This window comes from Phocoena sinus, chromosome 11 (assembly GCF_008692025.1).
Source record: "Phocoena sinus isolate mPhoSin1 chromosome 11, mPhoSin1.pri, whole genome shotgun sequence".
NCBI classification, from domain to species: Eukaryota; Metazoa; Chordata; class Mammalia; order Artiodactyla; family Phocoenidae; genus Phocoena; species Phocoena sinus.
In genome coordinates, this window is record NC_045773.1 from 18,179,204 (window position 1) to 18,323,382 (window position 144,179).

Consider the following 144,179-nt stretch of genomic DNA (forward strand, 5'->3'; position numbering starts at 1 on the left):
CTTTCTCAAACTTCCCTTCTGATAAGCATCTCTTGGGTCCTTCAACGAATGAATGGATCAATAAAATGTGGTGTATCCATACAATAGAATATTATTCAGCCATAAAAAGAAATGGCGTGGGCTTCCCTGGTGGCGCAGTGGTTGAGAGTCCACCTGCCGATGGGTTCGTGCCCGGGTTCGTGCCCTGGCCTGGGAAGATCCCATGTGCCGCGGAGCGGCTAGGCCCATGAGCCATGGCCGCTGAGCCTGCGCGTCCGGAGCCTGTGCTCCACAACGGGAGAGGCCACAACAGTGAGAGGCCCGCGTACCAGAAAAAAAAAAAAAAAAAAGAAATGGTGTATGGCTACCTGCTACAACATGGATAAACCTTGAAAACATTATGCAAAGTGAAAAAAGCCAGATGCAAAAGGCGATATACTGTGTAATTCATTTATGTGAACTTCCCAGGATAGGCAAGTACATAGAGACAGAAGGTTGATCGGTGACTGTCAGGGGTTTGGAGGGAGAGAGGAATGCAGTGGGACTGCTGATGAGTAGGGGTTTCTTTATCGGGTGATAAAATGTTCTCGGTGATGGTTGCACAAATTTGTGACTATATTAAAAACCACTGAATTTTATACCTTAAAAGGGTGAATTTTATATCATGTGAATTATATCTTTAAAAAAATTCCCTGGAAGTTTGCTTAAAAAACCAGATTCCTAGGCCCTACCCAAAATCCACTGATTTAGTACCTCCAGGGTAGGAACCTAGGAATCTGTTTTTTAGTAAAATCCCCAAATGATTCTTATCAAAATCGAAGTTTAGGAAGAGCTCCTTGGTGCACTGCAAGCCTGAGCCGCCCTTCCTCATGGACCCTGGAGGCTCCAGCTGTGGTTAGCAGCCTCTAACATGGCCCCTGTGGTCCCTACTTTTGGTGTTCTGATCCCCTTGAGTGTGAACTGGGCTTATTTGCTCCCTTCCAAGAAACAGAGTACAACAGAATTGATGGGATGTTGTTTCTGATTTTAGGTTTCTAAAAGAATGTAGCGTCCATCCAAAAACATATACAAATGACCAATAAGCATATGAAAAGATACTCAACATCACTAGAGAAATGCAACATCATTAGAGAAATGCAAATCAAAACCACAATGAGATATCACCTCACACCTATCAGGATGGTCACTATAAACAGACACACACACACACACACAGAGAAAGTAACGTGTGATGGTGAGGATGTGGAGAAATTGGAACCCATATGCGCTTTTGGCGGGAATATTCACTGGTGTAGCTGCTGTGGAAGACAGTATGGAGGGTCCTCAAAAATGAAAACTAGGGGCTTCCCTGGTGGCACAGTGGTTGAGAGTCTGCCTGCCGATGCAGGGGACGCGGGTTCGTGCCCTGGTCCGGGAAGATCCCACATGCCGCGGAGCGGCTGGGCCCGTGAGCCATGGCTGCTGAGCCTGCGCGTCCGGAGCCTGTGCTCTGCAACGGGAGAGGCCACGACAGTGAGAGGCCCGTGTACCGCAAAAAAAAAAAAAAAGAAAGAAAGAAAAAGAAAACTAGAAGTACTATCTGATCCAGCAACCCCACTTTTACGTATATATCCAAAAGAATTGGAAGCAGAGTCTTGAAGAGATATTTGCACACTCATGTTCACAACTGCACTATTCAGAATAGCCAAGGGTAGAAGCAACCCAAATGCCTATCAATGGATGAATGGATAAAGAAAATGGCGTATGTACATACATTGGAATATTATTCAGCCTTAAAAAAGAAGGAAATCCTATCACATACTACAACACAGATGAACTTGAAGACCTCCTAGATTAAGTGAAATAATCTAGTCACAAAAACCAAATAACTGTCAGTTCCACTTATATGAGGTCCTTAGAGCAGTCAAATTCAAGTAGAACAGTGGCTGCCACGGGCTGAGGGGAGTAGGAAATGGGAGCTGTTCAATGAGGATAGAGCGTCAGTTTTGTAAGATGAAGAAGGTTTGGAGATCTGATGCACAGCAATGTGAATATACTTGACACTAATGAACTGCACCCTTAGAAGTGGTTAAGATGGTTTTTAAAAAAAAAATAGATTGCAGCTTCCATTTCAGGCTCTCTCACTCCCTCTTGGTATGCTCACTCTCTGGCTCTGGCTCTCGTTCAGATCATCAGCTGCCATGTTGGGAAGACACTCAGACAGCCTATGGAGAGACCCATGTGGTGGGGAGTAGAGGCCTGCCAACAACCATCTGGGTGAACTTGGAGGTGAATCTTCTGAGGCCTGCCAACTTGTGAGTAAACTTGAAGTGGATCTTTAACCCCCAAGTCAGGTCTTCATAAGAAACTGTAGCCCCGGCAAACAACTTGACTGCAACCTCATGAGAGACCGAGGGACACTCAGCTGAGCTGCATGTGATTTGTGGGGTAATGGAGTCTTGTTGTTTTAAGCTGCTAAATTTTGGGGTAATTTGTTATGCAGCAATAGGTGACTAATACACCATCCAATGCATTTTGCTCTGTTAGATTGCAGTGCAGACCCCCCCTTGTTGCTCCAGCTGTAACTCTGCTTTTCAGGATACGAAAGAATATACACACACACACACACACACACACACACATACATATTTTTATATATATATATAGTGATAGGTCAAATAGTAGGACCCCCAAACTGTCCACATTCTAATCCCTGGAACATGTGAATATGTTAGGACGCATGGCAAAAGACCATTGCAGATGTAATTAAGGTTACAAACTTTAAAGTAGAGAAATTATCCTGGATGATCCAGTGGGCCCAGTCGAATCACATGAACCCTTAAAAGCAGAGACCTTTCTCTGGCTGCAGGTAGGATAGATTTGGCAGAAGTCGAAGTTGGAGAGGTTTGAAGTGTGAGAGGGACCCCGCCATTGCTGGAGGGGACAATGTGGCCAGCATGAGAATGAATGTGGGCAGCCTCTAGGGGCAAAGACCAGCTCCCAGCTGACAGCCAGCAAGGAAGCGGTCCCTCAGCCCTACATCTGTCAGGAACTGAATTCAGCCAGAAACCTGAACGAGCTTGGTAGCAGTTTATCCAGAATGTCTCCAGGAGGGAATGCAGCCCTGCTGACACCTTCATTTTGGCCTTGTGAAACCCAGAACGGAGAAACCAGTCGAGCCAACTGGGACTTTGGATTTACAGAGGTGTGGGATAATAAATCTGTGTTATTTTCAGTTACTTAGTTTGGGGTAATTTGGGCAGCAATAGAAAACTAATGTAATTATATGGATATGATATTTATTGGTTTTGAGTACTCTCCTATCAGGTATCATAGCTATGCATATGTTTCACGATGCTATTTATCATTTTCCACTTATCCCACTGAAGCACTCCTTCACTATCTCAGTGCCTCTCTGTACTGCAGGCTTGAGTGTTCCATGCATTGTTTTTCAAGGCTCTCTGGGAAAGACACTCCTTCTTTGGGAGCCCGGCGTCTGGCTGGAGAAAGACTGAGTGCCTGCTGGTTGTTTCTGAGGCTACTAATCAATACTTACCATTAGGACGACAACTCCATGCATCACTAAGCTTTGACCTCTGTGCCCCAGAGCCGTCCCAAGATGCCACTTGATGTACAGGCAATATACATATTCCTCAAATGCAATATCCCTTTCAAAGACTTCCCTGAAATAAATTTTAGAGGCTTTAGCCATGGCAAAATAATGTTGCTAATGTACCAGCAAGCCCAGAATGTTTAGAAAGTGTGCTTGGATGAAAGTAATTGTGTTTATGCTTTCTAAAAAGATGTTTTGGATGGACACTGCATTTGGACTGATGGCCAGCTGTTCCTGTCTTCTACACAGCTGGGTGGTGCTGGCATAAACCGTCTCTTAAGTCAGCCGTGAAAACAAGTACGTACCTACAAGCCCAAGACCTGAAAGCAAGCAGTTACCCCCCTCTAGAGATCACAAGGCAGGCCTGAAAGAGCCTGAAAGAGCTTTAACCGCACTTCTCTTTTATCTACAACTTTTGGAATTTTATCTCCCCAGAAGTATGCGTTTTTCAAGGAACTCTTCCTAATGGTCTGCCGTCACATAACATTGTGGTGCTCTGAGTAAGAGGGGAGGGTCCTCCTGTTTTCCTGGGTGTGTCCAAATGGGATCAATGGCCAAACAGTTGTTTGGATTAAATCCAAATAGTTAATCTAATCAGGCTTTCAAGAGGCAGTTCTTTTGATTAAAGGAGTCATAGCTGAATGACCTTTGGCAGCTTTTTATATCTAATCAGTGGGTCCCACACATTTAGCCCTTCTGTGGACCCAGGGGGTGTTGATTGCTCAGGTGAAAAGGGGTTTATCGGAAGAGAAGACTCATGAAACCCTCTTGAAGAAAGGATAGCCGAGCCTCCAAGGCACTGAAATGCCATTAAGAATCCAAAAGGGCTACTGCCTCTGTCTCTTTCTGGAGCCGCCTGGCCTCCCCTCATGGCTTTACTGTGGAATTCTCTGCTTCCTAGTTGGTGTGCGCAAGGCTGAGAATTCTGTTAGCCTTGAGTTTACATCACTGTGAGTTCTGTACCCATAACCATCATGATGAACTCCATCCTGAGTCTGAATTCGGATCCACTCAATTTTAAATTCCCAGGAGAGAATCTGATTGGCTTGGTGTGGTCACGTGTCTAGTTCTGGTCCAATGAGCTGTACCCAGGATGAGTCGGGGTCACAAGACATGAAGGCCTGGCACCTCCAGGTGGTGGATAGGGCAGGGAGAAAATGATGCCTCCAGAATTTTTTCTGAACTGGTAATAGAAGATGCCTCTCAGCTACTTCTTTTCTTACCAATCTGCAAACTTTTTAAGGGTAGAGGGGTTTTCTCATCTTTGTCTTCACCACCATACTTAGCTCAGTGCCTTATATAAAGATGCTCAATAAGTTTAAAAAAAACGTTTTTCATGCCAACTTCCAGTCATATGTACTTCTCATAGTCCTTACCATGCTGGTCTTAACGCATCTGGGTGTTTAGGCAAGAAAAGCGGGGTCAGATGGGCTGAGCACTCCTGCATTCTTTCTTCTAGCACTGCTTAGGTTAATAATAAGTATTATGTACTGTCCATTTTCCAAGAGCCTAACATAATGCAAAGTGCTTTACACATCATTACCCCATTTATTTGCTATGATAACCCTATAAGGAAAGTGGAGTTCAGAGACGTTCAGTAAGTTGCCCAAGGTCACATAGCTCCAAAGAAGTATGGTCAATTCTAAACCTAAATCTATAGCCCTGTCCTTTTTTTTTTTCTTTTACATCTTTAATGGAGTACAATTGCTTTACAATGGTGTGTTAGTTTCTGCTTTATAACAAAGTGAATCAGTTATACATATACATATGTTCCCATATCTCTTCCCTCTTGCGTCTCCCTCCCTCCCACCCTCCCTATCCCACCCCTCTAGGTAGTCACAAAGCACCGAGCTGATCTCCCTGTGCTATGTGGCTGCTTCCCACTAGCTATCTATTTTACGTTTGGTAGTGTATATATGTCCATGCCACTCTCTCACTTTGTCACAGCTTACCCTTCCGCCTCCCCATATCCGCAAGTCCATTCCTCTAGTAGGTCTGTGTCTTTATTCCTGTCTTACCCCTAGGTTCTTCATGACATTTTTTTTAATTTGTTAAATTCCATATATATGTGTTAGCATACGGTAGTTGTCTTTCTCTTTCTGACTTACTTCACTCTGTATGACAAACTCTAGGTCTATCCACCTCATTACAAATAGCTCAATTTCGTTTCTTTTCATGGCTGAGTAATATTCCATTGTATATACGTGCCACATCTTCTTTATCCATTCATCCGATGATGGACACTTAGGTTGTTTCCATCTCCGGGCTATTGTAAGTAGAGCTGCAATGAACATTTTGGTACATGACTCTTTTTGAATTATGGTTTTCTCAGGGTATATGCCCAGTAGTGGGATTGCTGGGTCATATGGTAGTTCTATTTGTAGTTTTTTAAGGAACCTCCATGCTGTTCTGCACGGTGGCTGTACCAATTCACATTCCCACCAGCAGCCCTGTCCTCTTAAACACTGTCTTTGCCTTCCTCCTGGGACAGGAGGAGTTGTGAATGAGGCTGAGAGATGAAGCTAAGAGGAGAGGTGTTGGCTGAATCAATGCCAATTTTGTGAACAAAACAAAGTTGTTCTGTGCTAACGGGTTTTGAAAGCTTTTTGAACGTGGCCTTGTACCTTTCATGGTTCTGAGGTTTTCCTACAACTCTTCTTAATTGAGTCTTTCCAGGCTGAGCTACAGGATTTCTGTAATTCAACAACAAGAAAAGAGTCCTCAGAATTCTCTTCCTTCCCCTTTAAGCTGGGTGAGAAGGTGTCCCCCAGCTTTCTGCTTTTAACCACTGGAAAACATTCCAGGGAATCCGAGACAAGACCTGGATCAGGGCCGTCATTTTTTATTGTGCTTTGCACAGTGAGGGCTAAAATCCAGGCTGCTCTCCACTCATCAAGTCATGTACCCTGGCACCAGGCTGGCTGTATTGCTTAGAGGGAGAGGTGCCCTACTCTAATTCACATGCTAGGGCACCCTGTGGGTGCACTGTGGTCCAGAGGCAGCCTTGAATGGATCTAACGTTGTTTCAGACCCCCCCGCCACCCTGTTTTAAGTTCGGATAATGATTTGTGATGATGCCATTTCTGGATAATACCTCTTATCTCTGTATTGGTAAGAGGAATCCAAATTCTTTCTCAAGGGAGAGAGGGGTTGACATTGGTGCCTAGAACTGAGTTTTCACATGCTGGTGGGAAGGCGGGGTTCATCTCCTTGACACTTCCCAGCCGGTCTCTCCACCCACAACCCTAATCCAAGCCACAGTGGGTAATCTTAGCAGTCTTGGGAATGGTGGGGAAAGAAACTGAAAACTCAGTTAGCAAAACAACGGGTCCCAGCCTTAGAGCAGGCCAGTGTTAACCCCGAGAGAGGCTGGCTTGCCTTAGTAATCTTAGCAGTCTTGGGAATGGTGGGGAAAGAAACTGAAAACTCAGTTAGCAAAACAACGGGTCCCAGCCTTAGAGCAGGCCAGTGTTAACCCCGAGAGAGGCTGGCTTGCCTTAGAGCTCTTTCTTTCTGAGGAATCTGAAAGTCCTTCCACCCAACCCCCAGGACACTACAGGCACAGCTAAAGGGTTACACAGTATTTATGCCCTCTTTACTTCTGTTTCTAGATACTGTTAAGATGCCTTTCCAACATGCTGCCATGGTTTAAGTTAGGCATGTGTGCTCATCCTGAAATATACACACTGGAATATATTTGGAACAGAGATAGGATTTTAAAGAAACAGAGAGATGATGAGTTTCAAGATCCCCTTCCTCCTGCCCCTCCACCAGGTTCATTCGATACCTGAAGATATTTATAACGTGGCATTACCTTGGTAGTAATGCATAGTGGTGAAAAAACAATCAATCTGAAGGGACACACCTGGGTGGGTTCAGATCTTATCTCTGCCACTTACTAGCCATATAACCTTAAGCAAACTGCTTAAACACTCTAGGCCTCATTTTCCTCATCTGTAAAACAGAGATAGTAAGTTTCTTCTCCATAACCTCATTGTGAGGTTCCATGAGATAATGCATGTAAAACAGTGAGGACAGGGCCGAGAACGTAGCACCCGTAAATGCCAGTTCTTCTCACGTCTCGAGATGGGAAGCCAAATGCTGGTTGAGAACTTGAACACCTGAGACAGCGTTTGTCATCTTTTGTTGGAGGACCCCCCTGTACTCCGTGTGAATGCTTTCAGAATTCGATCCTAGTTCCCAAAACCTTGTCCGTGTCGTTACTCCCACCAGGAAGAAGTTCTGGTTACCGTGACGTGCACTTAGCCGTCAGCATGCCTCTCTGTCTCAGTCTCCAGGCCCCAGGAGTGCAGTGTTAGGCCAGGGAGCTGGTCACTAAGGGTGCAAAGCTGAAAGGAATGGGCCATGCATTGGACGTACTTTAGTTGCATAGTTGTGTGGAAAAATGAAATACTGAAAACTCAGGGCACTGGTGGAGAGACAGAGCTCGTGGCAGCAGATTTTCCATTCTTATGCACAACTGCTTCTCTGTCTGGGATAAGACAAAACTTCCCAGTGGCTTCTTTTTAATCTAAGGAGGCAGTCAGTGGATGCCGGGATGAGGCAGCCCTTGGTTAGCTGCTACTAGGAACCTCTGGCAAGTTATTGAACCGCTATATAGCCCAGTTTTCTCCTCTATAGCATGGAAATATTAATAGCATCCACCTAGCTCACTTACGTTTTGAGGATTAATTGGGATAATGAATGTAAAGTGTCTGGCACACAGTAAGCACTCAGTAGGTATACTTTGAGGCCAGCATCATTGTAATTATTACCTACATCTTGGTGATACTCAGTATATGATCTGCAAAGCAACCAGCTTTCTGTCCAAAGTTGGTAAATAGATGGTGGATGTCATATCTCTGTTGTGAATATCAACTATGAAATTTAATCATTCTTTTCAAAGCTCTCTAAGGGCTTGTCCCATTCTGTGAGTTCTCTGGTTTGCTTCCCCACGGCCCATGCTCCCCCTATGAAAGGATGCTTTCCTATGGCAGACACTGCTGGTTACCACCCCAACTGCCTGTCCCCCTTCTTTCTTGTGAATAGAAGACCAATTCTGCTCAGGCAGCCATGTGCCATGTGCCTGGCCCCAGGAGAGGAATCATAATTGGTGTAAGCCATTTCTGGCTGTCCCCTTTGCCTTTATCTTAATCGGTCTAGGAGAAGGCATGTGCTTGAGTTTCCAGTGAGATATAAGGGAAAGTCTCCCACTAAAAGGAGAGAGCAGTGTGGGGTGAGCCTCATTTTGGCCCCTGCTGTCTTCCTTCCTGCTTTAGGTACCGTCAGGTGAGAATGTGATGCTTGGAGCTACAGCTGCCATTTTGTAACCACGTGGTTATAAGCATGAGGATGACAGAGCAGAAAAATAGAAAGAGGCCAGCTTCTTGATGACATCGCTAAGCTGCCAGGCTGACTCTGGGGATGCTTGCCTCCAAATTTCTATTTTAGTGTACAATAACTGTTCTTATGATTCGGCCTATTGTGAATCTGATTTTCTGCTGCTTAATTGATACCCTCCTTTTCTGTTTGCCAAGTCTGGAAAATGACTGCTGTATAAATTCTGCCCTGATATAAAGACATTCAATTCCCATTTTCTTCCTCTATATTTGGATAATCAAGTGTCTTTAAATAAATTCCACTCGCCATTATAGTGAAACTGCTCTTGAAAAGGTCGCCAATGACCTCTTGATTGACGTGTCCAACAGCTTCATCTAATTTCACATCTTGCTGAACCCCTGATCCATTGGACAGCTTGACCACTTTCTTATTCTTAAAGTGAGTCCCTTCCTTGGCAGATGTCACTGTTCTTTTTACATCTCTGGGCCCTCTATTTCCCCTTCTTTTTCTGCCCTTCAACCATGGATGAACCCCGACACTTTGCCCTTTGCATTTTCCTTCTCATCTCTCACTAGGCGCTTCCCCTGAATGCTTTCTCCACTTCTAAGCCGCCACAGGCCCGAGTGATCCCCACATCTGTGTCTCCCATGGAGGTGTTTCCTCAGCATCAGATCCACCTATCTCTCTGTGCACAGAACGTGCCCACTTGGACGTCCCCTCAGGACTATAGACACCATTATTTCTAAACTGAACTATGTCCCCTACAAATTACTTGTCCTCTATGACACACCTCGCCACTCACACTAGCCCTCAGCTGGAAACCTCAGAGTCATCCTCAGCAATTCCTTCTCTCCCAACATCCAGTTAATCACCACCAAGTATAAGAATGTCTCTATTCTCAGGTGTCTGTGGCAGCTTCCTCATGTTCACGGCCATGGCCTCTGTTCGTCATCTCTGTATCGCAAAAGCCTCTCATGTACCTCGGATCTCTTCCCTTCCCCATCATCTGCATTGCTGTTAGAGTGGATTTTCTAAAAGCAAATTGAATCAGATTGTTGGATTTGAAATTTTCCAAGCGGATAAATGTGTGTGTGAGAGGTGGATGGGTGGGGAGACTGTATCAGCCCATCATGCCCTCCGAATAAAGTCCACACTTTAAAACATGGCACAGGAGACCCTCTAGTCACTCTGGGAACAGACTGCATTTTGTGTGTCGTCTCCTACCGTCTCCCCTCCACCTTCCCTGCATCCTCAGCTTGACCTCCCGGGGACTCCTCTTTCCCTCTGCTGTGTCCTTGATTGGGCGCCAGACCCCCATTCCCCAGCATTCTGAACTCCTAGCATCCTCTGGTTCTCACATCACGCTGCACTTCTTCCCCAAAGCATCCCCTGAGCCTAGGACTAAACTGGAGTTTCTCATCCTCGGCACGGTTAACGTTTAGGGCTGGATGGCTCCTTGCTGTGGGCCGTCCTGGGCATTGCAGGATGTCGTGCAGCATCCCTGGCCTCTGCCTGCTCGATGCCAGGAGCTCCCTTCCCCCACAGCTGCGGCAAGGAAAACACGTCCGGAGACTACAAAACATTCTCTGGGGGACAAAATCGTCCCACCACCCTCCTTGAGAACCATTGAATTAGACTTAGTTCCCTTCTTATCACCCCATAGCTCCCTGTTTTTCCCCGATCATAACAGCCATAGCGCATTTTTAAAATGACTCGTCTGACTGTCTCATCTGTTTCAACCGACTGTTATCTCCAAGAGGGCATCTCCCAGGGCCTGGCACCCAATAGGCATGCAGTGTAGCTTCATGAAAGAGATGGCTCCATGGTGGGAGCAACCTTGCTTGCCCTCTGCCTAGCGCCCAGTATGGTGCTAGCACACAGTAGCGCTCATAAATATTTGCTGAGTGAAGGAACGACCGAAGGATCCCATTCAAACGCTCGTTTCCTTGCGAAACTTTTAAGTATCCGAGTGAACGTTACAATCTTTTCTTCTCTTTACCCTGTAATATTTTGGGCATGCCCCTGTCCTCCAGCACTCATTCCACTGAATGATAATTACAACCAACTTGTTAAGAAATGTTGGTAGAAATTAAACCATGCTCTCTCTCTTCAGGCCTTTCTCTAGAAACAGGAAAACTAGGTCCATTCCTGTTCCCAGGGAGCATGGGCTCCCTTTTCCTTAAACTGCTACACCTGTTCTGCCCCCGGCTGCTCTCAGCCACACCCACCATACACGCTCATCCATCTTCCTCGGCTGACTTCAAAGAGGAGGACGGTCTCAGAGCCGCTGAGAATGAAGCACCGACTTCTGCTTGAAGGCCCCCTTTTGCCCTGCTGGCTCGCAGCCTCTCCCGCTGGGAGATGGGATGGGAAAGACCACCTCTGCAGCATGCCCATCCCTGATGACTTGAAATGCAAGAGGCTACAGTGGGCTCCACGCTGGAAAGGGGCCTTGTATTATTCAGGTGAACAAGGCGGTGGTCAAAAAGGAGAGCAGCCTGCTTGGGAAAAGAGATCAGGAGTCAGAGAAGAGTTGGGTGTCCTTTTCTGCACAGTAGACGGCTAATATGCATTTTTTAGTCGCAAAGGCCTGTAGGGAGAAGATGCCGAAGTTAATATTTATATTTGGCACCCAGTCCTCCGCATAAGTATCAGCACGGAGGCCCGGTGTTTGGTTTGAGGTCAGCTCCGTTTAAGCAGCCAGGCCAGGTGCAGACCCACACGCAGGACCTTTGAACTCACTGTGTAGCAATCCAGATGTTCAGCAGAGGTGATGAACTTGGGTCACTGATGATGAGAGAGCGTGCAGTGTTCTTCTAGCATCTTCCACGGGGAGCCCTGGACAGTAGACTTGGCCCCGAGCCCATTTTCCTCGCTAGAGTCAAGAAACAGTAGCAGCTGCAGTTGTTGCTAGGGATGAGGGAGCATCCACTGGGGAGTTGAAATAGCCAGGAGGGGGAGGTGGGTAGCAGGAAGGAGGTCATGAAATTGACCGTGCTTAGCCGCTGCCCTCGTTCGGATTACTTGGAGCCATTCTGCAATGGGAAAAATATTAGGCTTTAAATGACAGCCCTGACAAACATGATCCGTATGAGCAAATCAGTCTCAAAAGCAACTGCTATCGTTTATTAATGGAGGGCTTGCCAAACTGCATGGTTCTTCTAGAGTTTTCCAAGTCCCACACTTTGCCTCAAAAATGTGCAGAGTGAGAGGGGTTTGAACTTTTTGAATTTAATGCAAAGCACACATGTTGTTTGGGGTTTGTTTGTTTGTTTTTACAGTTGCAAAATATGTTATATAAAAAAGAACCATAGAGCAATAAAATGGTAATGTAAACACAAACCCTCCAAAAGGATGCAACATATTTCTAATGAAAGGAAACAACCACCTTCGCTTGATCCACAAAAAAATTAAAAAAGACGAAGAGGGGCCGTTTCATTCACAGCTTGTGGAATCCTACTGTCTTCTGCTCTCTGAATGAGTATTTTTGAGGCAAGACTTAAAAAAAACGGGAATTTTCCAAACGAAGCAGCTCCTGGCATAGCGGAAAGGGCGCTGACGTTGGCAGTCAGGCAGCTTGAATTCTGGTCTTCACTGCTGACCCCCTGCTTCCTGGCTTCCACCCCCAGCGCTCCATTCGAAGTGCTCTTGTCAAGGGTACCAGTGACCTTCTAATTGCTAAAGCCAAAGGGCATTTTTCAGTCCACTTCTGACCCGACCTCTCTTCAGCAGATGACACTCTTTCCTCCTTGAAATCCTCTCACCCTGAGCCTTCAATGACACCATCCCATCCCGGTTATACTCTAGCTTTCCCTGTCACTCCCTCTCAGACCCTCTCTAGGCTGTTTTCTTTTCCACCAATGGCTACCAGCAGCTGCCGTGTGCTGAGGCCATGCAGGCTCTGTGTGCATTTTCTTGTCAACTCCTCACAGCAACCCTGGGAGGTAGGGCTTAGTGGTTCCACTTTACAAACAAGGAAAGTAAGGCTCTGAGCGATGAAGCAATCCTCACCCCAGGTCACACAGCTGATATGTAGCTGGACTGGAATTCCCATCTAGGTTCGTTTGAATCCACAATCAAATTCTCGGCGACCACAGTGCCGTTTATCTTCCCCAGGTAGCCCCCTAAATAGGCGTGTTCCCCGGAGCTCTGTGTTTGGCCCCTGTTTCTTCTGCCTGCCCCGTCCCTGTAGAGGTTCATCTCCAGCCTTCCTCTCATAGCCCCTCTATGACAGCTTCAAAATATAGCCAAAATCTGTCCTGTGCTCCACGTTTCCAGCTGTTCCCAAGATTTCTCCATTTGCATGTGCCACAGTCACCTCGTAGAGGTGGTGATGGTGGACTCACTAACGACCATTCCATTCCCGATATTTTACCAAAGTCCATGATTGCTTAAGGAGTGGGTGCGTGACCTGATTCAGGCAGGAGAGATTGCTGGGGATGTCTAGCAATAAGGGGTTATTCTCTCTCTTAAACCGACACATGAAAAGTGGTTCCTTTTCTTCTTCTAGATGATGTTGTGCCCTGTAATACTGGAGTGGTGACAGCCATCAGCAACCCTGAGGGGTAGGTTGAATCCAACAAGAGGAGGAGGGAATCTGGGTCCTTAATGACCCGCTGATTGTATCTTCCTGGGACAGGGGCTTCCAGCTGTGTTAAATAACACATTTTTCTCATTGTTTGTATGGGTTTTTGTTTTTGTTTTGTTGTTTGCAGCCAAAAGCATCCTAAGTGACACATCAAATTCATCATATCTACGACTCAACTCATTATCTCTGCCTCCAAACAGCCTCCCCTCCTATGACTCTATCTCTGTTAATAGCACCATGGTTGACTCATTCACCCAAGTCCGAAACCTGGACATAACCCTTGACTCCACACTCTGCCTCACCCCTAAAAGTGTGATCATGAATTACGTCCAGGAGATTCTACTATTGAAAATCTCTCATGTGTTCTTTCCATTTACCCTCTCCTTGTTCTTTTCAGTTCTTTGCCATTTTACTGGTTTTCTGCCCCGTTTCTCAGTTTGACTCAAGCCACCACCATCTATATTGCTCCCAACGAGATTTTTTAAACTCAGTACCAGTCCAGCAACTTCCTTGATTAAACTGTGTCGGCAGTCCCCTTGTCTTCAAGATGAAATCCATCCAATCCACATGGTTTCTAAGATGCTTCAAGATGGCCCTTACCTCTCTGAACTCTCACTTCCACCGCTCCACACATGCTCTAAGTTCTAGCCCACTGATTTTTATGGTCCACGAGCCAAGTGTCACTGCATGTGTGGTTCCATGGACCTGGGATGTCCTCCCTGACTTGTCTCCCTGGACAATCCTGGTTGGCCAGTAGATCCTTGCGCACCTTGGCTTGCCACTCACACAGCATAGCAGGTGTGAATTTCAGGCATGCCAGAAATAGCTTGCCTTATTTTCATCTCTCTCCCCTTGATTTTTATTTTGAACCCCCATCCCAACTCAATCTTGGTCCATTTGGTGCTTCCCCTTTCTCTGGCATTGTATCCAAGTTCTAGACTCTCCAGCATTGTATCCAAGTGTCAGGGTGCTGAGGGACGTGTCTGCCTGGTCTCAGGGCATCTGTTCATCACAGGTTGCCATAGAGACATCCCTGGTTTTCTGTTCATGGCCCCTTCCAGTCCAGGAGTCATCTTGCCAATGCCCACTCCACGCTGGGTCCCTGGAATCTCTACAAGGTGGCTTTTGCTGTGCCCGCGTAGGCACCCCTCTGCCTGCTCTGAGGTCTTGCCACCTTCCTGGGGGTTTGTGGATGGACACCCCTGCTCTCTGGCCCTTGCCCTCTCCATCTTGTTACCTCCTTGCCATCTCTCCCTCCCTCAGCACCTGGGAAGTTTTCTTGTCTCAAAAAAGCACTTCCATCTGCTTTCTTCTTCTGAACATTTGCTTATTCCTTACTTCCCCTAAGCTCCCCTGTGGGAATGTGGAGGGCTTAGAATTAGGGAACGTGAGAGGCAGAGATTGACAGGCCTTATTTGCTTGTACTGTATCACGTCGCTTCCTTCAGACAGAGAATTAACTGCCTGGGAAAGAGGAAAATGCCAGGAGACAGAAGAACACAGAGGGACCATTACAATCACCTGGCCACTGCTGCCCTCCCCACCCTGCTGTCATTATTGGCTTTTGGCCCATTTCTCCCAGCCCGTGCGTTCCAGCGGCCCAGGTCCGCCGTGGCCTCCCCTTCCCAGGGGTTGTCAGCACCTGGAAGCTGGCACATGGTAGGTGCCTCGTAAACAGCTGTCAAATCTAAAGCTAAAAAACTAAGACGAGAGTAGACGTTGGAGCCAGGGAGAGCTGAATGAATCCTGCCAGCTGCCTTCCTGGGGGTGTGACCTGGGGCCAGTTTCCACAGCTCTGTCTGTGGGCAGTAGCCACGGGGAGGTGAGGACTCGAAGAGGAGGTGAGAGACAGTGCTCCTTAAAGCCCTGGCGTTTGTACGTCCCCTCCTCCTCACCTGCCCACATTCTGGCTCAATTTTATCATCTCCCCTCACCCTTGTCATGTGGCCCAAATTTCTGTATCAGACGCCTCTCCTTTGCAGATGCATTTGGTGAGACCAAATGTTTTTGCCCTGACCCTTCCAGGTGGGTCCCTACTCTCCCTCCAGTGAATGACTTTCAGGATTCTTGAGTTCCAGGGATTCAGTGTGTGATAAAGTACAGAGAACTTGGAATTCTGGTTCTGCCATGCCCTGGCTGTGGGAAGATGGACAGGTTTCTGGGTCTCAGTTTCCTCATCCGGAAGATGGGAGCGATGATAACTAGACTCGGGCTGCCTGGGTTCACATCCCAGCCCTGCCACTTTCCAAATATGCAGCTCAGGGCAAGTGACTTTTGTCTTCATTTCCTGTTCATAAAAGAGGCATCGGGCTTCCCTGGTGGCACAGTGGTTGAGAGTCCACCTGCCGATGCAGGGGACACGGGTTCGTGCCCCGGTCCGGGAAGATCCCACGTGCCGCGGAGCGGCTGGGCCCGTGAGCCATGGCCGCTGAGCCTGCGCGTCCGGAGCCTGTGCTCCGCAATGGGAGAGGCCGCAACAGTGAGAGGCCCGCATACCGCAAAAAAAAGAGGCATCGTCATAGAAGCCGTCTCACAGGATTATTGTTAGCGTTCACTGAGTAAACAAACCTAAATTCTTCAGCACCTCGCCCGTAAGCGCTCCACGTATGTTGGTTACCATGATCCCGCGCTGGCCTCTCTTTAGCTACCTACAAACTCACGGCACTTTATTAGTCTGCTTGGGCTGCTGTAACAAAATACCACAGACAGGGTGGCTTAAAACAGCAGAAATTTATTGTCTCAGTGCTGGAGGCTAGAAGTCCATGATCAAGGTGTCTGCCAGTTTGGTTTCTCCTGAGGCCTCTCTCCTTGGCTTGCAGACAGCCACCTCCTGCTGTGTCCTCACATGATCTTTCCTCAGTGTGCATGCATCCCCAGTGTCTCGTCCTCTTCTTATAAGGTCAGATTGGATGAGTTCCCACACTAACGGGTTCATTGAACGTAATCAGTGCTTTAAAAGCCCTCTCTCCAAGTAGTCACATTCTGAGGAATTGGGAGTTAGGGCTTAACATATGAATTTGAGCAGGGGGCACAATTCAGTCCATGACAACATGTAAAGAAACCCCACCATTAGACATCTGTTCTTTGGGGGAGCCTCTTTCTTAACCTAATTCTTGATTAATGAATCCCAGGGTGTTTGGGTTGAGGGGATTTCTTTCGTGGTTTAGTAGAGAGACCCCGCTCTCAGAGAAGCAGGTTTTGAAGCTCCAATTTAAAACCTGCTCATGGGTCTGAGGGTGGCTGTGAGGACCAAGAGGGCAGTGTGGGTGAAACCCTCCACAATCTCCACATCCCCAGGTTTTTGCCTCTGACCTAAAAAGACAGAACTAGATGGATTGTCTTGATTCTCCTTTGCATCCTCAAAATTCTATGACTGTGATTCTAAGGGTGGAAATTCAAGCATCAAGAACAAGCTGCTGGGGAAGCAGTTTCTGGGCCCAAGGCATCAGCAGATATTGTTGAATCAATGAAGGAAACCACACCCATCTTAGGGAAGCTCCCACTCTGCATCTTCCCAAGGCCCAAACTGCAGCAGTGCCAGTGTGTATCATTCAGTCCCTGGGTTCTGGCACATGTGGCTTGTCTGCTTTGGCAAGAACTCACAGTAATGTGGGCCCATTAACTAGGTGTGCAAGGGGCAGGAAACCTACTTGTCTTTAAGAGGACCCCGGGATGCTCGGTCCAAAAAGACCACTAAAAAAAAAAAAAAAAAAAAAAAAAGACCACTTGAACTTCCACATCTGTCCACCTTCCTCAGGCTCCCTCCAAAACCGGCTGGTTCTTTTTCAACGCAAGGTGTGCTCTAGAAGCAGAGATGAAGGGATGGAGTCGGAGAGTCAGACGCCGAGTTTGAATTCAAACCCTGTCCCTGGCTCTGGGCACATCACTGACTCCATTTCTTCATCTGTCAAATAGGGTCATAATAGTTCTTGCCTCACTGGATCATCTGCAATTTCAATGGGGTAACAGGTGTAAAAGTGCTTCATTCATTCCACCAATAATTTTTGAGCTCCTGCTACGTGTAGGAACATCTCCTACACTGTTCTAGGCACTAAGGATACAGAATGAAACGAAGCAAAGCCATCGTCCTGAGAGAAATTAAATTCTAGTGGAAGAGCCAGGCAAAAACAATGCACCATGCAATGCCAGATCATGATAAGGATGTAAAGAAAAATAAAGCAGGATGAGGGGATGGCACTGACTGGGGTGACACCACGTAAGATGGCTTAGTCGGAGAGGTCCTCTCTGAGGAGGGAGCATTTAGCAGCCACCTGAACCATGAGAGACATGGAGCCATGGGAATATCTGGGGGAAGAACAGGTAGAAAGGCCCTAAGAGGTGGCTGCACTTGGCAGGAAACTGCAAGAGGCCCGTGTGCCTGGAGCTGAATTGGGAGTGGATGAAGTCAGCGGGCCTTGAAGACTAGGATCAAGATTCTGGATTTTAGGGAGCTCCCTGGCGGTCCAGTGGTTAGGACTCTGCACTTTCACTACCGAGGGTGGAGGTTTGATCCCTGGTCAGGGAACTAAGACCCTACAAGCCACATGGCGCAGCTGAAAATAAAAAAGGATTCTGGATTTTATAACCTCTAAGCATTATATGTAATGTTTAGCTATTAATTCCATTTAGCTCGTGAATCTCTCAGGGAAATGTATGATTTATTAATTTTTTATGTACTGTGAGGTTGGAATAAAAACAGAACATTTACTTTGTCATCTCAAAATTGATTAAGAAGAAAAGATCAACATCCTTGATACATTTTATATTGACATAATAAAGCATATTAAATGTAAAGACAGAAGGAAAATGTTAGAGGAAAAAAAGAAAAGATTCTGGATTTTAACCAAAGCGTCATGAGAAGTCATTGGAGGATTTTCAGCAAGGGGAGTGACTGTCATCTACATCTTAGAAGGATCCTCTGGTTGCTGTTTGGAGAAGAGACTTTAAGGAATCACGGTAGTCACCAAGCTGATCACCAAATATTTCCTGCACCTCTCGGGCACATGGTGGGCTGCACTTCCTGTTGCCAACTGACCAGTGAGCTGGGGGCAGAAGCCCACGAGTGTCATTTCCAGGGCAGGCACTCAGTTGCCAGTACGAGACCCTCCAGAGTTCCTTTTTCCTCTGTGTCGGCAACCAGTAATGTTGGAGGTGAAGCCTGGGTTGCAGGGGGAGGAGACGGAAAAGAGCTGCAGCTGGCCTGCAGTGGGCACATCACATCAGCAAGAAGTCAACCTTTGTCAGGATAAATCATGAAGATTTGGGAGCTGTAACCATAACCTAGCCTAACCTATCCTAGCAGGTACCAGGAGCAAGAGGGCAAGTAGGGAGCCAGTTAGGAGGCTGGAAGGTGATCCCAGCTTGGACTGGAGTGAAAGCAACAGAGAGGATGAGGAGTGGTCAGGTTCAGGATATACTGAAGGTTAAGTACAAAGGATTTGCTGACGGACGGGAGGTAGGGTATTAGGGAAAGTAAAGAGTCACGGATGACTCCAGGGATTATGGCCTGAGTAACTTACTGAAAAGAGCACCCAGGACAGCACAGGGTTACCCACAGTGCTAGGTGCACAGCAGAGCTACAAAATGCTAGCTCTTTGCTTAGTACTATGAAGGGAGCAGGCAATGTAGAATGTAGAGGCTTTGGGACCTTTTCAACCCAAAACGATCAAGAGTCAGATTTATTGAGGCATAATTTACGTACAGTGAAATGTGCTCTTTGGGGTGACTAGGTATGAATTTTGACAAATTCGTTTTGTCTTGTCACCACCCGCACAGTCAAGATGTAAACTGCTTCCATCACGCCCCCAATTCCGTTTTTGCTGCTCCTCCCTTTGCAGTCGCATCCTCCTTCCACCCCTGACGCCTGGCAACCACTGATCTGTTCTCCATCCCTGTCGTTTTGCCTTTTCCAGAATGTCACATGAATTGAATCATACCCTGTGGGACCTTTGGAGGCGGCTTCTTTCACTTAGTTGAACGCATTTGAGATTCACTCGGGCTGCACAGATGTGTCAATAGTTTATTCCTTTTCCTGGCTGAGTGGTATTCCATGGTGTGGAGGTACCTACCACTCTTTGTTTCCCATTCACCAGCTGAAAGACATTTGGGTTGTTTCCAAATTTTGGTGATGATGAATAAATATCTGAGTACAGGTTTTTGGGTGAACATATGTCTTTATTTCCCTTTGTAAATTTCTAGAAGTGGGATTGCTGGCTCATATGGTAAGTGTATGTTTAACTTTGTAAGAAACTGTCAAACCGTTGTTGCAGAGGACTCATACCATATTGCACTCCCACTGGTGTTGTTTGAAGGCGGCTCCATGTCTTCCCCGGCACTTGGGAATGTCAGGATTTTTTGATTTAAGCCATTTGAATGTGTAGTAGTATCTCACTGTGGTTTAATTTGCATTTCCCTAATGAATAATGATGTGGAGTGTTTCTTCATGTGCTCATTAGCCATTCATACCTCTTTTTTGACAAAATGTCCATTCAGATCTTTTCCTCATGTTTCGCTAGGTTGCTTGTTTTTTTAATTGTATCCTAAGAGTTCTTCATGTATCCTGGATACAATTCCTTTATCAACTATGTGTTTTGCAAATGTTTTCGCCCAGTCTTTGACTTGTTTTTCATTTTCTAAAGTGTCTTTGAAAGAGCAAAACTTTTTAATTTTGATGAAGTCCAAGCTACCAACTTTTTCTTTTATGGGTCATGTGGTTTTCTTGGTATCATATCTAAGAAATCTTGCTCTATCCAAAGCCACAAAGGTTTCTTCTACATTTTTTCTGGTAGTTTTATAGCTTTAGGTTTTACACTTAGGCCTCTGATCTGTTTTGTTTATTTATTTATTTATTTATTTATTTATTTATTTATTAACGGCTGCATTGGTTCTTCGTGGCTGCGCACGGGCTTTCTCTAGTTGCGGAGAGCGGGGGCTACTCTTGGATGCAGTGTGCGGGCTTCTCATTGCGGTGGCTTCTCCTGTTTCGGAGCACAGCCTCTAGGCGTGCGGGCTTCAGTAGTTGTGTCATGCGGGTTCAATAGTTGTGGCTCACAGGCTCTAGAGCGCAGGCTCAGTAGTTGTGGCGCACGGGCTTAGTTGCACCGAGGCATGTGGGATCTTCCCGGACCAGGGCTCGAACCTGTGTCCCCTGCATTGGCAGGTGGATTCTTAATCACTGAGCCACCAGGGAAGCCCTCTGATCTATTTTGAATTAATTTTTGTAAATGGTGTGAGGCATAACCCAGGGCAAATGTGACTTGTGATATTTCCTACTTGCGCAAGAAGCAGATCAATAAAACTTCCTATCTCTGATGAGCATGAGCACAGGTGACAGTGTGGCTCATTGCAAAATCTGGTTAAGGTTCAAACACAGACGGTCAGGGAAGCTCCACCTCTTTCTGACTCCGGGGCTGCTTCTTTAGAAGTTCATCCTGTCTTCAGTAACAGCTCCACAGATGTCGCCAGTGATCTCAGCACAGGCCTGAGTTTTTCAGTGAAATGAGCTAGGTTTTCCCCAGTTCCTAAGATACTCCAGGTAGTTAGATGCTTCAAGAAACAATGTTCTCTCTTAAACCACTGAAGGAACATTCAGTGCAAAGTAGGGCATTAAAGCTTTGCAATTACGATCAAAATCTTAACCTTTCTAGCTTCCGTCCTTCGTGGGTGACTTTTTCAGTCACTAAGTGATACTGTTTTTTCCTTACTGTTCCCCTCAATAACACCATCTTGAGAAGTTTCATTACAATTATTTAGATCTTGGTACACTTAAAACATCAAGAATAAAATTGGATGAGGAGAGGGGGTTAGGAAGCCAACAGAGAATTGTCCACTTTTGATTTGGTCAACTGAGGACATTCTAAGCAAGGCAAGTACTGTCTACTATTGCCGCCGCTCCATTGAAAAAGGAGGATTTAAGTTGCCCAACCCTACAAGAAAAGAAAAAACTTGGAAGGACATAATCTCAGAAAAAAAAATGGTCTTTGCTGAGAACCAACTAATTGGTAATTTACTTGAGTGTAGGAAAGTATTCATACATTTCCCCTTTAGTTTTCTCATTTCACTGCAGGTTGGTGAAAACCTCACCCCAAACCACAGTTTGGACTCAGACCATAGGAAGGTGTAACATGGGGGGCGGGGGCGGAGTAAGCCCTAAGGTATCTGGAGAAAGGCTTTTTTTTCCTCTCACTTGTGTGTAATACCCTTATTGGGTGTTGCTGAAGTTCAGAGCCCCAGTCTTAGTGTTTAGGTTTTCTGCCTGGAGTAGCACTTGCAAATGTAAAGGCAGGAGGAAGCTGAGTTGATAACATTCCAGACCCTTCCTTTGACAGGCACCAGTAGGTTTTGCTTCTTTCTGGAGTATAAGAAAGGGGGGAAGCTCTTTTCGAACTGCCCTTCCCTGTCCAACTCCCAAGCTAATCTAAAGATCCTCCCCCTGCCTCCCTGCTCTAAGGGGTCTGTCTCTCCCAGTCCCTCATTCATGAAGGCAGACCAAAGACAGTCCCCGGCAGACAGAGAGTCTTGGTAAACTCTTCAGTGGTTTCCATGGCAGTCAGGATAAAGACCCTGCTCCCATCTCAGCCCACCCTGCCGTACAGGAGGTAGCCAGGGGCTACCTCTCTGGCCCCATCTCTCCTCTCTCACAGGGCTCCTGGCACAGCTGCTCACCTCTGTCTCCTCCAAAGCCCCACATCCCTGAATGCTCTTCCTTTCTCTTCTCCTAGGCAATCTTGCCATGCTTCCCGTACTTTGTAGCATTTGTCACAATCATAATTAATTACTCTGATGAAGTCTGCCTGCTGAAGTAGAATGTAAACTCCAAAAGATCAGGAATTAAGTGTGTCTTGCTTATCTGATCTTCCCATCCCTGGCGTGGGGCAAGGCATGGAGTCGCGGTGCAATAAATTACTGTTAAATGAGAGAAATCCTCTTCGATGCTCGTTCACCAGGCACTGTTCTAGGCGTTTATATATCACAGTGTGTGTGTTTTGGAGGGGGGGTGGGGTGTGGTGAAGAGAAAAAGAGAAAAAAAAATCCTTGCCGTTACAGAGCTTCTATCCTACTGGGTAAAGATCTGCTAAACAAGATAAGCAAACAGCATGGTATGCCAGATGGTGATAAGTGCAAAGGAGACAACAGAAAGGCAGTTAAGGGACACACAGGGAGCTGGTGGACGGTACTTTTAGATTTGGTGACCAGGAAAAACCTCACGGAGAATGTGACTTTTGAGCAAAGACCTGAAGGAGGCAAGGCAGCTGAAAATGTGGTTATCTGGGAAAAGAGCATTCCAAGCACAGGGAACAGCAAGTGCAAAGGCCCTGTGGTGGGAGCACGACTTGTTCCTGGAAGAGCCCGTGTGACTGAAGTGGAGTGAATGAGAGGGAAGGAGGCAAAATGTCCAAATGTGGTCCTTTAATCTGCCCTGTGTATCCATGGAATCATTTACACCAGACATTTCTTGGGGAGTGCTTCTAACCAGCGTCTGTTCTAAAACCACCGGCTTCTAATAGTTTTTAAAGCAGTAGAACCCTTCCTTCCAATGAAATACGAAGTGGAAGTTCAAGATAGGAAACAGAGGAGCAGCAAGGCAGCTCTCTGTCAACTCCCACTCATCCCTTCACCCCACACTGGTTCAAGGTTACGCTGTGGAGGAAGATTTATTCCCCACGCAGCTCAGGTTGAAACCACCGCTCTAGGACCACAGTCTGATGCTCTGCCTAGAGTCATGCTGTTCTCCAGCATGAAGGAGTCTTGTCTGGCTCCTGTAACTACAAGGAGACTTTCAGTAGATATTTACGTCCAACATGTGAACGAACTTAGAGCTTCTGCAGTTACAACCACATGGTGATGTGTGGGTCTGATATGTTCCTAGAAACTAGTTCTCTATTCTGGAACTTCTTTTTTCTTCAAACCAGTTTTTAAACTTTTTCTCTTTTTGAAGAGATAAAACAGGTCAAACACACACACACAAATACACAGGTCAAACACACACACACAAATACACTGAAAAAGTCAGTCTCCTATGGATAACTAAATGACCATGTATTGGCAATGGAATTTCACACCCTTAAGCAAACAAAAAATGAATTACTGAGATAGCCAACAGTATGGATGAATATCACAAATATTTTGTCGAGCAAAAGGTGCCAGCCAGACACTTCAGTCCATACCGTGTGACCCATGTGTACGATGTTCAGGCAAAGCTAATCTGCAGGGAGAGGAGTAACTCGCCGGAAAGATGAAAAGATTCTGTATCTTGATCCAGATGGTGCATGCAAAGGTGCAGTGGATACACATAAAAATTCACGGAGCTGTAAAACAATTCGTGCGTTTTACTCTTGCTAAGTAGTAATAAAGTCCGTCTCCTTCCCACTACCTGTGGCTTCCAGCTACCCAAGTTTCCGTCCCACAAGGCCACTTCTCCAGCCGGGATTTCTTAATGCCCCTTTTCTCGCAGTACCTTCACGCTAGGGGCAGAATCCTGGGAGCATGCCAGGCAGACATCAGAGGCCAAGGCTGCAGGCACTGTGCCATGGCTTGTGTGCATGCCCCTTGCCTTCCTCTGGCCTCTTTGGCCCTCCTCTTCCTCCTTTCCTCCCTGGAGGGTTGCGGGAGGTGGCTGACCCTGGCTGAACAGTGTGTTCGTGCTGGCCCTCCAGGGTGTGCCTGCCTAGGAAGGACAGCGTGTGCTTATCAAGCTTATCCGTTGACACATTCCCTCCCTCTTTAATTCTCTCCCTTCTGATCCCTGGACTGATCCTAGGACTTCTTGCTCCCTGGGCACTCTGTCTCAGGGAAGTGAGCTTCCCCGGTCTACTGCCCTGGAATGCTTCCCTTTTATGGGGCAGTCTTGACAGCAACCCACTTTGTGTTTGCATATAAACTGGGGGGAGGGGGGCTGTCTCAGTGGAAGCTGAGGGCCCGTCTTATCTTCCCTCCACACCCCTATCCCCACCCCCCAACTTCTAGCATTATCCCTTGAGCCTGTCCCTTACCCCACCCAGGGCTTCAGCCCAGCCAAGCCTTTTATCTTATCATCTGTGGTTTTCCCCCTACCACGATTCCCCACTGCCTAAGGCCAGAGGGGCCTGAGTCACGTTCAAGTCAATTTGGCAAGCGTCCTTGGAGCAGGGCAGAAAGTAAAGGGTACTACTTGTTCCTCGCCTCTAAGAAGCTTCTGAAGCAGGGGAAATGGTGCACAACCCAGGCCCAGTTATAGTAGCTCTCAACCCACTAGTTTGTGTTGGTCCTTCCTAAGTGCCAGGCGCTGACCTGCCTGCTTTTCGTGCACTACGTCTCTGAATTTTCCGAAGAACCTATGGAGGATGATTATTAGCCTCATTTTGGAGATGAAGGCGCTGAGACATAAGGCTTAAACTGTTGGCATGTGGCTGCCGGGATCTGAACAGCAGTTTCCCTAGGGGAAACGCCCTATTTAGGCTCTCGGGGGTTCAAGCAGGAGCTGAGTGTCGGGCCTTGGGGGACATTGAGCTGAGCCACACCCTTTCCGCACAGTTCCCTCTGGCGTCAGGGGCCTGGGAAGGGGCTTCGGGGCGGTGTATCGGCTGGAAACAGGGACTTCACGAGAGGCAGATACAAAGCTCCGCGTGGCAGAGGAGCAGAAGGGCGCGGGGGAACCCGGGCCAAAAGAGGCCCTGCCGGCTCCCAGGGCACCGCAAGCCTCGAGGCGTTGCGAGCGTCGCGGCTGTTGCAAGCCCCAGCGGCGCGCGCAAACTGCGCCCAACTACTTCCCCGGGGCGGCTTCGGGGCCCGGGGCCCGGCGACAGTCCCACGGTGCGGCCGCGCGAGGCCCGAAGCCCAGACCCGGTACCCGGGCGCGGCCACGTGCGCCCCGCCGGCCTCGCACGCTCCACCGCGCCGGGCCGCGGGGCCACCGGCAGCCACGCGCGCCCCCAGCGCGCACACACTCCCGGGCACGCACACCAACGGCCCGGCCCACGTCCGCCACGCCCCGCCCTCCCCCGCGCCCCGCCCCCGCCCTCGCGGCGCCGGCCGCCGCCTTCCCATTGGCCGCCCGGCGCGTGACGCGCGGCGCCCGGCCCCGCCCCTCGTCAGTCACTCGGCGGAGGCGGCGCTGGTGGGGACTAGTCTCGTCCGGAGACTGGCAGCGGCGGCGTCGGCGGCGGCCGGAGCTCGAGCCCCAGCGGCTGAGGGCGGGCGCGGGGGAGGGAGGGGGGCCGGTCCGCGACGACTCCCCGGACGGCGTTTCTCCTCCGAGCAACGCCGGTTTCAGCTTTGGGGGGGGCGGGGGTACAGCCCATCCATGACCATGGGCGACAAGAAGAGCCCGACCAGGTACCTGCTCCGAGCCGAGGGGGCGGAAGGGGAGGGAGGGCTGGGGGCGGGCGGGGGCCGGCGACGACTAGGCCCCGGAGCCACCCGGGGCGGGGGGAGGCGCTGCTAAGATGGAGATCCGGGGGCGGGGGGAGGCGGCGGCGGCGGCGGCGGGCGGTGGCGGCGGCGGCGGGAGGCGGTGTCGCTCCCGCTCGGGGCCGGCGGCCGTGCGCGCCGCAGCCATGGCGGCTCCTCCTCAGCCGCCCTCCGCCGCCGCCGCCGCCGCCGCCACTCCTCCCAGACAAAGGGAGATTTAACCAGGTGGGGAGGGAGGGAGGACGCGAGCATGGGAGGGGAGAGGGAAGGAGCCGGCCCACTCCCTGCCGCCGGCTTCGGGCTGTCCCTGCGCGCCCCCTCCAGATCCGGCCCGCGGCTCCCCTCCCGGCCCCCCCAGCCCCACTCAAGTCCACAAGTCCGCCCGCTTCCTGCGCCCGCCGCGGCCCTTCCCGGGGCGCCGCCGCCGCCTACTGTGCGAGGCAGCACGGCCCGGGCCCGGAGGCTGCGTGGTGCCGGTGGGGGCGCCCCGTTCCCTCCCCCGGTTCCTCTTCTCGGCCCCGAAAAGGGTGGGTGGGTGGTCGCCAGGGCGAAGTTTCCAGCGCCGGATTCCTGCGAAATTACGACGGCTCACCAGCGGCTGTGTTTTGCTGTCTCTCCCCCTTTTTCCTGCTCCTTGACTCTTCCCTCCCCTTTCCCCCACTCCTCACTCCTCACTCCTCTGAAGGCCAAAAAGACAAGCAAAACCTGCCGCAGACGAAGGCTTTTGGGATTGTAGCGTCTGCACCTTCAGAAACAGCGCGGAAGCCTTTAAATGCAGCATCTGCGATGTGAGGAAAGGCACCTCCACCAGGTACTTGAAGATATGTGTTACCTTTTGTTATAGGACTTTTTTTTTTTTTTTTTTTTTAAAGGCGGGGGTATAGGGTTGTGAGCTCTACTTTCTGCCTTCTTTCCAACTTGTTGATTACGGCTTTTTCTGTACGTGCCGGGTGGGGTGGGGGGGATGATGTCGGTTTGGGTTGTGTATATTTCATGTTGGGTGCAAAGCCTCATGTTCACTGATTTATGGGAGGGAATTTTTCCAGGTTTCGTCTTGTTTCAAACAGACGCTGGATTTATTTGACACTTGTATCCATTGGCTTATTGGTATTGGCTCCAAAAGAGAGGAAGCTTTGCTATGGATTGTAGGACATTGGACCTTTTATTTTTGCCATGTGCAGAATGCTTTTAATTTGCCTGTCGTGAATTATTCTTCTCTTCCCTGAGAAATTTGGTGGTGGTTGTACAGTAACGCGGTGGTTGTGCTTTTCCTGTCTTGAACTGCAAATGTCTTTTTTTTGTTTTCCTTGCACTTGAAGATAAATGCTGGGGTTTGATAAAGAAAGTGCATTTTTTGGAAGAGTGAAACTGTCAGTGTGTGTGTGTGTGTGTGTGTGTGTGTGTGTGTGTGTGTGTATGTTTCTGATTAGCTTATGAGAAATGGTGATGGAGGACGATTTTTGCAAAATGTAGAATGAATAGCGTGATTATACTGAAGTTTGTGTTTAGAGCTTTATTAAAATGCAAAGAATGTTGAAGGAATTCCTCATTTTAGTGAAGGTGGTAAACTGTGTGGTATCGAAACGAATTGAACTACTACAGATTTAACATTTAGATATTCTTGAATGAAATGTGGAAGCTGATTTTGTAGTCTTCCGGTCATCTTTTAACTTGTAACTGGAATTTGTTTCAGTGATTAGAGTTTGAAGTTAAAAACTATTCTTTATGTCATTTAATGGGCAGACATCGGCGGGCTGTGTGTGTGTGTGAGAGAGAGAGAGAGAGAGAGAGAGAGAGAGAGAGAGAGAGAGAGAGAAAGACAGAATGAGTGAGTTCCTTGGGGATCTTTAAAGTTGATTGCCAAAAGTCTTATTTCATCAGGTACTTGTTTTTGAATTGGTGGCATTCCAATATGACCGTGTAGTAGCACTGCACAGTTCTAACTGGTTATTGTTCTTTGGCTAAATGAATGTGTCCTCTTAGGGTTTCATTGCTTTATTTATACCTGGGAATAAATAGGATATTGGGCAACTTTGTCCAATTACTGGTGGAACAGTTCTGTGAATTCCACTAACTCTAAATACTGAGACTTTTGAATAAAAGTATTCCAGAACTAAAAAGTACCTATTTCCCCATAGGTACTTTTTAAAGTAAATTCATATCAATATTCTGTATTATCATAGAGCAGATTTAGTTAAAATAAAAAACACTCATTGGGAGCTTAGTAGATTAGTAGATTTAGATTGGGAGCTTAGTAGATTTTGTTTTGCTATCTAAAACAGGGAATTCCATCAAATGCCATGCAAGTTTAGAAATGTATTTGTTATTTAAAGCAGTAGTGATTGTATTTTATTTGAGTAATGTTTTTTTACATGTAGAATCCCTCAGAGGCCAAACCTCTTTATTGTGGTTTTGCTTTGAGTGTTACCGTAGATAATGTTAAAGTAAATGACTAGGAAACTCCTAAGAACTTGAGAACTTTACTGGTGAAGAGAAACTTAAAGCAGATTCAGAAGTTTACATCCAGTGCATTGCTGGGAATAATTATCTCATAATAAAGTGCATTTCAGTTTCTACACGTATAAAAAAATCTGACTCATCAGCTCTTTGGAAGCACGTGTAAGGTTTTGATTTGAAAAACAATATAGTTGTTTAAAATTTTTCCAGAGTCACAGATGACAACATTGGAATTGTTTTTTTAACAAATATATTAAATTACTAATAATGAAAATGTTTCAGGAACAGGATACTCACCTACTATCTTGAAGAGTCTGTGACTTTTTTAGGTCTGTGGTTGTGTAGAATTTGAACACAAGATTTTAGAGATCTGAGGATTTAAATTCTTACCAACTCATGATACTTTTACATAACTTAATTTCATCTTGGTTATTGTCAGTATTTTCATGTGTTAGATCTGGAAGTCTTTATAAGATTTTGTTCTAGAAGTCATTGATCAAAAGGCAGATAACATTTGGCTTTCTTATGCTGTGGATGGGTTTCATGTGAAAGGGTGAATTTCACAGGTTTTCCTCCTGTGTTATCCAGTGTATTAACTGTTGTTAATTTTTCTGTGACACTAGTTACTACTGCTTTGTTTTTTTCCTGGGCCTTTTTTGTGTGTGTGTAGTTTTCTTCATACAACAAAGATTTGACATCTGTTGCCTTGTATAGTTTTAATCAGACTTGGTATTGATGGCAGTAGAAAACTTGGTGGGTTTTGGATACTGGGTAATAGGCAAAAATCAGTGATTTTTAGAATAATTTTTAAGTAATAAAAGGATTTCTAGCCTGTTGACTGGCATAGAAATTGGGTTTTATTGCTCTGAGCTGATGTTTTGTATTATAACAGCCTCGCTGGTTGGGTAGCCAGTGGTAATTCTGGAGTTTGTTCATCATTGTTGTCACTGTCGTTGCCATCATCTATCTACCAATCAAGCAAGGAAGTCAGCTTTGAATTAGTGATAGTCCAATAGGACATAGAACTGTATTCTTTGAGAATAGAATTGATATTCCTCAGTTTCATTAGGAAAATATTGCCACTCATCCAAAGAACATTTATTAAATTACTAGGGTGTGAAAGAGTCTGCTGAAGACATTGGGGACGGGAGGAGGGTGTTAAAAGGTTGGTAAGACATGTATAGGAATGGCTGTAATCCAAGTTATAAAGGCTCTGAGAGAGGTATAAATAAAGTGCTGCGGGAGGTCTGAGCAGTCTGGCTTGGGCATCAATTAGAAGAATTCCCCCTCCCCTCAATTCTTCTGGATAAGAAGAATTGATTTCTACAGAATTACCTGCCATCTTTCACTGTTATTGCCATGTGTACTAGATAAATTTAATTCTGTGGGTGGAGTCATGAAAGTGTTTCAGAAGGTCTTTTCTTCTTTCTGTAGCAGCTTAGAGCAGAGGGTCAGAAGCTCGAAAGGAACGTGTTAAGGGAAGAAGGAGACAACACTTAATAGGCTACTTGGAGGTTCACGGGGCAGTGGAGAGCTTTATTTTGGATGTATTACCAATTTTGTTTTGGGTCTGTTTATTTCTTAAATACAGTCCTTTTTCCGCCTGTACTGTTCCGCTTTGTACCCTGCTGGTTGTTCTTTTTTTAATAGCTTTATCGAGACATAATTTATATACCATATGATGCATCAACTGTGTAAGTGTACAATTCAGTGATTTTTGGAAATTTTAAAAAGTTGTACAGCCATCACCACAAACCAGTTTTAGTACATTTCTGTCACATTGAATGGCTTCCTCATGCCTGTTCTGTGATACACTTTTACGGAGTCTTTAACACTAGCGCATGGAGGAGGCACCTGCGGCTGAGAAGTTCGCCTCCCCACCATGCTGATGTACTCTGAGCCTTTCAAGGTAGTAAATAAAGGAGTGTCTATGGAAGGTGGTGGTGAGTGGGAAAGAAACACTACCCCTTCCCTATGTGATGGCCAAAGTACTATTTCCCAGCCCACTTTGCCTGTCTCATGAAAGAGGATATCAGCTTTTAAAAGGAAGAAAACCAACAAAACCACAAACTCACAAATTTACCTAACCGTTGTTCTGCTAAGTTGAAGTTTTTTAGTATTGGGCAGAGTAACTTCCTAGACATGGTGATAAATGAGGTATATTTTACTTTTTTGGTTTTGTTATTTCTCTGAATGCAGTGATCTCTATTGTAAAATTAAAATTACTAAAATATTGCTGCATTTCTTCTTGGTTAGTGGTTCTTCGATAATAGTGCTGCACTGAATACTATTCCCCTGAAAAATGTACCGTATTTAGAGTTTTTACAGACAAGTAAAAGTGAAGAATTTGCTTTAGATGTGTGATAAGATTGTGTGACTTTAAAAAAAAAAATTCTGGTACTAAGGATATTGAATGGGAAGTTGGTAGTACTCAGTTGTTTGTGTGTAAAATATTTTCCTTGTCCAGGAGCTCCCTGATTCTTTGCAGTTGTAACTTTGGACTTTTTCTCCTCTTAAATTCAGATACCCTGACAGTTGAAAGTCTTGACTAGTCATAAAGTACTTTAGGGGAAAACACACATATTTAGTGAAACGTGAAAGTTTTGCTCTTTGCTGGAAGCTTCAGAAGAGAGCATCATCCTGTGGTACTTTGCGGATAGGAAGCCTCCCAAAAGCAGAGGGGTGCCTGACCTGGAGGAGCCAGGCCCTTCCCCGCAGCTCTGGGTCACTCGCCACAGTGCTTCTGTTCCTTAGGCCACACTGGTTTTATTGTAGTGTTTGTCTTTTGTAAAATTTCTCCATAAAATACATAGAAAAATTATCGGTCCTCCAAATCATCAAACCTTGTCAAACCTTTTGGCCTCGAAGCTGATACAAAAGCGGGTACAGGTTTAGAGATCACTCTTACCCAGAAACGGAGTGATGATTTATTTTGTGTTTGCTATTACACTGGACTTAACTGATTTATTAGTACTGACTTGATCTTGTGTATACTTGGTGGCCTTAAATTACCTGGGTAGTTGACAAGTTTTTATTGAGCACACAGACATCTGGGCTCTGGGTGTACAGTGGTGTACAGACAGATGAGATCTTTGTTCCCGTGGAGCTTAAAGTACTATGGCGAGGACAAGAAAATAAACAAGTGAACAGAAGAGTAAGATCATTTCAGCTAGAGACCAGTGCTCTGAAGAAATTAGAGCAGAATAGGGAACTACAGAGTGGTGAGTACTGGGCAGAGCGACTGCTTTGTAGGCAGTGTCGAGATACACATTTGCCTTTTTAGGAAACACTAAAGCTGCTTTCTTTTGGAGCAAGGGGATAGTTATTTCTGGAGGTTTACCTGTGCCAGTTAGCTCATTTGGTGGGGGACAGTTTAGAGTTCGAGCCTTTCTGCATAGGCTGCTCAACTTTTAGCTACACATCGTAGACTAAAGTCTGGCCAGCTAACGTGCCAGTATATCCTGTTGCAGTTGACCCTTGAACAACTGGAAGGTGAGGGGTGCTGATACCTACCCCCCTGTGCATAGCTGAAAATCCACGTAACACTTGTCCTTTGGTGTCTGAGGGGCATTCGTTCCGGGACCTGTCACGGATTTCCCTGGCTGCTCAAGTCCCATAGTTGGTCTCCATATCTGCAGTTCTGCATCTGTGGAGTCAACCGACCACGGACTGTATGGTATCGTAGTATGTGTTTATTGAAAAAAATTCGTGTATGCGTGGACCTGCGCAGTTCAAACCCATGTTGTTCAAGGGTCAGCTGTTACTAGGATGGGAGGTTTTGAATGGATTCAGTGTGTATTTTTTCATGCATCACGTATTTATTGTGTGCTTCCGTAGATGCTGAAGAAATTCCAAGTGGCTGTAGCTTACGAAAATACTTATTAGCACTAATTCGGTTCCTTAGTACTTTAGGAAATGGTGGGTCTCCAAAAGTCTCCTTTACAACTTAAAGTAAAACATTTTACAGTCATTGTGGTTCTCATTTGCCCTCTTGTCCCATCGCCAGGGCCTTTTCTCTTTGTGACATCTTCCTTTATACTTCCTAACACTATCTCTCCTCCCGTTTTTTCTTTTTGCCTGTTTATTTTATTTTTATTTTTGTGCGGTACGCGGGCCTCTCACTGCTGTGGCCTCTCCCGTTGCGGAGTACAGGCTCCGGATGCGCAGGCTCAGCGGCCGTGGCTCACGGGCTCAGCCGCTCCGCGGCATGTGGGATCTTCCCGGACCAGGGCAGGAACCCGCGTCTCCTGCATCGGCAGGCAGACTCCCAACCACTGCGCCACCAGGGAAGCCTTGCCTGTTTATTTTTATGTAAACTTTTTGAACTGTAGCATACATACAGAGAAGTGCACAAATCATAATTGTAAGGCTTGATGAACTTGCACAAAGTGAGCATACCTGTGTAACCAGTACCCAGATTAAGAAACGGAACATTACCAGGACCCCAGATGCCCCTTGTTCACGCTGCAGTCACTTCCCCTTGAACTTTATTTAAGTGCAGTCATACAGTATGTACACTTCTGGGTCTGGCTTTTTTCACTCATTGTTATGCTTGTGAATATCCATGTTGTGTGTGGTTCTTGTGTAGTCAACCACTGCTGTTTCATCCTAAGAATATCTTAGAGCTCAACTCTACATACAGACCCCTAACACATTCGAGAGATGGGGTCTCTCTGCACCTTATGTTCATTACCTACACAGTTGAACACAGTCATCTCCTCCCAGCAGCAGCATAAAATCCACACATCATTAGGTGAAAGGAATAAAACCTGGTGTGTGGAATTTTCTGGAGTATGCAAATGGAGTAAACTTTTGGCTCTCATGAGTAATATTGTTCATCGGTCATTTATATTTCAAGGCACTGGTTGAATAAACAAGGAACCTAACAAACTTGTTGAAAAGATAAGACCATAAAAAGATAGCCAGTGGTGTGAATGCCATGGTAGGCATGGAGTGAATGGTACCTGGTAGAGACCCTAAGTGCTTTTTAGAGGAGGTAGAGGCAGTATATGGGGTGTGTTGGGGAAGGCCTCACTGAATCTGAGGTTTGAACTAGGCCTTTTTCGTTCTTGGATGTAGGGTTTGTTGTACAGGTTGATACAAGTTAGTTAGTTCTTTGCCTCCTCCTACCTCCTTTTTAACTGTTCACTCTCCTTAGATGTCACCCGTACCTTTCCACTTCTGTTCACAGGCTGGTAATTCCCAGATACTATTTATTAACCACCTGTCACCATCCCCATGTACACAATACACGTGACAAACAGATCCGACTGGTTCTTGGGCCTCTCCATTTGGACAGCTTAAATTATCTCCTGGTTCTCATTGCTTCTAGGGTAAAGTCCAAATCCTGAGCATCACAAGGGGCTTCATGGTCCTCTACCGTTTCTTTAGAATTTCTGGAAGCAGCCTGCCACCACCCTATCTGCCCTCCACACACAGCATGTGTGTGTTTCATACCGAACTGCTTGGTGTTTTCCTAGCATGGACCATGATGTCTCATTTCCATACCTTCACACGTTCTTTTCCTCTGGATTTCTTCTAAAATGCTCCTCCTTCCTTGTAGCCTGGCTGACTCTTATTTGTCTTTCTACATGTCTCTGGAAGCCTTTTCCAACACCCTAAGATCATGTATACCTCTTCCTAACATTTGAACCGCATTTTGGTTTGATTACCTTTGTTATGTTTCCACCTTTTTTTTGAGGGCACGATCTTTCTTTTCATATCTTTTCCTATGTCTGTTACAGTGCCAGGCACTTGGTAGGGGTTCACTCAATGTATGTAGAATAGATGAAGACTGGAAGTTTGGAGTCGCCTTTAAAACTATTGCAGTTAAGAGTTCTGATATGTATTGCACTTTAGGGCTTGCGTCCTGTCTGTAAAGTTATTGGATTACGGGAAATTTGTCTTTGTAAAGCATGTCCTTAAGAAGTAGTATTCTCATTTTTCTGATTTTGTTTTCTAAACATGTTCTAGAAATTAAACACAGAGTTTACAACCTTGGAGACCTTGGGCCATGCATTTAAAGTACTTCCTGGAGTGGTTTTGGGCTTCAGAGCTTTAGCACACTTAACTAAATAACAATAACTGTGATGACTCTTTTTCCTTTTTTGTTGCCCATTTGGTGATTTACGCTGCCAAAAGTCATGTCGAAAGGTGTGCTAATAAAGCAGAGGGTCAGTCACGTTGTGGAAAACCAGTTTTGAGATGTGATAAGGAGCTAGGTGGTTGCACTTGTAAGCTGGCACCTAAAGGGAGTTTAAAAATGGCTACGGAACATTTTGGGTGTTCTTGGAAATGTTTTGCTATGCTGTTCATTGTGTTAAGTTCTGTTGTGTTAACATACCCATAACTTGATAGTTGTACCTTATACGTGGTATACATTACTGTTATTTAGATTAATTACTGCTGTTAAGTCTTGACTCATTCTTTATGTGGCTATTTTTTCACTTCTGTGCAGTGATTGACAGACTGTGGTGCCAAAGATGAATTCTCAGTAAAGGCATTGCAGATAAACTCCCGTGTTACTCAGAAATCATAAATACGGATTTTTCTTGACTTTAAATGGGGTTGCATCCAGATAACCCATCATAAGTTGTCATAAGTTGACAATACTGTAAGTCAAAAATGCATTTAATACGTACACCTAACTTGCCAAACATCACAGCTTAGCCTAGCCTACCTCAAATGTGCTGAGAACACTTACAGTACCCTATAGTTGGGCAAAATCACCTAACACAAAGCTGTGTTTCTTTTTTTAATTTTTTAAATTTATTTTTGGCTGCATTGGGTCTTCATTGCTGCGCTTACGCTTTCTCTAGTTGTGGCGTGAAGGCTTCTCATTGTGATGGCCTCCACCGCTGCACAGCGCAGGCCCCAGGCACACGGGCTTCAGTAGTTGTGGCTCGAGGAGTCTAGAGCACAGGCTCAGTAGTTGTGGCGCGTGGGCTCAGCTGCTCTGCAGCATGTGGGATCTTCCCAGAGCAGGGCTCGAACCCGTGTCCCCTGCATTGGCAGGCGGACTCTTAACCCCTGCACCACCAGGGAAGCCCGCAAAGCCTATTTTTAACAAAGTGCTGAATATTTCATATAATGTATTGATACTGTACTGAAAGTGAAAAACAGATTGGTTGTCTGCGTACAGAATGGTTGTAAGTACATCGGTTGTTTGCCCTGCTGATCACGTGGCTGACTGGGAGCTGCAGCCCCCGCCTCTGCCCAGCATCACCAGAGAGTATTGTACCACATATCTCTAGCCCAGGGAAAGATCAAAATTCAAAATTTGAGGTGTGGTTTCTACTGAATGTGTATCACTTTTGCCCCATGGTAAAGTTGAAAAAGCCATCATAAGTAAGGGACCATCTGTAGTTGAAATCACAAGGTAAAACAGGTGAAATTTTTATTTTTAAATACAATTAGATCTTTATTCCTCCTCTCCTTTCCTCTCTCTGTCAATTTAGAAAATCTACTTAAATTATCCTTTGGCTGGGAAAAGAAACTAGGAAAGGGGGATGTAAAAGAAGCATCTTAAAACTTGCTCAAAACATTTTCTCTAATTTCAGATCATAAGCAATACAATTGAAGAGGAAACTTTGATAGCCTTTGGGAGGGACAAGAAATTGAGGGTGATATAGGATGCCAGTTTCATCAGCTTATTGGGTCTTAAACACAAAAGTGCATGGTGGTTACTCAGAGGGCGAAAACAAACCTGGTGACTGTTTTCTAACAACAGATCAGATTTCATATGTAGGCTATGAGTTTTTGATTAAGTAGGTCTGGGGTATCCTGAGAATTTGCATTTCTTACAAGTTCAAGTCCAAGGTGATGTTGATGGCTGCTGGTGTGGGGAGCACACTTTGAAGACTGGTTTAGATGACCTTAAATTCTCCTTTAAAGAGAAGCCAGCCACGCTTCCTCATGAAGGTGAAGATCGTTTTTGATGTCTGTTATGGAAAAATTATGTCTTAGTATTTTGAAGTGAGCTTAAGAGAAGTAAGTGATCAACGTTCTAGGAACCATGTTTTTAATCCAGAGCTGGCATTAGAGGTGATTCCTTAATTAATAAATATGTTGTGTGAATTGATAAATTGGGGGACCATATCAACTAAACTATTTTTTACGTCCTAAAATCAGCAGTTATCTTGCATTTCTAACACTTGGCTTGAATTTCAGACGTTTATTTTAAAAACCTATTTCTTTGCAACGTAAGTTAGAGAGACAGAACTAGGTCTTAAAATCAGTGAACCAACATTCCAGTAAAATGTTGGCGAAGAACATGAACAGGTAATTTATGAAAGAACTGCAAATTAAGTTAGGAAGTGTGGGAAATGTATACAACCTTCCCATTATTCAAATAAATACAAAACAAGGTAACATTTTTTTGCAAGTAAAAAATTAAAGATTAAAAAAAACTTTTTAGTGAGGCTAGGAAATGGGCATTTTTACAAGACCCTTGGGTGGGTGGTGTGTAAGTTGATTTAAATTTTCCAAAGGCCATCACGGCAGTTGGTAGCAAATGCCTTTAAAATATGTGTATCCTGTTCCCCAACAATTTAATTTACAGGATCTGCATGTGAAAATTCTGTGTTATGTATATTAATTGCATCGTTATTTTAACAAAAAATGAAATTACTTACATAGGAATCAACAAGGAATTGTTAGAAACTATTGAATAGCCATAAATATTTTGCACCTCTTAAAAATGGTTTGAGATCTCTATCAAGTGGTGGTGGAAATGTAGAATGGTACAACTACTCTGGAAAACAGTTTGGGCAGTTTTTTATAAAACTTACCATGTGACCTAGGAATTTCACTCCTGGGCGTTTATTCCAGGTAAATGAAAACTGACATTCACACAAAATCTGTTCACAAGTATCCATGGCAACTTTACTTGCAATAGCCTGAAACTGGAAACAGAAGTGTCCTTCAGTATGTGAATGGTACATCCATACCATGGACTGCTACTCAGCAGTTAAAAAGGAAGAAACTATCAATGCATACAACCGGCATGGATCTCAAAGGGCCCTTATGCTGAGGGAAGGAAGTCAATCGCTAAAGGTCACCTACTGTAGGATGCCATTAACATTCTTGAAATGACAAAATTACAGAGAGAACAGATTAGTGGTTGTCAGGGGTCAGGGATGGCGGGAAAAGGAGGGAGATGCGTGTGATTGGAAAAGGGTAGCAAGAGGGAGGTCTTTGTGGTGATGGAACAGATCTGAATCTTGATTGTAGTGATGGTTTCATCTATCTACACGTGTGATCAGATGACAGGAACTGTTTACATATAGTATACCGATGTAAATTTCCTGGTTTTGATACTGTACTATAATCAAGAAGATGCAATTTTGGGGAAATTGGGTAAGGGTTATTTAGGACCTTGTACTATTTTTGCCACTTCCTGTGAATCTATAATTATTTCCAAATAAAAATTTAAGAACACATTTAGAAATAATATGTAATATAAGAAAATGCTCTTAATATATTGAAAGAAAGCAAGTTACAAAATGATGAACAATATAATCGCACTTGAAATAATATTTCATACCATTTCACTAATACACATACCTAGAAGTAATGACTGATCAAAAGACTAATTCTGCTTGGTGGGATGATGGGGTTTTTTTGTATGTGTGCTCTTCTGTGATTTCTGTAGTGTGGATGAGTTGGTATCAGTTTTGCGGTTGGAAAAACCAATTTTCACAATAGGAAATTTTAAAAAAATCTAATTCTAGAATATTGAAATTTAAGTAAGCAAAATCAAATTTTAGATTAAGGGATTTGAAAGTTTTGTTTATATTGGTTACACTAACAGTATTAAAACAGCTGTTATTATTGGAACATATCTGTATACTCTAAAATATGTTGTGTTTGTAAATTTAAAATTGTTCTGTGCTCTTGTATAATATCGCTTATATGTGGAATCCAGAAAAATAATACAGATGAACTTAATTTGCAAAGCAGAAATAGAGACAGTGATGTAGAGAACAAATGTATGGATACCAAGGGGGAAATGGGGGTGGGATGAATTGGGAGATTGGGATTGACATATATACACTACTATGTATAAAATAGGTAACTAATTAGAACCTACTGTATAGCACAGGGATCTCAGTGCTCTGTGGTGACCAAAATGGGAAAGAAACCCAAATAAGGGGTGGATATATGTGTATATATATAGCTGATTAACTGCTGCACAGCAGGAACTAACAAAACATTGTAAAGCAACTATACTCCATTAAATATGGATGAAAAAAAATATTAAAACATTTAAGAAATAAAATGTTTTGTGCTCTTTTTTTTTTTGGCGGTACGCGGGCCTCTCACTGTTGTGGCCTCTTCCGTTGCGGAGCACAGGCTCCGGACGCGCAGGCTCAGCAGCCGTGGCTCACGGGCCCAGCCTCTCTGCGGCATGGGGTATCCTCCCGGACCGGGGCACGAACCCGTGTCCCCTGCATCGGCAGGCGGACTCTCAACCACTGCGCCACCAGAGAAGCCCATTGTGCTCTTTGTTTTACAAAATCCTGTATAATATTCTAAATCAGTGTTGTCCAGGAGAAGTATATGCATTATAAGCTACATGTAATTTTAAACTTTCTACTAGAGACAGACAGTAAGAAAGCAAAAAGCAGGTGAAGTTATTTTTTAGAATATATTTTATTTAATGCATTATATCCAAATCACTGTCATTTCAACTTGTAATCAATATTAAGCTGCAGTGAGATATTTTACATTCTTTTTTTTCATATTAGGTGTTCAAATTACGGTGTGTTTTCACAGTTATAGCATGAGTCAATTCAGACTAGCCACACTGCAAATGCTCAGTAGCCACAGGTGCCTCGTGGCTCCCATATTGGAGAGTAGTAGCAGTAGCAGTTGAAAGTCAGGGCTTTGGTTGTCAAACCTAAGTTTGAGTAACACCAGCTCTGTCATTTGCTAACCTTGTAACCTTGGGTATGTTACTTTAACTTGTGCTTTAGTTTTTCAGTTATGAATAATAACTTCTCTCTAGGAGTATTCTAAGGATTAAATGAGTGAATGTATATAGCATAGCTGGCACAGGACCTGGCACAGAATACATACTGTAAACAATATATAACTGATGGTAATGTTACTATTCCAATAGATTGTGTATTGATTGAACGACTCATCATTCTAAAGGCACAACTGATTTCTTAATAATATTCCTAGTGAATAAATATGTGAGGAGTATATGACATAACCTTTGTTCTCCAGAATTAAAGTTTTGGGCCCTAACTTTAAAGTTATGACTGAATGAATGGACAAATATTTGAGCACTTATGTGCAAAATATTGCATGAGACACCTGAACATTTAGACTGTAAGTCGTAACATGATATCCTCAAATACATTGTATTTGCATAGTACTTTACATTTTGCATACCAGTTTTTGGTCTGTTTTCCCAGTGCAGTACTCAGAGCAATCCTGAGAGGTAGTTATTATTCTAGCTTTCACAGTTGAAGAAGCTGAGGCTCAGAAAAGTGAAGTAACTTATTTGATTTCCTACCCAGTTAGTAGAATAGAAGAAATAGAAAAATGACTATAATTAAATGGACAAATTAATATGGTACAAAAGTGTTTTAACTGTATTCTTTTTTTTTTTTTTTTTGCGGGCCTCTCACTGTTGTGGCCCCTCCCGTTGCGGAGCACAGGCTCCGGACGCGCAGGCTCAGCGGCCATGGCTCACTGGCCCAGCCGCTCCGCGGCATGTGGGATCTTCCCGGACCGGGGCACGAACCCGCGTCCACCTGCATCGGCAGGCGGACTCTCAACTACTGCGCCACCAAGGAAGCCCTAACTGTATTCTTTTGATTCAGAGTTATTCCGTCATTATTATTAGCCTAATCAGGTTATGTGTGATGTAAAAAGTTAATACAAGTCTGTGTAGATTAGGTGATGTATTTTGCTTGTTGTGGAGTTGAGTGTTTATCTTTCTGTTTCTTGGTTAAATATACCCATAAAAATGGGCTAAGAATATGCTATATATGCCGACTGCCTTAAAATCAGATTATTTGAAGTGCTATTCGTCTGAAGTGCTGTTCGTTGCTTGACTTACTCAGAAGATTAAACAATTCTTTGAAAGAACATTGCATGCTACCATTAAAAGTCAGTGGTGAGAGGCAGTTTGTGAATGATGGACTCTCCCAGAGCAGTGGTGCAGTGCAAGGCAGTCAGCTCCTGGGCAGAGTCAGGTGCAGCATATATCATCAGGTGTTCATTCTTTGTGTTCTAATACGTAGATTCTCCTTTCAGTGTATGCATTGCTGACCTTTTTCTGGTTTCTTCTTCAATTAAGAAAATTGAGGAAGTCACAGGACATCCAATTTGTTGCTGGGTACCCTGGGACAGAATGTGTGACAGTAAACTATCAAGTCATCTTGGCACAAGTACTTTTGGTGTGCATCGTTGAAGCGTATTTATAGAAGGGAAGTTATGTTTTGGTGCTCAGGACCAAGTGATGACAGGGGGAGGTAGGTGGAATGTTCTTTGCCCCTTGGTTTTCTCCCTGCCTTTTCAGATCGTTTTACTTTGGCTCAGCATGATTTGCCTCACAGTGCCTCTCTTCCTGTCTATATAGCCTTTACCCTTATATAGTTAAGGGCTGTAAATCTTACACAAAGAACCCATCAGAACTCCTACAAAAGACTCATCGTTTCTGATCTTGGTGATGTCTTACAACATGAAATTCTGCTTTGGTATTTGTTTTTCTTTATTGAAGAGTTGTGAGGTTTGTGGAATGTAGCTATCCTGATTCACTTTGGGGATGAAGTTTGATGTAATCATGTTACAAAGATGTCTACTGTTTTGGCAGGGGCAATCTTAATGCCTAGGATTTCTTAAAAGTTTCGCTATACACGATGTCCGCTACTACAATTATATATATCTTAAAAATAATATATTGTAAAATATATATGTACAGATTTGTGTGCTGGGTTGGAATGTAAAACTGTGGGTTGCAATTAACACTTGAAATTCCCTGAAATTCACAGAACTAGATGATGTCTATGTTTCCTCCAGTTTTGAAACACTGTGATTTATGTCAATTTTGTTAGCTTTTAATATAATGACTCTTGAATATCATGATGCCAAATAACTTGTCTTAAAATATATAGAAAATAATGTATTTGTAATGTCTTACCCTCTACCCCCAAGGTACATCAGTAGATACACATTTCAGAATCTCGAAAAGGAAAACTTTATTTGTTAAAACTTTTTGGCATTGTCAACTTTATGTGTAACTAAATAGTTTCCTATTTAAGTTATAGTTAATCTTTTTATTTTTAACTTCTTCATTTATGGGTTAATAAATCCTTGTCCCTGATTTTCCCAAATAAATTAAGCTCATTGCAGACTGACCAAAACACTAGATTCATTTAATCTCCTATTAAGGATCTTTACGATAAGGGCTTCGAGACAGAACACCTGGTGTGGAAGATGAATTTTTTTTTTTTTTTTTTTTTTAAGTACAGACAGGTGTCCTGCAGCCCCAGGGGTATGCTTACTTGGTCTTTTATTATATCGTTTAATTAAAAGAGAGACTGTACAATGGATGAACAGCAAGGTCCTACTGTATAGCACAGGGAACTATATTCTTACCTCTTACTGTTGCCTAGGAAATGCCACCTTCTGCTTCTAGACGTAGCTCATGTCAGCTCTTTTGGGAATCCTTTCTTGATTCTTTTTTTCTGTGATCATTGAAGTAGTTTGTATGCATCTCTAGCATAGCATAGCATAATTTTTGTACCGAAACTTCTTGTTTGCGTTTGTTGCCCCAAGTTTACATTTGAAGCCCTCATGGGCAGGTACAGTGACATACTGTTATGTCTTCAGAGGCAGGGTCTTCTGTGCTGCTGCTGTTGTATTCTTCATGATACCCTTTAGAGTGTAATCCATTCTCCTAGTCTCTCTTTTAAGAATCCTGTTTCCTTTTTAAAATGATTGTGCTGTATATTGGTTAACCCTCTCTGCAAATGGGTATGTCCATTTAAAAAAGAAAACACCTTGGTAAATGACTTGGAAATACTGCTAACCCTAATTTACTTCCTCTCTTTAGTTTCTAATTTTACATTAGTCTTTGCATAGTCTGTTGTTACTGTTCTGTTGTTACTGTTTAGATAGGTCCCTTGATTATCTCCCTTTCAAGTTGATACCTGCTTTTCTGCTCACAGCTGAGACAACAATTGATTGCAAAATAGAATTCTTCTGAAGCAGTATCTTTTAAAAAGGTGATCCTTCTCAGGAGAACTCCTAAAGAATGACCTCCTCTTAAATTCCATTCTGCTTGAAGGTTTTAGAAACAGAGCTATCTATAAAGGTTTATAAAACAGTGACTAGAGGGTCTACTAGGCTCAAGAGTATGGCTTAAGGAGAATTAAAATCGACAAGATCGTGAAGTCTTTTTCTTAGAAATTTTGCAGCTACGTAGGACTCAGAATGATTGTAATTCTCTTAGCAAAAGGATGTTCAGGAGGTGGGCTAGAGAATTTTTTGAATTGTTTAATAATTTAGACATGTTGGAATTTTACCTATTATTTTTCAGGAGTGAAGTCCCGGATCTTTCCCTTTCAGCTGGTACTGTTTTATAAACAGAGCCTCTGAATTGTTAGTATTTTCAGAAATCTTTGATCTAATAATGAATTTAATGTGAGTAATGAATTTCATGTGAGAAGATATTTTTCCTGATGAATTGGGATGTTTTGGTAAAAAAGTGAATTTGTTGCTTTTTTTTTTTTTTTTTTTTGTGGTACGTGGGCCTCTCACTGTTGTGGCCTCTCCCGTTGCGGAGCACAGGCTCCGGACGCGCAGGCTCAGCGGCCATGGCTCACCGGTGCAGCCGCTCCGCAGCATGTGGGATCTTTCCGGACCGGGGCACGAACCCGTGGCCCCTGCATCAGCAGGCGAACTCTCAACCACTGTGCCACCAGGGAAGCCCTGTTGCATTTTAAATAAAACTATTAGCTATTAATAAGCACTTAATAACTGTAGTGTGAATTTTGAGAATAAACAAATTATCATTGAAAATAGAGACTAAGGTTTCTAAATAGATGTTAATGTAGAAACTTCTGTAAAATCAATACCTAGTTTTAAAGAATATTTACAAGCAAGAAATGTCTTTACAAAATTGAATAAATTTAGTACACAGCAACCAAGCTGATCAGTAGATTGGGAAGCTTTTGCTAAACTTAGTATTAGAGTTAATCCTAATACTTAATCAACTTACGCTAACTTGACGAGTCATTGTGATCCTCTTGTGGTTTTGAGAGGTGTATTTTCAGAATTAATTTTGTTCGTAACATGCTCACAGAAAATTGATATAAGGATATTGCTTTGTTTTTCTCAGTGAGCAATAGAATCTTTAAAGTGTCCTTTTAATTTTGTTTTCCTGTCCCTGGAAGTTTGTTTTATTTCCAGTTCAGTGATTTTGTCAAGTAAACGGGTCCTGATTATCTTTTCCTATTCCCCTTTCCTTTATCCAGGCTCTAAAGTTTTCTATGAAATACTGCTTTAGAAATTGTTTGTAACTCTTGTTCAAATGTCTATAAAGTAAAATTCAAATTTACAATAGTTTTTATTCTCCAGCTTCTTAGTAATAGGCAGTGTGGTGAAATGGAAAACCTTTCAAAGTCTGACATAATGACATATATATTTTGGATATTTTTGTGTCATTTTAACTTTTCTAACCCTCGTGCTAATGAATGAGAGTTTCGATAGGTCAGAGCTAACTCTAACTTTGACTTCATGGTGGTGTCTGCTACTGTGAATTTCATTTTAAAACTCTTTTACCTTTATGTAATTGAGTAAACCTATCCGGACTGTAGAAGGTAAGGTATAGTATGTGGTTTTCTTGGGTTCTTTGTATTTTCCTTTAAAGAATAGGCTTTTGGACTTACTGATTGTTCTTTAGGGTCAGAATATTTGTAGTGTGCAGATAAATCAGACTTTTTCTATAGTTCTGTTCTTGAGGATACAGTTTGACTTTCAGTTTAGCAAATATTTGTGGAATACATTTTATTACCTGTGAATGAACACTTTTTCAGTTCTTTCCATTGGCTGTATTTAGAATCAGAGGAACCAGTTTAGTTGGCCTCCCCTGCTTCTGCTTTATGAGATGAAGCAAAGTAAGAGTGATGAATGCAGAACATTAGAGCCAGTTTTCAGTTGTCTTATATGATTTAGAATTTCCTCATCTAACCCGCAAATTCATTTTAGCTTCAACCTTTTTATCATTCCCCGCCCCCCCCCCCCCCCCCCCACCCAGAAAAATCCCCAAACAAAACACCAAACAGCAGACCCTGGAATTAGAACACACGAGGCTTCTGGCAAGTGGAAATTGATACACACTTTTCTTTGCTAACCTCTGGCTTTTCAAGACTCATGGATTCAAAAGTAGGGAAAGAAGTCCCAACTCTCCATGTCCAGCCCCATGAGAAGTTTTAGGTGACGTGAAGCAGGGAAGAGCTAACTAGATAACTGACCGTTCAGTAAATTCAGCGTGGCTGTGTTTCGTTCCTTTCATATCTTTTCTTGTGCTGGACATGAAATTGTTTGGATCAGATACTGGTGTGGAGATAAGAAGAGTAGGATTACTCTACTGTAGGGAGTGTGAGAAATAGCATAGCAACCCCAAATACACGACACGAAGCTGTAAACAAGCTAGATTTATGACCTCTTGCAGTCATCAGGAAAACCACTTTATGCCTTGGTGAAACTCTGGCAGTGCAGATTGTTCCTGAAGAGATGCATGTTATAATTTATAGGGTGTGTTTTGTGTGTGTGTGTGTGTAATGGTAATGATGGTATGGATACTAAATTTACAGCTAAAATGTCAGGCTCTATTGCCAGTTAAAATTACTAGGAATGAAGATGGAGTATTTTGAAAATACTTCGAAACTAGCGAGAAGATAACTGCTCTACAAGAGGATCTATTTGTAGCATTTCTAGAATGTGTTGTCAAATAGTACTAAACAGCTAGATTTTTTATCTCCTGATTTTAAAAGATGATAAACAGTAAAACCTGTGTAAATTTTGTACACTAATGTATAATTTCTGTATTAACTCTGTGTTACTTAATCCTTTGTACTATCTAAGAGAAACCAAGAAGTATTACACTGCAGTCAGGGAAAAAAAGCACAGCATCTTGTCATCTGTGTTTCTTTCTCAGTTTTATTAAGGTATAATCGGCATATAAAAAACTTCACATTTGAAGAGTAAACTGGGAAACCACCACAAAGAAGATAATGATCATATCTATCACTCCTAAAAATTTCCTCTTGCCCCTTCGTAATTGCTTTCTCTCCTTTCTGTCTCCAGGCAACCACTAATCTGCTTTCTGTCACTATAGATTAGCTTGCATTTTCTTGAATTTTACACAAATGTAATCATACAGTATACACTTCTTTGGGTCTGTTTTCTTTCAATCAGCATGCTTATTTTGAGATTCATCCATGTTTGTTACTTCTGATTGCTGAGTAATATTCCATTGCATGCATATCCTGCTATTTGTTTATTCTTTCATCTGTTGATGGACCTTTGAGTTTCCATTTTCTGGCTCTTACAAACAAAAAGCTGCTTTGTACTTTCCTGAACAAGTCTTGGTGTAGATGTATACTTTCACTTCTCTGGAGTACATGCCTCAGAGTAGAATCAGTGGGTGTGTTTAATAAACTGCCAGACTTTTTTTTCAAAGCGGTTATATTATTTTAAATTTCCAAAGCAGTGTGTGAGAGTTCTAGTTGCTCCACATCTTGCCAGCCTTGATGTGGTCAGTCTTTTTAATGTTAAGAGGGCTTCTGATGGTATCTCATTGCGGTTTTAATTTGTGTTTCCCTAATAACTAATGATGTTGAGCGTGTTTTCATGTGCTTAGTTGCCATCTGTGTATTTTCTTTTTATTATCTTTTTTATATCTTTCCTCCATTTTAAAATACGGTTGCTTGACTTATGAATTGTGAGAGTTCTTCTAGATTCAGATACATGTTTTGAAAGTGTATTGAAGAGCAGATATACTAATTTTGATGAATTTTAATTTCCTTTTTCTTTTATAATTTTTTGTGTCATTTAAGAAATCTTTGCCAGAGACCACTAAGATTTTCTCAGATCATCTTCTAGAAGTTTTATAGTTATAATGCCTACATTTAGGTCTTTAGTCTATTTTGGGTTAACACTTGTATACAAATTTTGTAAGGGTGAAGTAAGTTGGGTTTTTTTTTTTTGGTTTGTTTTACATATATGGCTATCCAGTTGTTCTAGCACCATTTATTGAAAAGATTATTCTTTCCTCGTTGAATTGCATTGGCATCTTTGATGAAAATCAGTGGACTGTATATTTGTCACTCTGTTTTGTTCCATTGATATGTTTGTCTTTCTTTACTACTATCTTAATTAGTATAGTTTTATAATGTCTTGAAATCAGGGCATACAGTAGATGCTCACTATCCATGGGGATTGGTTGTAGGACCCCCTTTTGATACCAAAATCCATAGAAGCACAAGTCCCCTATATAATATGGCATATTTGCATGTAACCTGTGTACATCCTCTTGTGTACTTTAAATCATTTCTACGGTAGTTTTACTATTTAACACAATGTAAATGCTATGTAAATAGTTGACGACATATGGTAAATTCACGTTTTGCTTTGTTGGAATTTTTTTCCCCCAAATATTTTTGCTTGGTTGCATCCGTGGATGTGGAGCCCTTGGATACAGAGGCAGGCTGATAAGACTTTTAATTTTGCTTTCAAAGTAATTTTCATTATTTTAGGTCCTTTGCATTATCGTATAAATTTTAGAATCAGCTTGTCGATTTCTACAAAAAAGCCTGCTGGGATTGTTGTTTGGATTTGTTGAATCTATAGATAGACTTGGGAAGAAATGGACATCTTAACATTAGATTCCATATTCCAATCCTTGAACATGGTATAGCTATCCGTTTACTTAAATGCTCTCTCAACAGTGTTTTGTGGTTTTCAGTGTGCAAGTCTTGCATATTTTTGTCAAATTTATCACATTTTTGATGCTGTGTGAATGTTGGTACTTTAAAATTTTCAATTTCTGGTTGTTTGTAGCTAGTTTATAAAAATACAGGGTTTTTGTTTTGTTTTTTTCAGGTTCTGTAGTTTTTTTCATCGATGATCTTGTCTATGAATTAAGAGTTTTACTTTTCCAATTTGGATGCCTTGATTTTTTTTGTTTGTTTTTTCTGACTTGCCTATTGCACTGGTCATTTGTCCAGTACAATGTTGAATAGAAGTTGTAAGAGTGAAAATCCTTGTATTGTTCCTGATTTTTAAGGAAGTAAAGCATTCAGTCTTTTACCATTAGGTATGGTATTTAGTTGGGTTTTCTTTTGGTTGGTTGCGGAAGTTTCTGTTCTGGTTTGCTGAGAGTTTTTATTGGGGAATAGATGTTGGACTTTGTCAGATATAGTTTCCCCCTGGATTTATTAAAACAGTTATACAGGTTTTCATGTGTAATGCTGAATTACATTGGTTGATTTTTTGAATTTTAAACCAACCTTGTATTTTTGGGATAATCTCATTTTGTCATGATGTATTCTCAGGGCAATAATCCATGTTGGATTATTTTGTTAAGGATATTTGCATCTGTGTTCACGAAGGACATTGGTTTGTGGTTTTCTTACCTTATATTTGTTTGGTTTTACATTCAGGCTAATGTGAGTCTCATAGAATGAGTTGGGAAATGTTCCTTCTCTTTAATTTTTTGAAAGAGTTTCTATGGAATTCGTGTTATTTATTCCTTAAATGCTTGGTAGAATTCACCAGTGAAGCCATCTGGGCCTAGAGTCTTCTTTATAAGTAGTTTTTAACTACAAATTATATTTCTTTAAAAGGTATAGGAATATTGAGATTACTTCTTTCTTCCTGCACAAACTCTGACAGTTTGTGCCTTTCAAGGAATGTAGAACTTTGTCCATTTCACTGAAATAAAGTGGCTTATAATATTCCCATATCATCCTTTTAATATCTATAACATCTGTAGAGATGTCACTTTTTTTTTTTTTTTTTTTTTTTTTGCCACACGCGGGCCTCTGCTGTGGCCTCTCCCGTTGCGGAGCACATGCTCCGGATGCACAGGTCCAGTGGCCATGGCCCACGGGCCCAGCTGCTGCGCGGCATGTGGGATCTTCCCGGACCGGGGCAGGAACCCATGTCCCCTGCATCGACAGGCGGACTCTCAACCACTGCGCCACCAGGGAAGCCCGAGTTGTCATCTCTTTTATTCCTTATTGGTGATATGTGTTTTCTCCCTTTTTCCTGATGTGTCTAGTTGGGCTTACCAGGATTTTATTGATCTCAGTGAGGTTTTGATTTCACTGATTTTTCTTTGTTTCTCTTTTGTATTTTGTTGATTTCTGTTTTAGTCTTTACTATTATTATACCTTTCTAGTTTTTTAAGGTAGAGGTCAATGATTTGAGAGCCTTCTTTTTTAAATACAGGCATTTGATGCTATAAATCTCCCTCTCAAGTACTATTATAGTTACAACCCATAAAATTTGATAATGTGTTTGCCTTTTCAATCAATCCAAAATACTTTTTTATCCCTTTAATTTCTTTTTGACTGATGCATTATTTAGAATTATGTTACTTAGTTTCCAAGTGTGTGAGGATTTTCTAGGTATCCTTCTCGTCGACTTCTGGTTTAATTATCTCAATTTTGTTGTTAGGGTGTCTAAACATTTAGAATAATGTCTTTTTGACAAATTGAGCTCTTTGTCATTGTGAAATGACCCTATTTATCCCTGGTAATTTATTGCTCTGTTACCTACTTTGTCATATATTAATATAGTAACTCCAGCTTTCTTTTGACTAGGGTTAGCATGGCATACCTTTTCCCATATTTGTATCTTTATTTGACGTGGGTTTCTTACAGGCAGTAGGTAGTTGGATTTAGTTTTTCTGATCAGATATCACAACATTGCCTTTTTAATTGTGGTGTTAAGACCATTTACATTAAATGTGATTATTGATATTATTGGTTTTAAATTTTAACTACTGTCTTACTATTTGTTTTTTATTTTTCCCATCTATTCTTTTTTTTTTTTTGAGTTTATTATTTATTTTTGGCTGTGTTGTGTCTTTGTTGCTGCACGCGGGCTTTCTGTAGTTGCACCGAGTGGGGGCTACTTTTCCTTGGTGCTTAGGCTTTTCATTGCAGTGGCTTCTCTTGTTGTGGAGCATGGGCTCTAGGCACAGGCTTGAGTAGTTGCAGCACGCAGGCTCAGTAGTTGTGGTTCGCAGGCTCTAGAGTGCAGGCTCAGTAGTTGTGGCACATGGGCTTAGTTGCTCCGAGGCATGTGGGATCCTCCCGGACCAGGGATCAACACTCCCTGCATTTATTGGCAGGCAGATTCTTAACCACTGTGTCACCAGGGAAGTCCCTTCCCACCTATTCTTGATTCTTTGTTCCCCCTCTTCTTTTGGTTGAGGTTTTTTGGTTTGCTTGTTTGTTTTTGTTTTTTTTATTTCACGTATGTCCTTTCTTACCGTCTCAGCTATTACTCTTCGGTTGTTGTTGTATATTTAACTTAGTTTACTTTTAAGTCATATTACACTTCTTTATATATAGTATTAGAACCTTATTGTAGTAGCCCTTTTCCTGCACTTAGCCTTTACACTATTATTGTCATAGGTTTACTTCTGCATATGTTGTAGTCTCCCACAATTAACTTTTGCTTTAATTTGTCAAGTTACCTTTTAAAGAGATTTTAAAATATAACGAGAAGTTTTATATATTTTCCCAACATATATTTTTGGTTCTGTTCATTCCTTTCTGTAGATCCAGATTTACATGTGGTAATATTTTCCTTCTGCCTGAAGGACTTCCTTTAACATTTCTTGTTAGTGCAGGTCTGCTGGTGATTGATTCATGTTATAGTCCATAAACAGTTATTACGATCTTCGACTTCCAACATTTATGTTGTCTTTGGAAGTCTGTGGTTTGGTGTGCTTGACAGGTAGACTTCTTATTTGAAATGAGGGGGTTCGGGGCGTGAACTTTCTCTTGACATATGTTTCCGTTCTTCAACCCATCTAATTTCCCCCAGTGGGAAGTATGTAAGAGTGATGGGTGTTTTTTTTAAGTTGCTATCTGTATCACATCCATAGCACTTCCTTTCCCTTTGTAAGATGTCCTTTGTTTTTAGAATCAATCCTTTCATATTGATAACTCGTCTTGATGACTTTCTCTATAGATAATTGTGGAGCAGCTGGAGTACTTTGACAGAGGTAGAATGCTTTACATGTCTTTTTGAAGCTTATCTGATTGGTTGTACATTTCTATGCATTAGAAACATACTGTCTAGTGATGTGGAACAGCCAGTCATCTTGTCTTGCAGAGTTGAGGTTTGATGAAGCTGGTTATATGAGGCTCTCAGAAGGCCATCTAGAAGGACATGATGAAAAGAGTTTTTGAATGGAAAACTGAAATGATAAAATATTTTAGAGAAAATACTTAAGAAAATATATGAGAATTTTTTAAAAATCTGGTTTATTGAGGTATTTGTATATAGTAGTATCAAACCTTTTCATGTATTAGGTCTGAACTTGGTCTTTTAATTACAAACAAGGAAAAGAATATTTCCTCATCCTAAAAGTACCACTTGGCATTCACATCAGCAGTGTAGGAATTCCATTTCTGTGCATCCTTATCCTTCTCAGTACTTGGTATTGCCAGTTGCTGTTTTGTATAGTAGGTTGTAGTGGTACCACATTGTAGTTTTTATTTTCATTTCCCTAATGAATAATGATAAGCCTCTTTTCATTTGCTTATGTAACTCACCCATGTATCTTTGGTGAAACGAGTTTAGAGATTTTTTTGCCCATTTTAAAATGTTTTGTTTCTTTGTTATTTAGCTTTTAGAGTTTTTCATGTATCCTGCATAACAGTTCTTTATCAGATATGTGTCTTGCAAATGTTTTTTCCTAGTCTGTGGCTTTATATTTTCCTAATAGTGTCCTTCAGCGGGGAGGGAGAATTGGAATGAGATGGTTAAAAATGTACGAACTTCCAGTTATAAGAGAAATAAGCACTAGGGATGTAGTGTACAACATTATGACTTTAGTTATCACTGCTGCATGATACACGGTAGTCCCCCCTTATCCAGGGGACGTACTTTCCAAGACCCCCAAGGGATTCCTAAAATTGTGGATAGTACTGAACCCTATATATACACCATGTTTTTCTTCTATACATACATACCCATGATAAAGTTTAATTTATAGATTAGGCACAGTAAGAGATTAACAACAACAGTAATAAAATAGAACAATTATAACAATACGCTATAATAAAAGTACCTGAATGTGGTGTCTCTCACACACTCAGAATACCTTATTGTATATATTTAATGCGTTTTTCATCTTGTCTTAGCATGCATGGTGGCCATAACTTGTGTAGTTTGAGGTGTGACAGCAAAACTAGCATAGATTCTCTTCCCCCGACCCCTTTTCACACATTGATGGATAGAAGATGCATTCTTGCACTAGATCTTAGCAACCTCAGCAGACAATTTTTTTTCTTATTGAGTCAAGAACTTTCACTTGTTTACTTAAAGGAAGCACTTTATGGCTTCTCTCTGACACATTCAAATTGCCAGCATCACTACCAGCATCACTATTCTTGTGCTGTGGGGTAGTTACTAAGCAAAATAAGACTTAACTTGAACGTAAGTGCTGGAATACTTTGATATTCTCTCAGACAACCAGGACAGCTACTAAGTGACTCACGGGTGAGATATACTGGACAAAGGGGAGATTAACATGCTGGGTGGGATGGAGTGGACAGCACGAGATTTCATCACATTACTCAGAAGGCACCACAATTTAAAACTTATAAATTGTTTATTTCTGGAATTTTCCACGTAATATTTTCAGGCCACGGGTGACTGAGACTGTGGAAAGTGAAACCGTGGATAAACGGGGACTCTCTTCTATAGGAAAGATAAGAGGGTAGATCTTAAGAGTTCTCATCTTTTTATTGTATCTATATGGTGGATGTGAACTAAACCTATTGTGGGTACTCATTTCACAATATATGTAAATTAAACCATCATGCTGTACACCTTAAACTTACACAGTGATGTATGTGAATTATTTCTCAATAAAAGGGGGAAAAATAATGTCTCTCAAAGAGCAGACATTTTTAATTTTTATGAAACCCAGTATATCAATTTTTTTCTTTTATGGCTTATGCTTTTTATGTTTTATCCAAAGAATCTTTGCTTAAACTAGGATCATAAAGATTTTCTTTTATGTTTTATTGGCAGCTTTATAATACGTTTGAGGTTTTACAATTAGGTGTATGATCCATTTTGAGTTAATTCTTACATATGGAGCATGGTATAGATTGAGTCTCTTATTTTTGCATATGCACATCCCAATTTTTTCTGCACCATTTGTTGAAAGACCCTTCTCTGTCGAATTATATCGGTGTCTTTGTTAAAAATCAGACGTGTGGATATATTTCTGCACTCTGTTTTTCCATGGATTCTATGTGTCTGTCCTTTTGCCAATACCATACTGTCTATTGCAAGTAGTCAGCATAAATCGTGAAATTTCAGCTTGGTACAGTTGGCGTGAAATCCGGTAACCTTCAGCTTGGTACAGTTGACCTTCTGTGTCCTTAGGGTCCGCATCCATAGAGAACCAAGCATGGATTGAAAAAACAGTTATTAAAAAAAACACGATTCCAGACAGTTTCAGAAAAGCAAAACTTGGAGTTTGCTCCCTGCCAGTAGCTATTTGCATAGCATTTACTTTGTATTAGATACTATAAGTAATCTAGAAATGATTTTAAGTGGGGGTTTCTGGGACCACTCCCCTGCAGACGCCAAGGGGCAGCTCTACTTTTTCAAAACTGTTTTGACTTTACTAGGTCCATTGTTTTGTCGTCTAAATTTTAGAATCAGCTTGTCGATTTCTGTGAAACTTTCTGGGATTTTAACAGGATTGCATTGAATCTAGAGATCAGCACTGCCCAACAGCAATAGAACTTTCTGTAATGATAGTCATGCTTTATATCTACACTGTCGAATACATGGTAGTCACTAACAACATGTGCCTGTTGACTTCTTGAAATGTGGATATTGAGACTGAGGAAATGAATTTTATTTTTTTAAATTTAATTTTATTTTTGGCTGCGTTGGGTCTTCATTGCTGCACGCGGGATTTCCCTAGTTGCGGTGAGCGGGGTCTACTCTTCGTTGCGGTGCTCCGGCTTCTCATCGCGGTGGCTTCTCTTGTTGTGGAGCACGGGCTCTAGGTGCGCAGGCTCCGGTAGTTGTGGCGCATGGGCTTAGTTGCATCGCGGCACGTGGGGTATTCCTGGACCAGGGATCTGCATTGGCAGGTGGAGTCTTAACCACTGCGCCACCAGGGAAGTCCGGAAATGAATTTTAAATTTCATTTGATTTTAATTACATTGAGGTGTAAATAGTCATGTCACTAGTGGCTACTTTATTGGGATAGCTCAACTGTAGGTCATTTTGAGGAGAACTGAGTTCTTAAAACTACTGAGTCTTCCAGTCCGTGAACGTGGTGTATATCCCCTATTTAGTTGTCTTTGATTCTCTTGTCAGTGTTTTGCAGATTGCAGCATACAGATCTTGCACATATTTTATTAGATACATCTATTGCAGGTGTTTTAATGCTGTTGTAAATGGTACTTTTTCATCTCTAGATTTCCAGTGGTTCATTGCTAATATGTAGAAATAAAATTGGTTTTTGTATTCACTTTTTTTAAAGAATTTTTTTGGTATGTTCCTTGGGATTTTCTGCATACACAGTCATGCAGACTGTGAGTAAAGACAGTTTTATTTTGTCCTTTTAAGTCTGTTTGCTTTTTATGTATTTATTTTTCCCCCTTATTCCATGGGCAAGGACCGTGGGCAATGTTGAAGAGAACCCGTAGTTTGCTGCCTTTTTGAAAATTATTATGATGAATGGATGTTGAATTTTATTAATGCTTTTTTACTGCATTTATTGAGATACAGTTGTGGTGGTGGTGTTGTTGTTTTGGCCACGCCTCTCAGCTTGTGGGATCTTAGTTCCTGGACCAGTGGATTGAACACAGGCCCTCTGCAGTGAAAGAGAGGAGTCCTAACACTGGACAGCCAGGAAATTCCTGAGATATAGGTTTTTTGTTTGTTTGTTTGTTTTAATCTGTTGACATGGTGAATTATTTTGATGTTTCAAATAGTGAAACAGTTTTGTATTCATGGTATAAGTCCCACGTGGTCATCATATTTTATTATTTTTATGTATTGCTGGATTCAGTTTACCAGGAATTTGTTAACGAGTTTTGGACCCATATTCGTGAGAGAGATTGGTGTGTAGTTTTCTTGTGTTGTCCTTGCCTAGTTTTGGTATTCTAGTAATGCTGGCCTTTGGTATTCTAGTAACACTGAATTGAAAAGTGCTCCTCTTTTTTTTCTGGAGGAGGTTGTATAGAATTCTTTCTTAAATTTTCGGTAGAAATTCACTAATGAAGTCTTCTTGGCTGGGGAGAGGGAGGTTCTTCTGGTTTTGTTATTTTAATTGCTGAAGGTTTTTAAATACAAATCAGTTTATTTAGTAGATATAGGTCTATTTATGTTCTCTTTCTTCTTGAGTGAGCTTTGGTTGGAAAAGTTCCTTGACACATAGTTCATCTAAGCAGTCAGCATTAAGCGTAAAGTTACTTGTAATTTTCCCGTATGCATTTAATGTTCGTAAGAGTTGTAGTGATGTCTCTTCTTTCATTCCTGATACAGAGACTTTTTCTCTTCTTTTTTCCTTGGCTAATATGCTAACCCCTTTCAAAACTTAAGAAAAAACATAACCCTGCAAGCTAACAGAAAAGTACAAAAGAATAGTAAAAAGTACCTTCGTACTCTCCACCCGTCGTTAATGAATGTTAGCATTTTTTCCTACATTTGCTTTGGGAAATTTTAATTAAAATGTTTAGTGTACATTAGTTGGGGTTTAAATGGTGAGTACACCACTGTTACTGAAGCAGATGTATATATCATTCATGTGCATATTTTCCCGTTTTTAGTACGTGTTTGTATGAATTCATTATCAATATAAACCTTTTTTCTTTGTTTGGAAAATCAACCTAAATGGTGTACGGTACCTGTCTTATATCTTATTTTTTTTCAGCATTGTTTGAGATACATCCATGTTGATACTAGATCTGACTTGCACATGTTAACTGTTATGTAGTATTTTATTGGGTAAAATAGCTTGTCTTAGATTTCTTTTCCTTTTGTTTATTACAGGTAGCACTGTTGGAAGCATCTTTGAAATTTTTTCTTGTGATAATTTTGTGAGTTTCTTTAGATTAGAGATTTTTAAGTGGAATTGATGGATCATAAGATACGAGCTTCTTCAGTATTAAGAATCACTGTCATCCCTGGGTATTACCACGGGATTGTTTCTAGGACCCCCTGCGGATACTCAACTCTGAGGATACTCAGGTCTCTTAAATAAAATGGCATGGTATTTGCATATAACCTATGCACATCCTCACATCCTCCCGTGTACTTTCTAACATCCTCCTGTGTACTTCAGATCATCTCTTAATACCTAATACAATGTAAATGCTATGTACGTAGTTGCTGTCATGCTCCAAATTAAAGTTTTGGGTCTTGGAAGTTTCTAGAAATTTTTTCGTTTTTTTCTAATAGTTTTGGTCAGCAGTTGGTTGAATCCATGGATGTAGAACCTACAGATAGAGGGCTGTCTATTAAATTGTCCTCCAGACTCTTCTTGCCAGCAGCAGAATTCCAGTTTTCCTTTGCGCTTCACAGGTGATGCATTTTACACATGGAATGTTGTAGCAATCCTGTGTCAAGCAAGTCTGTTGGCATTATTTTTCCAAAAGCGTTTGCTGACTTTGTGTTTCTGTGTCACATTTTGGTAATTCTTGTAATTTCAGACTTTTTCATTATTATATGATGATGATGGTGATCTGTGATCTTTGATGTCACCATTGCAAAAAGCTTACAACGCGCTGAAGACTCTGGTAGTTAGCATTTTTTAGCAATATTTTATAATTAAGGTGTGTATATATTTTTTAAAGACGTTAACACTTAATAGACTACAGTATAGTGTAAACATAATTTTTATATGCACTGGAAAACCAGAAAGTTCCCATGACTCACTTTATTGCTGTGGACTGAACCCAGAATATCTCCAGGTTATGCCTGTAATATCAACACTTGGGGTTACCAGATTTAAATTTGAGAAGGGAGAATGGAATCTGTAGGATGGGAAAGGGTTTTTCATTGTTTTAATTTACATTTCCCTTATCAAGAAGGTTAAACATCTTTTCATATGTTTGTTAGCTATTTGAAATCCTTCTGTATTTGTTCACCGTGTTGGAACATTGAGAGGGTTTAATCTTCTGAACATACTTCTCTGAGTTTGAACTTTGGCATTCCTTTCTTTTAGTTCCTTTAGCATCTCTTCCCATGTTTTGTATCCTTTTGTCTTTAGTTATCTGTTGAGTTCAGGGTGCAAAAGGACTACAGTATGTGCCCATTTTGCTTTTCTTTTTATTGTTATAACTGTCAGGTAATGTTACGGTTTTTCAAATGGCTACTTCACAGCTGCACCTTTCTTTGAAATGGGCAGGAAGGCTTTCCCACCTGTACCTCCTTTTCCTGGCAGCTGTCCATTCCATTTGAAGACTTGATGGTGCCATCAGTACGTCACCAGATTCCAGGGGCTGAGCTTCACAGGCTTTCAGTGAGGGATAGTAGGTGAAGGAAGGTGAAATTAGGCACACAGAAGACAGGTAGAAGCAGAATGGCAGTTTATGGTGATAGTTCTTTCTGCTAACCAGAATGCTCAGGTATCCTTATCAGATGTACTTTGTTACATGTCAGGGTGCTAAGGGGAATCCAGGTTAGTGATTTGAACTTGCTTGGTAAACCTGGAATTCATAACAAAAGCTGTGCCTGTTTGTGTGTCTTACAGTTTTTTAAAGACATGGCTTATACCACACTGTAGGAAATACCTTTCTGATTGATGATTGTTTTTGTTTTTGGTGAAAATTTTAAGTCTACTTCCAGAGGTGGTTTTATGTTGCTTGGTGTAGAAGTTTTAAGTGCTGAATTTCTTTCATACCTTTTTTTCTCTGGTGTTTAGGAGTCGAAAGTTAATGATTGATTTTGATCACAGCTTTTCTTCTGATGAGGCGGTTTATGCCCCATAAAAAAGAATCATATATCGCAAGACTTAAGCATAATGCAGCTTCAGAATATGTGATTTATTGGTTTTCCACAGAAGAAGTAATGCAAATATAGTGCCTTGATTTTTTTTTTTAACTTAAAAAAAACCTTTATCTTGAAATTCTTATAGGTTCACAGGAAGTTTTAAGAAATACTACAGAGAAATCTGATATATCCTTTTTACCCTGTTTTTCCCAGCGGTAACATCTTGCATGACTAATACCACTTCCAGAAAATTGCCACTGATACAACCCACAGACTTTATTTAGATTTCTGTAGTTTTACTCAGACCCATATGGTGGTAGGTGTGAAAGCATGCATATTCGCTTCTTTGTAATGTTGTCACACGTGGTTTGTGTGACCACCATCAAAGTCAAGGAACAGAATTGCCATCACAAGAGCCCCTCAGCTACTCTTCTACAGCCACAATTACCTCCGGCACCCCCAGCCTCTGGCAACGACTGATCTGTTCTCCAGCTCTGTAATTTTGTCTTTTCAAAATGTTATATAAATGGAGTCATGCATATGTAATATTTTGAAATTGGATTTTTTTTCACTCATCATAATTCCTTTGAGATCCATTCAGGTTGTATGCATCAGTAGTTCATTCCTTTTTATTGCTAAGTGGTATTCCATGGTATGAATATACCACAGTTTTAACGTTCACCCTTTGAAGGACATTTGGGTTATTTACAGTTTTGAGCAATGAACAAATAAAACTGGTCTAAATGTTTGTGTACTGGTTTTTATGTGAACATAAGTTTTGTTTCTCTAGAATAAACGCCCAAGAGTACAATTACTGGGCAATGCTTTTTTCTTTCTTTTTTTTTTGACACTACAGATAAGACTGGAATATGTATGCTATGTTAGAATTTTCTAAACATCGTGTCTTAAATGGGAAATTGCCACTATCTTGAGTTTTCTTTAATTCCAATACAATTTATACTTGAAAACAGTCTGTTGTCTAATCGGTAAATAAAGAATAAGGAGTGAGAATATTTTGGAAATTAGCTTCTATATTTAAAACATTTGGAGGATTGGGTTAAAGTTAACAGCTTTATTGCATTATTTACTATACAGTTCACCCATCAAACAATTCAGTGAGTTTTAGTGAACTTATGCAGCTCTACAGTCATCACTAAAGTCCAGTTTTAGAACACAGCACTTCAGAAACTTCCCTTGGGCCTGTTTTCAGTGAGTCCTCACTCCAGGCAATCACTGATACGTTTTTAGTCTCTGTATAAATGTTATGGCAGTGGAATCATTCACTGTATAGTCTTTTGTGTCTGGTTTCTTTCACTTAGTATAATGTTTTTGAGGTTTGTCCACCTTGTTTCGTTATTGCTCTGTAGTATTTCGTTTTCTGTATTCACCAGTTAATGGATTTAGGATCGTTTCCAATTGTGGTTGTTATAAATGTTTGTGTGGTTATTATTATTATTTTTTTTTTATGTTGTGTCTCTTGAGTAGATAACCTAGGGGTGGATTGCTGACTTGTAATTGTATATTTAACTCCAAAGAAACTGTCAGAGGGCTTTCCGAAGGGGTTATACCATTTTATGTATTCCCACCAACAACATACAGGGGTTCCATTTTCTCCATATCCTCACCAGCACTTGGTTGTATTGTATTTTTTATTATAGCCTTTTTAGTGAATGTGTTGTGGAATGTCATTGTGGTTTTAATTTGCGATTCTGAAATCACTAACGAAGAGCATCTTTTCTTGTGCTTACTAGCCATTTGTGTATCTTCTTTGGTCAGATGTCTATTCACATATTTTAGCCCCTTTTCAAAAATTGGGTTATCTGTGTTTTTAGAATTGTAAGAGTTCTTTCTATGTTCTGAATGTATGTCCTTTATCAAATATATGTGCCTTTTCATTTTCTTATTGATGTCTTTTGAAGAGCAGAAGTTTTAAATTTATCTTTTTCATCCTCTTATAGAAAAATATTTTTTAAGAAGGCAGTCTTACTAGTGAAAAATGATATATTGTGACCTTTGTTAGTCTGTTTCTAAAATGATACCGGGTTCCTGACTTGATTCTTTTCTTGGTTTTTAGCTTTTTTTACCCAACAATGAAACAACAGCTTATAACATCTGTCTATATTTTTGCCCCAGAACCTTCTGAATGTATTATAAATCTTGTGTGAAAAGTTAGGTTTTCATCATTTTACTTTATAGTGAAAAAGCAGTAACTAATTCTACCCTTGGCATGTTCAAGACAGTTTCTTGAACAACAAGTAATTAAGCTTGATTGAGATACACAATATATATTAAAACTAACACCAAATGGCGTCAGATTATTAGAAATTCAGGGTAGTGGGGAACAGGTGTCTATGTTTGAGCTCTTTTTCTTTATTCTGTTTAGAACTCAGCAGAAGAAATAAAATGGCATTTTAGTTTCTCCTTTTGTAACTTTTTAATGTATATTTTATTGATGCAGCAAGCTTTTTTGAAATTGCCATCTGGAGGTCAATTACACAACAGTGTAATTCTGGCTTGAGAGTGTCAAGTTTTTATCATCCTTTTTCCTCTCTGCATATCTCACTTTTGTCTTAGTTTGACGTTGGCTCACTAGTAATAACTTACTAAAGTGCAAGGTAGATCTTGAGTAAATTTTGTTTAAAAAAAAGAGAAAACTTGATAAAGGAAGGAATGCAAGCTGTACACCTAATTATGGCATTCAAGTTGAGTTTCCTTAGCCACGCATCACCTTCATATGCAGAGGGCAGCAGAATGATAACACTTAACTGAAAGTGAACTTCTCAGGTGGATTTCAATATGGGTACAAGTTGAAGGTTATTTGAGTACTTTTTCCACTGCTTTGCATCAACCATCTTTTATGAATTTTCCCTGTGCAGAACAGTCCTAGCTTTGGGGCAGTGTGCCATCATGTATGGACAGCAAGCTATTTAAGAGACTCTGATAATGAAGATCAGAAACCAGAGGGGACTGAGATCACCTTTCAGATAGGACACATTAGTATGAACTGTGTGTGCACTTCCTACCTCATATGCATATTTTTGCCAGTAAAAGTTAGAATTTTTCTGGCTAAGAAGTAAAATGACACACCGAAAGTTGGTGATAAGATGGGGGAAAAGTTAGTAGGAGTCTAGTTGTTGCTTCACTGATTGCCTTTAAATGAGAGAATTCGATGAGGGAGAATGTGCCTGGCATCCGGAGTGCTGGCAGAGTAACTTGTTAAGCTCTTGTGCAGGATCATTCCCATCAGAGGATTAGCTGTGCCTTTTTGGAAGTCGTCTACTTTGTTTTGCATTGTACACCGTGCTGTGGAGGTTCATCTTGTAGACATGGAGCACCTGTTTGTTCAAACAATTAACTTGGTGCAGTTTTTCCCAGCATAGTTGATAGCACAAAAGTGAAAATACAGGAAAGTGTTTTAATAAGCATGCTATAATCTTTTAAACATCTACTCTCTTGGAGGTTGCCAGAAATGTATTTCAAGTACGAAATAGTTTTCAAGCCTTCTGTGGTGGTGGGTCCTGCTGAGTTAACCACAAACTTTCAGTTAGGCTGCAGTTAGCCAAGCAGCAGTTAGCTAGCTATACAGGCAATCTGATCCTGTCCCCTTGTTACCTACCAGGGTTTTTGGCCTCCTTAATCAATAGAAGTTGATCAGAGGCCAGACAAGAAATTCAGGCAAGGCTTTACTGGGGCCCCGGCAGCAGCAGGGGGGAGTGGGAACAAACAGCAGGTTCCCTTGCTTGTTCGCTCCCCGGAGGGGGGGGGGGGGCAGGGGGTGGTGAGCTTGTTCCTTCTATGGGGTGAGGGTAGGGGTGTGTCCAGGGGTTGGGCCAGAGGGATGGCTTAGGTGTTTTGCCCACCCCTTAGGTGGTGGTGTGTGCAGGGGGCATGCGAGCAGCGCCCTGCTTTTGCTCCCGATGCCCTGCTTTTGTTCCAGGCTCTTCAAAAGTGGCAGTTGGGTTTTTTGGTCTCTTTGTATCTTTTGTCCAGAATTTGCCCCAACTGCCAGGCACGCAGTTATTTTTAGTCCCATACAGTTTCTTTGTATTTTGTTGCTGGAGGAGAGGTGTGTCCAGGTGCAAGCATTGCAGCACTGCAGCAAAGGGTCCCAGGTCCCAGCCTGTCTCACCCTTACCAACTTAGTCTAGTAAGCTGAGGGCCCTCCAACCTGGCTTGGATGCCCTCCCTCAATTACAAACCAGGGTGCATGTTTTGCAGACTATTGAGGAAATGTGGAGAGTTAACAAGATGACTGGACTTAACTTCCTGTCTTTAATTCTCTTCCCCAAAGTGATGGTGTTGCTCTGACTGGCTGTGTTTTCACTATATGACATAATAAGGTTTTCTTCGCAGCATTTAGGGCTGATGATGAGTTTCAGTTTTCTGTTTTTGAAGAATATTCTCTGATACACTTGTTTGTCAGTGTCAGACAAACTCCAGGGAGGGTTTTTGGGGAAGGAATTTTGATTTGACCAGGAAACTTGTACTGGTAGATGTCTAGGCTGCTCTATTCCACTTAAGCATGAGCATGCATAAAGAAAGTGAATGTGCTAACAAATAATGGAATCCCATTTGCTGCAATATAGAAAAAATGTTAGATATTTGTCGTCCTTTATTTGCACCATTAGTATAGCTGCATAAAGGTCGATGGGGACCCTTCTGAATCTCTCGAGTGGCAAGAGTGGGCTCATCCTCACTGTCGCCTCCCTGCAGATCTTGGCCTTTAAAGCTGCCAAGGTGCATATGTCATCCTGGTCACCTGTGAAATGATTTCATGGGCTTGTGGAGGACCCTCTTTTTACAGTAGGTTCTAGAGGTAAATACTGAGGTGGCTTCTCATCACAGATTTACAAATTGGCTGAATCATCTTAAGTTTTGCTATCGTTGGTCTAGAATTTGTCATGTGGGCTAAAGTTGATTGATTGCTCATTTCTCTCATATATAAATTATACTTAAGTTTGTGTTCTGAGGTGTCTATATAGTTTAGAATATACTTTAAAGTTTCTAAGTGGATCTTGTCAAAAGTTAAGTAATAACCACTTTTAAAACCCATGGCACCTTGTAAAGCAATTACACTCCAATGAAGATGTTAAAAAAATAAATAAATAAAATAAAATACAGGTTACTGACCAAAAAAAAAAAAACCATGGCACTGTGAAAATAAATGACTTTGGCTCAAGCCAAGTAAATTCAAACTTTCCTCATTCTGAAGGTATAAATAAGACATGAGATGTTATGAAAATTGAATTTGTAAAATATTTTCTTATAGAAGCCTTAAAGATGGAATTTGTATTTTATTTTTAACTTTAATTTTCAAGAATTACTACAAAATTAGATATCTACAGGTTAGAGGGTCTTAGTGTATTTCTCCTGATAGTCAGTTTTTCACTGATGAGAACAACAATGTCACCAATAAGTAAACAAATCTAAAAGGATTTTCAGACTTTAAAAAGTTGACATTGAAATGCAACCAGACAAGCTTAGTTATTACAATGTGTGTTTCAAGTGAATACAAACACTGAATTTGGGAAGCATTATAAAGTAATGCTGCTTCTTCCCCGTCGTTGCAGTTGCTAATTATCACTCCATTATAAATACTTTATTTTGAAGTGGTGTATGTCAGCTGTAAAGAGGACGGGTAGTGAACGCAAATGGAAAATGCCTGCAAAGGCCTGAGCTCCATGCAGCCTCTGCCTGAGCACAGGGTGTGACTCTAAACTTTTCCTGGCTTTTGTTTTCTAACCTATCAGATAAAAGGCTTATATTTAATAGATCTCTGTAGTGCTTTCCAGCTCCAAATCCTCAAATTTCATGGGTTGTAATTTTTTTACCCAGTTTTGTTCTAAATAAAAACATCATCTGATATGCTTAGCAATTAAATTATTTGCAAATACTTTACAGACTGTGGAAACTAGCGTATCTTGCTGCCTTTCCCCCTTTCGCCTCTGAGAAAAAACTATAACACCAATGGAAATTCCTTACTGTCTACTAGCTTTCAGATAAGAGCAGAAGCCTCAAGTTGAGTTTCTATACATTCTGTATTCAGTGTTAGGATGCCTACACAGAGTTTTTAAACCCAACAGACTTCCTTAAATGGTTCTGAAGAGGATTAATCTCTACTGCTCTAAGGCTTCCATTGGAGATAGTGAATTACCTTCTCTCCCATGCGTTCATAGCCATACGTGTGTGTGTGTGTGTGTGTGTGTGTGTGTGTGTGTGTGTATTCCTATCTATATCCTCGGGAGACTTGAGAAAATAATCAATGAAATGACTTTTTGGTGTTCTGTGGTTCAGGTTGAAAAAGGCTGTGGACACTGTGATGTGGTGTAATCAATTCTTATGTGAATTTACAAATGCAAAACAAAACCCACAGCAGAGATGTTCTTTGTACTTGAGACTTCACCACCTGGCATATGCTTTTAGTTTTCCAGCAACCCAAACACTTGGTGAACACCTACAGTCCTTTCTGTTACCGGTGATCATGTGCTTTGGCTGCCCAAATTATTCGGCGTTCCCCGCACTTACTTGTTTGTCTCTCCCCTTGCATATATTTCCCCCTCCTCGGAATATTCCCATTGAATATCCCTCGGAATATTCCAATGGTCAGTACCATTCTTGGGCCTCTCATAGTTTTCTCATTTGTGAAATTGTTGTTTTGAGAGAATTGCTTGAGGAGGATGTATGAGCAAGTGTGTTGAAAGTGAGAAAGCAGCAAAATAGAAGTGTGAAGTGTTAGTGAAACCGAACAGATTCTAAGTTTGAATTGTTGAGCGGTTTCTAGGTCTCACCTCTTTTGTCAGTCAAAGAGGTTAATACATAAGGTCTTGCATACAGTGGATGTTCAGTAAATACTTGCTGAGTCAAGGAAACAAGTGAGGCTTGGGGATATAATGAACAAGAATGACACTGTGGCTTGGACTGGGGTGCAGAAGAGTGTTCCAGACAAAAGGATCCTCTGGAGAATGTCTAGAAGTGTCAGTGCTTCCTGGCAATCGATTGTGAAGGTAAGAACTTTAGATCCGGCTCCCAGTGCAAGTGGGAACTCGTGCTGATACTTTGAGGAAGGGAGTGGTGTAAATCAGTGACAGAGAAAGAATGAACTTTGACACTCTTGTGGTAAACCAAAGAAAGGACAATACTAGAGGCCCAGAGGTTTGTAGTAGAAGTAGCTCAGGTGAGCTGTACTTTGATCCACAGTGGGAGGTGGAATAATAACCATTTATTGAGGGACCATGATATTCCAGGTCTGGTACGAGGCATGTACTTTTATCTTTACAGCAGCCCTGGAGACACCTAGTATTAATCTTCCATTTTAAAGATGAGGATAGACATAAGCCATCCAGAACGTACGTGGTGTTAGTATGATGTACTAACTCGAGTTGCAGAGAAAGGCGTTACGCGGCAGAGAAAAGCACGGGTCGGGTGGAAGCGGGGGCGGGGTGAAATACTGCCTTTAACGTGTGGGCCTCTTGAGGCGTTGCCTTTACAGATTTGGTGGAGAACTACCACCCAAGCTGGTGCTGGCAGCTTGGTGAAGCTCGTTTTGATTTCTTTGGAAACATTACGTGTTTTTGTTCAAGTTGTTTACTAATTATTATTTAAAAGTCAGACCTTTATATGTTTGTTCTGTTATCCTGAACATTAGCCTTACTGTGAGGAAGGATCTTTAACCACTTTGGAAATGCATACTCCCTGTTTTAAAGAGATCATTTGATGAATGAATGATGGTACCGTATTGTAAAAATTTTGGATTGGGGGAGAAAAATAACAATTACTACATATGTTTGAAAGTAAACCGAAGAGCTCTGTCCGGTAACTAACTTGACACTTGAGTAACTTAACTACATTAACCACCCGAAGAAGAAATGAAAGTAAAATTTTTATCATTCAGATATTTGGCCGTGTCCACTGTTTCTGTTGTTTTATATGCCAAAGCCCCTTCCTTGGACAGATGACGTTTCCCCCTCTGATGTCTTCACACTTCTTTGCCTTATATAGATCTTACAGGTTTATACACAGCAATCTACTTCATTTAAGCTTTCTGTTCCTGTCTGCAAGCCTCCTTTCTAATTGCATTTCTTTCTGAAATGCCTTATATCAGCTTCTCAGCTTCCTCCCCTCAGTAACCCCAGAGATTGGAATCAAGTAGATTCCTATAATATCAGGAGGTGCAGCTATTCTATAGGGAGTCATAATGATTTATTGCAGCATGCTGCTAGTACTCCTTTGCCTATTTATTCACCAGTCTACTGAATGCACTGTTTAGCTTGATAAGATATTTTCGTTTTTTTACTGTGTATGTTCTGAATATTTTTATTTATAGGTCTAGACCATAATGTCCAAAAGGGAACTGTAAAGTCTTTCATTTGTACGGCATTGAGCTTAGTCCAGTGTGAACAGGCTCATTTCTTCAAAAAAAAACAAACAAAAAAGAGGTTTTAGTAAGAAAAAAATTTAGTGTTTTTTGTGTGTTTTAAACTACAGCAATTGGATGAAATAGTAAAGGTAGAGAATATGATTTTAGGAATATGAAATTGCTGAGTTTATAGAAACAATTTTTAAGTACCACACGAAAAGTATTGTATTTGTAAAAGATGCCTGATATGTATTTGTAAAAGATGCCTGATGTATTATAAAATAATTTTGACTTATTTCTGCCAGTCCAAAGATTTATATTAAGTTAACGTTCTAAACACAAAGGCATACTGTTGCCTTAGTGGTGGTGATGATGAAATAGGACACATTTCCAAGAATGCAGCCATCGTTAAAAGAAGGACTTCCATTGGATGGCATTTTTAAGTCATCTCTTTTCTTCGACATGTAATTTTTGGGAAGGAAATAAAAATCTGAATGAAAAGTGTTTTTTATTATGTCATCAAAAAGGTGGAATGAAATATTCTTGTTCCTGGATTTAAAGAATAAACATTTCATGTATGTTTGAAACTTAGAAGTTTGGAGGTGAGAGGCATTTTGCTGAGCAGACATTGTTTTTTATTTCATTAATTCCTTCAGGACTCTCCTCAAGACACTTGATGTTAGGCTGACAGTTCAATGTTAGTTCAGGCACAGTGCCCAGGGTTCAGCCTGTAGCTAACGAAAGTAAAGGCATTAAGAATCCCAGTAATCCACTGTCACTCACGTCAGCTCTGTATGTTCTGGCCAGTGGAACTGGGGAGAAATTGGGGGCATTAAGTGGGCTAGACAATGAAAGGCACTTCTGCCATTGATGTGAGACTCTTTAAATGGAAAACGACTTCAAATAATGGTGCCAGGATGGTGTCGTTTACAGTTGGCCCAGGTTCATCTTAGAATGGAAAGTTCTTGGAGAGAGCTAATTTTTCTCATTGTGTCACCTGTAATTGTTCTTAAAACGGCTTCACTTTTAAAATAGAGAAGGTGAAAATTGCATCGCATCTTTGGAGGTAATTTTCAGCAAATTCTGATTTTTTTTTTTTTTTCCTTCGTAAAACTGCCTACTTAAAATCTTTATGCTTTGTGCATCAGCACCCATCATATCAGGAGATATGCACAGAAGATCCAAAGTTGCCAGTGAAATCTAAAATTACTCATAAGTTGCATTTAATTTTGAATTATTATAAACATTATCTTTGTATATAACCAGAATTCGGGGATAGAATCCTATTATTACAATAACATCGACAAGCAATTTTCTTATATAACAAACATAAGCTATAGGCAAAGTCTCTCTGCTTAAACTCTGGCAATTTTAATAGCTCAAGAGTTGACCTACATTGACTTGTGTTTGAGTTCCTAAGACTGTTTTGATGCTTGCAGCTTCAGGAGCAGGTTTGAATGCCCTCCTCCTGTTCTTGGCATCCTGCTGTCTAATATTCTCTGTTGGTTTCTCAGACCTTTTTGCCTGAGATAGCAAGCAGACACGAATCCAGTGGTTTCCCTTTCCCTGTTCTTTTTCCTTTTTTTTTTCTGCTGGTGTTGTGGGTTGGGGGGAAGCTTCTCTTGGACAGAAGTCACCCTTGTTTTGTCTGCCACTTTAGGGATTTTTACTCCTTTCCCACAGACAAGAGTTTTGACTAGAGTATTCAAGACTGAACTTACTTTCAGCGTGGTTTTTTTTATTCCAGCTTAACCCGTCACTCCATCCCCACCTCATTTTTTATACCAACTTGCTTGTTTGAAAGGGTGTGGAAAGAATGAGTGTGGTTCCTGCGACTTAGCTCCTCAGATATGTCTGGGGACCCCAGCAGTTGGGTTAAGTCTAGGAGGAATCGGGGGCAGTGTCTAGCAGTTAAAGAAGGGCTATGAGAAGCACAAGGCTATTTCTGAGAGGCTTGTTAGGAGAGTATCCCTAAGAAAGATGGTTCTCCATGCAGACGTCACATTAGTCTCCTGGGGAGCACAAAACCTTTGCATAGATGGGCCCCATCTCGGACCCATTAAATCATTGTCTCCGTTGGTGGGACCAGGGCCTCATTCTTCTTTAAAGCCTCCCCTGTTGATTCTAATGTGCAGTCAGTTCTGAGAGTCACTGATCTAGTGGTAAACATAGTTGGCTATCAGTGATATGAATCTGGTAGGATTGCCTACCAAGCTGTTCATTTCTTTAGCAACTTTTGTGTCTCTTAATATTCCAGCATATTCCTGTTGTTGAATTTAACTTTCCATTCAGCTAGTGAATTTTACCTTTCTGGTTAAATAGCACTATAGTAGACAGTACAGAAGGTTTACAGTAGCTGAGTACATGCTCCCTAAATAATAGTGTTGATCTGGCTCCCTGCCTGTCCTTCTGGCCTCATCTTCTGGTGCCGTCTCTGCAAATCTGCCACCTTGCGCTTCGTATTACCATACTATCTTCCTTCCAACTACAGGGCCATTTTCCATACTTTGCCTATCTGAGACTGTCTGTCCTTGACTCTTCCCTCCCCCCATTCTGGTTAACTACCTCACCGCCCCCCCAAAGCCACTTTTCTTTGAATGTGCCCTTCATGTTCCTGTCCTTTGGAATGCTTCCCTCAGTTGTAATTTCCTATGTATGTGTGTGATTATTTGCTAGTTTGACTCACTATTTAGACCTAGCTCTTTAAGAGCAGGGATCAGCCTGTTTTTACTCACCATGGGGTATTTCTAGCACCTAGCACAGTGCTTGAGATAACAGCGTGTGTTGAATGAATGAATAAAATGCAAGGTAACTGGACACAAATAGCTTGTATATGTCTATAGAACCAAATAAATAGGAGAGTTGATAGGAACTCAGAGACTTCTGAGGCTGGAGATACTGAGCAGCATACGGGTTTTATCTTAAAGCCTTCAGGAGTGTTGTTTTGAGGATTCTAGAGCCCCATTTGGGCTCTGCTATGTTTGCTCTGGGTTTGGAAGGGGGAGAAATTGTGCTGGGTATGTGTCCTCCATGGGCTTTGCAGGATGGACGCTAAAGGGTCACTGTGGAGAAATAGTGGTTTATAAAGAGTGGTTATTTTTAGAGAAATTGTTACTCAGTGGTAGCAAAATTTATGGACGTAAGTTAAGTAGTTACAACTTTTCTGGGCATCTTTTTTTTTTTTAAGGAAATGGGGATAATTCATACCTTTTTAAGTTTAAAATTGGCAAGCAAACCAGTTGTTCATTAAATCACCTGCTTATTAATTGCAGATGAGTCTTGGGATACATGTCTAATATTTAGGAGGGTATTTTCACATATCTATGAATATTACTTTCAGAATATTTACATGAATTTTATAAGGAAGGCAGTGTTATGGGATAAAAGGATCAAGACCACTGTACCCAGGAGTCAGAAGACACTAAATAACAGTAAAGCCTTTGGCAGACCGCTAGGTATCTGCATTTCATTTGTGTCATCTGTAAAACAGAAGAAATTGAGCTAAGTATTTTCTCACAGGGAAGAACCAAGAGAACATGGTTAACTACTACTCTTTTTTGTCTGGACTTAACTTCACAACTTAGAAGAAAACGCATTGTAATACATAAACCAAAGAAAAAAAGGTAATCATAGATGGCTCCCCACCCCCCATTAATTCCTGTTTTTAATTGTCCAGGGAATAAAGTACTTGGGGATTCACCACTGTTTTTTTCACTAATGACCAGCCTTGCAGGATGCCTAAGGCTTAAGCTCACTGGAAAGCATTAGCAAAGCCACAGTATTCATGGCAGTAAAACGAAGACCTTTCTGTGATCTTGGTGGGCAGCTCTTCTGAAAAGTTTCCAGGCAAAAATCACCCTCCATCGCCTATCATGTAGAACTTTAGGGGGGTCAGTTTGGTACCTGTACGTGTGGTGAGGTGGGCTCTCTAAATAACAAAAAACGAGACTGCCTGCAGCTGCCTCTGCTTGCTCACTTGACAAGGGGGTCGTTGGCCTGGTTTAAGTGCCGTAATTGTCATGCCTTAGGACTTAACCTCTGTATGTGGTTGCTAGCACCCAGGCCCTCATCAGAAAATTCCCCCTCCAGCTCATTTTGTTCAGTGTCTCTCAAAAATTGCTCCCCCCCAAAAAAATTACTGATAACAAAAGATTAGAGAGACTGAACAGTCCATTTGTCCCTAAATTCTCTCCCTTAAGGATCTAGTGGCCCTAAGTGGAGACTTGCCCATTGGTTTTTAAAAGTACCAGGGAGCCATGGGAAACTCAGCCAAAATTTGAATTTCTAGTAACTAGAGTGACAGTGTCAATGCTGTATATTCTTTTTCCTGGTCCTAATTTTCTGCTCTGGTTTTCATTAGTATTGATTTTTTAAATATATAAATATTTAATCTGTGGTTAAGAAAATTTATAATCCATTGCCTCCTTTGTGGTATACAGTGGAGGTAGAATAATGGTTAGAGTTTTGAGAAAATGTAAGTTTTCTTAAAGCATTGGATTTCTCCAATGTACTTAATATTTTTCAGTTTTTAAAGAATTTTACTTCAGTATGGACTCTAAATACATTCACAGCTTTATGCTAAGTATGTCTAAAATATTGAAGGCTTTAAACAATATCTCAATACGTAGTATACTTGGATTCAAACTGGATCCTTACCTGTCACTAGATGTCAAAGATAGGATAATGAGGTCTTCCTTAAATGCTCTCAGCCACCAAGCAGGAAAACTGCGTTAACCAAGTGAGTGCAAGACTTTATGTATAATTTCCCAGTGAGTACCTGGCTACCCATTTGTGGCAGATGGATCTTGATCCTGTTATTTTTCCTATGGGGGTTTTCAGGGCCATTGATTGGCCCACGAGACCGATTGCAAGCGCTGTCAGTGATATTTCCACTTAAGAGAGGACATTTTACAGGAAACCTTTACTGGGGGAAAAAGATTTCTACTGAGAAGATTAATGGGTCTATAATTTTAGAGACAGAGACAAAACACTGTCTTAAGGCAAATTAAACAATGAAATTGGGCTTCCCTGGTGGCGCGGTGGTTGAGAGTCCGCCTGCCGATGCAGGGGATACGCGTTCGTGCCCCGGTCTGGGAAGATCCCACGTGCCCCGGAGCGGCTGGGCCCGTGAGCCATGGCTGCTGAGCCTGCGCGTCTGGAGCCTGTGCTCCGCAACGGGAGAGGCCACAACAGTGAGAGGCCCGCGTACCGCAAAAAAAAAAAAAAAAAAAACAATGAAATTGGTATTCTCTTTAGAAAACATTTTACTGGCTTCTTAGAAAATTTTCATAATACAAGAACATAAGCAAATGGTGTACCTTCCAGCCCTTAATTTTTTTCATTGTTCTCCCTTTTTTTTTTTTAACTATAAGAACACCTGCTTACCGCCTAATAGCAGTTAAGTAGACAGATTTAAGTTATTTTAGGCTTTCTCATAATTGTTTTAAATATAAGAATCATGGTCTTTTGTCATTCAGAGGATTCAGATGTAATAAACTTGAGCTCCATCATGTAGAATCTGAATCTCAGAGAACGCAAATGACTGGGAAAGGTTTGAACAGCTAGCTAGTCACAGAGTATAAGGACTAGACTTGGGAGTCTCCTGACTATTATATTGTTACAAGGGCTAATTTAATAGGATTAACCTCATTTTAGGCATCCAGTGGCCCAAATAAGTTGAGTTTGCAGAGCTGCACGCTCTTTTTTAAAAAAATAAATTAGGAAACCTGTCACTTGAGGAATTTTAAAACCAGAGGATGTGATAATGGCAATAGTTGAAGGTGAATTGTATGATTCCTTGTTGTATTGGTTAACTAGTATGTCATTTTTACTACTCAAACCCCTTACTTGTTTAATGATAAATTTATTTTCTGGGAACATTACCACCATCGTTCTCTTGCCCTTAATATCCTGACTGAAACAAATTTACATTTTTTCCAGTTTGACAGGAATGTGTGTGTCTTTGTTCTTAGAGCTCTGGTGTTGATGTTGTGTTTTTTTTTTTTGTTTTTTTTTTTTTTTTTTGCGGTACGCGGGCGTCTCACTGCCGTGGCCTCTCCCGCTGCGGAGCACAGGCTCCGGACACGCAGGCCCAGCGGCCATGGCTCACGGGCCCAGCCGCTCCGCGGCATGTGGGATCCTCCCGGACCAGGGCACGAACCCGTGACCCCTGCATCGGCAGGCGGACTCTCAACCACTGCGCCACCAGGGAAGCCCTTGATGTTGTTTTAACTTTGGAATGGCAAGTCTTGTTCTCTTATGAAAAAGCAGCTATTCTAGTTTCTGTTGCTTTTTTATTAAGGCTTGCATAATATGCAACCTATGGGGAAGTCCTTTGACATACAGACACTGAAAGCTTTGGATTTGCTTTAGTGTGAGAAACCGTATGCTCTCTGTAGTCTAGATTTGTAATCGGCAAACTGGCCCACCACCTGTATTCTGAGCCTGAGAGCTCAGAATGGTTTTACGTTTTTAAATGGTGGTGGTTTAAGTCTACATAATCTTCTTGATTTTGCCTCTTGGCCTGTAAAACCTAAAATAGTTACTGTTTGGCCTCTTACAGAAAAAGTTTGACCCCTGGCCTAAAAGAATGCAATAAATATTATTGATAATATTTAACTGAGTATCTGAAGAGTTGACTAGGAGGTCAGAGCTGAGTTACTTATATTAATTAAGATTCACTTCTGGCTTCGTTGAATTAACCATTATTCCCTCTAGAGTAAATCTGATCAGAACGTATAACGGTAAAGGTTTTGTAGAAAATCAATGTGTTTTAACATGGAACATGCATCCTCTTTCGTAGGCATTTTTCTTTACTTTTAAACTGTTGTCTATTTGAGAAATGTGGGAAGCAGGTGTCTGTCTGAACTATCTATTGCTGTGTAACAAATTATCCCCAAAGTAGCAACTTAAAACAAATGTTATCTCACACCTTTTTCTCTTCAGTTTTATTGATATATAATTGACACCTGAGTATACACACACGTATATATAGCACTGTATATAAGTTTAAGGTGTATAGCATCCCTTGACTTATATATACTGTGAAATGATAACCACAGTAAGTTTTGTTAGCATCCATTGCCTCAGATACCAAACAAAAGGAGAGAAAAAATTTTTTCCTTATGATGGGAACTTTAAGATTTACTCTCTTAGCACCTTTCAGATTACCATAGAGCGCAGTGTTAACTGTAGGCATCATGTTGTATATTACATACTCAGTACTTATTTAATTTTATAACTGGAATTTTGTACCTTGTCAGCACCTTTATCCAAATTCACACACCTTTTAAAAGTGTTAGGAATCTGAGGGTGGCTTAGCTGGGTGTTCCGGCTAATGAGGTTGTATCAAGGTGTTGGATGGGGCTGCAGTCATCTGAAGGCTTGACTGGGGCCAGAGGATCTGCTTTTCAAGATAACTAGTCCTTACGTGACTTGGCTGAAAGCCTCAGTTCCTTGCTGGCTGTTGGCAGGCAAGGCAGGAGGTCTTAGCTGCTCACCACATGAACCTCTCCTTAAGGCTTTGTAAGCTTCCTCAACACATGACTTCTGGCTTCTCTCAGTGGTCCAAGAGAGAATGAGGAGGAAACTGCACTCCCTCTTTATTCTCAGCTCAGATCACTTAAGTCATATTCTGTTTGTTACATGCATGTCATCAAGTGAAGTGACAGAAGGAAGGTACAGGAGTATGTATCTTTTGGGTGGAATTAGGAGCACTGGTTTATTTGGGTGGTGTATTTGTGTTTATTTCGTTGGTGTCATGGTGTGTGTGTTTGAAGACCATGTGCTTTTGGGGGGTGTGGAACTTGTGTGGGGTGGATTTCGGGGATTGCTCGAGGGGCGTGGGTGGGCATGTGTATGTGTCTGTCTGAAGAGGGGTATGGTGTGTCTGAGATGAAATTGAGACAAGGTAACACTGGGATGCTGTTTTTATCAGGAAAGAAGGCTGACTGGTGGGAAAAGGTAGGCTCTTCACTCTCCCAGGCGGGTTGAGATTTCATTTGGAGGCCTCCAAGAGAGGCTACGTTTCTGCTTTTGGAAGCTGCCTTTGCCGTCCATGAACTGGGATTATTTCATTACACACACACATATATATATGTATGTATATACATGAATTTTTATATGGATGGCTTTTCTACACAAGCCTGTGGAATTTGCCTCACCCAAACTACCCCATTTTAGTCTGCCCCAATCAATTCAGTCAGGGATCTGTTTGAGGTATCACCAGTACATTTTCACACTGGGCCATTGGATTCAGTTATGAAGGAGATTGAATAAATCTTTGTATAAAGTCTTATTCCCTCATGTTGAAACATATTCCAAAACATTTCTATTTTGAGAGGACTTTAAAGTGCAGATTTTGAATTCAGGGCTATTGTCCAAGGTGTCACAGGAGAAAAGAAACACAACATCCTGTAATGCTAGACATTGGTGATTTTTCTTAATCTTCAGGATAATATTTTACAGAGGCTTATATTTCAAGAAAGAATAAAAACTATTCTTGGGTCACAAAATGCTTACCATTTATTAGTTATGGAAATTAATACACAAGCAAAAACTCAATTTAAGAATAGATAAGCAAGTTTAAACCTATACTCTGTGTTAATTCTTCTCTAATAAATGGTAACGATGGGACCAGGGTGGAGAGGGAAAGATGGAATGATTCTTGGATGTGGGTGTTCTGTCCGCACCGTGCTGCGAATAATGTCAGTGACTGTATCTATAGAAAAAAGGTAGGATGGCATTTATGTGTGGCCATGTTCAGTCATTACCATTTAGCTAAGTTTCTGGATACCGTTCAAGGACTGATTCAACTTAAATTCAGCATTTGCAGTTTTCATAGTCGATAAAGGAAAAGTCAGACAGCTTCAGCAGTAACATCCTGAGATTCTGAAAGTCCCAGATGGAATCTTAGCCAGTCATCCCTGTTGTTCTTGTTTGTTTTTATACAAACTGGTATTTGCCGGACCAGTTGTAACTGTGGGATCTACAAATCTGAAATTGCACGCGGACGTTTACTTGTTTGTGCGTTTTTCTGAGTAGGTTAATAGCATATTCGCAGAAGTTTCCAAGAGGTACCCATGTACTCACCCAGGTTAAGAACTACTGAAGAATATATTTGTGATACACGTAGTGTTCTTTATCTCTGTTTCCTCAGCACTTAGCACAGTGACTAAATATGTCCCAGGGATACAAGCTGGTATTTTTCTGGGAAAATTTTATTACTGTAGATGTCTCATGATTCCCTTTATTAACCCATGTTTTGATTCCTTTTTCTTCTTGGGCCCCAGGACCTTTTAAGGAGAGCACTTCTCTTGGATCATTTGGAGAATTTTTATTTTAAAGGCACTAGATAGACATGTGGTCTGAAGCTTTTATAGGGGATAAGTATTAATGAAATACTTAAATATTTTGGATTAAGTGGGAGTAGAGGGGAAGAAATCAAAGCAGACTTCAAAACGAGAATATTAAGAGTATTTAAAAATTGATTCAGTTTTTTAATCCAGTTTTATTGTTAAGCACGATGTCTTTTTACTGCAGTGGTAGCAGTGACTGTGGACAGGCATAGAGTGGTCCAGAGGAGTAAATCACGTCACACCCTGTTTTGCCTGCTCTGTCACGTTCCCATATTTTAACCTTTCTGACACGGTGGCACATATTAATATTGTTGACATCTCAGTTGGCGTTGGAAAGTAGAGGTGTAAAAATTTCCCTTTGACCTCTGGTAAGATTAAGAAAACATGACATCAGTTGGGGCTTGGAGTAGATGCATAAGAGTTTTAGTTATGCACTGACCCTTCTGCTAAAAACTGGGAAAATTTTTTAGGAGTCTTGGTTAGGCACTTACAACTGTGTGGAGAGGCAAATTAAACCCACATTCTTGAGAAGAGATTACTAGCTTTCCCTAAGCCTATTGCTCATCTGTAAAATAAAGGAAAGTTTTCATTATTATTAAAAAACAATTACTTTGAAACTAAGCAAAGGAGAGAGAGTAGCCAGTGTACTCCAGCAGCCTCTGCAGGTGTTCTCCAGTCTCTGCATTCTTGGATGGCAGTTATGATCATGCAGCCACAATAAGATTACCCTGGGAATTGTAATGTGTGAAATGCATAAACTCATTACCCTATTGGTTGCTAACTCATACTTTTATCACAGACACATAGCACTTTGGGGAATTAACTTTTATTACTAGAAAAAAGGAGAAAACAGTGAACCACATCTTCCTTCAGGATAACAGGAAAAAAAAGAGCACCAATCCTCATACTTTAATTTAGTTCGATGGTAAGACAGATGGAACATGAAAAGGACACCGTATGAAAGTTAGAAATTCAATGAATGTAATAGGGAAAATAGCAAAACCAAAGATGGTTCTGTGATCAAAGCAATGTGGGATCATTGGGTAAAAACAATGCTATGCAGATTCAGTGTAGAGCTTTTTGGTCTTCAGTGTTTACCGTCTGTTGTGAACTCTAAAGGGGATACTAGGACGTATAGTTCTCAAATTTATTTCGTCAAGAAACACCTATTTCTACCTCACCAAATACTACTTAGCAACTGCTCTAGGTCAATTATGATTACAAGTCCAAGCTAGGTCTTCAAAAGCTTGAAAATCCTGTTTATTCCCTACATTTCACTTGAAACCTCCTCCCCCTTAAGCATATTTTTCATCACACCAACTGGATGTATTTTCCCCTTTGAACAAAATTCTGATACACTTTGTACCTTTTGGGGTATTTATCCTGCTGAATCTCATCATGGACTCCCTGTCTTTTTCACCTTTATTTTCTTGTAACATCTAGTATGGGGCCAGTTTTGCATTTACTAGACCCTTAAGGTACGCGCTTGAACCCCATCCTCCCTGATAAGGAACAAAAGTGAGAGACAGGCTTCTGGTTTTTTCTAAGCACCATTGATTTCCTCTCTTGGCGTCTCGCTGTGCACCGGCAGTGCTGGGGCTTCAGGCAAGATCCTGTTGACCAAGAGATGGGGTTTTCAGGAACTTAGGAAGAGTGTGGCTCTCAGCCCCCTTGTCCAGTCTAGTCTCTGCAGCCTGTGGATCTTGAACTGTGGGTAACTAACTTTTCACAACTCAAAAATAGAGTGGAGGTATCGCTGTATGCTGTGCCTCCCCCCACGATTGACCCTCTTGCTCTCCTTATCACTTCTTCTATTTTAAACATGTTCATATTTTTGTTAACTCTGTGGGAGAGTATGTATAGTTTTGCCAAAACATGGTCAGCAAATTGTTCATCGTATTCTTCAGTAGTTGAGAAGGTTGAATGAAGCTAGTTCTGTTAAAAGTACAATAGAGAAGATAAATTGGTAGTATTATTTAGAGTTTTGTGCTTTTCTAAAAGTTCTGAATTGAATTTGCTAGCTCTTTAGGAGTCATTTGTTGGGTAGGAAACACCTCTACCCTGATGAAGATTTTAATGGTTAGTCCTGATGTCCTCACCCGTATCCCTGCCAATCAAGAGTATTATTTTCTAGCTCCTGTTTGAAGGGAAGAGTTTTGGTCTTGATTTACTATTTTGTTGTTTCCAGGAGTTAACATTTTCTCCTTATAACATGAGTATGACTACTGATGAGTTTTTGTCTTCCTCAAGTTTTCCTTACTAGATATTAAGTTTGGCATGTGCATGCATATTGAGATTACGTGGCTGTGGTTTATTTGTTAAGAACTGTTAGGTATGGGAGGAAGTTTTAAATGTATTTTTTATGATTGATGGATTTGATGCAGTAGTAACTTATGTAAGAGAACAAGTTCCTTCAAAAGACACTTGGAGGGCTTCCCTGGTGGCACAGTGGTTGAGAGTCCGCCTGCCGATGCAGGGGACACGGGTTCGTGCCCCGGTCCGGGAAGATCCCACATGCCACAGAGTGGCTGGGCCCATGAGCCATGGCCACTGAGCCTGCGCGTCCGGAGCCTGTGCTCTGCAATGGGAGAGGCCACAACGGTGAGAGGCAATTGAATACGTTGTACTCTGCTTCTGAAAGAATTGTGTTCTCAATTCTAACAGGTTATTTTACGTGCATTCCAGTTTCCCAGAATGAGGTCTGGGTATGGGTGTGGATGGCTCTTAACAGGAGGAACAGTGGACAGCTGCTAGGTAACAGAGATGGCATGAGTATAGGACACTATCATTGATCGACACCGTGAAAACAGCAGTATGGGCTTTACAGGGCTAGAGCAGGTCTGCACTTCTCCAGGGAATTTCAGTTTAATAGCAGCCTGAAGTAACCAGAAGAAGGTTAAGTTGTTTTCCATGTAGTCTTTAATAATAATACAAGGAATTAGGAATACAGTTTTTAAAAACCTTTAAAAAAAGAACTATTTGGCAAATTCGCTCATGACTGGTAGTGCTCAGTAAATGTAGTGTGGCAATTAAGGCTTGTCTTTTTTTCTTATTGAATGATTTTTTTATGTAGTATCACCTCTCTGAGGCATATATTGGTATGAAACTTGGGGAATCATTCTTCTGTTTTTACTAAAACCAAAGTTTTGAAAACTTGCATTTGTTTTATGACTATGCATACAAAAGTGTGTGTGTGTAAATGTGAAAACCAAAATAGCTCTGCTATACTTGCCCCCTCCAAGCGTATGTTTTGCTGGTTCCAACATTTTATCTCGCCTGTACTGGGAAGAAGGTAGGAGAGGTATTGGTTGGTCAAAATGTTCATTTGTTTTTTTCTGTAAGGTGGCCCTAGTAGTGCTTAGTTGTCTTTAACTTTGTTTGAAACAATTTTCTTAGATTGAATTGTGACAGCTATCATATCAACGTGCATTAAAAAAAAAAACTTATCAAAATTGGTGAATTTTTGTGTAGCCATTTTAATATTGAAGATGGAAGAAAAGCAACCTTTTCGGCATATTATGCTTTATTATTTCGAGAGAGGTAAAAACGCAACTGAAACACCCAAAAAGATTTGTGCAGTGTATGGAGAAGGTGCTGTGACTGATCGAACATGTCAAAAGAGGTTTGGGAAGTTTCGTGCTAGAGATTTCTTGCTGGACGATGCTCCACAGTCGGGTAGACCAGCTGAAGTTGATAGCGATCAAATCGAGACATTCATTGAGAACAATCAACATTATATACCACGTGGGAGATAGCTGACATACTCAAAATATCCAAATCAAATATTGAAAATCATTTGCACCAGCTTGTCTGTGTTAATCGCTTTGATGTTTGGGTTCCACATAAATTAAGCAAAAAAAAACCTTCTTGACCGTATTTCCACGTGTGATTCTCTGAAATCAACTGAAACGTAACAGAAATGTTCCACTTTTAAAACAAATTGTGATGGCGATGAAAAGTGGTTGCTGTACAATAATGTGGAATGGGAGAGGTCGTGGGGCAAGCGGAATGAACCACCACCAACCACGCCAAGGGCTGGTCGTCAGCCAAAGAAGGTGATGTTGTGTATATGGTGGGATTGGAAGGGAGTCCTCTATTACGAGCTCCTTCCAGAAAACCAAAGATTAATTCCGACAAGTACTGCTCCCAGTTAGACCAACTGAAAGTGGCACTGGGTGAAAAGCATCCAGAATTAGTCAACAGAAAACGCATAATCGGGCTTCCCTGGTGGCGCAGTGGTTGAGAGTCCGCCTGCCGATGCAGGGGACACGGGTTCGTGCCCCGGTCTGGGAAGATCCCACATGCCGCGGAGCGGCTGGGCCCGTGAGCCATGGCCGCTGAGCCTGCGCGTCCGGAGCCTGTCCTCCGCAACGGGAGAGGCCACAACAGTGAGAGGCCCGCGTAACGCATAAAAAAAAAAAAAAAAAAAAAAAAAAAAAACGCATAATCTTCCATCAGGATAACGCAAGACTGCACGTTTCTTTGATGACCAGGCAAAAACTGTTACAGCTTGGCTGGGAAGTTCTGATTCATCTGCTGTATTCACCAGACATTGCACCTTCAGATTTCCATTGATTTCGGTCTTTACCTCTCAATGGAAAAAAGTTTCAGTTCCCTGGAAGACTGTAAAAGGCACCTTGGAACAGTTCTTTGCTCAAAAAGATAAAAAGTTTTGGGAAGGTGGAATTACGAAGTTGTCTGAAAATGGCAGAAGGTAGTGGAACAAAAGGGTGAATACATTCAATAAAGTTCTTGGTGAAAATGAAAAATATGTCTTATGTTTTTACTTAAAAACCAAAGGCACTTTTTGGCCAACCCAGTATTTTCTCTCTTAATGGGAAAACTGAGGCTGAAGGCTGTGGTTCTTATAAATCATTCTGCAAATTGTTAAGAGAACCAGCAGTAAAATTCCATTTTCTTAACACCTATGACTCTTTTCACTAGACCAGTTACATTCAGATTAAGAAATGCAGCAAGCAGATTACCTCCGTAAATATTGCTTTCCTGTGACATCCTATTGTCTGATATCAAATCCATTATTCCAGTTCACTGAACCCTTTCAGATTTCCATTGTGTCATCCAAGGTGGCAGGTATCCATGCAGCTCACCTTTCTAGTCTTGCCACGTGTCTCCATCTAATGCATTGATTTGTACAGACCTTTATATCGTACATACACTCTTACTCGTCTGGATCAGCTGGGTAATTTTTAAGAATTAGTTGATAGTAGGTTCTTGAAAAGCTGTTTATAGCTCAGAGTCAAAATGCTTTTATTCCATTACTCTGTACCTAAATTAGACAAGTAGTTGTCTTTACTTTCATTCTCTTCTTTCTGAATCCTTGTACCTCAGTTAAGACCTCAATTGAGGTCTTAACTGAGGTATCTCAGTAAGATATTCTCAATAAGATTATTGAAAATTATTGTACCTCAGTAATTATTGTACCTCAATAAGATGTTCTCTGGGCAGGCAACCCAGCAGGCTTCTGGTTTATTTTTAACTTTTTTTCAGTGGACACAATTTAAACACAAAAGTAGAGACATCAGTCTCTCTGCCTATCACTCAGCTTCCACACTTATCGTATTGGCAAGCTTCTCGATCTTCACAAATACTATAAAAGCTTATTGTTTGCGGGAAACCATCAACTGCATTTGTGTAAAAGTGCATCCTGGACAAAAAGTTGGCTCAACATCTTTAGTCATTGGGAAATTGCAAGTTAAAGTCACATTGAGACGCTACTGTACATGCACTAGAGGGACTCAAAGAGACTGACAGTAGCAAGTGCTGTTGAGGATACGGAGCAGTTGGAATGTCCATACTTTGCTGGAGGAAGTGTAAGACGGTATGGTCACTTTTGAAAAAGAGTTTGGAAATTTCTTGTAAAGTTAAATATATACCTGCCATAGGATTTTTTAGCCAAGAGAAATGAAAACAGGTCCACACTAAGACTTGTATGTGAATGTTCATGGCAGTTTTATTCATGAGAGCTGAAAACTGCAAACAGCCCAAATGTCCATCAGTAGGAACCTAGGTAAACAAAACACACAGCAACAGGGATGAATGTCAGAAAATACTTTGATTAATGGAAGTAGCCATACGAAACAATGAATATGTACTGTATAATTCCATTTATGTGAAACTCGAGGAGAGACTCATTCAGTCCACAGTGAGGGAAAACAAATCCGTGGTCTCTTAGAGCTGGGAGTGAGGCTTGTTTGGAAAAGGACACTAAAGAACTTCGGTTGGGGGTGGTGATTACACTGCTCTATATATTTGTCAAAACAAACTGTACCCTTAAAACCACGTGCGTTTTGTTGTGTAAATTGTATCTCCTTAAGATTTGTCCCAGGCAAAGATTGTCCAAGTCAACAGACCTCAGCAGCGGTTGCTGTTTCTAGCAACCACACCCCCAACCCTACCCTTTTTGGGATGTTTGGATGGCAGGTGATTAGGCATCTGTAAGCAAGCAGGGAGTAATTTTTGAGGTCCCACTCTTCTTTAGTGCTTTTGGAGCCGTGGAGAGGGCGCGATAAAGTCAAAAGGAACAGTGTTGTCGTTGCTTCCCTCCACCACAGGCTGTTTACTCTTTGGAACATGCACTCAGCCTTGGCTCTTGTACCCTTATTCCTTATTCCAGAGTCTGAAATCTTTTCCCTTTCCCTTCGCAGAACGCCAGAAAAATACATTGTGTGTTTTTAGAGGACACTTGTCTAACTAACTGGAATCTTGTTCCACCTGGAATTTTCACCTCTCGCCACAAAATGTTTGATGATGAAGTATGTCTTTAGAACACAAAAGTTTTCTGTTAGTAGAGGCATTAGATAAGTGATTACATTCTGAGAAAATGTACTCCTTATGATATCCAGAGCTCTCACTTGCTTAGCTATCACCCAGCTTTTGTTAGTGGTTATGCTGTGTGGAATATAACGCTGATTGTGATAATATGTAAATGATTCATCACTTCGAATGATTGTTTTGTTCCTTCTCTAGCTGGACTGTAAGGGTTTTCTTTGAGTATAGTGCTTAGGAATGTAAAATAGTCCAAGGAACGTTGGATCCTAAAAACTTCTAGACTTTTTGGGATCAAGGAAGGGTGGGGGCTTGTCAAAAGAACTCAGCCTGAAGGAAGAGCTCCTAATGGCCAAAGCTGGAACAATTTAAGCAACAAAATAAATTACGATAGAATTGGATTTTAACCCATAAGATAAGATAAATAGCCATGAATTCATACTGATAAAAATAATTGAAAAAATGAATGAATTTGAAGAGACAGCTCTTACTTAAGGAAGAATTCCAGTTAATAAATGTGGAAGACCAAATCACCATGGGGCCAAAACAAAACAATGGCAGTGTTTGCGCAGTTCACGTTTGAATGCTGAAGTTAGTGGGTGAAAGTTTGAGAAGAAACAGCATATTGGTATATAGAGTCTCAAGGTAGCTCTTTTAAAGTCTTTTATTTAATAGATAATAACTTTAAAGTGGAGAAACCTGACAGACACTACCTTAGTCACCTGGTCATGGTTAACATCGGGGATAAGACATGGAAACATCCGGGACCCCTTACTGTGATGCAGTCAGGAGAACGCACGTCTTTGCTTTGGAATCGTCAGAGTGTATAACCTCATTCTGGTCATGAAATAAACCCAAGTTGAGGGACATTTCTCCAGAACAACTGACTAGTACTCATCAGAAGTGTCCAGGCCGTCGAAGACAAAGAAGCTGAGGAGCTGTCAGAGATAGGAGGAGACTAAACGTGAGGAAAAACAAACTGCGATGTGGATGCCTAGATGGGAGGCTGACGGAGACAAGGACTTTCGTGGGGAAACGAGTGCGAATCCAAAAAAGTGTCCGGTTTAGTTAAGAGTATTGTATCAGTGTTAACTTCTCTGGTTTTGATAATTATCCTTTGTTTATATAAGATGTTAACATTAGGAGAAGCTGAGTGAGGGGTATGTGGGAAGAACTCTGTGCCGTTTTGCAACTCTAGCTTAAGATGAAACATTTAAAATTTTGTTTTAGACTTTAAAAAAAAAACCTTGCAAAATCTCCATTGTACTTCTGCAGATCAGTGAATCAGATGTTCAGCAGATCTTTGATGACAGTGCACTTGCAGCAATGTAGTTTAAGAAGAAAAAAGTCCCTTTCAGACAAAGACATTTCAGAGTCATTTTTGGCACACACAGGCCTTACCTTGTTGGAAACTTACTACAAGGCATGCAAATTCGCTTACTTTGATGCCAAAGGGAGATGCTTCAGAGTGGAATACCAACTTGAAAAAAAGTGCCTGTAACAGAACGATGCAGATACGTGTGTGTATGCAGTATACCATCGTCCCAGTTTAAGTATCCCTTTCTATAAGCTAAGGATTTAGATAAATCTGTGTAACTGGAGAGCTTGCTGGTAGTGTGAGAATCCCACTTGATTCCACAGTACTTAATCTGGTGATAATGTGGTTTCTCTAAGGTTAAGTAAGCAGACTTATTAATTATGTCATGCTCTGTGAAGTCAGTTGTTACTACCCATAGATCTTTTTTACTTTGATAGAGAAACAGAAGACCAAGAGCATTCCTGAAGGACTTAGGCTTGACTTCCTAAGAATTTTGTCCTAATTCCCTAGCCCTAGAAAAATACAGGCACTGCAGTACAGAATGTCATAGTCTGCATTTTTCATACCTGTATGGTTGTGAGTATAGGTGGGGTATGTTGAAGTAGTTGAGATATTTGAGGTAAGAGGAAAGGTGGAAGGGTGAAGGGGCACATAGGTGATCTAGTGAAGGAATGGAAGAGAAACACTTCGTTTGGAAGGGCACCTCCTTGACTGGCAGATTCAGAGACCTGTTTTCAAGTTTTCATTTGCTGCAGTTTTCAGTATTACTGACCACTTCATGAAAACTTTCTCCGGCTCTCTTTTTAGTGTTTTCCTTTGTTTTCCTCACTTTCACTGGCTCCAGTTGGATTCCCTTTCTTCTCAAGGTTCTTTGGGTTGGACCATGTGGCTTAGTGGAAGCAGCATAAACTTAGTGTAAACTGCTCTAGCCTATTGGCTCTTGGACCTTTGAGTTTTGATTCCACCAAAAACATCAAAAACTTGTGAGAATTATGAGGTGATACATGTAAACACTGAACACAGTGCCGCCTCATAGGACGCATTTCATCATCTGTTAATTTTCTTCTTCACCTCTTACAAACTGGGAGCCGTTCTATCTCTGGGATAGATAGTTACTATATTCATTGAGAACCTCTCATGTGTGAGGCTTTTTGCTTGGTCTTGGCAGTATAAAAGAAGAGTTATACAAAGTCCCCCAGTTCTGAGGCCCAGAGAAACTGTTTAGTATTAGAATACAACGTAATGTTACATGCTGATACAGCATCTGCTGTCGGCACCACATTGTTTAGACCGTACTGTCAGGGAAACAAGTAACTATTTTGAAGCAAGTTTGGAGAGTATAGCGTAAAATGTAAAAGGTGGGGACTGCCTCAGAGATGTATATAATTTTGTGGAAAGAGACAGATAAATAGGGTAATATCATAATGTAGAACATTAAGTGGTAGAGGTATGTCATGGTGGTTTGGGAACCCTGAAAATCTGACCACCAACTATTATTTGCCAGGAGAAATTGGGAAAGCAGTGGCATATGAGCTGGATCTTAAAGTAGGTATGAGTTTAGCAGAAAAAGTATGAGAACTGACATTTCAGAAGCTAAGGGGTCAGCAGATAGGCAAATACAGCCATTGGTTTTGATATCCCCGGAGGTCCTGGAACCAGTCCCCCTCGGATACCGAGGGACAACTGTATTGATGGCATACCTCAAACTATTCTCATATTTATTTAACTTTCTATTCCTATCCAAAAAATTCTAATTATTTTCTGGAATCCTGAGAAATGTTTCATCCATGAGTAGCAAATATGACCAACATTTAATTCAAATATTTACTGTATTGTTTAAATTGGTATATGGATTCCCATCTTCAAGCTGTGCCACACTGTCCCCCTGTCCCAGCACAACAAAGTCATGTATACTGAGTTGAAGGAGTTCTCCAAGCCAGTGCTCATGCCTCTAGCCAGTAGCTACTGGTGGTTTCAGAGTCATCACCTTCATTTACATCTAATTTTTCAACCATTTGAAGTAAATAAAATACCCTAAAATTTTCCTTCCCTTGCTTCAAATAAAGACTATGATTAACCTGAAATGCCTGAAGTATAAGATGACATTGTCAGAGTCGTAACTTGTGTAGAGACCATTAGGTAGTCTTCCCTCAAGCATCTGTTTGGTGATTGAACAGACTGGTCTTATGGTATTATACACAGAAGTTGCTTTACATTTTACCTTGGGTTTTTCCCCTAGAAAAGGCTCTGCGTATTAAAATAATGTTACATAAGATCTTGAGAGAATGATATGTTCCTGACCAAATGTGTGATGCTTAGCTATGTAGAATTACCAAAGACATCGTGTTTAATCATTGTAACTGATCTATCTTATGATGGGTATATCTCCGTGCTGCTATGCTGTGTACAACTTTAATAAAACTTGCAAAACGTTTGAGAGGAGTGATCATACAACTTTATTTAAAAAAACAACCACAGGGCTTCCCTGGTGGCGCAGTGGTTGAGAGTCCGCCTGCCAATGCAGGAGACGTGGGTTCGTGCCCCGGTCCGGGAAGATCCCACATGCCGCGGAGCGGCTGGGCCCGTGAGCCATGGCCGCTGAGCCTGCGCGTCCGGAGCCTGTGCTCCGCAACGGGAGAGGCCACAACAGGGAGAGGCCCACGTACTGCAAAAAATAAAATAAAATAAAATAAAATAAAATAAATAAAAAACAACAACAACACAGTGTCGGCATATTAAAAGCTCTCAGGATTCTTCTTTCCAAATCCTCCCCTCTTATGACCCCAACCAGTTAGAATGATGAATATATTATATATGTTTTTGGTAGATATCTTTGGATAAAATTCTGATGGGTCAAGTGCTATTTTTTGCTGGGCTGCCTTCCCATGTTTGTAAATGTTTCTACTCCTTTATATTATATTCTTCTGTAGACCAGTGTTTCTCACCTGGGACTGATTTTGCCACCCAGGGAATATTTGGCAGTGTCTGTCAGAACTTGGGGATGGGGGGGCGCCAGTGGCATCTGGTGGGTAGAGGCCAGGGATGCTGCTAAACATCCCACACTGCATTAAGCACAGCCCCACAGCAAAGAATTACGAGTTCTAACATGCCACCAGCACTGTGGTTGAGAGACCATGCAGTAGACATCCTTCCAAAGTGATGATAGGCTTTAGAAAGTTTTGACTACCAGCGATTTAGGAAACCCATTATAATTTGACCGTGAACTAGCCTGTTTGTTATAACTCTTATTTTCTAGTACATGTTTTTGTTTCGTTTTAAGGATTAGGTTTGAGGGAATCCTTAAGATTACCTTAATTTAGTCCAACCCTCTAATTTTACAGGTGAGAAAACCAAGACCTGAAGAGGGCAACTGGTTTGTTAGATCTTGGATTTCTTTAAATTATCTAAATAGTGTTTTTTTTTGCGGGGGGGCGGGGAGTTCCCTCTGAAGAATTACAAATTCTTTTGTGTGCTTTGTAGGTGCCCAGTTTTGTGACATGAACTGTAATTTCAAAATGGTTACGTGCATTTTAAATGGGATCTCTGACAGCTATAAAGTAATTTTCAGAGCAGATTGGGTTGCTTTAGTATAGTTTCTTGGAGAAAGACTTGATACATCATCAAGTTTATTTGCATCTGAAGATACATGGTTTGCGAAGAGATTTGTAGTGTCTTGTGATCCTTTTTAAAATAATTTGCATGATTTATAAGGTAATTTTGTGTATCTTCTGGGGAGATTGGGAGAGGTCATATCAAAGTCACTAAACCAGCAGTGTAGTTTGTAGAACGTACTTAACGCAAACTTGCCTGTATGTTAAGAACAAATAACTCTATTGTTTTTATTAAATATTGAATACAAGTATCTGAGCTGAAGGAGCCATAGAGATTGCTTACTTACTCTATTCTGATCTCTTTTATCAATGAGGAAACTGCAGTCTGGAGAGAGTATGTAATTCATCCAAGGTCATGGAGTTAGATTCTAAAATAAATACAGAAAGCAGAGGAGAGAGCTGAGGCACCTCAGCCTGCTAAGTCCTATGATCCAACTTGTGTGACAGGGAGCAGCCCAGAAAACACAAAGGACCCTCAACAGAGATCTTGGCCGTTGAAATCTAAAGCGTCATATTTTATCAGCTTTTTGGAAAAGAAGCATACACCCGTACTCAAGAGTGCAGAGCGCCTGCCTTGGCATAGAGTAGACACCAGGAAAAGTCTGTTTGATGAATTTGGAAACATAAGCCCAAATGCCAGAGGTGAAACCAGGACAAGAGACAGCATGAGGAATGTTACATCTCTCTCTGCTCCTTTACTCAGATGGGCTTCCGGAAGTAGGGATGCTGGCCCAGAGAGTTGGGATTTGGTAACCTACATGGACTTCTCCTCAAGGAGGCGGGCGAGGGGAGGTGTGTCTCCACCACTTCTGTAGTCACAATACAGCAGCTACTGTACTTCTCACACTGCCTCAAGCGTGGCAGCGATCCTAACACAGCTCAGAAGAAATCCTCAGCCAGCAAAACACCTTTCCAGTCTTAACACCAAAGTCTTTTACTGTAGAATAAAATTTGTATTGAAAATTTGGAATGGCAGGTATCGGAAAGAAATGCAGTTAGCCATCTTCAAAGAAGGTCCATTTTGAAAACAATTTAGGAAACATTTTTCTTCACATGATGTCAACTAGTCCATTCTTTGTCAGTGGATTTACTTTGGGAGAAATGCTGTGAGAGATCTAAAGGGCATATTTATTATGGGACATTTACTTTAAATATTTGAATGACCACAATGAAATTCTGTTATTTTAGGCACCACAGGGGAGAGGAAATGGAAGGAAGCCAGATTTATAGTCTGTGGTTGAAATACTTTTAAGCCTTGTTCTTGAAAGTTGTGCTTGTGTTTAGGAAGTTGAAAATTTATTCTTTTTCTTTGAAATGTTTTCTTAAGCTGCGTTTGGAGGTGATGCTGCTTTTCATGGTGGTGGGGTTTTTTTGTTGTTTTTTGTTTGGTTTTTTTGCAGTTTTGCTGAGCAAGAATTTAAGCTTGAGTTGTTTTAGAAGTTGTCTTCTGAAGAAAACCTCTTCTTTCTTTACCTGTGATGAAGCAGCAGACTTGCACAGTAAAATATTTGTCATGGTCCTAGGGTAGCAGCTCTCAAGCTTTTTGGTCAGAGGATCTCTTGCACTGTTTAAAATTATTATGGACCCCAAGTAGCTTTTGCTCATGTTGGCTATACCTGTAGATACTTTCCACATCAGAACTTAAAACTGAGCAATGTTTAGAACACAGGAATATACAAACATACATTTCATTAGCTCTCAGAGCAGTGATGTCACGTGTCATTTAGTCTTTGGAAAATGAAAAGGCAAGTATTACTGTGGAGGTAATTATTATAGAAATAGTTTTCGCCTTGTAGACCCTCCTCAAAGGTTCTTGAATACCCCCAGGAGTCTCTGGACCACACTTTAAGAACCAACCTGGACTAGGCTCTCTCTCCATTGCCGCCAGCTTCGTTTATAAAATAAGGGTTTTGTTTTCAAGAACCTCAACCACTTGTAGCTCCTTTTACTTTTCTGAACATATGTTCCAGAGTTGCAGAAAAGTTACAGTGCCGACAGTTACTGGTGCTCAAGTACTTTTTAAGTAAGTGTGTTTTCAGAGCATAAGAGACATTTGAATACAATGATAATTTTGAATCTGTAGTAGAACATTTCAGATCATGCTGTTAAGGATGCTTGTGTTAGTTCTCTTGGAGCCAGTTGTTTTCTAACCAAGTTGTATCTGGTGAGTTTGTGCGATACCACGTATATTATTGTAAAATTGAAGTCCGGCAGCCTCCCCTAAAGGCATTCTCCTTTAAAAGGAATATCTGCAAAACCAAAATTCTGTCTGAAGTAATGCAGAAAAACTGACAGCTAAGTCAGTGAGGATCCTTACTGCTGTCTCCGCTACCAGCCAGCATGATTAACTTAGGACACTAAGCTACGTGAGCGATTTCTGTCTCTAGAGCCATTTCCATAGGGCAGAGCTTAACAGCTTCTTTTATTTGTAAATATTTCCATTTCCCTCCCTGTGTCTGTGGAAGGGTAGTAGGTGCATCTACAGCTGGAAAAGTTAGTGCTTTGAAACGTAGATATTACTTTTAAGGGGAATTATTTTGTGGAATATCTGCATGTTCTGTGTACATGTACTATGACGAGCTAAGAGAACTTCACCTCCTTTCATCTTGATTTCAGCCCTGTTATATTAGGTGTGGTCCCATTTCCATTTTGAGTAATTTACCCAAGCTCAATAGCAGAGTCTGGATAAAGTCCAAAGGCTGTCCTAACTCCAAAGTCTGTACTCGCCCTATTTACCTGTGAAGGTGAGGATGGAGAGATAAGTGGAATAAAGGGGATGGCTTGACAGTTTTTTCTTTTCTTTTTTTTAATTTGATAGTTGGAGTCCGAATTAAGGGGGAAATTTTAGTTTTCTGGTACAAGGCAGAGTGGTTCTCCTGAGTCAAGGATGTATATTGGCAGCAAAGAGTAACCTAGAAGATGAACTCTGACCCCTTCAGGCCACCCAGTGGCTCATTCTAGAAGATTTGAGAAATTTCATGAAAACAGGTGTTTACTTGAGAGGCCAAAGAACTATTTAGGAGAGAAAAGAACAGCAAGAAGAGATACTGTTTGGGGAGCAGAGAGAATTTAATAATGCCACGCAGTGTATGATTGTAGCAGTGAAGGTCACAGGGTCATAGAAGTTTCGTACTACCCTGGTGTAGCGTGGCCTGACTCTGTGGCAGCAGCAGCTCTGGGGAAGGAAGGCCGTGAGTATTCATCTTTCCAAAGCAAAGCCAGCTAGGTCTGAGTAATGTTGAAGTGAGCCTAAATCAGCCAGCTGAAAGAGCATCCTAGTCACTGGGACTGACAACTAGTACAAGGTCTTACGTTTCCTGCGTCAGGGAAGAATCTGACTGGAGCTCTTTTTGTGGTTTCCTCCCATAACTGAACAGATGAATATTTATTTGTCCATTGGTCTCTTAAGATAATCAGCCCTTTAAAATAGTGGCAAAGTAAGTGCTTAACTAGAAACTCCCTGGGAGCTTACTTACAAAACTAGATTATCTGCCATATTTCCCCATCTGTTATTCTTCATTGGGCTGGATTGACTCACCTGGGTGACTCTTAGTAATAACTGTACTATAACAGTGAATCAAATATGAAAAGGTACAGAAGTTTTCATGAGATTAACACCCTTTGTTACAAACTCTCAGCCTAGCATGGTACAACTGAAAGACTACCAGACTAATTGTCTCTGGTGTAGTTATAAATCCTCTCTCTCTTTTTAAACTGAGAATACTAGTGGTTGTGTAACATACCTTTTAGAATTGTTGAGGATAAAGTGAGGCAGTAGTTGCTAAAATATAAGTATAGGTGGAGGGGAAAGAGCCCTAAAGTAGCCTAATTACTTCAAATCTGTTCTACCTGTGCATGTCTAGAGTTTAAAAGAAGTCTTGTGTCACCCTTTGAGATCTCATGGTCATTGACGTTGGAGCCAGAATCCTGACTTCTGTGTTCACAGCATTTCTCCTCTGCTTTATCTTTGGTATGTAACTTACAATGGGTCAGCAGCGGGTGGGTAAAATGAACAGAAAGCGAGTTGCTCTTGTAGGGCCTCTTTTCTGTTGCGCTCACCGAAGCCAGGAGCCAGTAGTGTGTGGTTGGCAGTGTTGCTGGGACAGACTCTGAATCTTAACGTTTACATGGCCTTGGAGCTAAATACAGGCAATAGCTGGCGTGAAAATGGATTCGCAGCTTCTTTTAACTTGGACTACATATTGTATGCAGACAGAGATCAGATTTATTTACCCTAATTATGGCTTTAACAGGTACTTCTGCAAAGAAAAAAAGTGCAGTTTATAACGCATTTTACACATTTGGCCCACCCGCTTCCCTGAGGTTGTATTTTCTATTCCCATTTCATTTTCAAAATATTTTAGTCGGTAACGGCTGTGCAGAGTACTCTGCTGTGTTCCCAGCTGGTGTGTGTTTGTGTGCGTGCGTGCGCGCGTGTATTGGGGGCTCGGTAATACAGAAGTTCAGTCATTGGTGGGGAGGTAAGATGCATCCTAGTTAGTCCAATGCGCATGTGTAGAGTAACCTTTTGAGTGGAGGGACGGGGAAATGGGTCATGTGGAGAAGTCTCCTTTTAATTACAGAGCCATGATGTGATCTCAAAGACTCGTGGGCTCCTGGTAGAGTGAGCTAAATGGACAGGCATTTTCAGAGTAGTTCAGTCCTGGAAATTGCTAATTTTTCAACCAACAGATTGCCAAGGCAAGGAAGGGCTTGGTGGGGGAGGTAAGGGCGATGGCAGAACTCAAGGGCAGTGTCAGTTAACTTGGCAAAGATGTTTTGTAAGTTGCAGGGTACTTCTTTTTTTTTTTTAATGGATAAGTTGATTGTCTGATTTCAGAGCCTTTAGGGTATTTTAACTGAAAATGGAATTCCATAAGTGGACAAAACACACAAATGTTAGTTTAGGAAGACCTGGACATAATCAAGGGAAAAAAAAGATTTGTTATTGCTCTTTGTTGCCTGAACTACGAGAAGATGGCTTTGTCCTGTTTCTCTTTGTGGGAGCTGAGATACAGAAAAGCACGTGAGAAATGATCACAGATCTCAGGTTCCCCTGAGCACACAGTGGAGAAGGAAAGTGTTGTATGGGGAAAACATAGGGTTTGCCCATGTTCCCCCAGAGCAATCCAGGAAGATAGCTTGTTTTTTGCTCTCATTTGTGTTTGTGTGAAATTTTTCTTCGTCAAAAATTAAGGATGTCCCTTGATAAAGATTTGCTTCACTTTGTGGAATCAGTTCTTCTCTGAAATATTAGCTGTTCAAATGCAAATAAATAGACAAGATTTCCTGATGATGTCTATTACTGAAATGTCACAGCAGATTTTCCTTGGTAAACTCTATTGGAAAAGCAGCAATAAAGGTATGAAACAATTTTCAGAAACCTAAAAATTTTTTATTAAAAAAATACAGTTTTGAAGAAGATAGGAAAAAACTTTTGTTGGCAAACGTACTTACAAAGGAAACCAGGCCCCATGTTATATACTGTATAGTATTTCTGGTCAAATAGGGCTTTTTGTTTGTCTGTTTTTGTTGGTGGTGATTAATGGGCTTTGAGGTGTAGTCACCAAAAGCAATAAGCCATGTTCTTTGATCTGATGTTTTCCCCTGTATTGGGAAAGCTGTTAATTGCTAGTTTAAGATTTGTTAGTTGGGAAACTTAGGTAATTTTGGAGAACCCCAGACTCTCAGCTCCATATTGAAGAATTGACGTCCTGCAATATGCTGGAAATTCTGCCCATTGAGCGAGCTGTATACAGTGTGTTGTATGACACTTAAAAGACTGCACTGAGCAGTGTAAATCTGTGGGAAGTAACTATTTCTCACTGATCAGCAGTGTTAAATATCATGATAAGGGTTCTTTCCTTACAGGAAATGTTAAAAGACATTGGAAAACATACTTTGCCATCTCCTCTCCCCGTGCCCTTTTCTCTCCCCTTAAGGACAACCAAGTAGTCCTCTTCTTACCCCAGTGAAGATGGTGGAGCTAACGAGAGTGCTGGAATTCTTGGGCAGGTATCTGTTGAAACGGTAGCCTGAGTCGACCTGGGTCTTCCATCCCTAGTGCCCTGTGCCCCCTCCCCGCCCCCCGACACACACAAACGGTGGGGAGACTCATTTGAAGTTACTTTCATAAGAGGAGTCTTTGGGAACTTCCCTGGTGGCGCAGTGGTTAAGAATCCACCTGCCAGTGCAGGAGTCACGGGTTCGACCCCTGGTCTGGGAAGGTCCCACACGCCACCAAGCAACTAAGCCCGTGCACCACAACTACTGAGCCTGCGCTCTAGAGCCCGTGCTCTGCAATGAGAAGCCCGCACACTGCAACAGAGTAGCCCTTGCTCACCGCAACTAGAGAAAGCCTACGTGCAGCAACGAAGACCCAACGCAGCCATACATAAATAAATAAATAAGAGGAAGCTTTGAAAAGTTCAGGTGGATCTGGGTTAAAAAATCCCAGTTTAGCCACTTACTGTGAACCTTCGACAAGGTTCTTGATCTTTCTGCTTTCAGTCTCCTTAATTGGTAGAACAGAGACAATCAGTTGTGCTCTGGAGGATGCTGTGCTGACTCTGGCTCCGTAGTGTGCCTGTCCTCTTTTGGCTGTGAGGTGGTCCTGGCCTGCTGCTCGACGGCAGTTCACAGCATCTAACCTGGAGAGCGCGGCCGGCTGGGGTGCGGCGTGCGTGGCTCTCCGTGGAGGTGGCACGTTCCCATCCTCATGCCGTCAGAATGCTCCGGCCTGGGAGTAAGTAGGGGACGGATGGCAGGAGCTGCCACAGCAGTTCTGGCAGGGTGGCACCTTTGGAGGGTCTCCCACAGATGACCCTTCTCACTTCTTCACCTTCTTCAGAGGTATGCATTGTGTTGAGCAGCAGTGCACCATTTCAAAATGAATTCGGTGCATTTCCCCACCTCACCCCGTTCCCTGATCCGAGAAGGACTGTGGGGTTTGTTGGGGGAACTAGTTTGAAAAAACCACTCTAATAATTAAAAGAATAGATTCCCACCTGTTGGTGAGGGTTTTTTGTGGGGAAGGAGCAAGTGATGATGGAAGAATTACTAGTTTGTTATGTGAGGACGTTGAGAACACAGACGTACTTGTGAAACAAAACAGGTGCTTTTAGCAGACATCCCATATTTCTTGGTAATAATCTGATCCCAGTGAGCCTTGGGTCCTTTTCATTTGTGAAGTTTCAGTTTGGTTGCCCATTAGAGAGGAGGCACACTTCTTTCACTATTCTAGTCAGACATCATTTTCTTAGGAACAAGTGAGGACATCCATGCGGTTGTGCACACGTGCTGCATTTGAGGAATTGCAGTTTATGTCACCGTGTGTGTGTGTGTGTGTGTGTGTGTGTGTGTGTACATACTGTCCTACAGATGCTGGATTGTAGTGCATGCACTGAAAAATTCTGAGGGTTTGCTTGCCCTGCTGAAATGTTAGAGAGTGGTCATCCGCGGGAGGAATACGAGACAGGCACCTGGCCTGTTGCCCACGCTTTGCCCATGGCCTCGGCAAGCCACCTGTGAGGGGATAATCCATCTTGGATCAGCACGGCGTCTGGGTGGTTGAGAGCCGCTTGCAGGTGCATCAGGTGCCTGCCATTAGGGGCTGTTTGTGAGACGAGGGTGACTTCCTTTCCTGTTTGCTCTTCCCTAGCTCTCTGTTCTGCTGGTAGTGCCAGCTGCTCACCAACCCAGGCACCACTTCTGATGTCCATTGTTTCAGGATCTCTCCTCTGATCTCTCATTCCCATATTCTGCCAATAATCCCCCAGTACCTAGCATCCCTCCCATCTCAGAAGAAAGTCTCTGTTCCTTTCCCAGTGCTTTGCTTTTTTTTTTTAATTTTTATTTTTTTATACAGCAGGTTCTTACTAGTCATCGGTTTTTTACACATCAGTATATACATGTCAATCCCAATCCCAGCACTTTTTCTTTTTTTCTTTTTTTTTTTTTTTTTTTTTTTTTTTTTTTGCGGTACGTGGGCCTCTCACCGTTGTGGCCTCTCCTGTTGCGGAGCACAGGCTCTGGACGCGCAGGCTCAGCGGCCATGGCTCACGGGCCCAGCCTCTCTGCGGCGTGTGAGATCTTCCCGGACCGGGGCACAAACCTGCGTCCCCTGCATCGGCAGGCGGACTCTCAACCACTGCGCCACCAGGGAAGCCCCCAGCGCTTTTCTTGATTGTATGCTTTCTCTCCTTTACCCCATGGCTAACCCCTCTCTTCTGCCTGCCTTCAGTCTTTCTCCCTCTTCAGTGTACAACATGATTTAAGCCTCCTGTTCCCAAGGAAATATCCTCAAACCCTGCTGACCCCTTTCTGCAGTGGCAGGGCTGTCCTTTACCTCAGCACCACGGTTCTCAAAAGGGTTCCTGTTGGCTGCCTCTAGATTGTTCCTCTGACATCCTGTAGTTCCTTCCTCTTTGCAGCCCTGATAGTGTGTGGCTTGCTCTCCTGAAAGTCGGCAGTTGACTTCTTGATCACCAAAGCTTGGGCCCTTTCCTCAGTCCTTATCCTACTTTGTCTTTCTCTGAAATTTTCGTTTATCCTTTATTCATCCAGTAGGTAATTTTATTGGGTACCTGGTACTGTGCTGAATGCCACAGAGAAGGCTGATTAAGACACGGTCTTGCCATTCAGGAGTGTTACATTTGATTGACAGTTACAGTGTGGCGTGCTAACTGACATCATAGAACTCTGTAGGACGTGCTGGAGTGAGGCAGGCCCCCCTAACTCAGACTGGGTGGGCCTGGTGATGGGGCCGGGGGTGGTTTCTCTGGGGCAAGCGTCTGGTGTGCCACATGCCATTGGTTCTTCTCGCTGTTGCAGGTGGTCTTGGACTGGTGTCCAGTTGTCTTCTCTTGTCAGACTTCCATGCAGTGAAGTACACATACTGGCCTAATTGAAAGTCTCCCTCAAGGTGTAGTTTTTCATAAAGTTTTATTTATTTAGTTAGTTTTCACTTGGCTGAGTTATTTCATTTTGACACCTGAGTATTGGTTAGTATATGACAGTTTGTTTAAACTCTGATTTAAACTGCTTGGTAATCCCTGTAGACAGCTGGTCTGTTTGTGTTCCCCGTGAATACTTGTGAAATAGTTTGTAGTGGTGATTATCTTCTCTGTAAGTATTAACAGATACACTTCCTCTTTGAAAGAGAAGAATGTGTTAGAATGGCTGCTGCTGCCTTTGTTAGAACCTGTGAAAAAAGAATGTTACCTTTCACCTTTCACTTGAGGGCCGGGGGTTTAGAGTATTAAGTACCTTCCTCCCTTTATCTCGGGGCACTTCACATCTTTGAATCCCTTGCTCAGTGGCATGTGAGGCTGCTTGTGGTCCAGCCTGAGGTGACCGTACCCGTTGTGGGCTTCGTCGTATGCCGCCGTAACCAAGGCCTGTGTTTGCTGGAGACCAATAGGAAACTTGCTCTGGGATTGCTCCTTTGTTGCTGTGTTTCCTGCAAAGCCACACTATTGTGGAGCCAGCACTGAGACACTCAGAACAAACCCAGTGTCTTCCCCTAGCAGGCTGGCCTTGATGAAGTCAAGGAGTAGGTGTCTGTCCCCTCCTTGTCCTGTATTTCTTCTTCGCCACATCACACCTCCTCCCAAGAGGTGCTTCAGTAACTGTGCTTAATTTAGGAGCCAGCGTGTCCTGTACCTAGCAACTCTTTTTGTTTTCTTGAAAAAAAAAAATGGCGGAATTATTTAAGAAAGAAACTTCTGTTTTGTTTTTCGTAGGCTTTTTTTTTTTTTTTTTTTAATTTTTTTCTATTTCCATTCTTCCACCACTGGCTCTCTCATTGATGAGGCAGACCTTGTCTGTTCAGTTATTTTTCTCTGGCCAGTGCCTTCATCGTTGGGAACAGAGGGGGACGTGGGGTCTGAAGGGGATCATTACATCATGGCAGGTCGTTGCTTCACCTCATTAATAACCCACTTAGATATGTGTTTTCTACCTTGTACTTGGAGAATTTATTATATTGTAAGTGTCGATCTAGATGCTAACGTCTTTGAAAATTAATATTGTATAGAAATAGCGCCTAGGTTTTCCTTTCTCCCTTTGCCATTTGTGTCCGAATGGTCATGCACTGTGAGAAGCGTTTGGCACCGTTTAGAATTTGTAAACAATAGTGCTAAGAGCCAGTGTCAGTTGGAGACTGGTGCAGACATAATGGTTTATGGCACAATGAATGTATCACTTGTCTAAGATGTTTTTAGTGACTTTGTCTTCACCGTGCCCTTGGAAGCTCGTATGAACCACAGTTACCTTTTATTGCTCGATACGTGTTGTCTGTGCCAGTCACAGAGCAGCAGGGGAGCAGACCAAGTCGGAATAATTAGATTGAGGAGTGAATGTCACACTTCTAATTTCATTCTCTTTTCAAGGGATTACCAGTGTCCATTTAATAAAATGAGATTAACCCTCTGCAGCAGAAGTATTTGAAAGCTGTCAGTCAGTATAATCTTGACAGCTCAAAAGAAGTAGTGTTCTCAGCACTCTTAGAAGCAGCGTCATGTTTTAATTGGCTGAAAGTCTTGACTGCACAGGGATATGTATGTTTGTGTGAGCGCGTGTGTTTATGTCATTAAAGGTGGATGTACGGAGAGTGGATTTGAAAGAGGAAAAGTTTTATGGACTTAACCATACTATCTGGAAATAATAAACACCATATAATTTACTTTGAGTTGCCGGATACCAGTAATAAAATACCTAAAAATTATGAGACCAAAATTTTAAAATTAAAGAAACAGTTAAAAAGCAAATAATGAGACATCTTTTCTTGACTGTTTTAGAAAACCTCGGATCAATTCTCAGCTGGTGGCCCAGCAAGTGGCCCAACAGTATGCCACTCCACCACCCCCTAAAAAGGAGAAGAAGGAGAAGGTTGAAAAGCAAGACAAAGAGAAACCCGAGAAAGATAAAGAAATTAGTCCTAGTGTTACCAAGAAAAATACCAACAAAAAAACAAAGTAAGTTCTTCGGTAACTCAGTACAGTACTGTGTTATTTTGCAGGTGAATCAAAGATGTCTTTTAAATGCCTCTTTTTCTGTCTCCCCATTTAGACCAAAGTCCGATATTCTGAAAGATCCTCCTAGCGAAGCGAACAGTATACAGTCTGCAAATGCTACAACAAAGACCAGTGAAACGAATCACACCTCAAGGTATTTGAAACTAGAGTGACATACCACGTCTGCTCATAATCAAGAGTCAGGGGTGGTTTTGTGCCTTTGGGTTTGTAGGCTAAGAAGGGGTGGGGTGAAGAGCTGGGGCGGTGGGACTGTTAACTTTCAAAGTACATGCACATAGATATGAGCTGCTTTTATATCACTGAGTCCAAAACAGGAGAAGGATAAATTGATCATAATTTTGCCGTGGTCCGGAGCTTTGCTAACTGATTGGCGGTTTCGTTTCTTGCTATGCTTAGTCGGCAGATTTGGTAGTAAGCGCTGGTGTCCGTGCTGGCGTTTTAGATTCATTGCCACAGCGACTTGCAGTCTGTGTGTGTGGCGGGGTGATGTTGGGCCAGAAGTCCTTTGCATCCGTAGCCGATTTCACGGGCTCTTCCCCTGTGGTGTTGCTTTCAGGCCCCGGCTGAAAAACGTGGACAGGAGCACCGCACAGCAGTTGGCAGTAACTGTGGGCAACGTCACCGTCATTATCACAGACTTTAAGGAAAAGACTCGCTCCTCCTCGACCTCCTCATCCACAGTGACCTCCAGTGCAGGGTCAGAACAGCAGAACCAGAGCAGCTCGGGGTCGGAGAGCACAGACAAGGGTTCCTCCCGTTCCTCCACGCCAAAGGGCGACATGTCAGCAGTAAATGATGAATCTTTCTGAAATTGCACATGGAGTTGTGAAAACTATGAATCAGGGTATGAAATTCACATCCTCCACCTGCCCATGCCGCTTGCACCCCTGGAGAATCTTCTGTGGACATCGACCTCTTAGTGATGCTGCCAGGATAATTTCTGCTTGCCATGGGCATCTGGCCCCCAAGGAATTTCGCACCCTGACGATTACTCTTGACACTTTTATGTATTCCATTGTTTTATATGATTTTCCTAACAATCATTTATAATTGGATGTGCTCCTGAATCTACTTTTTATATATAAAAAAAAAATCTGCTGTGCACAATTTTCCATGTACATTACAACTGGTTTTTGTTTTTGTTTTGTTGGGGGGGAGTGGGGTGGGAGGGGGAGGGAGCTTTTATTTATTGTGTTCACAGACTCCATCCTTTCAGCATATCCTTTTAAGTTTAGTTCTTTCTTCCAGTTATACTATGTACTATCAGTTTTGATATAACTATATATATATAAATATAAAATTATATATAAAGGGTTATTTGAAACCAATCCATGGCAACGCTGGTGCTTGATACACTGTGAAGTGAATACAACATTGAACAGTTACAGATCTGGGATGGTCCCTTCTATGAAAGTGCTGAAATTAAGTTAAAATCAGTCTTACGTGAAGTATGTTCCAACCCACGTGGGAAGTTGGCTTTCTCATCTGTCTAAAGAGTACTGGACGATAGAAAAATATATATTTTTTAAACAATGTGATCTCAAATTAAAGACTGCTCCAGATAGCCTGCATTTGCGATGGAATAACTGACAAATCACAAGTGGTTTAGTTGGGAGGGCTTTGATCAGTCAAAAGTAATGAAACTAGCTCCAGAATGCCAAGTATTCGTGTAAATTACGGTTACATGTTAACATTGCTGTTCTTACATAAGCATTCATGAAAATATGGTATTCTGTAACTCGAATTCCATCCATTTTCCAGACCTCTACTCATGTCTGAGGTAAATTGATAAATTGTCTCTTAGTTTTAGGATTCAAACTGTGTAACCTGTATTTCTCGTCCATACAAGAAGCAAATCCTTGTCTCCACTTTGCATGTGGTGTTTTGTTTAATGGAACTTTGTTTGCCTCACTTCCCCTGGTTTCCCTTACCCTACCCCTTCAGTTGTGAGAATTCTTTTTCTTTCTTAAAATCTAGTCTTGTTGTTTTACTGAACAAAGGTTATCAACCAGTACATCCAGTCCCCACATGGAGCTTTTCAGTGTTGGGAGACATGTCTCAATTCCCTGCTGTGGGAAGGAACTCAGTGGTGAATAAATGGTTAAGTGCTGGCAGCCAGAGTTGCAGGGAAAGCTCCTACTTCCTGCGAGCCTGTGATCTTTTTCTTCCTCAACATAAAGATGGCTTGAGTAAAACTCTCTTTTAAAAAAGATTCTTTTCACTCTCTCTTTTTAAAAACTGTCTTGCAAAAACAAACAAAAAAAGGGGGAAAAAAAAAAGACCGCTAATATGAATCCACCCCTCCTCATTTTAAAAATGTTCTGTTTTGCTTTGTTTAGATTTAGGGTCTGTCTTCTCTTTGACTCTTACATTCATATCTGCAGAGTTCATAGACTTGAGAGTCATTTCAAGCATGGGAACTTGATGTCACCTTCCTTTATTTGACGGTACTTCTGGGAGGGCAGCAGATTAGTAATGAAACGCCACATTTTGGTGTGAAAAACCTGGTTTGCTTAAGAATAGAAGTGACTTCTGTCTGTGGAGGCAACAAGTAAAGAGAAAAATTAACAGCTTGATTTGAGTAGCCAACAGGAAGGCTCCTTTCACATTTACATTAAAACTATTCCTTAGTCACTAATGTACCATCGTTTAAATTCTGTTCTCAAAGGTATAGATGATAAAGCAGTGCCATTTGTTGCTGTGGTCCTATACTCAAATGCATGGACAATGTGCCCCCTCTTTTTAAAATACTGCTTTTATCTGGGATGCAAGCTATACTTACCTTTTTAAATACATTTTTAAAGTATTTATTAACGAACCAAAGGAAATCAGATGCTTTCTGTAAGCATCAGGATATAGAATACATAGTGATTTGACTATGAATTTTAAATCCACATTTTAATATTAGTGGGGTATTGCAAAGACATTCCTTCTAAAGTTTTAATATTCCTTTTATTAAGGGTCTCAGGGAGGGTGAATTAGTCAGCCATATTTATTTTCCAGAGGTGTAAAGGAATTGCTAAGTTTTTTAATTAACTTTTTTAAAAAATATAAAAGTCACCAAACTCATGTGGGTTGCACTGCTTTTGAAACCAGTAAGTGTTGGTTTGCACTTTGTTCAGAAACACTGTGTACTTTTTCAAAATTAGTTTCATGTAAAGTGATTGGACCCCGAGATTAGTGGGAAAAGCTGGTTCACCAGCTACTCAGAGGCTGCTAATTGAGTCATTGCCAATGTCTTGGTTTTTCAGTTTTGCCTCCGTGATAAAGAATAAATTAAAGAATGGGGAGGGGTGAAGGAAGGGGGAGGATTGCTTTAGAACAGGTGAGAGGATGAAATGGCCATTTTGGTAGAAACTGCAGCGCACGGTGGGACTGCTCTCAGCAATCAGATGTTCTTGGGCCCATCCTTTAGCTGCTGTTGTGTAATTCTGTTACGGTAGTGAGGTGGTAGGTACTTCAGGCTTTTAATTTCTGAAATTGATGATGTCCCTCAGGCATGTATTCTGGAAATGGAATTCCTGTAACTTTCTGCATTTGCAGTTTGCCCTACAATTAGTAGGCAGTGTGTAAAAACACTAGTGTAGGTGATAAAGATACATATTAAAAGAGGACCGGAAATACTTGGTATTCAGCGGCACAGTAAGCAGGTTATAAAAACAAACAAAAGCACAGTGTTACGCTTGCAAGTTTCCATTTGTTTTAATACCACACAATCCTTCACACTCGTGCGTGCGCGCACAGAGCTTATCTGACCTGCTCTGCTTGAGTCATGCAGTTCAAAAAATAATAATAGTAATATTAAGGTAAAGACATCTTGACACCCACAAAAAATTTTAATCAAAATCTTTCAGTTTCAATCTGGATATTCAAAACATTGGCAGAAGCTTCTGTGAGTTTAGTTCCACTAAGATGTTTCACCTGCCTTATCAAGACCATTCTCAGTCTACTTTTTTAAGCTACCGTATCTTAAATTATTGAAAATTTATTAATTGCTGAATATATAATAACCTTTGCTTGTATGTAACCGAAAATGGTTTAAGAGCCAACATTTAGAGTATGACAATGGAGCTGAACAGTTTTTAATGCGCAAGCAGTTCTGTTCTTGTGTATGACTTGTAACCTTAATTTACTGTGTAAAGATGGTTACATTATTTCCTTAGCTTTGTTTGTTGGAGACAAATAGAGAATGCTTGTTAAGTATGTCAAAACATAATCTTACCTTGTGAATTTTTGTTAATGTATTATACGAGCTATATTTTTCATTTGCTCAGAAAGACAGCTTGTATAACGCTTTTGGAAGTTCCTGCTCTGTAACGTCTTTAGAGCTGACAGTCTGTTAGGTTTGTTTTTTTTCTTCATGCTAAAGTGTCGGTGGTTTTGTGAACTGGTCAGAAATTCACAGGTCTTAAATGTTTGGGGGAAATTTATATTGGACACTGCTCTTTGTCTAGCAAATAAAAGATGTTAATATATTCCTGTTACTGGCATGTGCACGACTATGTTATTAGAAGCCACTTTATCGTTTTCCTGCTTTAAATAGAAATGTCTATTTATGAATTCTGCTTGTAGTTTTTTCACAAATAAAATAGTAAAATTTACATTGAAATCTTTATTTTTGTCTGTGTAGACTTTAGCCCGTAGGAAAACAGTGAACTTTTGTACTCAGATTCTTCACTTGTGTCATATTCCCCCGTAGAACAGGAGGCCAAGAACTTGAGTTTATCATATGCTGAAGTTGATCTGGGTGTCTCGGTGCACGGCTCAGAGCTGCAGCACAAAATACGATGGAACCAAAGAATGGCCAAACTTTGGAAGAAAGCGTGTGTGTAGTGTCTGTAAATGCATCCTTTGAGGCAGGTTGCAGTGATTTAAGGAAGGAAGTGGAGATGATGGGTAACGATGATTAATTCAGTGCATGACTGAAAACCCTCAGAAGACAACCCATTTCTGGCCAACTGCAGTTAGGTGAATTGTGACTCTGATGTAAAGGAAATGCAGTGTCAAACCTAAAAGCCCCACAAACAAAGCCGGCTTATTGCCCGGGGCTAGGGAGACTGCTGCTGAGACAGTCACTTCCAAAGAATGTGGAAGTCACTTAACAGCGCTCGTAAGAGTCATCTGTGACTACTGTTCTTTGGCCTGAGTCTGCACTTGAACTAGCACGGAGAGGAGGAGAGTATAAATGGTGCAGGACTGTAATTGGAAAATGGGTTTGTCCTGGTAAAAGAAAACTTAGCAGACTTCATTCTTTTTTGTCTTTGCTCCGGCTCCTCGGGAGTCTTGGAAAGGATCTGGAAGGATCGAAGAGCAGGGAGCAAGTGGTGTGTCTCTGATGTTTCCCAGGGCTCTCAGATAAGGGATGGGCTGTACCCCGACCGGTCAGCTTTCCTTGATACCTGAGGAGTCCTTTTTGAGGGTCCCTGCTGCCAGTGGCACTGGCACCACCTTTTGAGGAGAACGGAGGCTGCTTCCCACACCAGGTGGAGGTGTACAGCAAGATGTTGGTCCCTACAGTGAAAGTGCAAGGATGTCTTTTAGGAAGAGTGGATTCCTTCCGGTTGTGAAGATGAGAAGAGAGGGGAAGGCTTCTTCCCTCAGGTCTTTAGCTAAACCCCAGCCTTGATACCACATGTCCAGACCCCTACTGAGGAATACCGTGGCCGGGGTGTGACACCATCGAGGTAAGAAGCTCTTGCTGAATTACTCTTGGTCAAGGGTAGGATGATGTCTTCAGCTGGGAAGTGACCAGGCCGTGCTCTCCTTTCCTTGTCCTGTAACATGGAAACAAGGGCAGTGAGGAGAAGAGGGCTGTCAGGGAGGCCCTGCATCTGTTTCATCCTTGACCTCCCAGCAGTTCTGAAGAGCTCCTCTGAAATTTTAACATCATAGCAAGGAAAGCTTCAGAGCCATTGTCGTGTTAGGCGTAAACACTCTTGATCAAGGTCTTGTTTGTTAATCATCAAGAGAAGCCAGGTTCTAATCTGGCTGCCCTTAATGACGTTTGTCAGGAAAGGACAGTCTTCATCCCGGCAGCCTGGGCTCTGTAAGCACAGTGGAAACGAACTACTGAATACTGCAGGGAAGGCTCTGATTTCTCTAGAAAAGATCGTAGGCCATGTCTAGAGAGGTTGAAGGGAGGGGGCTCAGGTCTGGGTAGACCCTAGAGTGAAAGTAGGCATCCAGCTGTTGTGTTCTGCCTGGTCAACCTGCCTTCTCTCCAGGCATAAACCGCAAGGCTGGGGCGGAAGCCAAGCTGTAAGGCATCCAGTGCCTGGTTACGCATCCACCGTGGTTCTGAAAAACAGCGAATAGGGTGGAGTGTGGAGACAAGGGCACGGGCTGAAAGTGGTGCACGGGTGCTTGTGACCTGGACCACCCACCCTGTTCTCCCCACCTCGAGCTTGTGCCAGGCATCACAGGTCGATCACGGTACTGTTTTTCAGCTGAGTTCAGCCTCTGAAACCTCAACACAGCTCTCAGGCATCCTTACCCACAGCAATCGGGGAACACTACAAGGCAGTTTGGAATCAACCGTTCAGTTGTGGAGCACTTGCTGGAGCCATAGGGATTCCAAGCAGAAGGTAGCCGAGAGGCTCGAAGGAGTCCGGAAAGAAGAGAACAAAATACCCAACACCAACTCTTTCTTTTTTTTTTTTTTTGTGGTACGCGGGCCTCTCACTGTTGCGGCCTCTCCCGTCGCGGAGCACAGGCTCCGGACGCGCAGGCTCAGCGGCCATGGCTCACGGGCCCAGCCGCTCCGCGGCATGTGGGATCTTCCCGGACCGGGGCACGAACACGCGTCCCCTGCATCGGCAGGCGGACTCTCAACCACTGCGCCGCCAGAAAAGCCCCAACACCAACTCTTAACGCAGTTCACAACGGGACCAGAGGAGGAGGCCGACGTTGAGCACTGTTGCTTTGAGTGCCAGACCAGCGGCCCACCATGGAGGCTGGACCAGGACCTGCCCAGGCAGTCACACCGGTTCTGCCAACTCGGGGACTCTCAGATGACAGGGCAGAACACCAAACGGGTGTGATTCCCGGAAACAACAGGATACACCTTTGGAGCCAGAACTGGGTGAGACTCCCACCTCCACCTGACTGGGTGACCTTGGGCAAGTCAGCTTCCTCAGGCTCATTTTCTTCACCTCTGAAGCAAATTTCTCCTGCCCTGTTCTCTGCTCCAAGGGGCCATGGGCCAGTGGCCCAGTCTTTGCTTGTATTTTGTTATGTTTCTACTAAAGGAGAGCAAAACTTTTCCCGAACGTTCATTATAATGCTTCATGATGTTAACACCAGGAATGAATGAGAAGGGTTTGTTTTGTTTTGTGATTGTCTTATCTTGTTTTTAAATATTTCCTTTATCTATCTGTCTGTCTTTCTCTCTATCTGCCACTTCCCACCATGGAGGCCACATTTGGAACCACGGTAGCTTTGCAAGGGGATCGCTCGTCTCACCTTCAGGTACCAATTAGTTGCAGAGATAGGAGCATTCAGAGCTGTAAACCGGAACTCCCACCACAGAAGAGGGAAGGTTCTGGCGCTGTAATTGCAGATGGGGAAATCCTCCTGGAACATCTGCGTGCCAGCATTGTGGCCTTGGCGGGGTGCCGGCTCTCTCCCTGTGGGTTTGTCCACCGTCACTTAACCAGGGAGGATTTAACAGTCTGCTCCGGCTGTCAGCCGTGCTCTTGAATCCTCTCTCATCTTAGTCACACTCCTGCTTAAGTGAGTCGTTCTTGACTCCCTGGACACCAGAAGCCTTTCTTCCTGACAGCAGGTGAGATGCTGGCAGCCTCTCGACGGGGACCATCCACTTCAGTGCCTGCGAAAATCCCCACCGCCCGGCGACCCAGACATCTGAAGATTTTGCTTGAGAGAGTCGGCCGCCACTGGAGGGAGGTGTGCCGGGCTGGCGGGCCCAGCGTGAGCCCCGCTCCGCCTGAGCCGGGCCCCCCCTCGCCCCCCCTCTCCCGGGCACCGCTGCCTGGGAAAGGCTGGTGCTGCTGGAGGGGAGTGAGGGGCGGGGGCAGGCCGCTTGGCGCACAGGGGGAGCGAAATTCACAAGACCAATTCCGGAAGCCTGGGGTTTGGTGACGTACTACTTCAGCGTGAATTTTCACAGTAAAAGCAGGACCTCAAAGAAATTTCACGTTCTCCGTATACTCTGCTGTCTTGACGGGTGCTTCTGTTGAAAAGTTTGAGGAAGCCAGCTATTCTGCTCCCAGCTACGCAGAGCCTAGCCTGAAGAGGGGAGGGAGAAGGCGGTAAATATATATTTGACAAGGCGTGGGCTCCAAGGCCCTGCTACGGGCGTTTTCTAGTCTCTGGCAGTCGGTAGATAGAGCCAGGGCCTTCTCTCACACATCCGCCTGAGTGCCTCTAAAAAGCCTGGCACTCAACCACGTGAAAGCCGGCCTGTAACTTCCCTCTGTTCTTAGCTGGTCTCTCCCGCTATGAAGCCATCCCCCCCTCTCAAAGCCCAGCGTTGACTCTGCTGCTGTTTGGTGGTAAAGGACACAGTTCCAGGACAGCGGCTAGCCGATACCCTCCCCGCCCCCACCTTCCCCACTCCTCCCCACAAGGAAGGTTCTGGCTTCACCACAGTTCTCCTGGAGAACAGGCTCTCCCACTCCAGGGCCACCAGTCCTGCCGGGAGCTTGCATCCCAAGAAGCCACAGGCCCTGTGGGAAGAGCGGGATGGTGGCCAGCCTCCCGCCGTCATGTTGAAAGACTTAACGTTTTATTTCCTGAGTTTTGTTTGGATGGCTTGGCTTCTTTTCTCAAAGATTTGTCAGATGTCAGCCCACCCTGGAAATGACAGTCTGATCTGGCCTCCCACTAAACCACTGCTGCGGACCGTACACAAACAGAACCGTCCTTACGTCTTGACAACGCTCACGCAGTGTCACAAAGGGCACAGCCAGCCTGAGCCCAGGCCTGTCTGATCAGAAGGGCCGTAAGTGCATATAAGAACAATAACGTCTGCCAGTTATGCAGTAGAGACCCTTAATGTCCTTGAATGATGAGAGGGAGGCAAACATCCTTGAGCTTTGCCTGACTCCTCAAGCTTTCAGCTTGGAACTTGAATGTGATGGCTGCACCTCTGTCATCTCGGCCTATGAGGTCAGCTTAAGGATGGAAGCTACACAGTAAGGACAACAAGAGCTGAAAGACAGCAGCCTGGATGCCCTGCCCAGCTCCTGACCTCTCACAGGTGAGACCTAAACTTCTCTTTTATTTAAGCCATTCTGTGTTAGTTAGGGTTCTCCAGAGTAAAAGAACCAATAGGAGATGTTACAAGTTGACCCTTGAACAACACGGGAGAGTTAGGGATGCAGACCTCTTCCCCACGCAGTAAAAACTCCAAGTATAACTCAGTCGGTCCTCTGTATCTATGGCTCTGCATCTGCAGATTCAACCAACCGGAGATTCAACCTATCGCAGATAGTGTAGTGTCGTATCTATTTATTGAAAAAAATCGGCATATAAGTGCACCCGACTAGTTCAAACCGTGTTGTTCAAGGGTCAACTGTAGATAGATAGATAGATGACAGATATGTGTATCTATAGATATCTACCTATCTAGAGAGAGAGATTTTTCATAGAAATTGGCTCACATGGTTATGGAGACCAAGAAGTCCCACAGTCTGCCACCTGCCAGCTGGAGAAACAGGAAAACTGGTGACTTGGTTCAGTCTGAGTCTAAAGGCCTGAGAATTCGGGGTCTGATTGTGTAAATCACCTCAGTCTTCCTTTTCTTGCTTTACTCCCTCATTTTGGCGGAGCTCATCCTCCAGTAGCTTCCTGAGAAAGAGTGTATGTGTAGGAGGCATATTCGTTGAGTCCTTTCCAGACCAATGACATGTTTATTCTTCCTTCACACCTGCCTGGCACAATCTCTGGGTTGGAAGTCATTTTCCTCCCTCACAGCTGGTGACGCTCATGAGAAGCCCAAAACCGGCTGGTTCCTGACCTGTGCGCAGGACCGATTTTTTCTCTCTAGACACTTACAGAACTTTCCTGTGTCCCCAGTGTGCTGACATTTCATGGCTGTGCTCTTTGGTGTGGGTCTCTTTTCACCTCTCTCCCAAATGCCCAGTGGACCCTTTGAAACCCCAAATTCAAGTCATTCAGTGTTCAGAGATTTCCTTGAAATATTTTGCTATGACTTCCCTTCATTTACTCTCCGTTTTCTTGCTAGAACCCCTGTTATTCAGATATTCAGAGAATCACCTCCTCTGATTTTCTTGTGATTTCTCTTTTGTGTTCTATCTTTTTATGTTCTTGTTTTTCTTAGAAAGAAACATCCTCATGCTATGGGTTGAATTATGTCCCCACAAAAGATGTGGATGTCCTAACCCCGGTGTCTGAATGTGGCCTTGTCTGGAAATAGGGTCTTTGCAGAGTATTGGGTTAAAATGAGGTCAGTAGTATGGGCCATAATCCAATATGACTGGTGTCTTTATAAAAGGGGAAATTTGGACATAGACACAGACATGCACATAGGGAGAATGCCACGTGGAAATGAAGGCAGAGATTGGAGTGATGCTTCTACAAGCCAAGAGATGCCAAAGGTTGCCAGCAAACCAGCAGAGGCGAGGAGAAAGGCAAGAAACAGGCTCTCCCTTGACAGTCCTCAGAAAGACCCAACCCTCGCCAGCATCTTCATTTTGGACTTCCAGCCTCCAGAACTGTGAGACAATACGTTTACGTTGCTTTAAGCCACCCAGTTTGTGGTACTTTATTACAGCAGCTCCCAGAGACTAATACACCTCATCTTTGCCTTCCAGTTCTTCTATTAAGCTCATTTCTTCTGTCATGTTTCCGATTTCCAAGAGCCTTTTGTTGCTGTGTTTTTTTCTCTGTATATTTTCTTTGTCACATCCTCTTCTTATATCATGCCTGTAGTATATTCTCTCAACTCTCTGAGAAAATTAATGATGATTTAAAGCTTTTTTTTCCCCAGAAGTAGTCTCTGTTGTTCAGGTCCTTGTTTTATGCCCTGTTAAAGGCTTTCCTCAGGTGTCTCCTGTTGAAGAGGGGCGGGCTGAAAAGCTGAAACACCAAGCCCAGAGCAGAGCTTGTTATCTGTTGAGGGATGTGCTGGCGCTGTTTTTGGGGAAACGCTGAATGTAAATGTCTTTAGGTCTGCCCACCTCAGGAGTCTCAGACCCTTCCAAATTCCTGTCTGGAAGTAAAGACCGACCGGGAACAGTCTGGGGCCTCAGTCCTCATCAGGTAAAGCCATGCATCGTCTGCTTCACCTTCTTGGGGGAATAAACCTTCATTCTAGGGTGGAGTCGGGGAGGAGAGGGCACCCTGCCTCCATGAGTGAGAGGTGGGCCCAGCGAGCCCATCTGGGAAACCATCCACTTCTTTAACAACTTTAACCGGTTCTCCTTATTATAAAGTCAGCCCTACCCTTCACCTCGACTTCTAGAATTACATGAGGAACAAATTCCTGACCTTTGGAAAGATTTGGTTGATTGGTGGTTTTTGCAACTTGGCTTAAGATTTGGCTTTCTTAAGGCAGTGGCTACCTACCCATCTATTTCCCAGCTTAAAACCTTTTCTTATCGTTGTCTCCTCTTCATTCTCCCAGACTTGTGTTTGTTTGTTTTGTTTTTCGGGTTTTGGTTTTTGTTTTTTTGCTGAAACAAAACAAAAAGCCAGCCAAACGAACAAAAAATACCCCCCGCCCCCAAACCCTAACCAAAAAACCTCGACTCTAGTTTAGATGGCATGCCAAGAGGGAACAAAATGATATGTGTGTACAGTTTTTTGGGAAATGCTGAACGTAAATGGAGATGGAGATCTTTATGCGAAAGCCTCAAGGTCTCTTTTTAAAAGTAACTTTTACCTTCATGATGAAAACACTCAGCAAACTAGGAGAAGAAGACAGCTTCCTCAACCTTATGAGTCTCAGTACTGGCCAGGGAGAGAGTCTAGGCGGTGGCTGGGACTACCCCACCTGCTACAAGGAGATTTCCAGGCGCGGCTGGAGAGAAGTGAATCTGGGAAGGCTGCAAAGGGATCATGGTGCGCAGGGGAGCTCACTGGCACAGCTAATGGTGGGGAAGGGCTGAGCCTTGGTGCTGGGGGCCAACTCCCTACTGCACCGTTCCAGTTCTCGCTAGGAAAATAAGGCCTCTCCGGCTTCCTCGAGGCTGAGGAATGCCATGTGGTATGCATTACCCGCCAAGTAACAGGCCATTTACCTTCCCCAAGGCCGGGAGCAAACAGACCTAATTGATGTAGCCACTGGGATATTGTATGTCTCTCACTGTGGTCCCAGAACTGGAGACCCTCTTCCTTTTGCAACCAGGATAACATGTTGAAAACATGGTGGTCTTCAGTCTCAATGGAAAAAGCAACAAAACCACATTTTAGACGGTTTGGGGGGGGGGGGTTTGAAGTGGTTTCTGGTTAATCCCAGCTGCATCAGGCCATCTGAGAGGTTGGCTACAGCTGGGGGCTGCTAGAGTGAGGAAACGATTTCACTAAGCTGGCCTGCGTCTACATTCCCAAACGTGGAGTTCAAGGATTCATCTTGGAGAAAATGAAACAGAAGCTTCCAACAAAGGGTTCTTGGAAGTCGGTGTGTAATTAACCTTTCTGTGTAATGTGAGATTTCTCAACTAAATGGAGGGGAGAAAAAATAGATTCGATTTTAATAATTAACAGATACTTGTAAACAGAAGTTCCAGCGTGCTTTATAGAGTATCGATTACCGTATGCTGGGGGTACTGGTCGAGAGGCACGTCTCTGATCCAGTCTGTCTCTTCCCTTTAATTCGGGTTTTCTCCTGTACTTTACAAGCAGGTTGGGCCTGGCCTGGCTCTGTGTGGGAGTGTCCGCACGGCTTCTGGAGGCTGGGGCCCGGTTGCGGCGTCTGGCCTCATTTCATCTGTGACCTCGGGGACTTGTCTCCAAGCCATAATTGAACTCCCATTTGACCTCAGTTTCCCCCCTGGAGCCGATTCCCTGGGGACAGTGTGCTCTGGGGACCCGACAGGCTGTAGGAGTTGCCACCTGTGCCCTCCTAGGCAGAATGCGACCTCCAGACACGTCTTATTGGGCCCCCAGGAGTTGAAAAGGGTTGCTGCATGTGGATGTCATTTGTGCTGTATTAGCTTTGCTGGGGCTGCCGTAATAAAGTACCCCAGACCGGGTGGATCAACAACAGAAATCTCCCAGTTCCTCGGGGTTGCAAAACCAAGGTCAAGGTATTGACAGCGTTTCCTCTAAGGTCTGTGAGGGAAGGGCCTGTTCCCAGCCTGTCTCCTTGCCTTGCAGGTGGCCGTCTTCTCCCAGTGTCCCTTTGTATCATCTTCCCTCAATGTGTGTCAGTCCCTCTGTGTCCAAATTCCCCCTTTTTATAAAGACACCAGTCACACTGGGTTAGGACCACCCTAACAACTTCATTTTAACTCCATCATCTGCAAGGACTCTGTTTCCTAATAAGGTCACATTCTGAGGTCCTGGGGGTACAATTCAACACATGAATTTTGAGCGGACACAGTTCAACTCCTAAGGACGCCATGGTGCTTCATTTGCCGTGGCCCTGTCTATCCACTGGTGCCTCTTACTGGGTGCCTCTCACTAAGTGCATTCCCTCCTGGCTTCTGTACGCTTTTGGGTTTTGTGCCCCTGCCCTCATTTAGAAGTTCGTTCGTTCGTTCATTCATTCAATCATGTGTTTGATCGAACATAACAGTGCTTACTTTGAAAGATTGCTCAGGGAATTCCTTGGCAGTCCATCGGTTAGGACTTGGTGCTTTCACAGCCAGGGCCTGGGCTCGATCCCTGGTCGGGGAGCTAAGATCCCACAAGCCATGTGGCGTGACCAAAAGAAAAAAAAACGATTCCTGAGAAAATGAAATACCGTATTTACATTTTTCACTTCATGTCTGACACATAGTAGGTACTCAACCGCATTGATTCATCCATGCACTTACCGATACTTATTAAGCAGCCCTAAGGCCAGAAATGGGGCTGGGCTGAGCCCGGAAAGCCAGGCAAGGTACCTGCCCCGATGAGCTTAGAGGAGGGCAGACTGGATCGCTTAGAGGAGGGCAGACTGGATCCAGTAGCCCCAGGAGAAGTGTGGGAACCAACACTGGTGAGTGTTCTGTTCAGCTGGGGGTCCCAGGGAACCTGGGGCTGGAACAGAAAGAGAGGGGCAGGACGGCACAGGTGGGCACACAGGGCAGGCCTGCAGAGCCTGTGGCCCACGGGAAGGCAGCTGAGCGTCCTCCTTGTGTCCCGGCTGATGCTCTTGGTAGTTTTTCAACAGAGGTTGACAGAATCAACGTTGTGCTGAGAGGATCAGGTTGGACTGGGGCAAGAAGAGATTCCACGAGAGGTCCTGGCAAGCTGCAGCAGGCGCCCCGAGGAGAGAGACGGGAGCTGGGCCTGGAGGGTGGTGGTAGAGACAGGGAGAGGTGGTCGGCTTTGAAAGGTCAGGGGTAGAGTTCGCAGGACGTGGGGATGGGTGGGTGGGCGTGGGGGGGAGGAACCAAGGAGGGACTGGCTTGCAGAGCTGGTGGGGGCGGGGGGTGGCTTCCCTCTGAGAGGAGCAAGAGGGTCTGCTCGGTGGTGAGCTGTTGCGTTTCAGACAGAGGAGTCTAGACTCCGTAAAGCGTGAAGTTATTGTCAACCGTGCACTCGCTTATTCCACAGCTATTTATGGAGTACTTGTCCAGGGCAAGAACAGTGCTGGTTGTCAGGGATACCGCAGTAAACAATGCAGAGCCTTATCCAGTGGACGTTCTAATGCGGAGATAGACAACAAGCACGGGAGCACACAGATAATAAGGTCCTTCCAGACTGTGATAAGGAAATGCAGCCAGGCGAGGTGATGGGAGAGGTGAGGGGCTACCTAAGTTGGAGTGGACAGGAAAGGCCTCTCTGAAGAGGTGATATTTGAGCTGAAGCCTGCATGGTGAGAATGGGTCAGCTATGGAAGAATCTGGGGAAGTTCTTGGTGGGCACAGCATGTGCAAAGGCCCGGAGGAGGGAGACGGAGCCTCAAAATGAGGTTGGAGTGAAAACCAGGGGCCAGGTTGCTCAGGGAATTACAGGCCAAAGGAAGGCACTCATAATTTCCCTGGGACTGTGGAAAGCCAAGAAGCCTTTAAGGAAGAGAGGGCCAAGTTTAAGAAAGCCGAAGAGGAATTCTAGGGACCCTGCCCCTACGTTTCTCTTTTTGCTCAACTTGGTTTGAATCGTTTGTGTCACTTGCAAAACTGTCTTGATGAACACATCTGATAAGAAAAATCTTTCTTGGGGGGGCATGTGTCAGGACCTGAGAAACACAGAATGGCAGAGCTGGATGGAGCCACAGAGCTGAGCTGGGATAGTCGAGTGCAGACAGCTCCCCTGGAGACTGAGGGGCGCCAAGACCCAGGCCTCTATTATCTGCAACAGCCGCTCTTTCATCGGCTTTTCATGTGGGGGTCTGCGTGCCCGTTCACTCGTGCTGTCCTTGCCTGAAAGAGTTTGGAAACCACTGAGCCAAGTGTGTGGTGGGGAAACTTTTACAGATGGGGAAACTGAGGCTCGGGGAGGTTAGTGAGTTCCTGAGCAACACAGCTGGGAGGCGGTCGTTCCAAGAATGGGAAGCGGGTATGCAGCCCCTTATTCCAGGGCTCTTTGCAGTGGAGAAGGCCGACTGCCACAGAAGCCCGGGGTGGGCGTTTTGCTCTGAGGGCACAAGGCTGTAGCTTGGAGGGTGCCCTTCCTGGATGTGGCCAGCCAGGGGCTTGGAGGAGCTGCAGCTTTGGCTACATCCCTCCCCAAAGAGGGCCAGGACCATACACCCAGGACCAGGCAGTGCAGCCTAAAATAGGGATTTGGGGCATAAGCTTCGGAATCAGGGCTGAGTTCAAGTCCTGGAACTGCCCCTGGCTTTCTGTGGGATGTGGGCACATGACTTAAAATCTCTGAGTCTCAGTTTCCTCCTCTGGGATAAGATGTGCAGCAGCCCGGCAGGATGTGGTGAGAACAAAGTGAGCCTGCACACCGAGCATGTGATGTGGCGCCCGGCACCCGGCAAGCCCTGAATTAGCTCGTGCTGAGCTACCACCACTTCGCCACCTGCATTCCAAGGCTCACACTGCAGGGCTGGGGACAGGAGGCCCCCAGAGGCGGAGCCTGAAGAGGGCTGGACCCAGGCCGGTCTGTCAGTTGCATGAAAATCCCACCTCACGGGAAATTTCCGTTGGAAAGGAAGCGTGGAAGCGCAATGTTTTCCCACTGAAAGGAATTGTGGCTTCTCCTCCTGGCGTGGCTCTTTCTCACGGATCAGAGTCGCAGCCAATGCTGTCGCTGTTCTCAAGGATTTGTTTTATTTTTATTTGTGTGACAAATGATCAGAATAAATAGACTGTGTGATTTCAAGGAACTAAAACAAAGAGAGACCTGCCTCGTCATGTTCTAGATTCTTCTTGTGCCAGGTTTCAGGCACAGGGGGCTTCTTGTTAGGGGCGCAGACATGCTTATTTCATGATGTTCCCAAGGCTCAGAGGAGCAGACTCAACATTCAAAAGCATCTTTACTCCTGTTGTAATTTAAAAATAAAGTAAATAGAAAGCTAACATTTACTGAGCTATTTCTATGCACCAGGAACTGTGCTTTATATATATCCTCTTGATCAGCTCCCCTCCAAAGCTAAGGATTAGTCTTATTCCCATTTACAGATTAGACAGTTAAGGCTAAGAGAGGGCAAGTGACTTGTCCAAGGTCATGCAGAGACCCTGGAGGGAGGGTAGGGCAGCTGCAGGGCTCCAGAAAAGATGCTGAAACTCTTTCTGGCCTTTGTGCCAGTTGAAATATGATATTGTGTTAAAATCTGGTGGCTGTGCCTTTCTGGGTTCCCAGGGCATCTTGGCAGAATACAGACTGGCTACAGCCCAGAGTACTAAGGCCCTGAAGAACTGTTTACTTCAAAGAATAGTGGTCTCCCTCAACATAAAACCTCCTAAACTTTCAAAGTGTGATAGTCAGATTTTGCTATGATAATGCTGCATGACAAACAACTCCCTTCAAATCTCAGGAGCTTACAGCAATAGCCACACATGGATCTTGCTCTTGGGTCTGTGGCCTTCCGGGGTAGCTCTGCTTTAGGCCCCGGGTCTATTGTCAGGTATGTTCCAGGTGTTTCTTTGTTCTGGAATAAGTGGTTACCCAGAGGATGTCTCATGGTAAATGGCAGAAGCACAGAAGACCAAGTGAAATGAAGCAAAGACATTTAAAACCTCTACTCACACACGCTCACTTACACTGTGCTGACCAAAGGCAGTCAAATGGCCGCACACACCATCAATGTGGGGAGATGTACAGTGCACTTCTTCTACCAATCCCATCTGCCATTCAAAGGCGACTGACACCAAGGCCATCTCGCCTTGCTGCAGTGGGCAAAGGCTTTGCCTCTTCTTTCTATGAGGATAAGGCTGGAGATTTCCCAAAGGAAATTTACCAGAGGCTGAACGAGGAAACAGAGAGACTATAGTGGATGTCTGTTGGTTCTACTTGCCAAGAATCCATTCTGCTAGTAAGTGGTTCTCGATTGCGCTTTGGTGAGTCACTTGCCTCATTCTCAGTCTCTGTGATTTGGGGGTAGGGATACTGTCCTCACCTGCCAACTTCAGGGGTGGACACCTGATCCATTTCTGGCCAGTGGGAACACTGCATCCCCTTAACCAAATGATTGGTTCTGGGCTGGTCATGTGACCCAAGCTGGGTCAATGAGACTGATACTCAGTACTTGTGCTAGAACTATTTAGAACAGAGTGTCATGTTTCCAGAGATTCCGTGAAGTAGAGTAGAAGACTGAAGTCTTGGGTAGTCATCTTTGTACCTCTGGTACTGTAAGGTAAAGCTAACACCGAGGAAAAGAAGGCCAAAGGATGAGACAGAATTGCGAGAACACCGTTTGAGCATCTGGATCCAGCTGTGCCTGAAAGCCCTAAACTCTACAATAAATTCTTCTGGGGAATGGAAGTGGGCTTAAGCCATTTTGAATTGGACCATTGTCCCTTGCAACTGAAAACACCTTACTAGTTCAGAACTAGAGCTAAATGTGGTAGAGTGAGATGGCTAAGACCAGCCCTGGGTTCAGATCCTAGCCTTGCCGCTGAGAGCTGCGTGGCCTCGTTGAGCCTCAGCCTCCTTCTCTGTAAAATGGGACTAGTAATAGTTTGATGGTGGTTGTGCTGCTCAACTATATAAAACAGGTTGTCTGGGTTGGTCAAGTTGTAGGTACTCAGTGAATGGTCGATGTTGTCAAAACCAGAGGATTCAGAAGTAGGCTTCCTGTCCTCCCTGGGCCAGCGTCCAGCCTCACGGCTTGTTTGTCCGCAGATCCCGCAAGTCACACGACAGCCCTTCCCGTCGCCTGTGGGAGGATGGGGTTGGCACGGGCTCTGAGAACCTCCCTCTCGCCCGTCCTCCCGGCCCGTCCTCCTGGCCCAGAGGGCTCAGCACCTTGGAAATGCTGCTGTCCCAGCCCCACAGACCCGCCCTGGCTCTGTGCCTGGGGGGAGGCCTCTCCCTCTCCAGAACCACAGGCTCTTAGAGACGGGGGAACTAGGGAGCCTGGGAAGTCCTGCTTCGGTGGAGGGAAGGTGGAGGCTCTCAAGGCTCTTCTAGAGCCAGGAAGCGCACACCCAGAGTCCGGACCCTGTTCTCCGTCACCGCCCTGCCCCCCACACCCCCCTCAGCTCATTCCCTGAGAGGGAAGGTGTGGGACTTCGGCAGCACGTGCCCACGCAGGGGTCACTGACAATTTTAGGGCACATGCCAGTGAAGGTTTTTAATTTCAGCAGCTTGGTATTCCTTGGGGTAATGATCCCCACCTGCCCCTTCCACAGGAGAAAGCCAGTTCGACAGGAGAGCGGTTCCTGTCTGCTTCATCCCTGCTGTGTTTCCAGAGCCTTGAACACCGCCCAAGACACAGTCAGCGCTTCATGAATGTTTTGGTGACTGAATCAGGGAGTAACAGGGTAGAACGAATACGTGGCCAGCGGTTCTGGTCCTCCCCACTCAGAGCTCAAGTTCTCTCTGGAAATCCATCTGAGTAGGACAATCTTAGGTCGGTTTGAAGATAAATATTATTAGGGATGAGCGGCAGCGTGTGTGTGGAGGTGGAAAGAGCGGTCAGGTGGAGACTGGCTGCCTGGAGTCAAGCGGTGCTGGATGACTCAGACCCCATGTCCCTTCTAGCAAAATACCCTGTGATTCTTTGTGGGCTGAAGCCAGAAGTGGGCCCGCCTCTCCCAGGTGTATTTGTTTCCTGTGGCTGTCTTAACCAATTAACCACAACCTGGCTGGCTTACAGCCACCGAAATGTATTTTCTCACAGTGCTGGGGGCTGGGTGTCTGACATCAAGGTGTAGGCAGGGCCACACTCCCTTTGAAGGTTCAGGGGAGGATGCGTCCTCACCTCTTTCAGCTTCTGGGGCACGTGGCCACGGCACTCCAATCCCGGCCTCTGTCTTCACATGACCTTCTCCTGTGTGTGTGTGTTTTCCTCTCTGCTGTCTCTGAAAAGGATACTTGCCATGGGATTTAGGACCTACCCTCGTAATCTGGGGTGATCCCATCTTGAGATCCTTCCTTACGTCTGCAAACACCCTTTCCGCCAAGGTTCCGGGGGTTAGGACTTGGATTTATCTCTTTGGCGGCCACTGTCCAGCCTATGACACCTGGGGTCTGGACCCTGTCGAGCACCAACCGCAGTCCTGCAGTGTCACCTTCTCCAGGGAAGCCCAGCTATGTCCCAGAGCCTCTCAGGGGTGACAATCTTGGGGACATTTGGTAGGGTCTGAGTGAGGAGTAGCAGACTCCTTCCTGGGGCGGGGCTACCCAGGGGCAGCCAGCATGGGCCCCTCTTCCCTGGCCAGCAGTTCTGAAGAAGCGGGAAGGGAGCTGGGCTGGGGGAGGATTTAGTCCCCGGGGCTTCACTGAGGCACGGATCTGTTCATCCACCTCTCTGGAGTCGCCTCGCCCCTCTGCAGACGTTTGTGAATATGGCTTTTTTTTTTCAGCCGGCCAAAACGAGAGTAAAAGGGAACCTATAGATAAAACGATGACGAACCTTTATCACTGCTAGCCAGGAAACAGACCGAGTGTGGAGATGGAGCATAAGTAGAGGGGAGGCCTTTCAGAGGAAATGGAATTTGAACTAAGACTTAAAGCTGGGAAAAAGCATTCCAGACAAGGGAACAGCATGTGCAAACGTCCTGAGATTAGAAAGAGCCTGGCACATTAAACGGAAAACTGTCCAGTAGGTTGGAGTGTAACCTGTGGGGGTGAGAGGGGAGGAGGTTAGCAGGAGACAAATCCTGCTGGGCCTGTGGAAGGAAATTTGGATTTTATTCAAAAGATTTTAAACAGGTTGTGTCGTGACGAGTGAGCTTTCTGAAGGATCCCTCTGGGGAACGGGCAGAGAATAGATAACAGGGCAGGGGTTGGTAACCTTTCTCTGTAAAGGTCCAGAGAGTAAATATTTTGGACTTTGGGGGTCATCAAATCTCTGTCGTGACTTACCGGCTCTGCTGTCCTATAGCACAAAAGCAGCCAGAAGCAACTTGTAAGCAACCAGGTGTGGCTGTGTTCCAATAAAACTTGATAGAAACAGGCAGCAGGGCTTCCCTGGTGGTGCAGTGGTTAAGAATCAGCCTGCCAATGCAGGGGACATGGGTTCGAGCCCTGGTCTGCGAAGATCCCACATGTCACGGGCCAACTAAGCCCGTGTGCCACAACTACTGAGCCTGCGCTCTAGAGCCCGCGAGCCACAGCTACTGAGCCCGCGAGCCACAACTACTGAAGCCCGTGCGCCTAGAGCCCGTGCTCCGCAGCAAGAAAAGCCACCGCAATGAGGAGCCTGTGCACCACAACGAAGAGTAGCCCCCGCTCACCACGACTAGAGAAAGCCCACGCGCAGCAGTGAAGACCCAACACAGCCAAAAATAAATAAATAAATAATCGATTTATTAAAAAAAAAAAAAAACAGGCAACAGTTGGACTGGCCTGCAGGCAGCGGTTTGCTGATTCCTGTTGCAGGGGGACCAGCGTGGGAACGAGAAGAGCACTGTGGCTCTGAGCAAGTGACTTAACCGCCCCGAGCCTAAGTTGTCCCATCTGTAGAATGGGCACACCTTACCTCAAAGGAACATTTATGACATATCTGAGTGTTAATGGAGAGGAAGGGCTGAGCGCAGAGCCCGGGCTCATGGTCGGAGGTGGACACATGGTGGCCCCACACCAGCGGCTGCTCTCTTACCGCATGGAACCAGGGTGGTTGAACGCGTAAAGCCAAGGCTTGAAAGCATGGGGTCAGTAGCGTCAAACACCTGCTGGTCATCGTGCTGCTTCAGTGGCTGATTGAAATGCTTGAGCATGGAATTGCATGAAGCTGGCGGTGCCATGGGTTAGAGCCTCTTCTTCAGTGGGGATGACATTCCTTCTGCGTGTTTTCCTCCCTTTTCCTCAGTGTGGCATCACTCACCTGCCATGGCCAGCTCCTGCATTCTCTTCCCCCTTTGGGGAGATATCTTTGTAGCCACAGCTGCCACTCTGCTGCCCCTCTGGGCTGGCCTCTGTGTGCATCCTTGTTCATACCTTCCCGTGCCTTTTTTTTCCCCCTCTCTCATCATGGGAGATTTCTCGACTTCTCTTTCTGGCAGCTTGGTTGGAAAGAAACTATGGAGAAAGGTAAGGGTCTGTTTTTCTTGAAAATCCTGGCTGGAGAAGGGGGAGGTAAGACAGAAAAGTGTATGGGAGAGTCTGGGAGAGCCCCTTTACCTTACGCTCTGGCCGATCCGGGGGGACGGTTCAGGAGAGACAGGGAGGCTCATGTGGGGCCTTTTCCAGCATGTTTCCCCTTGTTGTTGGGGGTCATTACCATGGACACTGACATCGGAGAACACGTACTTCAGGGGAGGGCGGGGCTCCTCCTGAGGTACTGCTGGGGGGGACCCTGTCGTGAAACTCAGAGAGGCAGAGGCGAGGAGGATGCACAGAGAGACAAGGAGTGTGGCCAGGACATCAGGGCAGAAAGATGGGTGGTCCCCCAACCCAGAGAGACAGAGAGATGACAGATGGATGAATAGAGCGATAGGTGATAGATAGATGATAGATAGGTACATCGCCACGTAGATACTTAGATATAGAGCACGTCTTCTCTGTGCAATCAAGTGACAGCCATTCATTCGACAGCAAAGACGACTCGAGCACCAACAACGTTCCGGGCATTGTCTGGCACTGATGACGCTGCGCCAGGTGACACAGGCATGCTCCCTGCTCTCACGGTGCCCTCAGTCCGTTGTGAAATCTAATGCCCTGGGCCAACAGAAACTACTTTTATTCCTCTGGTTATTTCCTAGGGTGAATCACCCAGCAGCCCACAATTACCCCATCATCAACCGGGAGAAGGCAGAGGGCAGGGCCTGATGGCCTGGTATCTACGTAAGTGATTTTTAAGAGGCTGACAGGCATCCTTAAGCCAAACCAGGAAGGTATGGGAGCCAGACCCACCTAGGTTCAGATCCCTAGCTCTGCCCCTTAGTAGCTGTGTGATCTTGGGCAAGTCACTTGACCTCTCTGAACTTCAGGTGCCCCATTTGTTTATTTGTTACTGCAGGTGTTGAGGATATAGCAGTGAACAGGGCAGACAAAATCCCAGTCTTTGTGCAGTTTACATTCTTGTTGGAGGAGACAATAAACAAATACGTGAATTTCTAATACACCAGTTGGTGATGAGTGGAATGGAGAAAAGGAAGGCAGGGTAGAGGAATGAGGAGTACCAGGATGTGGGTGAGGCGTTTCATCTGAGCACTTGAAGGCGGTGCAGGAATGAGGCAAACGGCTATCTGGGGGAGAAGCATGCCAAGCAGTGAAAAAAGCAAGTGCAGAGGCCCTGAGGTCACCAGAGACTTTCAAATGTGATTAACTTAATGATTTTGAGATGGGAGATTCCCCAGGTGAGGCCAGTGTAATCACGAGGGTCGTCATTAAGAGGGAGGCAGGAGATTGGAGGGATAGAAAGCAGCGTGAAAAGGGAAGCGAGAGGTTCGCGTGATCGAAGGGAGGGCCACCAGCTGGGGAAGGTAGCGGGCCTCTAGAAACGAGAAAAGACAAAGAACCAGTTTCTCCACTGAGGACTTCAGAAGGAGCTCAGGCCTGCTGATACCTTGATTTCCTTTCGACCTCAGACCTCCAGAACTGTAAGAGAATACGTTTGTGTTGTTTTAAACTATCACGTTTGTGGTCATTTCTAACAGCGTCCCGAGGAAATGAATCTAAGAAGTAGCTCCTTTTTTCTTTGGTCAAATGGAACAGTGATAGCTCCTGCCTGAGGGGCCGTAGAATTGGGGGTGCGGGGAACCCAGCAGCCCCTCCCCAGGCAGGGGAGCTGCTCAGAGATTGCCTGTTGACCTGGCCACTGCCGAAAAGATCCCTCCCCTGGTGTTTCTGGGGGCCAGGAGTGAGGTCCTTCACTCTGCCCGTATCCCTCCCCAGCCACAGACCTAGGGCCTCTTTTCCTGCCCGGTCCCCCTGGAACTCCGGGTCTGGCTCCACTAGCTGGTCCGGGTGGCCCCAGATGTCCTGCTCTCTCCAGCCTCCAGGCCTTTCACAGGGCGTCCCCTCTGCCAAAGCCCCCGAGCTGGCATAGCCTGTGCCTCGGGTTAGCCCTACCTGTCTGTGACCCATCTAGTCCTTCCTCATTCCCTCCTCTGTTAAGTGGAGGCATTTTCACCCTCCTTAACTTAGCCCTTAGCACGCCCCTGGTATTTAAAGGCTTATCTCCTTCTTTGCTTTCCCCTCTAAGGGGAAGACAAACAGCCTTTATTGCGTGCAGTCAGGGTCGCTGTGAAGAGCTGCAGAGGCCGTGGCTGACCGAGTAGGCTGTGAATAGTACCTTCTGGAGCTGTGCAAGGGGGTGGCCACTGTGCTAAGTGACCACTTACTCATCGCAGTGACCTGCAGGGTGAGGTTAAGCCCATTTTGCAGACGAGGAAGCTGGTGTGGGGGAGAAGGGACAGACCCTCAGCTCCCTCAGCCTTACATTTGTAAAGCACTGACGGAGCATCTTGTCCAGTCCTCTCTGTGACTCGGTGAGATTGATGCTACAGTCACCCCCATTTTAAGATGGGAAAATTGAGACTCAGGGGAGGAGTCGCTGGCCCAAGGTCACAGGTCTAGTAACTGGTTGAGCTGCCAGATTCAGACATGCAGGTCTGCCCAGCTCCCGAGTCTGAGGTCTTAAGCCTCAGGAAGAAATGACTGAGGAAGGAAAGAGTCAGGAGGGGAACTTCAGTTCCTTGGCTGTGACCTTGAGGCTGTTTGATCCTCCTTTGTTGGAATTCGCAGCTACAGGTGGCTCTGAAGATCCAATGAGGCCGCGTAGGCAGCACTTTGAGAACAGGGCAGCAGCATGGGGGTGGGGAGTGGGTGTTTCTGGGTTCACACCCCGGTCCTCAGCCTCCTGGCGAAATCCCACCCCTCGGTCTGCCCTGGCTCCGAGGCGAGCCTGGCCTTTTCTCCTGGCGCTGGAGGGCCTGAGACCCTGGGCCTTTCTGGAAGAAGCCCCTGCCCTACCACGGCTACTCAAAATCCCCGGGCCCTTGCCTCTTCCCAGGAGAACCCCTGAGAATTTCCTCCTGTTTTTACCTCCCTGTCCCTCGGGGGCCAGGCCCAGTAGCTGCAGTGGCGGCAGCAGCTGGTGTCCCCAGAGAGTCTGTTGGATCCTTTGGGGGCCCGGGGGGCATCTCAGGGCCGCCAGCGAGGGCCTGGCTGGGCTCCGTCAAGGGTCTGTCGCCAGGCTGAGGGGCTGCTCCCAGCGCTTTGGGGCTGAGCTTCCCGGCTTCCCTTCAAAGATCTTCACTGATCCCAGTATCCCTCATCCTGAAAGCGTACGTTTCTCGGTTGTTTACTGGGTGCCAGGCCCTGAGCTGCAGTCTTCATCTGGATTGGTTTTTTTTTCTCTCTCGTGACAAGCTTATAGAGTAAGAGCCGTGATTGATATTATTCCCTTGGTGGGTGAGGAAACCACGTATTCAGTAAGTAGCAGAGGCCTCTGTGAGCCCGATCTCGGTTCTACCAAACGGCCTCCAACTAGAAATACCTGTTTAACAGATGAGGAAGCTGGGGCTCAGGAAGGTAGAGTGCCTTGGCCAAGGTCATGAACTTTGCCCCTGAAAACCTGCAGTCCAGTGCCTTGTGGGAGAGTGAGAGGGGCCTGGGGTTCACCATTTCCCTGGGCTCCCGTGGCCCCAGGAGGGCTGTGCTCTGGGAAATGCCCCGGGCCCTGTGGGCCTCAGTTTCCTCAGCTGTAGAATGGCCTCGGTAACAGAGGTGCGCCTGGCAGACTCGCGCTCTTTCCTAAGCTTTCCCCAGCCCTGTGCTACGAGGCCTGCGTTTTCTAGGGCCGTGTTTGAACCCCCGTCCAAGCCCTGTATATAACCGGCAGCCCGGGGGCCCAGCTGGCTTTCCTCCTTCCCCTCCCCGCGACGAGCTCCTGTAATTGGCGTCCTCTGTGGGGGTTATCGGCTCAGCATTTTTACAGGTTCTCCCCAGTTCCCCTGCCCCTAATAAAGGAGCTGTAAGACTCCAGAAACACAGCTCAGAGCACGTGTGCCTGTGGCCCAGCCCTGGTGAGGCGGCTAAGTAACGTGGAGAACTTTCCACCTGGGCCCAGCCCTGGGCAGGGCCTGTTAGGCTCTTCTCCCTCTGGCAGCGCCTCCTGCCGCCTCCTGCTGTTCCACAGGAGCCGCTGGGTCCCCTGGGCTGGGCCGGCTCCCTGTAGGGCCCCTGACGGTTCTGCGACAAGTAGGGACTGTGTCTGCAGGCGGTCTGTCTGTCACAGCCCCCGACGCACAACCAGGGCCGCACAGTGAGGCAGGGCCCCTCAGGACTCCAGTTACAGCTGTGCTCAGCCGGGTGCCTGGCTAGCCTCCACCGGGCGGGCCGTGACTCACAGACGGACTTGGCTACACCCAGTCACCGCTGTTGGCCCAGCCAGTGTCAGTCGGCCAGTCAGTCACTGCTTTCTGTACAGCCAGGGCTGCCCCGGGCAGACACGGCCACTCACACTGTGGGTCACAGCCGTGGTCAGCGGGCCTCCTGCCAACCAGTCGGTCAGTCAAGGCCGGGCCGGTCAGCCCACCTCCAGCAGCCCACCGATCACCTGCGTCGCCTCCTCCTCTGGCTTCCGACAGCCCATCGAAGTCAGCCAGCGAGCACGTTCCCGTCAGTCAGCTGGTAGGACGTTGTCTCACGGCCAGGCTCAGCTGTACAGGCAGGCGGGCATCCATCTGTCCGGTCCGTCTCGGGCCGCCCACGGCCGTCAAGGCGGCTGGACGGTCACTTTTCAGTGACTGAGGCGGGTAGTCGGTCCACTCAGCCAGACTAGTCAGTGGGGCACAGTTTCTATCCATTGAACATTGAGTCACCGGCAGCCATCGTCCGTGGCCAGGTCGGTTCCAGCCCCAAGGAAACACCAGCCAGCCGGTCGGTCAGTCTCAAAGAGTCAGGGGTGCAAGCAGGAGCACCAGCCAAGGCCCTGGGGTCGCAGGCAGACATCCAGTCGTCTAGTCAGTCCGAAAGAGACGACCCCTCCCCCAGCCAGAGTCGTTCAGGCAAGATCACCGATCAAGGCTGTTGGGTAGGGGGTCACAGTCAGTCACCCAGTCACCTGGTCTGGATCAGCCACCAGCCACACTGGAGTAGTCAGCCGCAGGACTCAGGCAGTCAAAAAAGTCAGTCCCGGGAAGTTCCTAGTTATCCATTCAGTCTGAATTAGGCAACCAACCAGCCAACTACCCACCACCAGGCCCATTGTTAGGAGCCAGTCAGTCATGAAGTCCGTGAGTCAGCGTGCTGGTCACCCCGTCCCTTGGCCAGTCAGGCTCCATCCATCAGCCCAATTTCGGGCAGCCCAGTCAGTTGTAGCTCGTTGCAGGCTCCCACAGTCTGAGGCCAGGTCCATCCCAATCCCAGCCAGCCGGCCACCATCGGTCAGTCAGTCACTTAACCTTGTCCACACCAAGGTGCAGGCCGGCTTCTTACAGAACCAAATGAATCACTAGCAAATCCGAGAGAAATCCTAAATCAAACCCAAAACATGGCTTAACCCCCTTCAACAGTGTCCAGAAATAATGGTCCCAAATCAGCCTTTGTTCCTGATTTGTCAGGAAGGGGGGCGGTGAGGGGCAGGTAAGCTGACTTTGGACTCCAGTGGAACCCACTTGTCAGGCAGAGATGCTGAAGGCCAGTGGGAAAGGGCAGGAGACCCTAGGACATGTTTCGACCCACACCACCTATATACGCTTGGGGGTTTTCTCAGAGCAGGGACCACCCCAGTGCTCTTCCCAGAGGAAGGGGGTGGGGAACAATGGGAACAGGAGATGGCCCTGAAATCCCTGGTGCCCTCCTTTCCCTCGTGCCTCTCCCCACCTCTTGTTTGCCACTCCCTCCTCCATCCTCACCTCCCACCTGCTCTGCCCAGATCAATGCCCACCCTTCTCCCATTTTCAGATCCTGTCCTTGACATGGTGCCACTCACCTCCCCTACACACACACACACACACACACACACACACACACACACACACACACACAGGCATGCACACCTCTCTCCTTTGCTTGCCTCCAAGTAGCCCGGGGTGGAGGACATTCAGACCCCCACTGCACCCTGTCCCTCCCTTTCTGCTGTCATGGATTCTGCTGCCCGGTGATGCCCTTATGAGACCCACTCCTGGCATGAGCATCGGCGCCAGGATGCAGCTTTTCCTGCTGCAAAGCCTCGTCCTCCCAGCTCTCCTGGAGGAGAGGGATGACAAGGAAAAGCCCGGGATGGTGGTGTCCCGCTCCCTGAGCTCCTGTGCTGGCCTCAGGCTTTCCCTGGAGCCAGGCAGCGGTGCTCATTACTGGGCAAACGCTGGCTCCAGTCCAGCTGGGGCGTCAGCCAGGATTTCTCAGCCTGAGGGGAGGAGTGTTCATCTCGGAGGCACGGAGGCTGCTTCCTGCTGTAGTGGAGCGTGCTCCTGGCAGGGCGGCTCTGGACCCCTTCTAGCACCTGGGCTCGCCCTCTTACTGGTTTGTGACAACACTGGGCACAGTAGTTGGTTTTCAGAGATCAGATACTACCTCCTAGGGTCTGGGTGGGGATGAAATTAAGAAAACATGGAAAGGGATTAGGTCCCTGCTGACTTGGGACTAATGTTTTCCAAGCAGGCAAACTGACGGCCCAGGCCAAAGGGGCTCCTAGAAGATTCTTCCCATAGTCCTTCTCAACCTAGTTCCACACACCACACACAGGGCCCTGTCATCAGTTCCAGTCGCTGAGGCCTTCCTGTGTGCCCAGCGCCGCTGCATGGGCTGTCAACATTTTACTCGCAAAGTAACCCCATGAAAGCTGTGCTTTTGCTGTGCCCATTTTACAGAAAAAGACATTGAGTTTCCATGAGCTGGAGTAATTTGCCCAAAGCCACAGTGGTGAGCGGCAGAGCCAGGACTGTCCGACTCCTCAGGCCCAGGGGACGTCTCCCCCTGTACTGAGAGCCACATGCGTACCCCATGCCCTGCCCCCCAACATTTCATTCTGGTCTTTCCTCCCCGGAGAAGCCTCGCTGTCAGCCTCCCTTTCTTCCTGACTCCCCTTTCTGGCTCCCACTCCCCGGGGCTCTGCTCTCTGCTTCATGTTCTTCAATATTTGTTCTTCCTTTTTAAGAAATGGAACCTCCAAATACTAGGTGGGCACATGATGCCCTGGGATCGAGATGACATTCCCCAGCTGCCCTTGCAGCACAGTGTGTAGCCTGTGTTAGGGCTGATAGGATGCAAAGTCGGCTTGCTCCTCGACTTCAGGATGGCTTTTCTGTGAATCAGAAAAAGCCTTTGGTTGTCTCGGCCTGGGCTCCGCTGGCCCAGGTCTGGGCCAGTGGCTGGCTCTGTGTAGATTGGAAAGTGCAGCCCCGGGACCTGAGTGTGGACTGGGGTTTCAGTCTCCACTCCCACCGTGTAAACCAGTCCTGGCGCCGGGGGCAGCAGGGGGATCAGTCCTCAGGCCCAGCCCCAGGCACAGTGTGAGGGGACTGTGGCGTGCTTACCCCGGAGCTCTGGGGCCTGGGACTGTCCTTACTCAGCTTCCCTCCCCTGCCCCTCGGCCTTTCTTCCCCGGCCCTCCCCGGCTCCCTTCCCTGCCTCTCAGCTCTCCCCCGCTTCCTTCCTTCCTTCCTTCCTTCCCTCCTCCTCTGGTGAATTCAGGTTTGCAGGAGCCGCCCTCACGTCTGCATGTTCTGTACGATAACCTAACCCCGACTCCAAGCCCCAGGCTGCGTGCTCGTGGGACGGGAGGATCATCTCGTCGGTCTCAGTCCCCATGGAGCCTTCCCAGCATCTTTCCTGCAGGGTTTGTCTGCACGATAGGGCCGCCTCATCGCCAAGTCCAGCCCATCCTTTGAAGTCTCCCAGGGCTGTTCCTTCTAAGCCACAGTCAGGTCTGGCATTTGTTGGTATCAGATCTGGGGGATCAGTGTCCTTAGGGACCCCACGGAGAGGCCATCATGTGCTCACTCCAACCCCGCCCACCACCCTGGGGGTGCCCGGAGCACTTTCACATTCCCTCCCCTTCCTAGGCAGTGTTCCCCTCTCTTCCCTCGGGGGAGCCCAGCCTCATCTTCTAGATTTCACAGCAGCCAGAGGCTGTCTCCAAGCCCTGCAGTCACCCCGAAGGGCCTGGCTGCCTGCTGGAGCCACCGTGAACCAGCACAAACAGCTCTCCTCCCTTCTGGTCCTTCCCAGCAGCAGAGACAAAACAAACATACATAAACAGAGGCCTCAGTTAAACATGTCCCCACCCCCTTCCTTCTCTCTGCTCCCAAGTCCCTGTTTTGCACGCCCTTGATCTCCGTTGAGCCTTGCCCCCTGTCTGGGTGTAGGTGTGGGAGGCAGCCCCTGTGTCCCGCAGGGGATGTGCAGCGGGCCCACGTGGGAGCACCGTTCAACCAGGTTCCCGCCAGGACCACCACCCAGCCGTCTAGGCTCTCCTGACAGCCTCCACTTGGACAGTCTCCCGGTTTAAAGACAACTCAAGCTTTTCTTAGAAAAGAGTGCTAGGGGCCTTTGCAGAGGGGCTGGGTGCTTGTTTTCCTTATCCCAGTGACGCCTCCCTCCCCGACCAGGCTTCTGCTCCATCTCGTAGGTACCTGGTAGGATGTTTGCTGACAAGATTTGCTGACCTGGGGTGGGTGAACAGTTGAGCAGATATCAATGGAGACAGAAGGCCCTCGGGAGACTGGGAAGGGGGACGTGGCAGCCCCAGGGACACTTCAGAAGTTCTGGTTTGGCTGAGGAATTTGGATACGAAAGGAATGTAGGCAAAGACTGGGAGACACAGAGAAGCTGTCCTCTGGGTGTGCAGGAGGTGGCAGGAGAAAGGTTTCTGGCGTCCACATCTCCACATCATGTGAGCCTTGGTCCGGACAACAGGAATCTTAACAGCAGCTCTTTACAGGCCCCAGCTTTGCAAGGGGTGAGGGTTGTGTCTTAATCTGTAAACTTGCCCATTAGCAATAAGGGCCTAGGATCCCACCCAGTGCCTCCTGAGATGGGGCTGCCCTGTAGGAGAGATTTCTCGAAGGGACCCTCTGGTGGCCCCCCAGCAACGTTGCTCCCCTTCCCGTCCCCAGCAGCTCCGTGGAGGCCTTTATTTCGATTCACGCTTGGCAGTGATGAGACTTTTTGCAGGGCCTGCAGGGTGGAAGGCAGTGTCAGAAGCCCTTAATTCCGAGAGGAGGGGGCTTTGCAAAGACGGTTCCTCCCCTGCTGATTGCAAACCCACCGTTTCCCTCGCTTCCAGGTTCCAAGTAGGAGGGCCAGGCCACAGTGTGAAATGCTCTTAGAGGAACCCTGCAGCGGTGACAAGGCAGAAGGAAAAGGCAGAGGGCTCCCCACTGCCCTCGGGATGACATCCAAACGGCCTGCCTGCTGGATTCACAAAGGCCATCCTCATCCCGCCCCTGGGCACTGCTCCAGCCTGTGCCCTTGTCACATGCAGCCTATTCCAGCCACTAGAACTTCTCCAGTCCTTGGAACAGGTCTCCTGGCACCCCAAGCTACCCCGTCTTTAGAGAACACTCTTCCCTCCCATTAGCTTTTAGCCAACTCCTATGCAGCCCTCAGGACCGAGACGTCACTTCCTCCAAGAAACCTTCCCAGAATGCTTCAGGGGAGGGGCAGTAGTTTATAACCGCTAGGAGTTCAGGCACAGTTGGGTTAGACTCCCACTTACTGGCTGTATTAGTTGCCTAGGGCTGCTGTAACAAAGTACCGTGAGCTGGGTGATTCAAAGAACTGAAATGTATTGTCACATAATTCTGGGTTCTTGAAGTCCAAAATCAAGGCATCAGCCTAGTTGATTCTTCTGAGGGCTGTGAGGGAGGAGCTGTTCCGTGCCTCTCCCCTAGCTTGTGGGAGCCTCAGGCATTCCTTGCCTTGTAAATACCCTTCTCCCGGTGTCTTTGCACTGTCTCCCTTCTGTGTGGTCTCTCTGTGTCCAAATGTCCTGTTTTTATAAGGACAACAGTCATATTGAATTAGAGCTCAGCTTAATGACCTCATCTTAGCTTAATCACCTCTGTAAAAAGCCTATTTCTAATTAAGGTTGTACGTATTCTGAAGTACTGGGGCTTAGGATTTCAAGGTATCTTTTGCGGCAGACACAGTTCAACCCCTCAAATTACTCTGTGACCTTGGGTGTGTTACCTAATTTCTCTGAACCCTGTTTTTCCCATGTGTTAAACGAGGGTTGTGAAAGGGAAAAGCATTGCTCCAGGATGCTGGGGACTTTGGTTCAAGGCTTTATTCCACTGACCAGCTTTGTGACCTTGGGCAAGTCCCTTCACTGCCTCTGAGTCAGTTATCTACTGCAGCAAACAAAGCACTCCCAAGTCTAGGGGCTTAAAACAACAACTATCATACGTTTTGCTCACAAATCTGCAATTTGGGCAGGGCTCGGTGGGGAGAGCTTTTCTCAGTTCCATGTGATGAATGCTGAGGCGGCTTGACCGACGCTGGAGTTAAGGTGACTCATTCGTGTGCCCAGCAAGTAGATGCTGGCTGGGAGCTCAGCCAGGGCTGTGAGCCAGGGACCTTGGTTTCTCGTGTGACTCTCTCCATGGGGCTGCTTGGTCTTCCTCACAGCATGGTGACCGGCTTCCAAGAGTGTAGCTTGGTGACCAGGTCAAGCTTCCACAGACCTCGCTGGTGCCACTTACTTGTTGTGTCCCCTTGGGAAAACACTTAACCTCCCCGAGGGCTCAATTCCCTGTCTGAAAAAGGAGTCTGAGAATGGATGCTTCACTGTGGGTAGGGAAGGAGATGGTGCATGTGGAGGTCTTTGCTCAGGACCACCCCCGGCACACGTGACACCCTCTGTAAAGGTGTCTACTTTTATTCGTATCCATTGCCTCCCAGGCACCTGAAACGGAGTTGGGTCAGAGGCAGGGCCCGCGGAGGGGCTCCTTGAAATCACTGTTTATGGCCATACAAAGGCAGAAATGCAAGAAGGACCTGTGACATACATGAATGAATGAATGAATGTTTTCTGTCTTAGGCTGGGGTCCTTTCAGAAGCAGACTCTTATGCCAAGATTGGGGAGGACCCCAGAAAACAGAGGTAGGGGTGTGGAGAAACGAGACAGGGAAGGGAAGCAGCCTGGACAGGGCGCGTTAATGAACAGGTCACTGCTGTGGGCAACTGGGACTCGGTGCCATTGGGTGGCCGGGAGAATTATCCCTCGTGAGGTGTGAGAAAGCTGGGTATTCGATCCGCACTTCCCGACTGTTTGGCTTGAGGCTGCTCCTGGGGACGTTAAGGGCATAAACTCTGCACGGCCAGGTTCACTCCAGAGGCCAGGGGCTCCCATGGACAGGGAGCCCAGGTGTTTGCCTGAGAAGCCTTTGGGTGTCAGAGCAGGGATGTAGGTGAAGCACCTACGGGTGCCGTTTGGGCTCTCAGGGCTCCCTGGTTCTGGACGTCCTTCAGAGGCAACACGTGATTCTGTACATGGTCACCCTGTGGTCTTCCGCCCTCCCTTACATTCTGAATGTCCCCACAGAACGATGGGTATCTGTCTGAGCGCACCTTCCTCTTGCTGGCATCTTCTCCGGCGTTTTCTCCCCATAGCCTCTGAACCAGGTCATCCCACTGGAGACTCTGCAGATTTGGGGCCAGCTGGGAAATTGGCGGACAGGTCTGGGAGGAGTCGGTTCGGACAAGAGCATTTAAAACATTTTTGGCTAAAGGAGAGGGAGGTTTCCTGCACGGTGTCTGGAGGCTGGGCACGAACCACCGGCCTGTTGTTTGCGTTCCCCAGCTCCTCCCTGCAGCCCCACATGTGGCTCTGGGTCCTTTGGAGCAAGGGGCTACAAGCAGAAACTGAGGTCACCCCTCTCTGTGGGATGAGGCGAGAAGCTGTCTGCTTAGCACAGGATGGGGCCTGACCTCGGCACTGCACTTGATGTCACGCTTGGATTCGAAGCCTGGCTGAGCTACCTTCTGGCCGTGACCTTGGACAAGTTACTTTCTTCTCCAGGCTCATCCTTCTGCATCTGTAAAACAGAGCCAGTTCTTCACCTCTATTTCACCTCTCCCCCACAGGGCTAACGTGAGCATGGCACTAGATCTGCACGCGTTTGGTAAATGATGCAGTGGGCTGAAGAGTGTCCCCCACTGCAGCCTGGAACCGAGGCTTCTAGGGGTGTGTTCCTGGAGGATTTGAGCCTTTGAGGATCCAGAGAGGCACACACGCTATTGGCCATCTTGGCAGTGGGGACATGATTGAGGACCCCCTCCCGAGACTCCAGGCAATGCAGATTGATGGAGGAGGAGCTGCAGAGGGGGGGGGTGTCCGTGGCAAACGCTGGAGGCAGCAGGTTCATAAGACTGTGTGAAACTCACCACACCCAGGGAAAACAGGGCAGAGTAGGAGGGGTCCTGGTGGTGCTGTGGGGATGGAGCTACACAATGCTTGCTGTGTTGTTGTTTTTTTTAATTAATAGAGTGGTTTTGTTTTGTTTTTTTAATAACAGGTTTTTTTTTTTTTTAAAGAAGGCATTGGGCCTCTTTTAAAAAATTTATTTTATTTTTGGCCACGTCGGGTCTTTGTTGCTGCGCACGGGCTTTCTCTAGTTGCGGCGAGCGGGGGCTACTCTTCGTTGCGGTGTGCGGGCTTCTCATTGCAGTGGCTTCTCTTGTTGCGGAGCACAGGCTCTAGGCGCCCAGGCTTCAGTAGTTGTGGCTCGCGGGCTCTAGAGCACAGGCTCAGTAGTTGTGACACACGGGCGGCTTACTTGCTCCGCGGCCTGTGGGATCTTCCCGGACCAGGGCTTAAACCCGTGTCCCGTGCATTGGCAAGCGTATTCTAAACCAGTGTGCCACCAGGGAAGCCCTAATGGAATCGTTTTTTTTTTAATTAATTTTATTTATTTTTTGGCTGCGTTGGGTCTTTGTTGCTGCGTGCTGCCTTTCTCTAGTTGCGGCGAGCGGGGGCTACTCTTTGTTGCGGTGCACGGGCTTCTCACTGCGGTGGCTTCTCTTGTTGCGGAGCACGGGCTCTAGGTGCTCAGGCTTCATTAGTTGTGGCACGTGGGCTTCAGTAGTTGTGGCGCACGGGCTCAGTAGTTGTGGCTCGTGGGCTCTAGAGCGCAGGATCAGTAGCTGTGGCGCACGGGCTTAGTTGCTCTGCGGCATGTGTGATCTTCCCGGACCAGGGCTGGAACCCGTGTGCCCTGCCTCGGCAGGCAGATTCTTAACCACTGCGCCACCAGGGAAGTCCCAGTGCTTTGCTGTTTTACTCACAAAAACTAGCCTTGACTGAGTGTCTACTACGTGCTCGGCACCATGCTGAGTGCTTACCACAAAAAATCACATTTTATCCATGCGGCAATGAAATGAGGTAGGGACTATTATTGCCTTTGTTTTATAGATGAGGAAACTGAGGCTTAGAAAGGAGAAGCAGGTTCCCGGGGGACACACAGCTAATAAGTGGCAGAGTTTGGGCTTGAACCCATGTCTGGGGGGGTGACTCCACAATATGGATCTTCTCCACAAATGCAATGAAAAGAAAGTCTTGCTATATTCTGAACAGGAGGAAAAACCAAGTGATGAACTAGTCTAGCACGCAGCTCAGAGGAATTTGCAAAGAGGGCAGGAGAATTCTCCAGCGGGACTGGTTACATAATTTGCTGGACTCCATAATTTGCAAACTGAAAATATGGGGCCCCTGGTTACAAAACGATGGAGAATTTCAAGATGGTGACAGCACAGCATTAAACTGAATGCGTGGCCCTTCTAAGTGCAGGACCACTTGGGTCACACACCTGTAAGGTCATTGGCTCTGTACTCCTGCTTTGAACAGATGGACTTCTCTGGCAGGATGAGTACAGGGCAAGCTCTAGGGTCAAGTGGACTGCGTTCGAATCCTGAATTCCCAGTTTCCTAGTTAATGACCCTGAGTAACTTCTTTAACCCCTCTGAACCTCAGTTTCCTCATCTGCAAAGTGGGATGTCGTTAGCTCTTATTTTCTAGGAGTATTGTGAGGTGGAAATAATATGATGCAGGTAAATTGTGGAGCCCGGTGCCTGGTCCACAGTTCATAGCAGCAGTAGCAGGTACTAGAGTTAATCGTCCCTCCCCCACCCACCTCCCCAGGGCACAGATGCCAAGGAAATGCCAGTTCCCAGCTGTCATTCCCTCTGTGCTGCTCAGCCTGGACCAGAAGCTTGGAGGTTGCAGTTTCTCTGCTCCGGCAGCCCCTCCTCCCGTCCCCACCCCCCAGGCTTTTAATGAGTTTAGTATTTTCATCAAATCATTCTTCCTACAACACAGGGCTGGGGGAGGCTAAAAATAGCTCCCCGAGTCACATGACAGCTCCAAATGCGGAGGCTCCCAGCAAAGGTACAAGTGCGACTCCCTGTTTCCTAGGAAATGAGAGTCATTGTGATGCCTGACGCCAGGCCGCCGCCAACGCAGGCAGGGTGCTAGCAAAAGCGCATTGTTTCCTGTGACATCCCCGCGAGTGACAGGCAGAGGGTGAGGGCATGGGGGAGGCAGAGCCCCTACAGCTGGCAGATCCACAGCCTGGGGCCCTCGGGTCCGAGCCAGAAGCCGCCCCTCGCCTTCAGGAGTAGGGGGACCCCAAGGCAAGAGCTTCCCCACGTGTGGACCCTCTGACCCCATCCTTCCACCTGGGAGCAGGCAGGGAATTGCTTTGCCAGCAGGAGAGATGTTTGGTTTTTGGGTTTTTTATCTGTTACCTATACTTTCTACCCCTTGTTCTCCTGTCAACAGCTTGCAACTAAAGGTATTCTGTTGTTTGGTAATGAAAGTAAACCTGTGGACAAACATTCTCCCATGGAAAGCTTGCTGGGCTCCCCCCGCCTCCGCCCCTCCTCCTCCCACTATAACTCCCAGTCCACTAGACCAGTCTCCAGACTCCCAAACTTGAGTACCTCACAGTCACCCAGAGGGTTTGTGAATCACTGGATGCTGGTCCCTGCCCCAGAGTTTGTCATCCAAGCTCTGGTGTGGGGTTGGAATCAAGGATTCGCATTTCTAGTTAATTCCCACAAGATGCGGACACTGTGCTCCAGGAAGCAAACTTTGAGAACCGCTGCCCTAGATGCTGTGGCCCATATTTTCCCCGAGTCGCTCCTTCCCTTCCTTCTCCGTTCGCATCACCTCCTGTAGCAGCCCTACATCACTGTTAGTCCACAGTGCCCTGGCCTTGCCGTCGATAAGACTTTCTGGCCTGGATCTGGGTCTTGCTGCCTCGCCTCCCCCCACTTCCACCAGTTAGCAGTGGCTAACTGCTACTCACGTTTTAAGTGTAGGTAGTAAGAATGACTGCTTATTGATGAATAACCATATAGGCCTCCCTCTTCCCAATGCTATGTGGTAGGCACTGTTATTATTTACGTTCTATCCACTGTCACTAACTCAATTCTGTGATGAGAAAACTGACACTCAGATGGCAAGTCATAACCCCAAGTCACAGAGCTAGAGAACAGCTGGGATTTAAGGTGGTCTGAATTTCAAGCCGGGAGGTAAGTCACAGCTCACCTGACTCCCCTGGAAGCCTCCCCTGAAGGTTCCACACTGGATTTTGTACACCGTCTTGGACACTCCATGTGTGTCTTTATCAATGTACTGGCAGCCTTGTAGAATAGCTATCTTTTGATGGGTCTGTCTGCTGGCTTAGAATGTTTATTGCTCAAAGGCATGGACTTTGTCCTAACTCATAGCATCGCAAGTGCCTGGAACAGGGTCTGGCATTAGTAAGTGCTCAATTAATGCTTGCTAGCTGGCTGACTGACTGAATAATGGTTACTTAAATGTTTGTTAAGTGAATGAATGAATGGTTGTTGCCTGATCACTCTTAAGTGAATGCATAAAGAGCAGGTGCTCGTCGCTGGAATAAATGAATGAGATAGTAAGTTCTCTAGACGTGTTGGTTGAATGAATGAATAGATGGTAGCTACTAATAAATGCTTGCTGGATATATTAATGAATACCTGAATGGCCAGTCGGTGCTCATTAAGTGTCTCTTGCCTGGCTGCGTGAGTAAATGGCTTGGCTGGTAGATGGCTGGATGGGTTGGGCTGTAGGTGGATGGATGGGTGATTGGATGGTAGAGTGGCTGGTTGGGTAGGTTGGTGGATGGGTGAATAGATGAAGAGATGGGTGGGTGGGTGAGTACCTGGATGGATGGGTGGGAGTATAGGTGGATGAGTGGATGGATGGATGGATGGGTAGGTTGGTGTATAATTGGATGGAGGGGTGAGTAGATAGAGAAAAGGTTGCGTGGGTTGGTGGGTGTATGATTAGATAAGCAGCTGGGTGGGTGGGAGACAGGTCCATGACTTTGGCCTTGTTAGCATGGGCACTCTGTGTGTGATGCCACTTCTGCCAGGTAGATGACAAAGGGTGAGTTATGTACGGAAGCCCAGGGCACATGGAGTCTGCAGCCAGCAGGGCAGCCTGAGGGTTCTCTGGGCCACCAGCTATGACTTGGGAAGCCAGGTGGGTGACGCATCATGTGTCGGGAGGGGGTTGTGGAACTGTTTTAAATGTCAGGATGTCACCCAGCCGGGAGACTGGGTCTTGACGTTTGTCGTGTTCCTGAAGCACTTGTTTTAATGACTAATTATTTTTCCCCTTCTCACATGGTTCCTTGAGGGAGAGCGGGGGAGGTTGGCTGGAAGCCTGGCACCTACGCTCGGCAACTGAATTCACTAACGAGCCGGAAGTGAATTAAGCTCGATCTGCCAGGTGTACAGCAGAACCTGGAGGGCCCAACTCCCAGGCCCAGCCAGGTGCCACTCAGCTGCGGGGTCCTTCCAGGGCTGACAGGCACCTGCAAAGAATTCAGAACATCTTAGCCAGAACCTAGGTGGGTGCTTGAAAAATCTACGAAAAGGCAGGTTGTTGGCTTGAAAGTTACTTGGTTTTGATCTGAATGAAATGATTAACCATGTGTTTTTTTTTAAAAAAATACTTGCTGTGTATGGGACCTTGTATAAATCCTTCACCTGAAATATCTCATTTCATCCTTGCGATAGCTCTTTGAGGTTGACTGGTATTATCACCATCTTCCCCACTTTACAGATGGGGAAATTGAGGGACAGAAGTTGTTAGAGTGGTTTTATTAACTTTCTTCTTTTTTTTTTTTTTTTTTTTGGCTGCATTGGGTCTTTGTTGCTGTGCGCGGGCTTCTAGTTGCGGCGAGTGGGGGCTGCTCTTCGTTGTGGTGCGCAGGCTTCTCATGGCGGTGGCTTCTCTTGTTGTGGAGCACGGCCTCTAGGCGCGCGGGCTTCAGTAGTTGTGGCACGTGGGCTCTAGAGCGCAGGCTCAGTAGTTGTGGCACACGGGCCCAGTTGCTCCGCGGCACGTGGGATCTTCCCGGACCAGGGCTCGAACCTGTGTCCCCTGCATTGGCAGGCAGATTCTTAACCACAGCAGCGCCAGGAAAGTCCTAGAATGGTTTTAAAACATGCCTGAAAATTCTATGATGCTCCCTTCAAGAGATGAAGTCTGATTCTCTTTCCCTTAAATATGAGCTGGGATTAACAACTCGATTCTGAAGAGTAGAATGAGATAGAGATGGCCGATGTGACCTCGGAGACTAGATCAGGATGGCGGTACAGCTTCCTCCTGGCTCTGCCTTTCTTGAGACATGTGCCTCTGAAGCCTTGACCCTTCATGAAGGAAGTCGGGCTGCCTTGAAGCCGCCATGCTCTCTTCCTCTCACATCACCCATCTAACATGTCTGCACATCCATCTGGTGCTACTTCCTTTGGATGCAGAAAGTCATTCCTTCTCCCTCCTTCCCATCCTGGTCCCTTCAGTCTCTTCTCAACAAAACAGCCAGAGAAATCCTGATAAAACCTGAGTCAGATCTTTCACCTCTGCCCCGGACCTTCTGGGAACAGCCCATTTCCGTCAGCGTAAACAAGTCCTTTCAATGGCCTGCACGGTGCTACGTGATCTGCGACTCCCTCGTCATTACATTCCTCCCTGACGCGTGTCATGAGATGCCCGCCAGGCCCAATGTACTTACTGCAATCACAGGAGCTCCTTGCTCTTCTTAGAACGAGCCGGCACATCCTGGGCTGCTTCTCGGCCTGAATTGCTTTGCCTGCCGACGTCCACGTGGTTCACTTCTTCACCTCTTTCAGGCCATGGCTCAAATGTCACCTTCTTTTGGTGGGCTCTCCTGTTGAAAATGACAGCCCCTGGGACTTCCCTGGAGGTCCAGTGGTTAGGGCTCCACGCTTCCACTGCAGGGGGCTCAGCTTTGATCCCTGGCTGGGGAACAAAGACCTCACCTGCCACATGGCCAGAAACAACCACAGAAAACCAAAAAGCAAATAAAATGACAGTCCCCTTCTCTACTGTCCTCCCCCTTTTCATTCTTCTCCATGGCGCCCGTCACCACAAAACACACTGATGTCTTTTTTTTCTCATTCACCTTGTTTTCTGTGTCTCTGTCCCCCAGAATGTGAGCACGTGAGGACAGACATCTTTGTCTGTTTTGCTCACCGCCCCTGGGAGAGTGCCCGGCACACAGCAGGTGCTCAATAAATACTTGCCAAGTGATGAATGAATGGCTGTTGGCTGTTATTATCAGGGGGCCCAGGTAGGAGACTATTGAGCTATTCCAGGTGAGGACAGAGGTGAGGGGTGTGGAATCTGGTGGTGGGTGAGAAGAGTGATGATGACTCCTGGTGTTCTGGTCCATGCGGGGAGCCTCCCATCCCTGGAGATGCAGCGGGAGGAGCTGGCTGGCTGTGGAGGGAGAGGAAGATGCTGTGTTGGTGTGGGACGAGGTGGAGGTGCTGTTGGGGTGTCCAAGTGAGGTCTAGGTCAGTGACTGAAGTGAGGACGGGGTGTAGTGGAAAGCCCCGGCATGGAAGAATCCTGGGAGTCCCAGGAGGGTGGAGCCCCGAGGGATCAGACTGTGAGAACAAAGAGAGAACAGTGAGGACAGAGGCCCCCAGGAACCAGGCCGGTCACATGAGGGAGGACTGGGGCCTGTAGCAAACACAAGTGCCCATATCCCTGCTGGAAGAAGATGGAGCCTCTCTTGGCTTCCACTGGCTCACTGCCAGGTGGGAAGACAGGTCTGGGCTTGTAAGAGCTTCTGGTTTGTTGATGGAAGCCGGAAATCTGGATTTTCATGTGAAATTGATTGTTGTTTTGAGATAGTTTATTCAAGCTTTGCACAAGTGCTGTATGGGCCAAAGAACGCATGTCTGTGAGCCAGATTCAGCCCATGGGCAATCAGCTGACATCATGAGGGAAAGGCCCTCGGGCAGAACCTGGGGGATGGAGTCACAGCGGGTGCTGTGTGGCCGAAGGCACAGGAGGTTGAGCTGCTCAGCCAGCAGTGGGTTGAAGTGCTGAATGTCTGGCGAGGGCCAGGAGTCTTAGAACAGAAACGTGGCCTTCAGGGCATCACAGGAGAGCCTCACAAGGCAGCTCTGTGGAAGGGTAAGTGCAGAAGCCAGGTTTCGCCTTCCTGTACCGAAAGGGTTCCACCTTCCTTGCAAGGGACAACCAAGGGGAGACAGATGGCAGTGTCTTTGCTTCAGACCAGGGCTGCCCCTAGAAGAGAATGGGGCCGGGACAGAGCAGCCAGCGTGAGGCCAGTGCCCCCTGCCCCCGTGAAGGGCGGCTGAACTGTTGACATCCTTCGAAGGCCTCCTGGGATACTGCACATCACAGACATTTTGAAATTAAATGTTAACCACGTTCACAACGGAAGACTCAGGTCTGTGGCTCCCGCCCGCACTCCCGTACCAAGGGCAGCCTCGGCCGGACACCGCAGTTCCTCCACTGGGAGTTACTGTGAAAGCCTGAAGCAGCACCGCCCGCTAGAAGTCTCCACATCGATGGCAGTGCTCTCCATCTGGGCCGCCCAGTACAGTACCCACGGGCCACACGTGGCTATTGAGTACATGAGGCGGGTTGAGTGTGGCTGGGCAGTGGGATCGTTTAGTTAATTTAAATGTGAATGGCCTCATGGGATTAACAGCTGCCTGAGTGGACAGTGCAGGTCTAGAGATTTGCAAGAAACTGCATGGTTATAAAGACAAGAGTCTATTCTCTTCTGCCCTGGTTCCCTCCTCACGGCGCTGGATAGCCAAGCAGAGCCTGGGCTGCCCCCTTGGGGCCCACGTGCCCACCCTGGCCTCTCTGTTTTCCGTTTCCCAGGAGCATCTCTGACATCCGGGTCTTATCCAGGCAGCAGACAGCAGGACGTGAGGCCGGGGCTCAGCGGAGAAGCGCATGGAGGTCGTGGGCCCGCGCCTATGCTCCAGCTCGGTGTCCCGGCCAAGGGCTCTGCCTGCCTGGGCACCAGCCCAGCTCATAATAAAAAAGCCACTTTTAGTTTTCTTTCCTGATCTCTCGTGTGAGTTTATCTTCCACAGGGACTTTGTGGGACAGAAGTGTCTGTGGCGGGGCAGAGTGGGTGGCTCTGTGTTGGCAGGGTCCTCACATACCCGAGGTTCTAAAATATTTGCACCTAAGGAGGTCATAAGCCCCTAACACTGGTATTTTCTAATTTTTTCTTCTGGTATTCTAATTGAAAAAAAAACTTTGTATATAATATATGAACACATTCCCCGTGTAAAAGATTAAAATAATTCAGAAGGTTTTCCCTACAGGTAAAATTGCCCATGGCCTTCTTGGGCCACACATATATGCGTGCACAGATACATGCAGACACACACAGAAACACACACAGACACACACAGACACAGACCACACACAGACGCACACAGACCACAGAAACACACGCATAGACACACAAGACACACGCACAGACATACACGGACACACACACAGTTACGGACACACACACAGACGTGCACACAGACACACACAGTTACAGACACGCACACGGAGACACACACACAGACACATAGGTGGGGTGTTTTTCCCCCAAAGGGGTCATAGTAAATCTGTTTTTCTGTGACTTGCTTTTCTCACGTACCCTGTCTGAAGGCATCTTGCCCTATCTGTTCATGGAGTTCGGCCCCATTCCTTTTGAAGTGCTACACAGTATCCCACCATAGCCACGCGGTACAGTTTATTTAATCACTCCTTGTTGATGGATACTTTTGTTTCTCTAGGTGTCAGTCACACAACCTGTGTTGCAGCAAATGTTCTTGTCTGCACCTCTTTGCGCACGAGTGAGCATAAGCTGACACACACACGTGACAGACAGATGTGTATAGACCAGATCACAGTTCAGCACGTACTCACTCCTCCCTTACTCTGAACTTTGTGACAGGAGGATGCCTCCCTGTCCTACTGACGCCAGGCTTGGCCACAGGACTTGCTTTGCCCAGTGGAGTGAGGGCAGGGGTGACGGTGCCCTAAGCCTTCAGATGCCTCAAATGTTTCCGATTGTCCGTCTTGTCCTTCTGCCATCACCAGAAGAGGGACATTCCCCAGGGAGCCACCAATCCAAGGAGATGGGAGACATGGCCTGGAGCAGCCCAACCCCTGCTGAACTGCAGGTAAGTGAGCTGAAAGATAAATGCTTGTTTTTTGTGCAGCTGAAATCGCCAGGTTGTTACCCAGTAGAAGTTGCCTGACCCAGGAGTGAAAACCGTGAGGGCTTTGGCCGTCTGTCAGCATGTTTCGTGGTATGTCCTTTGATCCACTGTGCTACTTCCAGGTGTCCAGCCCCCCAAAACACTACACACCACAACACATGAACAGTGATGTTTAGGTGGACACCCAGTTGGCAAGAGCAGGTGTCCCCCCTCCCATCTGATGGATGGGGCTGTCCAGGCCTCGAGCTGTGAAGTCATTTAGCAGCTCATCCTGGGAACCCACCAGAGACTGGGGAGCCCTTGGCGCTGGCTTCCCCTCAACTCAGAGCGACAGCTCCAGGGGTCAACAGCCCTCACGGCTGTGCATCTTTGGGCACCACCTGGCCTGTCCGAGGCCGCAGATCGTGGACTGGGAGCCTTGCAGTTTTATCAGCTTGGGCGCCTTTTCCCACCAGGAGCCGCAGCCCCTGCACAAGCAGTTCCAATCCCTAGAGGGCTGCCGGGGCCTCAAGATGGGCTGAGCAAACTCATCAGATAGAACGCCTGGGGAAAGAAGAATTTCCCATTGGATTGAAGTTGACTGTTTTCCATTCAGCCCCCCAGACAGCCAATCTTTTCACAAAAGAACTGCATTTTTCAGACTCTTTTTATCCCCCTGGTCCTCCAACGGGCATGTTGGGCAGGATCAAAGGAAAGCTTCCTTGGGGAGGAAGATGCTCAGGGCTGCAGCCAGGGGTCTGCTGCCGGGGCTTCTTCTGCTCCCTCCCTCAATGGCTCGGCAAAGGCCGAGGGGAAGAAAACTGACTCCACCACAAGGGCCCATGAACACTTCCGCAGCGAAGTCATCTTTTGCTGGGGGCAAGTCTAGATGGAATCTCGGAGCTGGGAGATAGATGTGTTTGTGGGCTGTCCCCACTCACCTCTCCGTCCATCTCTCACTGTTAGCTCAGAGCTGATAATTCTGTCAACTTGGAGCGCTCACCTGGCTTGGTAGCGAATGGAGTGGAGAACGAGTTTTTCCCCAGCAGAGACTCGGCGTGTCCATGGTTATTTGTCATGGATGCTGTAGTTGGAGTTGGGGCGGGGAGCGAGAAGGCTGGGGGGCAGGGGGCAGCGGTGGCTTCGTGTGGGGGGTTGCAGCCATCAGGGTCTCCGTGCCCAGCCGAGGTTATGGGCATCTGGGCATCTACCTGCAGTGCCTGCCCACAAACAGGGAAAGAATAGATGAGCCGGGAAAACCCTACCCCTCAACCATCCTTGTTGTCCGCCAGCCCATCCAGAGGGGGGTGCTCCATCTTTCCACATCAGGTCACGGAGGAAGGCCTTGTTCCTTTTCCAACTGCTGCCTTATATTCCCTTGTACATACGTGACGCAGCAGCTGTGAGGGCGAGAAGGCAGACACAGATTAAATCAATGTGGGCACAGGGCTGATGGCCCACAGGCTGGTCAGCGACTTAGGAGGTGCCAGGCGTGAAGCCCTGCCCGGTCGGTATCACAGCACTCACCTCCGGGCCAGATATACTCATCCCTCTGCTGTGGGAAAGGGGAGCGTCTCATTCATCCTCCACACAGTCCTATGCGGTAGGTACCATTCTCACCCTTTGACAGATGCGTAAACTGACGGCCAGAGAAGTTAACAACCTTGCCCAAGATCACACAGCTGAATAGCAGAACAGATGCAAACCCGGCCCTGAGTGACCCCAAGGCCGCCCACCCTTGTAACTGCCATATCCCTAGATGGCCTGGTCCTCGGGAAACGTGCTGAGGTCAGCTGATGATGGGAAGATAGGAGAACACAGCTGCACCTTAGTCCCCAAGCCTCCTAAAGTCCCGGCTATGACAATAATCCTCCCTGCCCCAACTCAACAGTTTTAAGTAGCCAGGGTGGGGCTCTGGTTTCAGGCAGCCGTCCGATCCAAAGCCCGTGGTTTTTGGTTTGCTAGCTTTTGCCTAAAATAACCAGATCATGGCAGCTGAAGCAAAGCTGATCACTCAGCTTCGGTTGCAGAAGCCAGTCGCCTCCCTCCTGGACTTGCCCCTCTCAAGGGAAGCCTTTGGTCTTCCACTGCCTACTTTGGGGTGATCGATGTGGAAGTCAGAGTCCTGGACCCCAGCATCATCTCTTGCTCCCCTGCGGTCAGAGACCCCAGGCCTGGTGGGGTTGACCCCGGGCGAGGGTACACACGTTGCCAGCTGAGTTCTCCCCGGCCCTGGTCTCCTGCAAGCAACCCAGAGCGCTGCAGGCTGGTGCTGGGGATAAGCGGCGGTCCCTGTGCCCGGCAGCTCCTGGCAGACGTGCTGTCTGGGCTCCTGCACACTCGCTCTCCTGCATCCAGCACCTCCAGGCTGGGTCAACACTAATATTTACTTTTGAAGGCAAGGCTGGAGCTCAGGGCTGCTTCCCGTCCCCATGGCTCTCCTGGGCCCAGCGGATGGAATTGCAGAGCGGGGGGTGTTGGGGACTACTTGTGTGGGCTGAGCGGGAGCCATGGGAGATGGTGGACAGGGAATCAGGTCCAAGGCCTCAAATAACAAAAATAACTACAGTGATCAGAATAGTAATTACTTACAAAGTTCTTACTATATGTCCGATGCTGGATAAGTCTTTCCCATGCATTTCAGTTTTAGTTCTCAGCCTGGTTCTTCAAGGCAGGTGTGTCATAGTTTTACAAGGTAGAAGACAGAGGCAGAGAAAAGTGAGTAGCTTGTCCAAGGTCACGCAGCTAGTAAGTGGTGGACCTGGGTGGCCAGCTGAGCATTTGAGCCTTGGCGATTCTAAGGCTCAGTGTCTACAGGGAACGGGAAGGTTAATGAGCGAAGCCTGCTAAGTGCACGGCAACTGGGAGTGGTTGGGACTGGAGCACAGGGGAGAGGAAACCCCTGTGGAATCCTCAGCTCTAGCGAGTTGTTGCCACAAAGAGATGTGGACCCATTGGGGTCAGCGTGTCTGATTTTCAAGAGAAAATCTTGGCATGCTTGTTTCTAGAATCAGGGGGAA

The 144,179-nt window shown here is 44.9% G+C and overlaps 1 protein-coding gene across 1 annotated transcript; it reads left to right on the plus strand.

Moving 5' to 3' along the window:
* Positions 1 to 25,607: 25,607 nt before the first annotated feature.
* On the plus strand, positions 25,608 to 102,641 carry RYBP (RING1 and YY1 binding protein). The gene is made up of 5 exons (XM_032649945.1): positions 25,608 to 25,810; positions 26,571 to 26,696; positions 97,804 to 97,980; positions 98,075 to 98,173; positions 98,597 to 102,641. The coding sequence occupies exons 1-5, from the start codon at positions 25,779 to 25,781 to the stop codon at positions 98,847 to 98,849; spliced, it is 687 nt and encodes a 228-aa protein (XP_032505836.1). The 5' UTR covers positions 25,608 to 25,778; the 3' UTR covers positions 98,850 to 102,641.
* Positions 102,642 to 144,179: the final 41,538 nt, after the last annotated feature.

What these genes read in the sequence shown, in the direction of transcription:
- RYBP (XM_032649945.1), top strand. Translation starts at nt 25,779, where the DNA reads ATGACCATGGGCGACAAGAAGAGCCCGACCAG. An exon ending in AATACCAACAAAAAAACAAA is followed by an intron (nt 97,981 to 98,074) that starts GTAAGTTCTTCG and finishes CTCCCCATTTAG; the next exon opens with ACCAAAGTCCGATATTCTGA. An exon ending in GAAACGAATCACACCTCAAG is followed by an intron (nt 98,174 to 98,596) that starts GTATTTGAAACT and finishes TGTTGCTTTCAG; the next exon opens with GCCCCGGCTGAAAAACGTGG.